The sequence below is a fragment of the Musa acuminata genome, chromosome BXJ1-11 (genome assembly GCF_036884655.1).
Source record: "Musa acuminata AAA Group cultivar baxijiao chromosome BXJ1-11, Cavendish_Baxijiao_AAA, whole genome shotgun sequence".
Taxonomy (NCBI): Eukaryota; Viridiplantae; Streptophyta; class Magnoliopsida; order Zingiberales; family Musaceae; genus Musa; species Musa acuminata.
In genome coordinates this window covers 22,335,172-22,478,305 of record NC_088337.1, presented here as the reverse complement: position 1 = coordinate 22,478,305, position 143,134 = coordinate 22,335,172, and the positions used below count along the sequence as shown (strand labels likewise).

The following is a 143,134-nucleotide window of genomic DNA, read 5'->3' as shown; positions in this document are numbered from 1 at the left end:
GGCACCGGCGATGAGGGTACGCCTGGAGGCTTCTTGCCGAAGGGTGGTGATGGCGCCATTGCCAGAGGTCTTCTTAAATTTGCTTAGATTAAATGTATGTAATTGACAGTGGCTATGCCATATAAATGACAATAAAAATACGGCAGTCGAAGATCCATTTTGCAAGTGCCAGTTATGCTTACTTGTACAACAGTGGACTACGCAACCGGCAACGGACAAGTGCATGCGATACTGCTTCAGTTAATTTGGCCTCTTATTCCAAATCTTCGAAATACAGATTTGAATAGTCCAAGACACTGAACAGCGCATAGTAATTTGGTGGCATGATGAAATGAATGCAAAGAAGTTACTTTAGGAACATATTAAAATTATATAGTTTTCTAGATCCAACTTGCACACAAGCGCATCTGGTGTAGTGGTATCATAGTACCCTCCCACGGTACTGACCGGGGTTCGATTCCCCGGATGCGCATTTTTTTTTCTTCCACCGGCTATATATGTGTAAAGGATCGGCAACTTCTCCTTCCTAACCCTACGGGGAAGAAAAGGATACTTGTTCCTGTTGTCCGTGCCGTGTTTGCTGCTTCATTTTTCGTCTTTGGTAGATATCTTCACCACAAAGCAAGGAAGGAACAACTCCCGCATGCTTACCTTATTGCATCTGCTAATTTCCTGCCACAGTACTACTCCATGCGGTGGGCTCAAACTCTTTCCTTCCTTTTAGGCCTCTCCTCCTTGGGTCTGTTCACCTTGCTGGAAATGAAGAAATGGCACAGGCGGCAGATCATGGAGGAGAAGCTACGGCTCATCAGCGAGGCTCTCGAGCAAGCCGAGAAGACGACGATAAGGTTCCAAGAAAGGCATGACAGGATCCTCTTCCAGATCAACTCGCACTACCTGTGCCGTCGGGAGATGGAAGAAGCTCTCGCCGGTGCTCAGAAAGCCATGAACGAAGCCCTTAAGTTCTGCGTCGATCTCCGCCAGATGCAGATGAAGATTCTCGCTTCATATTCTCGTGGTGTTGATCATGCATTCTCCATCATGCGTAGAAACTATAATCATCATTCGTGACTGTACCATCTCCTTGCTACATATTGTAATTCATCAATTTATTGAATGATCTGATCACCAAGTGCAACACAAATGAGATTGAGTTCAGGTCAATCCGCTCATCTTGCTACCTGACAGTCTCTGTCCCTTCAATTAATTTTCTGCAATCTCTGTCAAAAGACCAACCTGCAAAGCTTGGACACAAATCCCCGGCCAAGTGCTCGGACTGGGACAACCGGGCCTCGTATACGTCGAGCACCTTGACGAGCTTCTCCACGCCCTCCGCCACCACCTTCTCGTCCGGGACATCGCCGTAGAGGACAGGGACCACCATGATCTGAAAGAAGATAGGCAAGATGCCTTTCTCATATTGCTGAGCCTCCACTTCCAACCACAAGTCCACCATTGCCGACTCCTCCAAGCTGCCCTCCCTCGGCAGGTCCGGCCCTGACGATTTGTACTTGCGCTGCACGTACCTCGAGATAGCTCTTGATTCTGAGTTCAAGATTTTTCCTCGAAAAGCATTAGCAAATCAAGGGCATATATGTCTAAAAGTACATCTTCCGCTGTCTCTTATGCCACTCACCAAAAAAGCAAAAGGTCTCCGTCCTCCAAGACCGGCACGAGGCCAAAGGGCTGCAAGAATCACGCGGGGGGAGGTTTGGTTTCGCTTACGTTTCCGGCAAGGTGGTGAGGGGACTTTTGCTCGCGAGTGAAACAAGTCCACGGGCACACCAGCTGGTACTCCGCCCCCATCTCCTCCAAGCACAGGAGCACGCACGCCGTAGCCGCCGATATCGCTGGCCCTTACACCTTCACCGCCATGATCTCTTCTTACTTTCCCTCTTACGAGAAAGCCTGGGATAGGCATCACGTATTTGTAGAAGAAGGGAGACGGCACGCTGGTTGTTTCCACATTATAATTACTCTGGTCTTTTCTTAATCTTTCTTTCTATCACAGACGATTGACTCCATCGCCCGTCGGTGGTCGACCGGAGAGCCAATAAATGCCTCTTCTCTTGGGTGCTTGGAAGGTCTGTCCACGCGCATCTCGTGGCATCTACCACTAGTTTCCCTATACGAACCCATGGTCGAATAATTCGCATACTTTGCCCAACATTAAGCGTTGATCGAAGTCAATCATAAAGGAGATGTCAAAAGGAATGTTAGTAGTTTTGAATTGGGTAAGCAACTGCTCATCACCTCATATAGAAAACTCCTAAACATAACCATCAATCAATGACTTGAGTTGGGTCTTACGAGTAGGTTTAACGAAGTCAACAAAGTACTACTATTACTTTGATTAATTATGACCATACCTAGTACAGTTTATAATGAGGAGGAGAGCGTAACGAGCTGTATACACTTTTCCTCCATAATTTGGTATGTCAATTAAACCTTCAACTAATTGCAAGGGCATATGAAAGTGTTTTAGGTTTTACAAGAATGTAATGAGACTTCAATTCGGAGGGATCAAATATATTGGGGTCTTGATCATGAATTCACAGTGATGGGTAGAAACCATGATCATCAATCGAGATTGTACCATCTGTCGCTATTAAATTATGTGATTAACGAAAGTAATAAATGTATTCGGATTGATTAATGCATCATTATACAAAATGATATGAATAGATGATATTTCGGTAAATGCATCATCATCATTTCCTATAAGAGGTTCACATGAGAAGACCAAAAGGTCTAATTCAGACTTCAAAATTTGATTGTAATAAACATACCCGGTTGATCGATCAAGCTTTGGATGCACCAGAAGTCTGAGCCAGCTCCTCCAACAGTTCCTTTTGCTCCAAGGTTGCACATGCCTGCAAAAAGTATTTTGTTTTTGAAGATCAATAGGCAACACAAAGCAAAAAGTAAAACAAAAAAGTGCACCAAAAGCCACAAACAAATTGTGTTCTATAAATAAATTAGGCATTGTTCATTAAAGAAATATATACAAAATGAAGTCCATTCTGAAGTCATAAAAGCCAAGGCTTGCTACGACCACATATCAAGCAGATTATGTGACAACCCCAGAATCAAACTCAATATGATATATCAAGCAGAGATCTGCAATGGAACCTCTTACATGGAGAAAATAAAGCTGCAGCAGGCACCAGTTCTTTTTTGCATGGTTAAAAATAATTTTAGAAAATGACGGCAAACAGCATTTTACCAAAGCCAGTGGTGTCGATGGCACTGACAAGCAATAGCATGGAAGTCAAGTTGAACTTGGATTGTCAAGATTATAAAAGTATAAAGCATGGTACAACAGGGTTAATCCACTCAATCTCCATCTTGGTTTCTGCAACTTGAGGACCAATATCTCATCAAAATATTGATTAAAAACAAACGTGCAAGAGGAAGCGGCTGCCTAAGAGCTTTGGTGAAACAATGGAAATTTTAGATCATATGCTAAATGATCATAGATGCTTATTCTTCTTGCTAGAGATCATAGCCTCCTCACCTCCTCAAATAATACAATGTACTTAAGGCAGTAAGGACAAAGAGGGCCCAGAAATTATGCTGCCATATAGATGTCCAGACATGAAGGTGCAGAGATTGGACATAATATGAAAAGATGCACACAATCGATTTAAAAAGACTTTGTATGGACTTTTCAACTTCTTACTGTAAATGTGGATAGATGATCGGTAAATTATGGTGCAGCAATTAAAACTTTTATCACCTGAGAAATTATTTCAAAATCTAACATTAAGAAACAGCTGATGTAATATAAGCGAATGAAATACACTTAAAGATTTATTAACACCAACTCAAACCTGAATAGCTGCCTCAATATCTCCAGAGAGGAAGGATGTGAGCTCAAAATTCATCTTCAAGCGATGGTCGGTTACTCTGTTATCCTATAGAGAAACGTAAATGTCCATTATGCAAAATCCAGTCTCTGAACTTAAAATGTCTTTGGTTGGACTAATCAGTCTGGTGGGTACCAGATTTTGGTCATTTACCTTGTAATTGTATGTCCTTATTTTCTCTGCACGGGCACCAGTGCCTATCTGCAATTGTTGAGACTTGAGACAATCATTTAAGCATGCATCCGACAATAAACTCATCATGGGGATTCACATAACACTATCCAGGCCAAGAAAAACTCCAACATCAAGTAGATGAAAGCAACCTCATTCAGTCCAACTATTTAAGATGTCCCAGCACAGCAGTCTAAATATTTCTCCTATATGGTAGTTCAGTTGGCAATCTCAGGAAAAAATGAGGTTCAATTTAATCATAAGCAGAAATATGGTGGCATGATCTAAGGTGTGAAGAGATTATGACCTTAAGTAATTGATATGAATGATGAGTTATGATTTGTGATTTCACATACATAAACAAAAAACTTGTTGTTCCACAAGAAAACATGCAATGCCATTATATTTCTTAGAAGTTCTTCTTGCAAACCTGTGATTTCCTCTGGTTCCTTAATGATTCTTGCTGCTCCCTCACTTTAATCTCGTAACTGCAATATATATTGAGGCAATGAGAAACTTAGTGTACATAATACAAAAATGAGATATTTCTATAACAATAGCAACACAACCTTTATTCCCAGCCATCAGGGATCAACTACAAAGATTACTTTTCGCAGCATTTAGCTCTATTTAAGTTTAATTAAAAGTTAATCCATTGATTATTGTCTTTCTCCACCGTTTTTTATCATGTTTTCTTTTGCATCCACTCACTCCTATAATATCTTGGTTATAGTAGCAAATAAGTTATAAGTATCACTTTATATTAATAATATATTGAAATTACTTTAAAAAACATATATATTGAAATCATGTTCGGATAGAACCACTTCAGCAGACGAACTGCAAATAATCTATCAGCTGTGTTCAAATAGTATCACTCTATCAGCAGACGAACTCACAGCTTCGCTCTTAGTAATTGAAAAGCACGGTCTTTGTTGCGAAGCTGGGTTCTTTCTTCGGTACAGAAGATCCGTATTCCTGTTGGTTTATGGAAAAGGTCAACAGCTGTTTCCACTTTGTTTACGTTCTGCCCTGCATCCATGAAGATCATAAAAAATTTATTATCATACTAGCAAACGTAGCCCGTGGCAGCTACATGATATTGTGAAAGAAAAAAAAGGAATATACTGAGACAAGCCCTGCTCTGTCTAGAGAAGGGTTTCAGCAACGTGATTTTTTACCTCCAGCACCGCCAGATCTTGCTGTTGTCAGTTCAATGTCTTTTGGATCAATCACCACTTCAACTTCATCAGCCTGAGTATGTATATGTATGTATATCAAACTATAAAAGAAAGGCTTGCTTAAAAAATGTCTTCGTTATAGGTAAACTATCAAAAACTTCCCAAATAAACCAAATCATCTGCTAGAATCTTGTCTACATATATTAGCATATGCAATGACTAGGTTTTGTTCTTTCTGCACAAGAAGTCTGTGGTGAGAAGTCATAACAATATCAACAATTTATGGTATTATGGGTAATAACTAATTATACAAAAAAAGAACCTTTTTTATGTGTGTGATCAAACTAGCACCTCTGGCATTATTGCAACAGTTGCGGTTGATGTATGCACACGTCCTTGAGCTTCAGTCTGAGGTACACGTTGAACACGGTGAACACCTGACTCATACTTTAACTTACTAAAAACTCGTTTTCCTTTAACTTCCATCACAAAAGTCTTGTATCCACCTTTTTCAGCCTGAGACAAGCTCTCTATTTTAAATTTGGCTAAGCATCATGGGCTTATATAAGCTAGTCAAAGACATACCTCAGAACTAGAAATTGTTGCATACTTCCAAGAATTTCGCTCGCTATATTTCTGATACATGCGTACCTGAAGCATGATCAATATTATTTAAAACAAGAAGCTTCTGTGAAACAGCAAGTATGTTAACCAATATGTTACCATCTTAAGTACTATAAAGGTTGATAATAACTAGTACTTCTAACTGTTTATCAGTTAAACAAAGCTTTCAGAAAATGCATCTTTGCAAAACTATACTTAATGATTATGAATGTTTCATCTACCTACAAGATCACCAGCCCATATTCCTGCCTCATCACCACCAGTACCTGCTCTTACTGCAAAAGAAGCAATAAAACATGAGTATAGTCCTTCAAGAGCCTTTCTTTGGCAAAAACTAGAAAAAATGATGATGATACGAGAATGATTCACTTAACATTTGGACCCCATAATCCATCCATGATATAATGAGAACATGTCCAGTGATAAGAAATTCATTGACAAAAAAGAAGATGATATGTGGGTTTATTAGCTACGAGGGCCTCCTTGTATGATACCCAAGGATGAAGAATACTCCCCACTTCCATTCATACCTATCCATTGCATCTTAAAATTAGTCAAGTTATGGAAAAAAAAAAAAAAAAAGTCTGGCAGGTATGTTCAGGATTCAAGAATCCAGCTTCCAAATGACTTGCAAAAAAAAAGTTACTAACAGCTAAAAGTAACAGTGAGGTACAAATAGTACCACATAGCAATATGTGCCACCATATACTCATTCATTATTAAGAATAAAAGATAAAAGGCAGCATGATGAACATGAGATTGCTACTGAAAACTAAGCAGATTGACTTGAGAAGACATTTTGATGGAAGCTCAATGATTGGATTCTGGATAAGGAACACTTATACAACATTGACTGAATCCATTTATAAGATGAAAATAGTCATTAACTAAAGGAATTTAGTAGATTAGAAGGGATAATTTGAAGTTTCAAAATCTATGCTGATAGAATCTATTTTAACAAATGCATGTTTATTATAAGAATGTTTGTGTTATTGGTGATGTAGATCACCATATAGCATATCCTCATTGTAAAAGGTAAGAATATAAAGTATAGATCACTTGAGGTTCTAATAATCCTCAAAATAAAAGATTATCAATTACCTTCAAGTAAGATATTGCGGGCATCCATAGGATCAGTAGGAAGCAATAGCATCTGCAGACAAAATTTTGAAAGTTAATGTGAAGATTTGTTTTGGATGTACAACCAGAAATCGGAATTCTCTCCACATTCCATCCTACTACCATAACTGAATAAAACAGCACTTTTTTATTTGGCAACAATTTTTATCAAACAAAAAGGACAATGTGGTAACAATGTGAGCATGACTCATGAGAAGATTAAGAAATATTAACTTATAGAAAACATGAACTAGTTAATACCAAGAAATTCTTATACATGGTGAAAATGGAGCAAATAGAAAAGCATAGTGAAATCTAGAGATATAATGAAGCAGATTCTAGAAGGGGAATGGTAAAATATCATACTCCATGGTTAGCAAAACACAAATGAATGGAATTTCAAATTTTAGTGGACTTTCTGGTTGTGACAACTCAATGTCTGTGAAATGTCCTGTGATATGTCATTAACAAGGTGAAATGTATTAAAAGAAACTATCAGTTTTGAATACATTTTGTGAAATTACTTTTTTGGACCATGATCATCCACAATAAAATCACAACAGCTCATAAAGGTCATGCGCAGAAGACAAATGAAAGCTGCAACAAACCTAGAATTTACAGATTAAAAAAAAGATGTTGCAGAATGGTACATGGATTGGGCCCTAAATAGCTTTTCATCAAAGCTCTGTTGAAGCTTTATCCTTTAGGTATAGTACCTAAGGAGAGCATATAAGGCATGCAATTATTTTATGTTAGCTACCTCGTGTTATAACAAACTAGAGCTTTGCGCCATGTAGCTATTAAGTAAAGACACACTCAAAGGTTATTGATAGATCAACATTTTGGTGTTGAAAATAATGCACTCTATGCCTGCAGGGCCCTCACCATAATTCTCTCACACTATAATAGTTAAGATGATAGGACAAACATCTGTTTGCTAAGTGTAGAGGATAATCTAACCCCAGATATATCACTTTATCATTAATAAAGTATATGAGTTACATAAAACATAATTAAGCAAAGGTCTTAGTTTAAAGAACAATGGCTTAGGTCAAGACCTTCAACTTATCCTCAAGATCTTTAAGCTGTTCGAATAACATCTCCAGCTCGAGAGATACCAATTCAGCCATATCTGGGTCGCTCCCATCCTCTTTTGCTAAAGCTATTGTCAGACAAATATAGGCCTTAATCAGATATCTCAAATTGTAAGGCAATTTGTAAACATGATCCAGAAGTGCAAACCTTTCGTTTCTTCTATTTGTCTCTCACATTCCTTGAACTTCCTGTAGTTCATTACTACCTGATTTTTCGGAGCACAGAAATATTTTTTGTGATAATAATTGAACACTTAACTTTTTTCATTGATTTAATGTGTCCTGATAGGCCACAATAGAAAATAAAAAAGGCCATCACATGAAACTCCAGTACCTCATCAAGTTCTGCCACAGATTGTGCAAGCTTCTGATACTCAGTAGGATTTGAAACAATATCAGGATCTGCAAGCTTGACCTACAGTGACAACAGTACTAGACTTCTTAAAAAGGAACTATATTTTTAATCAAGAAGAGAGATTGGTGCAATTTCATAATTCAGAATGGTGTTAGAACGCTTTGACTTATTGCACTTTTTATCCATTTGTAGAATCTCTTACATAAACAAAATGATTAAACATTAAATACATCAATTACTAACTACAAATACCATAAAGGACTTAAAAATAGTCATTTCAAATGCACGTGCTAAGTTGTATGCAACTATTTGCATATAATGAGCACAAGCATACCGACAATTCTTTCCAAGTTCTTTCAGCAGAATCCAACTTTGATATCAGATATGGTTCCTGTAATAGCACATCTATTCAGTTTGAATAAATCAGGTAAAAGAAGCAACTATAGTGAAAAAGTACATGTACGAAGCCAAGACCAACATGAATATAATTAAGGGAGGTGCATAATACTTGAAAATTTCATGTAAATTAAGCATGCTACAAAATTTGATAATGATCAGTGAAATATATGTCAGAAACGAGTGATATTATGCACTGGCAAAGTAGAATAAATATAATAAACATTATGAATATGTAACATAGAGACTTTTTAGGCAACTTGAAATGCTCAATGCATGAATAGGGAAGAAGTAAGAATCTGTTAAACGTAAGTCTCAGCCCACTGGTTTGGTAGCACTGACTCCAAGAAATCTGTGAACTCTTTCTTCACTTCTAGGCCAGAATCACTTGTTGGTAAATTTGTGCCTGCTTATCTTCTAGGTACTTATTATACCTTGACAAATTCTAAACCTCCTTTCATCATTATTGGCAAAAAGGCTTTCACAATTCCATGACTCAGGAAAACAGATCATGCAAGCACAATTATATTTTTTTCCTAATCACATTATTAAGCCAACAAAATACCCCAGACAATCAATGCAGAGTTTATGTAATACGTCAGGACAGTAACTACCGCTGATATGCAGGATGATGCTACGTATCACTGAGAAGGTTCGCTGGTCTGAAGAACTTTGATACGCCATTATAATCTATGATCAGATCCTTTGAGTATATTTCTATTGTCATTAACCTATTAAGGAAACATCACAAGAAATCCAACATCCAGGTAATTTTAGTTACAATAATGTGGCTTTACCATTTAGTGACCTTCTTCCACATACAATTCGCATCTGACAAAAGATGCTTTAAAATTATTATTCAGGTCAACTTGGGAAAAAGTTAAATCTTCATCCAATCAACCAAAAAAAAGGACATCATAAGTGACAACTATAGCATGAAAGCACCATAATAAAACCTGGAAAGTACCAACTGAAATAGAAAGAATGCAGTCGAGCATGAGAAATTCTTCAGAAAACTAAGTCAAGATCACAGCTGTCTAGTATCCGATGATAATAAATCGAAAGACATGATAGAAGGTTTCGGATAGAGAAATTACGGCCATGCAAACGATGCCAGGGGGTGCGGCTCTCCTCCGAGGCATACTAATCAGCGCTTCCTTCCTCCCCCTCCTCCTGCCGCCGAAGAGATCCGAGCGCGAAGCTCCGTGATTCATCGAGATGGCCGGAGCGTGAGGCAGGAAGCTGGTGAACAGGCTCTCCATCGCTCTCGGATAGGACGCAACGAGGAGGGTTTCGGACCGAAGGGATCGAATTTAAACACGGAAGCAAGCAGATAATTGTGCGAAGGCCCATTTCGGGCCCATCACAACACCACAGGTCCGCGAATGACCGCCTCAACCGTGATAATTGTAAAGGTTTGTTCAGCCCCTCTGTAACATCGACTGCATCAATGAAGCGCGGTTGTCGTCAACACCGGGGTTAAGTGGACAAGTTTACGAGGGTCCCATGGCAGACCACATGAGCCATGAAAAATGTGCGGGCTGACTCAGCAAGTACCCTACCGTCGTCCATCACTAGATAGTCAAAATTGGTGGTCGTAGTTAAAATAAGGGGTCAAAGCGGACAGAGTCAACATTTCAGGCCCCTTATTGGCAACTTGTTCTTTTTTTTTTTTTTAATGAACGGCAATCCCATTTTGCTATTAACAATTTTTTACTATGGATCATACTTTTAAAAAATAATAAAATATAATTTTATTATTTATAATTTCTCAATTCTCAATCATAACCTTATTCTCACGGTTTCTTATTTCATTCGCTGGAATCCTTATTCTCACGATTTCTTATTTCATTTATTGAAATCCGGGATGTCGCTCGCTACTCGAGGGCATAGAAGAAGATATTCATCACTCGTTGCTAACTACCCTTAACACTCGCAAGGATAATATATATATATATATATATATATATATATATATATATAGATAAGGGTATTTATGTCTATTTATATTTTTAGAAAACTATTAAAAATTTTAAAATGGAGTTATAAATAGTAAAATTATGTTGCAAATATAAATCTCTTTTTTTATTTGTAATCTTATTTTAAGAATTTTTAATATTTTTAAAATATCCCTATGTAAATGGACATAAATATTCTTTAACTTATCACTTAATTCTAATAAAAAATTTCATCGCCCCTCATAGAATCACTTTTCTTCTCCTTATTATTATTATTATTCTCTTCGTAATCATCTGAGCATATTTTATTGTTTATGATATAAAATAATAAAAAAAAGATAAATAATCAAATAGAAAAATGGAGGATGAAATGAATTGTATGAAGTAATGATAATTGAAAAGTTATGAAAAATAAGGACATAATTAGTAGTCGAGGATGTTCGGATCGTAAAGACACTAAGGGTAGGTGAATTAGTACTTTCGAGATAAAGTTTTGATTTGAAAGTTTGATCGAAAAATATGTATTGAAATTGTATTTAACTTGAAATGAGAGTAAGGGTTGTGGGCAACTAAATCAGTTAATAATAGAAAGAAAAAAACATAAAGAGAAATACAAACCAAATTTATAGTAGTTCGATCGTCTCAACCTACATCGACACTCGATTCCTCCTCCCTCAAGGTCATTGACTTTTACTACTGATATTCTTTTCAATGGGAGAAGATCAACTACTCTTATTGCAACTCTTTCTCATTTTCACATACTTAAAAGAGAACCTTTATACCTCTCTTTTACAAGAAAACCTCATGTCTCCCTTAGAATGACTTCTAAACTCAAGAAGAAAAATATTCAACATTTTTAGAGAGTTTACACAGTTAAAATCATAAGTTTTCGTGCTCTTTCAAGCAAGTATGAGTGAGATATTTATAGGTCTCAAATAACTTCAAAAATAGAGTCAAAACTATAAATCCTTAGGTTTTTAGGGTACTGGCGGTACTACTGCCGGATAGAGTTTGGGAACTAGAACTCTAATGGTACCACCACCTTTTTGGATGATACTACCGCTTGACAATCTAGCAATACCACCACCTGACAGCATGGGAACCCGTGCTTTAGCAGTACCATTGTTTGCTTGGGCGGTACCACTGCTCAGCCCAACTTTAGGTTATTAAATTAGCATTTCAACATACTCAATTCAGCTTTGGTATAGGCTCAATGGGCTCCTAATCAAATTGGCATGGTTACGCTTCAAAACTAACTCAATTAGACACTTAAACAATTATAATAATAAAAACTATGTTATTCGATATGTCATTTGTTCATCCAATACTTTGTCCAAACCTCCGACATATTGATCGGTGTATTATTCAATCCATCGGCATGTTGACCTCCCACAACATCTAATCTTTTTGACATAATGCTCAATCCTTCTAGCCCAATCACGCCCCTCAAATATCCATAATATTAAAAATTTTCATCACGAATCCATCCAAGATCCAAACACACATTTGAGGACACTGAAAAACATTCTATCAAATTCACATCTATAAAACCTGTACAGTTTATAATCATATATCACATCACTCGATAATTCACATTTATGGCAACCCAAGCCAACTTGACAAACATGAACAACATTTATAAATCCACAAGCTAAATAATTTATACAATCATAACTCCAACCATTTACCACAAGTTCAGATCATCATAAACTAGACTTAACATTCTGAAATTCCAAATAAGAGAGATCTTCTAACACTTTTACACAGTATATCTATTTCAGTTCATCGACAACATTTCATTACATACAAAATATGCTTATACAACAATAACATAATAACCAACAAGACTTGCCCATAATTCTGAATAGCTCTCCACTGCCTCAGCCCAATTCAAACATCTCAAAGAGTGACAAGCTGACCTGAAAGATTTATATAACAACGGAGTGAGCTAAAAACATCTCAGCAAGTGACAAAGCATATTCAGAATAAAAGGAATGGTTTCAAACAAGTAAGATATCATAATGCAAGGCAGAATACAAGAATTCTCAAGGATACCATCTCATTAGATACAAATCAAATGTGTCATGTCATTCAAAACATATTTGGTTCATAACCAATGGAGCATAGAGTAATTGGAGCATATCAATAACGTACGAGATGTTCCGAAGCATAGAGTAATTGAAGCATATCAATAGCATAGGAAATGTTCCGGAGCATATCAACGACATATGGAACATTTCGAAGCATGCCAATAATAGATGAAACATTTCGGAGCATATTAACAATGAATGAAATGTTTCGGAGCATATCAATAACAAATGAAACGTTTCAGAGATCATCGAAGGCGTATGAAATGTTCCGGAGCATATCAACGGCGTATGGAACATTTCGAAACATAACAATAACAGATGAATCATTTCGGAGCATATCAAAGAACGAATACGAAACAGAAGCTCAGACGTCGTACCCTAGCATAGTGCATGTGAGGTTTAACTCAGTGGTGGCTCCACGCCGTGATGAGTTCTCGACTCCATCCACGGGTAGCCCTTTCTTACTCGAGCCCTCTCACCCTACCCAAGTGCTAGGTCGGCTCTGAATTTCATATCAAACAGATAGATGGTGAAGTGTGATTCCAAACATAATATGGTCCATCCATTTCTGAATGACCACCAAACATAATCTAGAGCATCGCGGGCTCTAAGCACATACCCTTTACCATTTCTGGCAAGGGTCCAAATAATCCCACAAACACCAGAGTACAAAAGGGTATTGTGAACAATAAATTGGGACATATCGGAAGCACATGTGGAATAACGAAATATACATGTGCCTTTATGAGTCAATAAGATACAAATCAATTTCCAAGGGAATGAAACCAGAATATGTGAAATCGACCAAAGCTCGATTTCTGGCAGAATTCAAGAGGCACATTGAACAAATAATTCAAACTATCAATTGTGCTCCAATTTACTCAGAAATATATCATTGGAAAGATATTTTAATTTATTTTCAGATAAAACAAGTCTCGTATAAATCGAAGTTTCCAACAAAGGGTTATAATTGATTTAGTAACCAAAGGTCAGAAAACAAAATCATTACTTAGCATAATCCAAAGGGTCGGATTCAATAGATAACTGAGCAGACATTTGGACTCTAAATCTTTTAATCCAGGTATCAAAGGAAAGATCTACGAGTCTAGTTTCCAATGTAATAAGATTTGAATAAATCAAAGTTTTCAACAGGACTTATAGGCAGTTCAGTATCAAAAGGTCAGAATCTCAGACGTTGCACAGATTCGAATCGTTATGTCTAAACAAGAGTCAAATGCAAGGCTAGAACAATTCAAAGTTCCTTATATTCAAAGCAAATGTAGAGATAAAATTATAGTAAGGAAAGATCAGGACACTTGCAATAGGAAAGATTAGAAAGCTTGCAATAGGAAGGATAGGAACACTTGCAAGAGAAAAGATTAGAAAGCTTGCAATATAAAGGATCAGAACACTTGCAATAGAAAAGATTAGAACAATTACAGGAGAAACGATCGGGAAACTTGCCTTTTGAAGGTTTTGGTCCAAAGATTCGAAGAAGGTGCACGTTCGAATCCTTTTTCTACTTTTCCTCCGTCCCCTCCTTGTTTCATTTTGTGCACTTGTTTTCTTTCTTTCTTCGCAACTACACCACGAGCCGAATATCGAGGCACAGTCACCTACTCTCTCTTACTCTCATTCCTTCTTTTTCTTTCCCAAACTCAACTGCCACAACCACGCCGCTGCCACTGCCATAGTCATTGCCCCTTCCATCGCACTACCTTCTTCCTCCCCTTCTTTCGTAGACACAGCTGCTGCATACACAGTCGCTACCGCTGCGGCCGCAATCCTGTCTGTAGCCCCTTTTTCCCCCTTTCCTTTCTTTTCTTTCCCAGCTGCAACTGCCGCAGTCGCAGTCCCAGCCATGGCCGCAGCCACCACAACTACAGCCTCTTCTTTCTCCCCTGCTCTATTTCCTCTCCTTCTCTTCCAGCTGCAGCTGCCACTGCCACAGCTGCCTCCCCTTCTCCTCTTCCTCTCTTCTTCCCTTTTCCTTTCTCTTCTTCTTTCTTTCCTTCTCTTCTTTCCCAGCTGCACTGCTGCAGTCGCAGCCTCAGCCACGGCCACAGCCTCTTCTTCCTCCCCTACTCATCTTCCTCTCCTTCTCTTCCAACTACAACTGCCATCGCCATAGTTGCAGCCCCTTCTTCCCCTTCTCTTCTTCCTCTCCTTCCCTTCTTCCTTTCTCTTCTTCTTCCTTTCCTTCTCTTCTTTCCCAGTTGCACTGCTGCAGTCGCAGCCTCAACCACGGCCACAACCTCTTCTTCCTCCCTTGCTCATCTTCCTATCCTTCTTCTCTTCCAACTACAGCTGCCATCGCCGCAGCCGCAGCCCCTTCTTCCCCTTCTCTTCTTCCTCTCCTTCCCTTCTTCCTTCCTGTTAGAGCTAGCCCCAGGATATTTACCAAAGGGTAATTTTGGCAACACAACAAAGACAATAAAGCGGAAATAATAAAAGCGACAAGAACAAACAAAACACCAGAACACCAGATATACGTGGTTCGGTCAAATGACTTTGACCTACATCCACGGAAGAAAGAGGAGCAAATTACTATTATAAAAGAGGGACACTTACAAATGCCTTAGGAAATGTTCCTAGGCCATAAAACACCTTCAGCTTCCTAAACAAGAAGACTTCAAACCATAAGCAGGTTTTCTTGTGATGCCTGCTGTACTTCTTGTGGTGTGTCTAACATCAAAGCTCAGACCCTTATTTATAGTTCCAAGACGTGACAACAAGTCTGATTTTCCCGATGTGGGACTATGGGACTTGCCAAACTAACAAATCTCCACCTTGGCATGTCCCAACAAAACTTGCTCCACCTTCTTCACAAAAGCCCCAACGGGCAATCACCAACAATGAACACCAACCAAGTCCAAGCACTGCTTGAACTTGTAAACCGGAAGAGGCTTCGTAAACATATCAGCTGGATTGTCCTTCGTATGAATTTTCTGAACAAGGACTTTTCCTTCAGCAATGGTATCCCATTTGCATCCAACAATTTTCTTATCCAAAGACGGCTTCACAAGACCCCAAGTTCTATTCCGATGGAGAGATTCTATTTCTTCATTCATCACAATCAACCACTTAGCGGAATTATCACAAGAAACTGCATCTAAGTAGGAAGTAGGCTCACCAACTTCACTTGTCTCTTCTGCAACAAACAAAGCATATGCAACCAAATTTGCATACCTTTGTGGTGGTCGAATATTTCTCCGTGGTCTATCCTTGGCTATGGAATATTGCTCTTCCTCTGGATCATCTGCATCAGTAGACTCGGGACCACCTACTGTCATTCTTTGAGTAGAAGAGTTCGACTTAAAAGAATCTGAACTACCAATCTCAAGCTCCACCTGCTTCTGCGCACTATTATTTGTACAACTAGTAGATTCCTCTTTAGAAGATAGCATAGATAATTCATCAAAAGTAACATCTCTACTGATTATAAATTTTGGGGATTTGGGATCAGGACACCATAATCTGTATCCTTTCACCCCAGAAGCATACCCAAGGAAAATACACTTTTTAGCCCGAGGCTCTAATTTTCCTTCATTTACATGCATGTATGCTGGGCACCCAAAAATTTTAAAATCAGAATAATCAGCAGGAGTATCTGACCAAACTTCCTCTGGAGTTTTAAAGTTAAGTGCTGCAGAAGGAGCGCGGTTGACAACGTAACAGGCCATATTAATCGCCTCTGCCCAAAAGTCTTTTGTCAACCCTGCATTTGAGATCATACACCTCGCTCTCTCCAAGAGTGTTCTATTCATACGTTCTGCCACACCATTTTGCTGAGGTGTCATCCTAACAGTGTGATGCCGAACGATTCCTTCATTTTTGCAGAATTCTTCAAAGTCACCTTCACAAAATTCCATGCCATTATCTGTTCGAAGCCGCTTAATCTGTTTACATGTTTGCTTCTCAATCAAAGCCTTCCATTGTTTAAAGGTTAGAAAAACATCATTTTTATGCTTTAGAAAATAAACCCAAACTTTCCTGGAATAATCATCAATGAAAGTCAACATATACCTGGCACCACCCTTAGACTGAACTTGAGCTGGACCCCAAAGGTCTGAATGAATATAGTCAAGAGTACCTTTCGTTTTGTGAACTGTCGGAGAATTGAAGCTGACTCTTTTCTGCTTTCCAAAAATGCAATGTTCACAAAAGTCCAGTGGCCCAGTACTCTGTCCGCAAAGTAGACCTCTTTTGCTCAATATGCTCAAACCTTTTTCGCTCATATGACCCAAACGCATATGCCATAATTTGGTGATGTCAGAATCAGACAATGATGATGACGAAACTGCAACCGAACCTGTGACAGTAGTTCCCTGCATAATATACAAGCTACCAGACCTACAAGCTTTCATAACAATAAGAGCACTTCTAGAAACTTTCATAACTCCACCTTCAGCTGTGTATTTACACCCAAGGGCCTCTAGGGTGCCTAAAGAGATGAGATTCTTTTTCAAATCAGGAACATGTCTAACATTAGTGAGCGTCCTCACAATACCATCATACATTTTAATTCAGATTGTTCCTCTACCAACAACATCACATGCGGCATTATTGCCCATCAAAACAATTCCACCATTACAAGATTCATATGTGGAAAACAAATCCCTATTGGGACACATGTGATAAGAACAACCTGAATCTAAAATTCATTCATTTTTAGACCTCGTCCTGTCATCAATAGTAGAAAAAATATTTCCAACATTCTCATCAGTTGCTACACTAACTTCAGCGGATTCAGTAGTTTTTTCAACAAAATTTTCCTTTTGCTTTAATTTATTTTTCAATTTAAAGCAATCAGATTTAATGTGCCCCATTTTATGACAATATCTGCATTCCAAATTTCTATGTCTGGATTTAGATCTAGATTTAGATCTACTACTGTCAAATTCTCTTTTATCCATTTTATCCCTGACAACCAGACCCTCAGCCTGATTTCCTCTACTTTCCCCAGTGATATCTCTGTCTATTTGCTCCTTAGATTTTAGTGCAGATTTAATTTCCTGATACGAAACTGTTTCTTTTCCATAAATCAAAGTATCACAGAAATGCTTAAAAGATTGGGGAAGAGAACACAAGAGCAACAAAGCCTTATCCTCATCATCAATTTTTGCATCTATATTCTCCAAATCCATAACCAAAGAATCAAACTTATCAAGATGCGAGAGTATAGATGTACCTTCAGTCATCCGAAGCATATACAGACTCTGCTTCAAGTAGAGACGATTCTCCACTGTCCTCTTCATGTACAAGGCTTTAAGTTTGTCCCACATGCTCTTAGCCGTAGTCTCCGTAGCTACCTCCCGTAAAACCTCGTCAGAGAGGTTTAGAATGATGCTGGATCGGGCCTTCTTATCCATACCCGCAAGATCTTCCTTTGACGTACCATCTGGAATGTTCTCAGCACCCTGAAGTGCCAAATCAACTCCGTCTTGAACCAGAATGGCCTCCATCTTGAGTTGCCACATGCCGAAGTTGACATTTCTGTCGAATTTCTCGACAACAATCTTTGTTATTGTCATCGTTGCCAAAAGATCCCAAAACCAGGCTCTGATACCAGTTTGTTAGAGCTAGCCCCAGGATATTTACCAAAGGGTAATTTTGGCAACACAACAAAGACAATAAAGCGGAAATAATAAAAGCGACAAGAACAAACAAAACACCAGAACACCAGATATACGTGGTTCGGTCAAATGACTTTGACCTACAACCACGGAAGAAAGAGGAGCAAATTACTATTATAAAAGAGGGACACTTACAAATGCCTTAGGAAATGTTCCTAGGCCATAAAACACCTTCAGCTTCCTAAACAAGAAGACTTCAAACCATAAGCAGGTTTTCTTGTGATGCCTATTGTACTTCTTGTGGTGTGTCTAACATCAAAGCTCAGGCCCTTATTTATAGTTCCAAGACGTGACAACAAGTCTGATTTTCCCGATGTGGGACTATGGGACTTGCCAAACTAACACTTCCTCTTCCTCTTTCCCTGCCACAGCTGCAGCTGCCACAGCCGCAGCCGCCGCTACTTCTTTCCCTTCTCCTCTTCTCCTTCCTTTCTTCTTCTTCTCTTCTTCTCCTTCCTCCCCTTCTTCTCCCCGACGAACAGCACCTCCTTTCCTCTGTTTCCTCCTGTAGGAAATAGAGGTGCCACCTCTTCACCCGCTTCTACTTCTTCTCTTCTTCCTCACCATCTCTTCCTCTCCTTCTCTTCCAACTGCAGCTTCCATTGTCGCAGCCGCAGCCGCAGCTCCTCCTTTCCCTTCTCTTCTTCTTCTCCTCTTCTTCTTCCCTCCTCCTCCTCGGCATCACACGCACCCTCTCCTCTGTTTCCTCTGCAGGAAACAGAGGTATCACAACCTCTTCTCCTGCTTCCTCTTCCTCTTCTTCTTCTTCTTCTTCTCCTCTTCGAACGCCCCACACCTCTCCTCTGTTTCCACCTGCAGGAAACAGAGGTGCTACAGCCCTAGCTGCTGCCACCTCTCGCTCCTCTCCCTCTTCCCTCTCTTTTCCCTCTTCTTCTCCTTCTCTTCTTCTCCTCTTCCCTTTTCCTCCCCAACGCCACACACCTCCTCGCTGCAGCCTTGCCGCAGCTATCCTCCTCTCTTCTTCTTCTTCTTCTTCTCTTCTCCCTCTTCTTCCTCTCTTCTTCTCCCCACGCCTCACCGCTCCTCTCTCTGTTTCTCGAGAAACAGAGAGCGTGGGAGGCGGTGGGATAAAACCAAAATTTTCGGTTTTCTTTATTTTTTTCTTTTTGCAACTTAATAGTTTAGTCCTTGAAATTTTTATATTTACATATAGGTCCTCCAATTTACATATAAATCCTTATTAATACATTTTTAAAAGTGAGGGATATTACACTCTCCCCCCCTTAAAAGAAAATTTAGTCCTCTAAATTGGTCATAGCTCAATCGATGAAAAGATGAGGATTATGATTTCTTTATTTCCTCCTCTGCTCTCAAATAGTTTCATTAATACAATACAATTATACAATTATACAATTATCCAAGAGTGACCGAAATATTCTCCTCCTTGATCCTCAATATACGGTAACCCGACCTTCAATCAATCTTTGAAAATACTTGTGCACCCTGCTGTTAATCAAACAAGTCGTCACTTTAGAGAATACTCATATGTGATGGTCAACTGATTCAACTGTCCATAATTAATACAAAGCCTCAATGTTCCATCCATCTTTTTAACTAACACCGGAGCACCCCATGATGAAATATTAAGTCAAATAAAATCCTTATTTAATAGTCCTTGTAGTTGCTTTTCTAATTCCACTTACTCAAATGATATCATTTTATAGAGAGGCTTAGATATTGGGATTATCCCAACGACCAAATCAAAATCAAAGTCACATTTGGAGGTAATTCAGGTAAATCATCTTGGGATACATTAAGCAAGGAGATAAATCATGTCCAATACTTTCAAAATAAAAGATGCAAAAAGTGATCATTTGTTATATACCAATCCATACTGGTATGATAGGAAGATAACCAATCCATACCAAGTATAATATCAAAACTCCAAATCTTCAGGAGAACTAAATCAGCAAAAAGTTCAAGTTCTCCAATAAAATCAGACAAGAGGACCATATTCAAGTTCGTTATCAAAGAATCTCCAATGATCATATTTACATATAGCACATAATGCAATGGTCTAGGTTGCATACCCAAGTGATAAGCAAAATATTACGAATCAAATCGTAGATAGGACCCATGGTCAAACAAATATTTGCATTCTTTCATAAACATGCATAATACCTTCGATCACTAATTCAGAAGTTTTTAGAATCATATTCAGTGATAGCATACACTCTGACATGGGCTGATGATTTTAAGAGGTAGTGACTCTTTCTTCTTGTTCAAGGGCAGTCTTTTATTTTATGATCCAACTTTCTACAAGCAAAACAGACTCCAATCACCCGAAAATTTAAATTTATTTCATAATTTAACTTGTAATTCACACATGATTAAGTCTTTTATGGTGACTTCCCATTTCAAATCCAAATGTCTTGACCCTCTTGTTATCACTTTCTGATTCATTTACAATCATATTTTTATTGGTAAACTTGTCCTTATTATTCTTGCCATAGATCTCTAAAAAATTCTTTTCATTGTTGCCATTAATAATCAGCCACTACTTCCAATATACGGTAGCAAAAGAAATCTTTTGATCATCAGAACAATTTTGTACATCAAATATCTTCTCCATTTGCATCATCAATTATTCTGCCACCAATAGATTAGGTGCACCATGCTTCTGCTGCGCCACTCTAATTCAATATCCCCGATTACCCCATTCATCCCACTTAATTAATCAAAACCAAATGAAATAGAAGGACTAAATGTTCTCGTCATCCTAGATTACTAAAATGCATCAAAGAAAATTTCCACCAATCACAATAGCTCACTAGACCTCAATATATTTTGCACGTCAACATATCAAATATTTCAGTGATCCTCAAACCATGCTCTGATACCACCTCTGTCACGCCCCTCAAATATCCATGATATTAAAAATTTTCATCACGAATCCATCCAGGATCCAAACACACATTTGAGGACACTGAAAAACATTCTATCAAATTCACATCTATAAAACCTGTGCAGTTTATAATCATATATCATATCACTCGATAATTCACATGGCAACCCAAGCCAACTTGACAAACATGAACAACATTTATAAATCCACAAGCTAAGTAATTTATACAATCATAACTCCAACCATTTACCACAAGTTCAGATCATCATAAACTAGACTTCACATTCTGAAATTCCAAATAAGAGAGATCTTCTAACACTTTTACATAGTATATCCATTTTAGTTCATCGACAACATTTCATTACATACAAAATATGCTTATACAACAATAACATAATAACCAACAAGACTTGCCCATAATTCTGAATAGCTCTCCACTGCCTCAGCCCAATTCAAATATCTCAAAGAGTGACAAGCTGACCTGAAAGATTTATATAACAACGGAGTGAGCTAAAAACATCTCAACAAGTGACAAAGCATATTCAGAATAAAAGGAACGGTTTCAAACAAGTAAGATATCATAATGCAAGGCAGAATACAAGAATTCTCAAGGATACCATCTCATTAGATACAAATCAAATGTGTCATGTCATTCAAAACATATTTGGTTCATAACCAATGGAGCATAGAGTAATTGGAGCATATCGATAACGTACGAGATGTTCCAAAGCATATCAATTGCAAATAGCACATTTCAGAACATATCAGTTCATAGCAAATGAAGCATAGAGTAATTGGAGTATATCAATAGCATAGGAAATGTTTCGGAGCATATCAACGACATATGGAACATTTCGAAGCATGCCAATAACAGATGAAACATTTCGGAGCATATCAACAACGAATGAAATGTTTCGGAGCATATCAATAACAAATGAAACGTTTCAGAGATCATCGAAGGCGTATGAAATGTTCCGAAGCATATCAACGGCGTATGGAACATTTCGAAGCATAACAATAACAGATGAAACATTTCGGAGCATATCAAAGAACAAATACGAAACAGATGCTCAGACGCCGTACCCTAGCATAGTGCATGTGAGGTTTAACTCAGTGGTGGCTCCACGCCGTGATGAGTTCTCGACTCCATCCACGGGTAGCCCTTTCCTACTCGAGCCCTCTCACCTTGCCCAAGTGCTAGGTCGGCTCTGAATTTCATATCAAACAGATAGATGATGAAGTGGGATTCCAAACATAATATGGTCCATCCATTTCTGAATGACCACCAAACATAATGTAGAGCATCACGGGCTCTAAGCGCATACCCTTTACCATTTCTGGCAAGGGTCCAAATAATCCTACAAACACCAGAGTACAAAAGGGTATTGTGAACAATAAATTGGGACATATCGGAAGCACATGTGGAATAACGAAATATACATGTGCCTTTATGAGTCAATACGATGCAAATCAATTTCCAAGGGAATGAAACCAGAATATGTGAAATCGACCAAAGCTCGATTTCTGGCAGAATTCAAGAGGCACATTGAACAAATGATTCAAACTATCAATTGTGCTCTAATTTACTCAAAAATATATCATTGGAAAGATATTTCAATTTATTTTCAGATAAAATAAGTCTCGTATAAATCAAAGTTTCCAACAAAGAGTTAAAATTGATTTAGTAACCAAAGGTCAGAAAACAAAATCATTACTTAGCATAATCCAAAGGGTCGGATTCAATAGATAACTGAGCAAACATTTGGACTCTAAATCTTTTAATCCAGGTATCAAAGGAAAGATCTACGAGTCTAGTTTCCAATGTAATAAGATTTGAATAAATCAAAGTTTTCAACAGGACTTATAGGCAGTTCAGTATCAAAAGGTCAGAATCTCAGACGTTGCACAGATTCGAATCGTTACGTCTAAACAAGAGATATATCAAATGCAAGGCTAGAATAATTCAAAGTTCCTCATATTCAAAGCAAATGTAGAGATAAAATTACAGTAAGGAAAGATCAAGACACTTGCAATAGGAAAGATTAGAAAGCTTGCAATAGGAAGGATAGAAACACTTGCAAGAGAAAAGATTAGAAAGCTTGCAATATAAAGGATCAGAACACTTGCAATAGAAAAGATTAGAACAATTACAGGAGAAACGATCGGGAAACTTGCCTTTTGAAGGTTTTGGTCGAAAGATTTGAAGAAGGTGTACGCTCGAATCCTTTTTCTACTTTTCCTCCATCCCCTCCTTGTTTCGTTTTGTGCACTCGTTTTCTTTCTTTTTTCGCAACTACATCACGAGTCGAATATCAAGGCATAGTCACCTGCTCTCTCTTACTCTTATTCCTTCTTTTTCTTTCCCAAACGCAGCTGCTACAACCACCGCCGCTGCCATAGTCGTTGCCCCTTCCACCGCACTGCCTTCTTCCTCCCCTTCTTTCGCAGACACAACTGCTGCATACGCAGTCGCTGCCGCTGCGGTCGCAATCCTGTCCGCAGCCCCTTTTTCCCCCTTTCCTTTCTTTTCTTTCCCAGCTGCAACTGCCGTAGTCGCAGCCATGGCCGCAGCCACCACAACTGCAGCCTCTTCTTCCTCCCCTGCTCTATTTCCTCTCCTTCTCTTCCAGCTGCAGCTGCCACTGCCACTGCTGCCTCCCCTTCTCCTCTTCCTCTCTTCTTCCCTTTTCCTTTCTCTTCTTCTTCCTTTCCTTCTCTTCTTTCCCAGCTGCACTGCTGCAGTCGCAGCCTCAGCCACGGCCAAAGCCTCTTCTTCCTCCCCTGCTCATCTTCCTCTCCTTCTTCTCTTCCAACTGCAGCTGCCATCGCCGCAGCTGCAGCCCCTTCTTCCCCTTCTCTTCTTCCTCTCCTTCCCTTCTTCCTTTCTCTTCTTCTTCCTTTCCTTCTCTTCTTTCCCAGCTGCACTGCTGCGGTCGCAGCCTCAGCCACGGCCACAACCTCTTCTTCCTCCCCTGCTCATCTTCCTCTCCTTCTTCTCTTCCAACTGCAGCTGCCATCGCCGCAGCCGCAGCCCCTTCTTCCCCTTCTCTTCTTCCTCTGCTTCCCTTCTTCCTTCCTCTTCCTCTTTCCCTGCCACAGCTGCAGCTGCCACAGCCGCAGCCGCAGCTACTTCTTTCCCTTCTCCTCTTCCTTCTCCTTCCTTTCTTCTTCTTCTCTTCTTCTCCTTCCTCCCCTTCTTCTCCCCGACGAACAGCACCTCCTTTCCTCTGTTTCCTCTTGCAGGAAACAGAGGTGCCGCCTCTTCACCCGCTTCTACTTCTTCTCTTCTTCCTCACCATCTCTTCCTCTCCTTCTCTTCTAGCTACAGCTTCCACCGCCGCAGCCGCAGCTCCTCCTTTCCCTTCTCTTCTTCTTCTCCTCTTCTTCTTCCCTACTCCTCCCCGACGTCACACACACCCTCTCCTCTGTTTCCTCTGCAAGAAACAGAGGTATCACAACCTCTTCTCCTGCTTCCTCTTCTTCTTCTTCTCCTCTTCGAACGCCCCACACCTCTCCTCTGTTTCCACCTGTAGGAAACAGAGGTGCTGCAGCCCTAGCTGCTGCCACCTCTCGCTCCTCTCCCTCTTCCCTCTCTTTTCCCTCTTCTTCTCCTTCTCTTCTTCTCCTCTTCCCTTTTCCTCCCCAACACCACACACCTCCTCGCTGCAGCCTTGCTGCAACTATCCTCCTCTCTTCTTCTTCTTCTTCTTCTTCTTCTTCTTCTTCTTCTCTTCTCCCTCTTCTTCCTCTCTTCTTCTCCCCACGCCCCACCGCTCCTCTCTTTGTTCTCGAGAAACAGAGAGCGTGGGAGGCCGTGGGATAAAACCGAAATTTTTGGTTTTTTTTTTCTTTTTGCAACTTAACAGTTTAGTCCTTGAAATTTCTATATTTACATATAGGTCCTCCAATTTACATATAAATCCTTATTAATACATTTTCAAAAGTGAGGGATATTACAGGCCCGATGCCCGAACTCTGACTCGATGCTATCCGACCCAACGTTTGTATGATTTGCCTTTATGTGATCGAAGTTTCTCTTACGTCATTTATTTGAAATGTTTATTACTCTATAAACTCATCAATTGATTTAATCATCAAAATTGATATTAGTAATAAACTTAATTTTATTATTATTTAGATTTGATTAAGGGATTACCAATACTAGGTTAGTAATATCAATCTCTCTATTGTAACATAAGTAATCTAGAAAAAACTGGCTCATTAATAAGTATTATTTAAAAAAAACTTTTCTAATAATTATATATATATATTTTCCACGTGGTAGCCCTACTTACGTAGTCAAATGTCTTCTCCACAAGACAATTGAAACAGTAAATTTGCTGCCTTCAATCAGAAAAATAACTTTCACCTTACTATTCACATACAATGGAACAAAACTCAACTCATTGATCTATTTCTAATTTCTAATCTTTTAGCCCCAACGTAGAATAATAAAAGTGAAAAATATAGAATTAACAAAAACTATGATCGCATTCATTACATGTTTTTTCATTCCATAAACATAACATTTTTTACTTGATTTAAAAATAATATTTCTATCTTAAAGATATTCTTGATTATTAATAACTTATTTATATTTATAATAATTTTAAATAATTAGATTTTTAAATAAAAAAAATAAATTAAAAAAATATTATAATCGAAGATTTAGGTCGATACATCATATGGATCAGTCCGTATAGTGTTCCTAATAATTATTAATCTAATTATCTTGTAAAGGAGGTATTTTTGAATTCTCCGTAATATGATTAAGTATATTTTTAAGGGTCTATACGCAACAAAACCACTTGTATTCATCGATATTTAGCTGTTTCATCCTCCACACTTTCACAGTCGAGGGTTTTAGAGGAACCCCAACTCGATCCTCTCATGGCATTCTCTTCCGTTTCCCTCCTCCTCCGCCGCCGCCGCTCCTGCGTCGCCTCTTCTCCCCCAAAGCTCCTCCCTCTTCTCCTCGTCTCCCGTGGAAAAATCCCACAGTTTCCCCCCTCCGCCCGCTCCCTCTCCGCCACCCCTCTCCCTCTCCCCTCCGACCCCCCCGACTCCCCCAAGCCCTCCCTTTCCACTCGCCTCTCCTTCGTTTTCGACCAGATCGACGCCATCGACCGCGACCGCACGGCCAAGGACGCCGCCCTCCAGCGCATCCGTGCCTGGCACCAGAATAAGCCCCCGCCGCCTCCCGCAGAAGACGGCAAATTCGCACCTCCCGCTACTTGTGGTTCGACCCCCTCCGAGGTCCACGATCTGGCGGCCGATGTGAGGACGGATGAGAGCGTCAGAGATGTCCTCAGGAAGGAGGTGGAACTCGTGCACCCCTGGCCGGAGTGGATAGAACTGATGGAGAGATTGGCGCAGCAGAATTACTTTGATTTCCGGAGGACGGATGAGGAACGTGTCGCAGAGAATCTGTCCATCGACCTCTCGAGGATAAAGGAAGAAATGGGGTTTGATTTCTCGAGGGATTGGACCACCGTGCGGAATGCTTGTATGAATCTTGGCCGTGACCGCTTTGATATTTTAAGGTAGGAGCAAGTTCTTTCCTTAAAAAGTTTTGTTTTTGGTGGTGCTCTGGTGATTTTGGGATTTGGGATTTGTCCAATTTGGTAATGGTAGTGGATACCTTCCAATTTTGATCTTTTTGTTTGTTGTATCAAGTTCATGGAAGAAACTGGTGGCTAGAATTTTACCTTGTATTACGGATGTTACTTTGGTATTGATTGAATAACAACTTTGTTTGAAATAAATTTTTTTGACATGATAAGCATGCACAGGTGCACCTTGGAACTGTTTCTGAATGTTTTTTGGCTTTATAGCATTTGAAGGTACAGTGATAATGATGTGCTATTGAAATATAGGTCATTGTCGAGGAAGGATCTTCAAGTTCTAGTTGGTCATGGATGCCCAAGCATGGACCCAAAAGTTGTTTTCTCAGCGAAGCTGTTGAGGAAGCTTGTCCACCTTGATGAAGGAGACGTATGTACAGCCATTTTTAACATATATAATATATAGTTTATTATGAGTTGGAAAGAATCTTATGCTTGTTTTCTTGGTCTTTTTGGTGATTTCTATGTTCGAAATATCTTCATCTTTTTATATCATGAATGCCTACTTAAAAAGTAACTTGCATCACCTATATTACTAGAGTAACTAGACAAACTGTTTCTTTGTCCATGAAGGTTACTGCATGTTTTGGGTTGTTGCCTCAATAGGCATTTTCATTAGCAAAGATAACAGGCCTAGCAATACTGTTGACCACTAAAGAGATGATGAGACATACAATATGTTAGAAGTTTGTTAGTTGAACAGGACTATAGAGTATAGAATTTGTTGTGTTCAGGATGAAATTAACCAGATGTCTCAATTGTCCTTGAAGCATGGTCTTCTTGGTGCTTTGCTGATGCTATCAGATATGGCTTGCCCTTGATGCAAGAAGCAATATGTAGAGCAATGTTCAGGTATAGTGTGAGGTGCTTGTTGGAAAGTTCGCTAATTTTTTTAACTAATTATTACTATAATTGCTATAAGTCAGCAGTAAACATGATTTTTTTTCCAAAATGGGTGAATAATTGGAGTTTCTAGAATAGCAACAACAGTAATTTACCATATGGTGTCAGCTACATGGATAATTCCTCACAAATTAGCTCTGTCAAGGGCGACCTCTAACAGTAGCCATATTATTTACATTTAGAGAACAATGATATTATAGGCTTTTAATTTTAAAGCAGTGATTGCTGATGAGATCTTTGGTGCCAAAGCATGTGATCTACATCCTGTTGCCTTAAGCAAAATATACCAAATCCAATTATCCATTTCCATTTTCCCTTTGTGCACAAAAACATAGAAATGATGTTCTTAATCGGTTAAAGTGTTGCTTTACGTTTGCAAATAGAGAAACATGTTAGACACCCTAGGCATGAACTATATGCTTAATACTTTGTTTGATGGATCCAAAATGATTAGATCATCCAACACGAATGATTTTAGAACCTCTTAAATTACTATAGCTGATCCCACAGTTGATCAATACATGAATGAAGGAACTTGGATTAAGATTAGCTCAAGGTGACATCAAAACTGCCAATTTTCAGGAGCCAGATTTTGGTTGATCTTAGATTATTCCAATTTATTGTTACAGATCTTAGTTACTGCTAGCACCATGCTGGTTCAGGTTGATCCTGGGTGACCTTGTTCAATTTTGATGTGGTTGGTCTAGATAGGCTTTTTTTTCTTTTGCATCGTGCACGTGCCACGTTCTTGCTGCATCAAGGGTAGTCATCTGCCACCGAGGACAGGGAAACAAGCACATATCCATAGGGGGGTTTGAACTAGCAACCCATTGAAATCTCTTGGGTGCCTTAACTGCCCAACTAATGGGTGTCAGCAGTGGATTTCCATCTTTAATATGCAAAATCGACAATTGTGACTGTACAAGTAACTTCCGCTTATGAGGTTACATAGAGGCACATTTTGGTGTTTCATGAATTTGATAAACACATCTTGAGTTTGCTTTCCACTTAAGACTTCAATTCATCTACTAATTGAGTGTGGCAGCAGATTCATAGGTGCTTCCATTTATGTTGAATCCATCAGATACTGTGAATTGCAAACATAACCATGTTTTTCTTGCTTTGAAATCTTAGGTATGTAGTTCTTGCAGTCTAAGGAACTCATGTGGTAGAGGATATATCCTTACACGCAAAGAAGACGAGGCACGCACTCTTGATGTTATGCGCGTCTTACTGACGTTTGGTTTTGACCATGTAAAAGAAACAGTTGAAAATAAACCTCTCATGAAGATGAAATCTGTGAAAACCGTTGTCCGCAAGCTGCTACATGAGATTGTTAAGTTGAGTGCAATTCCAATAGATCCCAATCTTCCACCACCCATTATCCAGAAGCCTCCTCCTAAGGTAAAGCAACCCCCTCCGCCACCGAAAAAAAGAGTGGGACGTGGTGATGTGGAAATGAAGAAAGGAGATTGGCTTTGTCCCAAGTACTTCTTTTGCCTTTGTGCTTCTTTTGAATTCTTTTTCTTGATCCTGTGACTTTGTTGGCTAAAGTTAAATGATTTTGGACTCAGGTGTGACTTCATGAACTTTGCAAAAAACACTGTTTGCTTACAGTGTGATGCTAAACGACCCAAGAGGCAACTCCTCCCAGGGGAATGGGAATGCCCTCAGTAAGTTCTTTTTATCTTTTCGTTTTTACTTTATCTCTGACTTCAATAGATATATGATATCTGTTCATATGGTTGTTGTTTTGTTCTCCTTTTGGTGAAGTAACTTAGCTTCACAATCTTAGAAGTCCTTAAGAATCTAAAGTTCATTTATCTTTTTTGTTAGGTGCAACTTCTTGAACTACAGGCGAAACTTGGCATGCTTTCATTGTGATCACAAGCGTCCCCCTGATGAATATACAGATAATCAAATGCACTTAAAGCAATCTGGTCCAAGGACAAGATTGGAGAGGACCACCAGAATGAGAGATGTTTCTAATGCATGGAACTTTGACTTTGATGACAATGAATCTGATGGTGCAGATGTTGCTGCATTTGAGTTTGCAGATTTTCATAAAAGCAATGTAGGCTCTCCAGACAATCGGTCTCATAGGGGAACTGATATGGAATTTGAAGATGATACTAGTCATACTGCCAGGGTTTCAAGAACCCGAGAACAAGATCAGTCCTTTAAGGAAGCTGATGAAAGGAAATCCACCTTTAATTCGTATAGAACAGGATTTGATGATTTTGATGACAAAGAGGATGATGATGTGGACAGTTACGAGCTTGATAGCCCTCGAGCAAGTGAAGTTTCTCGGATGAATTACTCTGAGCTGGAGCAGACATCCGAATCTGAAGATTTTGAGGAATTTGATCATCATGCTAAGTCAAGCCAAGGTGCCAAGGATTATGCATCTGACTCCGAGGATGATGCTCGTGCAAATCATCCTTATTGGAGACCCAATCATGCTGCAGACGCTAGACGGAAGTCTGGAGGCAGGAGTCACACCCGCCCGTGTAGGGAGATGCCTTTCAATTCAGATGATGACTATGAACTAGGTTCTGATTCTGATGAAATGGATGGGAGTTTTAGGTCTAAACAAGGAAAAGGCCATCAAGAAAATCTACATAGGGCTAGTAGAGGAAGAATTTCTGATTCTGATGATGGTTCTCTTCTTGGTATGCAGTCTGATGATGATGACTTACGTGCCAGACGAAATAAGAAGAGAGGAAAATCCACTTATGGAGGTTCACAAAGAGAGTTTCTATCCACTGATAGAATAAATGGCAGAAGGAATTCTTCTGTTAGTGGCCACGATGGCTTGTCTTCTAGAGGATTGCACATGCGTGGAAGGGGTCCTGGAAGAGGTCCTGGAAGAGGTGGCCATGGAAATTTCAGAGAGAATGAGAGATTTCAGCAGTTTGATAGGCAAGTTGATAGGAAAGGATTTGGTTTTAGGCAACAAGGAAGAAGGAATCAGTTTCCCAATAATGGAACACGAGGTTCACGCAGAAATGTAAGAGATTCGGAGTGGTAATGAAGTGTTTCTATGCATTTGATCAGCCTGATAGTAGGAACAAAATTTATGATCGGCAATGGAAGTGCTAGTGATTTCCTGATTGATCCAGCAGCTTTGATGATGATGAATATAGGTCTTAGGGATGGAAGACCTATATAGAAAATGTTGCTGTCTGAACTTGCTAAATTCTCTTATAGAGGTGAGCATTTTGAAGCAATATACAGGTGATTTTTCTGTTGAAGAAACTAACCCTTGGGTTGGTCTCCATTACGGTGGTTGATTGAAGATTTTGAATATTCACTGTCACAGCTTTGCATTTTTTTACAATGTTTCTTACCTCTGAAGTCGTTCGATCTGCCCAGCAATCATTTCAATGAAGTTTGTTCATCATGCTGATTATTCTTTGGCAATCTTATACAGTACCATGTTGTTGTAGTTTATCCACCAATGCTACAAGTGCCAAACTTTTGCTATTGGGTCTCTGGTTTGTAAGTTCCTTTTCTTTGGAATAATTGTTCTGCCACATCAAAGAATAAATAACCATCAACTGACTGGAAAATTAGCTCTGACTCATCGAGTGATGTGTATCATTCTTTTCTCATGGCAAAGAAGTGGTGAGCTGTGATCTGTCTTTTTAGTTTCTCCCTTTTGGACAATTTTGGGATCAGAAGATGACAAGAGTTGGGAAACTGGTTTATGTATATAGTCCCTGGGACCTCCAATCTGGTATCTGGAAAATTTCTTGTAATCTCATCAATACTTGCTTTATTTCCTTCCATGTTGGTGTAGAGGATATGGAAAAACAATTATTGTGAAGACCAGTGAACACACAACGTGGCGTGAGATGAATGATTAAAACTTTTGAACTTTGTGAATGAGATGACGATTTTGTAACCTTGAGATGTTTGTGTTTTTCATTTGGGAAATCTCGAGTGTTGGTCTTTTTGGATCCATGCACGATGGTGTTCTTTGTTAAAGAACTTTTTCTGCCTTTCATGATCATCAATCTATCTGCATGTGTTGGGTGTGTCATATTATAAATCCTCGCAGGTAATGCAGAAAACAAAACAAGAGGGGGCAATGCAACCAACCGTAAAGGGAATTCTGACCAGTAAGCATTATTATTGCGTCGAAGTTACATGATATTATAACACGAGTTCTTATACATCAGCATAGTCGTATCTCTCAATAGTTTATTTCCACGCATCCCTAGTCGAATTGGATCATCATCCAATACTACTCCACAGGGCAGAGCAGAGTTTAGAGTGCTCAGACCCAGAGAGCACCTGCATCGCGAAGAAGAGGGACCAGTTTCCCACCCAGGTGAAGTGACATGATCCTGTCCGTAGATCCAACCGGCTTGCCGCCGATGAACACGGCCGGCACCGGCGGGTTACGCCCCACCAGCTTGGCGAGAGCCTTCCCCATCTCTCTTCCCCTGGGGTCCTCGTCCAGCTCGTAGACGGCGGCATTGACACCCAGGTCATGGAAGAGACTCTTCACGGTGTGGCACATGCAGCAGGAGCTCAGGCTGAAGATTACGACTGCCTTTTGGGATGCCAACTTCATCACCTTGTCCATTCCTGATGCACACACGAGATGTGGCTGTTTGAATGACTGTGTTCTCAGAGATTTGTTCTGTGTCGGACTTGTTTCTGCTGCTTGACTCGATTATATAGAGAGAGAAAGAGACAGAGAGCCAAGAACAGCACCGGAGCATGTTCCATGGCCAAAAGGCCCTTCTTATCATTGTGTTGACAGTGACCCCTTTGTGTCAGCAAGTGGAGTGATTTGGATAATGTCAAATATCTAATCAGCTGTGGCCACAGATCGGCCAATGCATGAAGGAGGAATATGAACCATTTAGCTTTTGACGTCGACAAATGCTTTTGCATTTCGATAAGGTTCGAATCCACCCTCCCTCTTGGAGGATCAGCAGGGGACGCCCACCTTTGCTGCACAAGTTTCAAGACTCCTGAAACGTACGTGTACGTGAGCTGCCACTGCAAGCACACGAATTTGGCAATTGGCAGAGACGGGACAAAGGTTACAAATATATTAATTAGTTATCTTTAATATTTCGATCCATATATTTTCAAAAGTAATATTGAGATCCTTATTATTATTATAAAAATAAAATATTTAATTCTGTTGCTCCAATAAAATATTTTTTTTTAATTTTTAATTTTATAAAATTATCTTTTTTTTTTTAATTCTGTATAGGAATCTTAATGTTTTACTTTCTTAATTTCGTAAGAATAAGAATCCCAATATAACTTAACTTTTGAAGGTGTCGGGATCGAGATTGCTAAAAATAACTAATTATAAAAAATATATAATTAGCTATATAAATTAAAATCATTTATTTTACTGCCTTTTACGTACATATACATATTAGAATGAGCATAATAGATCATTTCTAAATTTTTTTATTTCTTCACATCAACGACACGCCGTAATATTTCAATTAATCGAGATCGACCATAACGATAGATTTTACATTAATTTATGCCAAACAGTATCCTTCGAAGTTCTCATAGCTTCTCGTAAATAGTCCTTTTATTTGTTTTACCTCTTTTTGCACCGCTAATTCTAATTGTTATTCATCGATATATCCATATCATTCTATCATGTTAAAAAATTCTTTCTCATTTTATCTCCTATCAAAACTACACTTAATTGTTTACAGATACAAACATATCTTTTTCTACCGATTAGCTCCATACATCTACCTCGATATTCTTCATCTCTTCGGTAATGAACTTGCAAATTGTACTAGAAATTACAATATGCAATGATCTAGTTGATTTGATGGACTGGCAACAAATGGTTATCGATACACATTCATGTTAAGCACTCGTTTCATCTCAGTTATGAAAGGTGGATGAATGCTACATATGAATCCCAGAACGAAGTGGAATCAGAAATGACCATCACAAACGTCTTCTGCATCGAAAGAGTTACTTCCGAGAAACATTGGCTAACAATTGGTGTATGAAACAGAAGCATAAGATCTTCTACAACTGTGTGGGACAGACGGGACTCACGCAAAATAGTGGAATCCTCATCCTGTACGTGAAGCGACAGTTGATTCCGATGGTCTTTGGCTGTAGCAGAATCTTTTGGGTTGCAATCCTTCTTTCTTTCTTTGTTTCCCTTATCCATTGGCTGGATGAAAAGCCACCACCGATGTTGCTCGTGTTTTGTGCTGCTACATCTGCATGACCTCATCGAGGAAACATGTTTTAATCTGTGCTGCTGCGACCCGAGCATGAACACTTCATCTCTGTTTTGACTGTAGCATGCTGCCAGGAAAACGGGCATTCTCTTCGTGGATCGGATGCGACACAAGGAAAAATAGGAAGGGAAGTCTCCAAGAAAGAGGAGACACGATCATAGAACATAGACAGAGGCTTGGTATGAGTTTGTGCCAAGAGAAACAACCAAGTCATTGAGCTCGGACTGTCGCATGTTTTAGCTTGTTACAGCTTCATCTATTACAGATGTATATCGATCATTATGAATTCAGGCATGAGATATGATGCTAGCTGAAAGTGATGATAACCTTTGAGTACTGGAGGAGACAGATGCGGCCCTCAGAAGAGAATCCACTTCCACTTCCACTTCCACAGGGAATGTGTTGTGTTTAGATAAGGGTACAGAAGTTGGTATCATAGATAGATAAATCTGGAATTCTCGAGAAAGGAGATTTCTGCACTTTATTCTTCCATCACCCTCCACTCTCCTTTGCCTTTGGAAGATCCTCCAACATGTGTGTCATCGAATTGGAAATCCACCAATCCATGTCAAATGATTTGGACAAGGGAGACCTTTTTTGGATGATCTATCTGATCCCTTTGGAGCTGAGTCACGTTGGATGGGTAAGAGATTGGAGTGTCATCCAAATTGGTCATCCAAACAGTGAATGCACCGTGGGTGCGCAGATCACATCACTGCAGAACGTTGTGTTTTCCGACGATTAGAATGTTAAAGCGGACATGATTACGACTGTCTTTTGTTTTTTCACCACATTGGATCGATGATAGGCTGAAGATCTCTGCAGAATCTTTTCAAGGAGCAGTAAAACAATACCATAAGAATGCCAATGCAGATTAGGAAAAATCATGTTATCGTGACAAGTGAAGAAGATTCATTTGTAGTATGGTAACATTGTCAAGAATCATCGTGCACATTTCTGAGAAGATCCACATCCTCAATCCATGCCGACCTTATGGATCCAGATATATCAGCTCTAAATATTCCAGCATCGAAAGCTCAAAAGCCTGCCTTCAACCGAAACAGAGGACCCCATTTGCCATACCTTGCTCTCGGTGAAGAACAAGACACCCCATTTTTCCCCGGTATGAGTGTGCCAATCCTTTTAGCCTCTTCGTTCATCGAAAGCTCAGCCTTCACTCTGTTCTTCAGCTGCGTCAATGGCTGGTTACCATCGTTGCCTTGTCACTATAATTTGAACCTCATTGATTCGAGAGGTCAGTGTGGGCTAATTATACATATTACCTTTTCTAGTTAGTTCTCTTTAGTATTCCGACTTAAAAAGTTACGTTGACTTTCATATAGTAACGAAAGTGAAACATCTAGATCTATTTATTTTAACGCTATTAAATTTACTAATAAAAATATGGAAACAAAGGATAAAAATATACGACATCGATGGTAATAGACAATAGTATTGTTAGGGCCCACGGATGGCTATTGTGGATGAGGAGAATAACAACGAGAGATAAAGGCCGCTTTGCATCTGCATCGACGTTGATGCAATTACCGAGCGACACTGTTTAACATCTGCATCGATGTTGATGAAGTTATCGAGTGACATCACTCTGTATCTACGTCGGCACTGATGTAATCGCTGAGCGACGTTGCTCTACATTTGTATTGGTATTGATGCAGATGCCGAGCGATCCTTTCATCACTTGGCAAGTATATCGACGTCGATGCAAATATAAAACAACCATCACCTCTCCCCATCTCTCTTCTCATCCACAATACATACCCATAACCCCCCAACGACATCATTGTCTACCACTATCGACGTCATCCATTACCATCAATTAAAATGTTTAAATTATCTTTTTACTTTTTATTTTTGTTGATAAAATCATCGATAAATGGATATGGATATTTCACTTTCATGATTATACGAATACTAATGTAATTTTTTAAAATTTAAAAATTGATAAAAATAACTAATTATATGAAATAATATATAATTAATCCACTATATATTTAATCAAATATGAATTCTATCGTACAAACTTTTGAGATCAAAAGGGACCCACCATAATTTGCAAAGATAGCCGAGAGGTTGATCCACGTCGTCAATGACCTTAGTGTAAAGAAACCTGAGAATGGAAATGCTTGCTGTCTTATGCTACCGATCCATGAACCACAAAGATATGACTTCCGGTGAGGGGCAAATGGTTCTTGAAAAGTCCCGACCACCCTATGGAACAGTTCAGGAGACAACCAAGGCACTAGAAACACCAATCATGTTCTTTTTCATTCAGAGAAACATCCTCAATATCAACAGCAAAACAGTTCACTGCAGTACTATCCTGAACTCAGCATGATAAATTCACCAAAAGCCAGAATTTGAAGACTAACACGCTGCTGTACACTAAAAAGAATCTGTTTGCGATAAAAAAAAGTAATGCAAATAGAAAAAGTTAGAATAGGTACACCAATTAATTTCACATCTTCACTACCTAATAATCATAAACCCATTACTACTACTACAACAACAACAACAAAACAGAAAAGTCCCAACTATTTGGGGTTGGGATCTTTTGCTCAAGGATAAAATATCCGTAGAACTTGTATTATAACATGGTAGTGCCATCCAAATAATGTTTTAAATGTCCTTGAGATAAATCAGGACATAAATCAGGACTTTCTACAACACATTTTTCAAATAACAGTAACCAGAAACCTAAAATGTTCATGGGGCAGAACGGTTGGAATATAACTAAAATACAGAAGGATTCAGAAATTCCAGGATTCCAGACATTTATTTGAGTCGAATAACGTAAACCAGAATCCAGTTCTTAATACGGGAATCAAAAGGCCAAAAGGAGGGAAAAAAAAGGCAATTTACAAGGCACCAATAGACTCTTCTCCGTCTTGCTGACTCAAGGCTAACAATACAAAAAATCAACAGATATAGAAGAAATACAAAGAAAGGGGTTGAAGAAAGCTACTTTTTACCTGGCCATCCAATTAATAGGGTTTCTAACTACACCAGCATATGACAATGCTCAAGTAATAAACAATTTGCCTGTTTCATATGGCATGCATCTCATCTGACTTGACTAATGCCCTTGTTTTGCTATGCTTCCTTAGTAGCACTGGCACCTGCAAGCTGTTTTGAGTTCGTCGGTATCTGAGAATTGCCCGCAGATTTTTTCTTTCTTCTTGGGTTTCCCGCAGCAGCAGAATCAATCAATGGTCCAGACCATGCTGTCATTCCTCCTTTCTGGTAGGGGAACACTGTGCCGAATGAAGCTTCAGGGGGGTCAAATGCAGGATCCATATGATGCAAGGACTCCAGTGGGTAGCCAAGTGCTCCATCCTGGTGTGGTGGGGGGAACTTTTCACTCTTACTCTTTGCATTAGCATGTGTAATCAGACGCCTTCTCTGCTAGTTACAAAAAGAAAAGACATGTTATATAGATATCCCATGGAAGCTGCATGGTAATAGAAGTTACAGCTCTAGTTACATATTAGAAATAAACAGCAGCCTCTTAGGAGTATACTCGGAGTATACTCACTCATAATTTCTTTTTTACGGAAACTCTCCATTGCCAAAATGAGTGAGAATGTGTCCAACCACTACAATTTAAGACTAATTCTAAAGTCAAGGCCTAAATGGGTATGAAGTACAAAACACCAGTGGCAGAGAAAGAAATAATCATTAAAATTTTAAAGAACTGTCAAGACCACAAGTTTGTCTATTTGAAGCAAACAGGAATTTCTATGGGCTTGTGTTGCCTTTTCCTTTGGTTATAGTTCATGAACTCAAAAGGTATTCAGGTTGGTCATATGCTGAAATATGAATGATATTTGACGGGTGAAGGTAAAAGAACTATGCATGCTAGAAGATCATCGCTGCAAAAGTCTTATATGTTCATGCTTAAGTAACAGTCTGAACACAATTGGAATGAATAAAAATATGTACACTATATGATATACAAACTTTGCTAACAGTCTATGTTGTGTGTCAATTATGGCAAACTCTAAGCAAAAACCTTGCACCTTTGTGACATCATATAGCTTGCTCATCAGCTAAACAACAACAACGAGCTGTAACATCCCAACTATTTGGGATTGGGTATATGTATCTTTTACTTCCATTTAACTCTGCTGAGATTCAGTAAGAAAATGTATAGTTAGAAATTATCCAAGTTGGTTACAGGGTACTTTAAAATACCCATCGATAAAGTGCACACAGACTGGTATTTGTTTTTCTTTATTAGTTCTGGTTGATACTCAGCAATATTGGTATACTGGTACCATACCGGTCCAGGACATCACTGAAACTGGTACCAAACCAAGAAGTCAAACCTTGGTTATTTGGCCCACAGCATTAATTCAATACTTATATGTGTAGATGGGAAATCAACTAGATGATTCTTTAGCAAGATAAATATGGCTTTTGGTTTAACTACGAAGCTATTCTATTCAAACAATTTTAGAATAGCTTAATTTTAAGTAATGACTAAAACCAAACAAAATAAGATTAAGGGATCAAATAAAGTGCAGTTTTGAACTTCAGCTCGTTTTTCCTTCTTTTTTTTTTTTTTGATGTTCAATAAGCTGACTTGGAAATGCAAAAGGATTCAACTTCCTTCAGAAACCAAGTATGCTGGATAATAAAGGAAAAAACTAGTTATGCTGATAATTTACCGAGAAGCATCTAATTAGGTCTGAACTAATCTCACCATTTGAAGAAAAAAATATCCGTACATTGTGCTGTGAGCAAAAAGTATTTCTGCAATACAGGCTCCTTAAACCTCTTCTCATATCTCATATACTCTCTTTTGAAATCTTTTATTATATCCTTTATACTATCTTTACATGCTGAGCTTCTAAAATAAATAATTCCATGCAAGTTATTTCCTATTTTCAGCTTAAACTAGTTCCTAAACTAATAAAGGTCGGAACCCACACTATGATGTACCCAGAGGAGCAGAAGTTCCTACAGTTCCTGCCTTGATTGCAGGTCACTAGTTGTCCAACTCCTGGCGGCCAGTTTCATTGTCTAAATTAAGTCCTACAAGTAGTAGGTCCGTTACTATCAGTACAATAGATGGTCATAAATTATGGAAAAAGAATTCCCAGACCACAAGGTATGTAATCCAATGTTTCAAAAAATAACTTTGGTTACCAACAACTAACTTAAATACTCGGCATAGCAGCAGAACAATTTCATTAACATCAATCATAAGAAGATGACATAAAAAGTAGCAGTTTATTTAACATACATCTATGTTTACTTGAAGTTCAGCATTAGCATCTGGGGCTGGAACTGCCCTCATAGCTCGGTCACGTGTGCGTGTCTTCTTCGTTCCATTTATGTTGCCTTTCCCTCCAGCAGTTTTCAGTCTGCATAAGTTGATCTCACTAATTACATATAATATATTTGAAATGAACAATTCAGTATCCAAAATCACTTCACGATTCATTGATATCTTAAATGTCCTTGTGGCCATAACTTTCCCTCTAATAATTGCTAGACAGGACAAGCATTCATTGAAAAACTGATACTTTCATAGAAAACTTGATTAAAGGGTAACAAACTATATTGCTTGCCATTATTTTTCAGACGGAGTATAATAATTACTTATATAGAAGACTCATCTTACTCCACTGACACTATCACTATTATCGAGTATCATTATGGCACTGCTATGTTATATCAACCGCATAAAACACAATTTCAGAATAACAACATAGGACAAACACTACTACAAGGAATATCCAGACATTTATAAGATCAGATTATTTCTGAATCACCAGCAGACCCTATTAATAAAAAAAGCATGTGATAATGAAAATATGAGAACTGATTTTCACCGAGAAATAGGTTTTGAAGCATTATCAAAAGAATTCATTGGATGTAGACCAAGGAAATCAATAGGAAGGTAAATAAAAAAAACCTTCTTGTTTCTTCATCCCGCAGTTTAGCATCCATCTCCTTGCTTGGAGGATATTTTGGCAGGCTAGATGGCTCACATGCATATGGTGGAGTACTAAAGAACTACAAAAGGCAAAGCAGGTCATGAAGTTGATCATATTACAATAAAGAGATACATATACTGAGGAAAAAAATGCACATAAATTGCCAATACATATAAGTGGGGAAAGCAAAGCATGGAGCTAATAACAAATTATTATTAGTAACTTCTTGATAATTCCAATCTAGCATGCCGTTCTCTCACCTGAATCAATGGATGGATCTCAGCAAATGAGAGATTAACTTGGCAGTGGATATAAGTTTTTCCTTCTCTTGTTAGATGAGAAAAAGAGGCAGGGCTCATCAGACCAAATGTTGAATTTATGCTAAGTCAATCTTGTCAATTTAAGATGCCAAGTTACCACTGCATCAAATCAATAGACGTACCTTGCCACATGGCATAAAAAAAAAAAGGAATATTGTGAACTTAATAGTGGTTGACACATCATTTGTGGGAATCTCCTCAGCCATGATTCCACAAAATCCATGCATAGAGAACATTCCCCTACATGGTGGAATTTGAATTGGGCAGCTAGAGGAGGTAGCAACCTTATGGCAGGCAGATAGCTGACCAATGTTTTGCCCAATTGGAATTGTTGGAAATTAAAGAATGGACGAGTGGAAGAAGGGAAGGATTGAGAAAGAGCAAGAAGAGCTAAATGCTCATGATTATAACTGAAGCAGTAGGCTGCATATATTATACGTGTCAATGCATGTGCCAGTATTATACCCAAAACAGAACAATCCTAGAGAGGAGGCTTCAAAATTTGCATCAGATATAGTCTTCTTATTGATCTTCGCAACTATCTAAAAATCAAGTGTCATAATTTTTTTTTTTATAAAAGGGTAAGCGGCGAAGGCAGGATTCGAGTCTAAGACTAGGACCTTGTGAGAACTATAAAAGTATTTCATTGACATAAAGCAGTGCCCAGAGTTACCAGTTACCACTACTGTGTAACAACAAGAAAACATATAGAACTAGAGCTTTTCAGTTAAGCAAATATCATGCTTGATTAATTTCTACATGAACATGAATTTGTTATTGTTCAAGTAACCAAAAACATAACCAGAAAATATACTATCAAGAATGAGCAGGATAAAATAAAAAATATATTAATAAGAAGTTCCTTCAAAAATAACAACAACAACCCGTAATGCCTCATCCATTTGGTGCCATCTACTTCCAAAACATTCATAGAAACCAAAACGGTGAAAAGGCCATGACATTAACAAAACAGCCTTATTATCAAGCGTGCAATGAGCTTCATAGCAGGAAAGAAAAAGATCAGGCCATCACAAGTACTAACAAAATTGTTGTCCAGAGTACAGATATCATACAATATGGAACTCACTTCACTATTTAATGCAGCTGTGGCAGTTAAACGTTCAGCTGGATCGATTGCCAGAAGAGTTTCGATTAATGGCAATGATGATGGTGGAAAATCCTTGAATGTCTCCTTTATACAACGTTTGTATGATTGTTGAGGTTTAAAAATTGTGGCATGTGGCAACCTTGACTTCTTCCAGTAGTCCTCTGAAGGGGAACCACAAAGCTTGAAAATCTTATGCAGCTGCTCAACCTGATAAATGAAGCCATTCATCACACAGCAGTCATGATATGTAGAAACCTTATAGAAACAACAAAAACATTGTGCTATTATGTGTTATCAGCATGGTCATGGTAGTATATGTATAAAAAATTAAACTTGTAACAATGTCCAGGCAATACCTTTGATAAGTCAATATTTGGTCGGTCCACGAGGAATTGTCCGCTTTGGGCAATGAGCACACCCGCACGGTTGTCCTTTCGGAACTCGTGAGCTCCAAAAGGTACCTCTAAGGATAAAGGTGACCCGGTGGATTTATAAGCTCTTGGTTCCCCTACTCCTTAATCAATGTCCTTATCAACCTCAATTAGCAACTTTACATTACATTGTGGCATCTCTCCTATACATTGACACCTTGAGTTGAAATTATGGACGAAATTAGGTCAATACCCTCAAATGTTCTTGATTGTTAAGGGATTTAGTGGACTAATCCTTTGCAAATCAACTGACCAATTTTACAGTGGCACTAACAATTTCTCTGCTTGCAGGAGGAAAGCCACATATAGTGACCATCCTCACACTTAGCATTGACAAGAGCTTTGGATACATTTTGATGGTGTAAACTTGTATTACCTTGATCTCCTAGAGAATGTGACTTAGGTTCTGCCAGCATATTATATACCAAACTATAGCCCCTCAAAGGTGATTGATATAGTCAGACTACAGCTAAAATTACCTAGAAGTAGGAGAAAGCAAGAGCACAATCCAATAAAGGATCAAGAAAATGTACAAACATCCAGAGTCAATCTCAGAATTGTTTGCACATTTTTCTAACAGGCCCCATTGTCCGTCAGGTTTTCACAGAGAAGGGTATACCTAGAAATGTTTATTGAATGCTTTTAGAAACAAGTCCACTAGAGATGCAAGCCTATCTAGTCCTTCTGAGATTGAATTTTCATCCCAGACAGAATAATTTGTACAATGCTACCTTTTAAGACCAGAAAATGCTGCATTGCTGATAGAAGAATTCAATCTAAAATAGTTCATTTCATAAGATTATCATGTATAATTGGATCTCTCCACCCTCAACTATAATGTAAGAAGAAAAAGGATGCAATCAGAAAATATATATCGAAACCCACATTAATGTATCTCGACTTACAATGAAGAACATTGTAATTTGTTTTATCTTATAATCTTTTTCTTTTGATCAACTTTTATGAATCATATCTCATGTCCCAATTTACACATCAAGTCCAACATATTTTATGGCCAACCATGCTTCAAAATGTTCTCTATATTTTTTGGTTTGATCTTGGTCACTCTTAGCCAAATATTTAGACTATCTTCACTTCCAAATTACCCCTCACTACTTCCCAGAAGTTGCTTGCTTCTGGTTAGTCATCATAACAGATGGGTTATCTTCAGATGATTTTGCAACTTCTTGCATGAGAACAATACTTTGAAAATTGGGTATCGCCAACCAATACTTGATCGAGCTATGGTGAACCAGGTATATCATGTCAACATGTTTTTCTTCACACAAAGGGAATCTTTTGGAAGGATCAGTCGACAGGAACTACAATTCTGTGTTCATGGAACTGAGCTATAATATCATACTTCCACTGATTCCTTGTCTTGCCTTATACTATTAACAAATCCTAGAAGCACATATGTACCCATCTGCCTGTGCATTTTATGTTATCTCGATCAGACCATAGAAAGGAAACTTAAACAGATCCCTGATTCATCACTTCAATTTGACTTGCTCAAACTTCAATAAAATGTTTATCATCTCTTTTTTTAATTGTAACCTAAATTTGGCCACAACTAGCCAATTCCATATGATCCTCAATCTTTTGGCTTGGCTTCTCAACTGTGCTCTTCGCATCCTCTCTTTTTGGTAAAGACAATTCTAGACTTGCATTCTTGTCAGGATTTTACCTTCAAAACTGTGTTAAGCACTTCAACAAAGCCTATATCCTTTGTTATGGCAAACATTCTAAATTTGCCATCACAAATCATGTTTCTGATCACCATGTTTTCTTCTAGCAAATATCTATTGCTGATTATCACACCTTGGTTTAACAAATCTATTACAACAATGATTTCAGTAGATGTAACACAAGAATATATGACTCTCATCAGAATATTGATTACATCAATTTTCTCTACAAATTGTTCATCATCTACCATCATCAAGCCTACCATCACTCTCACACAGGTACCTTTAGCTCAATAGAGCCAAAACGTAACCTGTATATGTGGATAAATACACCTTAAATTCCTAATCAGTATATAACATGTTCTTTATATTATCATCTTTCTGTATCGGCAATGATATACCGAAAGATAGTTAAATACCAAATAAAGGGAAAACAATAAACTTTTTATGGCTTCTTCCTCAGAAGTTATTGTCATGTACCATGTGGAAATTTGGACGTTGCATAGCATGAAATCAACCAATTACCTCAGTCCTCCCAGGCATAATAGGTTTTTCGGCTAACAACTCTGCTAAAATGCAGCCTGCACTCCAAAGATCTATACCCACACCATAGTCAGTGGCTCCCAAGAGAAGCTCTGGTGCCCGGTACCACAGAGTGACCACCCGGCTAGTCATTGGATGCTTATGGTTAGGATCAAAGAACGTAGCTAGGCCAAAGTCTGCGATCTTAAGTAACCCTTCATTATCAATCAGGAGATTGGAACCCTTAATGTCTCGGTGCAGCACACCATTATTGTGACAGTGCTCCAATCCTGACAATAATTGGTGCATATAACACTTCACCTGCCCAAGCACAAATTCAGAAACCCGGCATGAGAAAGATGATACATCTAAGAGGTGAATAGAGTGGATATATCTTGAAAAACCAACCTGAGGCTCGGTAAACTTAATCGTGGGACTCGCAGCTAGACCAGCAAGGTCGTGCTCCATATACTCGAACACCAAGTACAAACTGCAAGTCATCCTGGAAGTCACTAGACCTTCCAGTTTCACCACATTAGGGTGATCCAACCTTCGTAAAATAAGGATCTCCCTTGCCATAAATTTCACACTCTCTGGCTCCATATTATCGAACCTGACCTTCTTCAGAGCCACGATTTTACCCGTCAACATGTCCCTAGCCTTGTAAACGTTACTGTAGGTCCCTTGCCCAATCTATATCACAACAAAAAGTGCTGGTTTTAGTAGCAAAACCTCACTGAAACAGGCAAACAGGTAGAGACCGCCGAAGTAAAGGTGGAAGCTAGCCTTGTCGATCTTCTCGAAGGTGTCGGCGCGTCGGGGCGTCCAGCCCTTGATGGCCTCCCCAGCGACATTGGATAGCCAGGAGGGCCACCCGGCGGCCACCAGCTCGCCGTGGACGTGATCGGGAGGGTTGCTCAGCCTCGGTTCGGGCCTCTGCCGCCGACGCCGCGCCGGACGTTTCCCTGCCGGCCGTTCCGCATCTTCCTGCCGGGTGGCGACGTCGGTGACGGTCGCAGAGGCATCGACGACGGTCTCGTTCCTGGGCAGCGTGGCCTGGGACTTGCGGCCGGAAGCGACGGGGGCGACAGTGCGATCCTTCTCCCGCCGGCGGCTGCCGAGGGAGGAGGGCGTGGGGAGGGGGGAGGCCTCTTTAGCGAGGATGCAACCCATAGCTTAGCTCATCACCGCCGCCGCAGCCGCCGCCCGGAGGTAGAGGAAAAGGAGAACCCGAGGAGGGATAACCGGCGGCTCGATCGGAGCTCCGGCGACGGGAGCGCCCTGGTTTTAGGGTTGGGGCTCGTCGTTTCCCGGGTTCTAATTCGATGTTTTGTTGTGTGCGGAGAAAAAGATGCCGGCTTGGGAAGCGAGGAGAAGGTTGAAAAGATACATTAGAAAAACAAGGGCAATCATAAATAGGAAGAAGACGAGCAGGGGATACAAAGCGGTATGCTGATTCGCGCAAACAAAGGCAAATAGATCCAAGGTAATATCCAGTTTGGTTTTTGTTTATACTTTACACCAACCGGTAAGTTGCTTTGCGGAAGACAAGAGCAAAGACGACGGTATGAAGTTCCAGTAATGTATTCAGAATTACTTCACTGTTAAATAGGAGAGAGACGGTAACGGAAAGAGTGGCAGCGCAAAGCGGCGGCGGAGGAGGTCAAACGGAAGACTTGGGAGTGTGTGGATTCGGATCCTACATGGAGTAGATGGACCGGGTGATGTAACCCGATCCGACCCGCAATACGAGTGGGTTCAGTCAGACCACGTAAGACTGACTACCGACATCGTCTCACACTCTGTTGAGGTGACACTGTACTGAAATGAGGTCATGCGAGACTACATCTTCCACGTGATCTCCGTTTGAACTTGTCTTCATCTGCTAGTTTACTCTCCGAAGACCATTCGTCACTGCAGAATGGAGCAGCGGTAGCAGAGCAGCAGACGGTTTGGGTTGCTCCGCCCAGTCAAAGTCCAAGCCAACAGCATACTCCCCATCAAGACAGAAAGCTCTCAAAAGCTTCCATGGATCAGGCAAATGCTGGAATCTGGCAGTCACCTTTCTCCGTCCCCTTCCCACCAGCTGCCTGTGGCATCGCTGTCCTGCGGCTCAGTAGGCTTCGTTGGGATGCTCTCGTGTGGACCGTGACAACCGACTGAATTGTGATATTCCATTCAAGGACCTCTGCAGTTCTTCAATAGATCATAGAGGAGTGTTGAAGTTCTTTTTGTTTTTTTTCTGAAGCAATGGCCTACCAGGATGAGAAAGCAGTTCATTTGATTCGATTATCATGACTACACCTTTATCAATTGACTGATTAAATAAGCTTTTTCATTCATTTTTATCTCGTTTTAAATGTGCACTGATAGTGTACTAATTTCACTTTTTTTTCTTCTATTTATGCTTTCTAGAGATAGATGGTAAGGAATTTTTATGATGGTGATGCAATCGGAGCATTTAGAGGCAAAGATGTTCTTTGTTTCCTTATAAGAAAAGCAAACATCGTAAGATATCAGCGGACATGACATTGATATAAAAGCTAATCAGAATGAAGATCCGAGTCTCCATGTATCGCTCTTAGAATTCAATCCATCATCCATAAACCACCATTGTTTATTCTATCCTAAATCATTTTTCTGCCATCGTCGAGGTGTGCTTTAAAATGGAAAAGTTTTGTAGGTAATGATAAATAATGGACAGGAGGCGACACAATATCCCATTCCTGTTCCTGACGCATGCATAAGGTGAAGACGAGTGATTCATTCCTAGAGAGAGAAGAAGACCACCGACCACCACTTCCTTATTATGTGATGATGGAGAAAGAACCAATCTTATTATCTAAGTATTCATTCCTTATGTTGTCTAAAATTATACCGAAGATATGAGTGTTATCCAGAATGATGTATGAACGAGATAATTTGGGGTTATAAGCAGTAACTTGCCACATCTCCTCCTCCTATGAAGATCGTAATATGTCCAAACAATTTCTTTCCTAAGCAAACATCTATATATTCCCTTCACACTGTGTGTCGTAATAGGGAATGACCATTGCGTCCGATCAATCGACGTAACGCCAATCCTCCATTAGCGCTCTATAAATGGAGGAGCAAACAACCCACGGTCCCTCAGCAGCAGCCAGCACACAGCACTACCGTGACACCCGCCATGTCAGCATCCGCGTCTGTGCTCTCTCTCTCCTTTCTATTCCTCATCTCTTTTGGGCTGGTCGGCCTCTCACATGCCGCTTCCAAATGCTCCGTGCCGACGCCGCTGATCAACATCCCCATCTTCCCTACCGACATCGACCTGCTGCAGTTCGCGCTTAACCTGGAACACATGGAGGCCGACTGGTTCTTGTACGGCGCGCTCGGCTACGGCCTCGACGCCGTCGCCCCTGAGCTCGTCATGGGCGGACCTCCGCCCATCGGCGCCACCAAGGCTAATCTCGATAACGTTACCAGCGCCATCATGGCTGAGTTTGGATATCAGGAAGTCGGTCATCTCAGGTCGGTAACGCATGATACATATATGTCGTACTTGCTGTGTTTCATTACGATGATTCTGTTCTCGCTTCTCAGGGCCATCAAATCGTTGGTGGGTGGCTTCCCCAGGCCAGTGATCGATCTCAGCGGCAAGCACTTCGCCAAGATATTTGATGACGCTTTTGGATTCCATCTAGACCCTCCCTTCGACCCCTACTTCAACAGCGTCAACTACCTGTTGGCCTCGTACGTAATCCCCTACGTTGGGCTCGTTGGCTACGTGGGCGCCAACCCCAACATCAACGGTTATCTCTCCAAGAGAGTAAAATCCCCCTTCAACTAATCTCTCTCTCCTTCTCCCTATATATATATATATATATATATATCTCCGTCTCTTCTATGTGTAGCTACACAGCGGATGCAGAACACTAACCGTATCCGATGTACTGTATACTTGGTGCAGCTTCTTGCGGGACTGTTGGCAGTTGAATCTGGGCAAGATGCAGTTATAAGAACCCTACTGTACGAGCGAGCGAATGAGGTCGTCCAACCTTACAAGAACCTGACAGTGGCAGAGTTCACCACGAAGGTGTCAGAGCTAAGGAACAAGCTGGCTTCTTGTGGTGTCAAAGACGAAGGCCTTCTCGTCCCCGTCGGCTGGGGAGCCGAGAACAAGACCAACAGCAACGTACTCTCGGCCAACGTCAACTCGGTCGCTTACAAGAGGACGCCGGCGGAGATCCTTCGGATCGTTTATGGCACCGGCGATGAAGGAACGCCCGGAGGCTTCTTGCCGAATGGTGGCGATGGTGCCATTGCCAAAGGGCTTCTTAAATTTGCATAGAATCTATGTATGTAACATTGGGGATGCCATTTTTAATTGAGAATAAAAATTGAGGCTTAGGACGACCGAGAATCTATTTTGCCAGTGCTTTTTTTTTTTTATGTTCATTTGTATAACATTTGGCGAAATAAAAAAAAGAACCGCTTTAAGTGACATCACATCATATTATTATAGTATACATATATTGTGGGAAAAATTGAAGGTTGGTGGAGGTATTGATTCAAAGCCTCTCATGTTTACAGCGAGTATTTTTTGTAAGAAAAAAAATGGAACTATCATCACCATAGTGCTTTGACCATCATCCTAAATGTTATCAATCATTGTTAAATGTAATTAAATATTTTAGTGACAGATTTTAGCAAACCAAATATTAATACATCATCTTGTCACCAGACAGACAGACATACGTAGTAGAGTGATCGATGTTAGTGACACTGTCGTTGATCATAAATATTGTCACGCTTTCTTACTTGATGTTGTCACTTTGCCAAATTAAACACTTATGGTGACGAAATTTAAAGAAATTAAACACTTATGGTTACTAAACAATGTAATTTAGCGACCAACATAATAATATTTTCAACATAGAGAGAGTACGGTTAAACCACGGGAGCATATTCCATGATCCAAATGGTTCTTTATACAAATTTTCAACATAATATTTTTATTCTAGACATATTTTGTCCGTAGCTGCTAAGAAGCACATTCCATGATCCAAATGGTTCTATAGAGAGCTTTCAGGGTTACCAGTGGGAATCGGATTCTCTCTATAGAAAAACTCTAAAACAATGGCCCCACCAAGCATATGAAAAATATATTTAAGTGGAGTGATAAGACGCAGACAAATAATTCAACACTTATGATAAGTGTGATTTGTTGGCATAAATTTTAGGTACAATAATGATTGAATCACTCATATAAGAACCACCTAACATCTTAGAAGCACACATGATCAAGACTCCCAACGGTAAAGAACTACGGTTGGGAATCAATGAGAGAGGAAGACATGATGAAGTTAAATATCAGACAAAGCAATCAATCATCTTTATGTTGTTAATTATAAAGATCAACATAATAGAAAGATTTTAAGTTCACCAACTCAAAGTAAATTGACCCTAAAAAAAAATTGTATCGCAAGTAGTAAATCTACATGAAAGTGTCCATAAGAAAGAGACTACACAGGAAAAATTAACAAGGTTTGTATGACTCGTACATGCAGCATATAATTTCAAGACGCAGCAGCCATGGATTCTATCAGAAGCTGATAACCTTCTGGCACCGATGATTGCTTCTGCACACATTCAGCGAGCGTTGGTACATCAGCATTTACGTCCAAGAACCTCGCGAGTAAGAGAAGCAGATGAAAATCGGAGATGCGCCTTACAAACGGGAGGTGCTTTGTCCGATCCAAGTGGTTCTTTAGGGCCTTGAGGGTCACTCGAGTAATCCGGTTCTCTATAGGAAAACTCGAAGATAATGGCCCCTGCAGAAAATCAAAGCATATAAAAATTATATCAACGTACAGTGATAAAATGTGGAATTGTCAATGGCATATATGATGGTTGTTGGATCTAATGAAATGCACCTTAACACTGCTAGGCTTCTGATGCAAGTGAGCACTCCACATCTTAGTTGAATCAATCAAGTTTTAAACAACAGGCTAATCAGCATATAAAGCAAATGTCAAAGAAACAATATGACGTTTGCTTCATCAAAAATCTACAACCAGTGCTAGACACCTCTCTTCCTATTATCTTCCTCCAAAAACTGAAGCATGGCCATTCTTTGAACCTCAGCAACTTTAAGGACACTTCTAAATTATGCAAAAAAAATTGCAAACAGATCTACTTTGATGCATACATGAAACGCAGTTGTGAATATCAAAATAGAACAAAAACAACAAATGATTCACATCTGGCATGACCATATGCAGTACCATTTTGCTTCAATGATCTAACAGTTCATTCGTAATTACAAGAATATTTCTGCAAATAGCTAAGCTTGTCACTGACCCTACTTTTGGTCTCTTCATAGGTCTAAAGAAAATTGAAGGTTCGAACATTGGTTGCATGAGCTTAAATTGTAACAGGAAGTTAAATATCTGTGTCGTTCCAATTACAGTTTGACAAACATACTTGATGAGTCTAGACAAACTATAAAAGATTGACCAGAATTTGATTGTCAGTCATAAAACATTTAAGTTAATGTTTGTAGCTTATCCATGTTGATTGACAAAGTCTTGAATAACTATATTTGATTGAACTAAATACTAAAACAACTTCAGGATCAATTTAATGGCAACTAATAATTTGAGTTACTTAGACTATAAACACATCTTCCTAGAGAGACGAGAGTGATTTTGAAGAATTTGATCAGGAAGAATGTAAACGAGATGTGCTTCAAATGAAATACTCATAAGCAAGCCAGTTGCACTATCTTTATTCTTCATAATCTGGAAAAGACAAACTACAATCCTTCTAATAATGGCTCATCCATTCAAGTCCATGTTTCTTTTGTCATGTGAAATTCATTGCTTTTCACATGAATTTTTCCAACATCAGATTGCTACATGCAATGATTGATTTGAATGTCATCTGACATTTTGAATCTTTTCTGAACCTTTTTAGATTTTATAGTGTTGCTAAATAAAGACATGATAGATATTAACCAGCTAGCATCCCTACTCCTCTATTCGGAAACCTGGAACAATTTTATAGCCATACAAATTAAAAGAGAAAAAGATAATGGTGATAGAATTGAAAGATCTGCTATTCTAGAGTATCATCCGGGCATGAAGTTCTAGAGAAAAGATGTTAGTCTAAACAATTTAGGAGCATTTCCAGGCAGCTATTTTAGGCCCTTTTTGTTTCTTTTTAAAATATTTAACTTAGAGTCTGAGTCTAGCTTAACTAGTATTTTTACGAGGAGGAAGATCTGCAGAAAACCAATAAATGTTACTTTTATTAGCAAATCCGACTTCAGCTGTGCCTGCAGGCCCCTTTCCTCCTAGTATCTTTTGTACTTCTCACTGCCTTTCTTAATTATTACTTTCATCTACCTCTCGTTTTATAAACATATGAAAGTCAGGTTACATTTTCATCTCAGATCTACCTATATCTTAACTTGCAAATCTCTATATAACCAGATCTGGAGAAGTTCCGGGTAAGGCATTTCCCATCAAAGTCTAGACGCCATATTGAGTCTGTACTACACCCAGGTAGAACCAAATTAGTATACTGAACATTCTCTTCTTTGCCTGAATCTGGCTGTTTGCTTCTTCAAGCACCATCATCCGTGCCTTAACCTGAAAAGTGATCATCTTAACATCTGACTCTCAATAAATGTTTTACTTAATATACTAATCAGTTTATCTAAGTACAAGAAGAACTTCGATCTATTTATAAAATGTTGCATTTTCTTTTTCATTTGAGGCTCATCTTACATTAATACCAAAGCATGAATAGGTTTTACACATGAAACGAATTCACCATTAGCATGAATACAATATGCAAAGTTTCCAATAGGAACTTGTAGAGTTTGCATAATGTGCCTACTTTTACGCAATGACTCATGACCTGATCAGTCCTCATCGCATAACACATATACTGACTATGAATCTCCTCTAGAGATTTCAGGATAATAAAAAAGTTTCCATAACAAATATTAGCTTGTTCCAATGTTGGTCATACCACCCGATACGATACAAAACAGACAGAACATATCGGTCTATCCGACGACTGGTACACATACCAACCCATTTTGGGCAGTATGTAACAGGCGAGAGGTGTACCATGATGCAGTCAAAACTAGTTATCGACCTACATCAAGTCAAATTCCGATCGTATCGATTCAATTGGGTCAAATCATGCAGGTCCAATAGTCAATTTGATCGTCCGACCTCTAGTTTAGGTTGTTTGCCCTCTTTTTAAAACCTCTCTCTCATCTCCTTCACTCCCCCTAGCTCACACTCTTTCTCCCTCTCTTTCCTACTTACTCTTTCTCACTCTCTTTCTCAATTGAGCACCATAATCGGTTCCGACTACTTCAGGCATGGACATAAGAGCAAGAGCAACATTTTACGCATGCCACCCAATATTTAGATCATGGGGGTTGAGGATCCAAGCATTGTTTATAGTCGCAAGAATAAAGGAAAGGGGAAGGCAATTGATAAGTTAAAGCACATGCAATATGACCTTATGATATAGACATGGATATGAGCTCGTTGTATTCACAACCTTCATATGGTGGATCCTACAAACAAAAGATGTACAACAATAATCAATCATTTTTTTTCAAAACTGATCGTTCTTACGATATAGAGCAGCAAGTCAGTGATGACAACAAAAGTTCTAGTGTACTCCAACCTCCCCACCCCTACATGCCACAATCATACTTATCTCAAGAGGTTCCTTGAACACATGTCATTAATGACAAGCAGGCAACAAGTGTTACCATGCTGATGCATCAATGGGAACAGTTTTAAGATTGGGTCCAACATACGTATCACATTGATATACAAATTTACATGATCGAGCACCTCAACCACCGAAGATGGAGTCTCGTCGTTCATTTTAGTGGTAGAAGCATATATATACAAGTTGCTTTCGTTTATTACTTAATTTGTTGAAATTATAAAGCTTTTGACATATAATCTAACATCTCAATTCATATGATGATTCAAGATCAAGGAAGAAATGGAGGATCGTGAGACAAAGTTGCTCCTCAACGATCCAAAAAAGATAAATTCGCTATCTCATCCTAAAAACCTACAATTACTAACCATTTATCACTCATTTGCGCTTTATTCTTATCGAAATTGAATTGAAATCCTATAAAATAAGCATAAAAAAGGATTAAAAGGGTTTTTTACTTTTCAATAATTTTTCAATCATTTTTTGGCTAAATTTTCAAAAACCGATGCTAACGTATTAACATTTGGTACACTCATATCGATCGATACACACTTGTCCAGGCCAAGACCGACACCATCGGTCGGCACGAGATGATGAATATTGGTTTGTTCATCCCAAAGACTTTCAATTAAGTCCAGAGTCCATAACCAACCTAATCAGGATTCTGATTCCTAATAGCTAGAACGAAGGATTCTACGACCTTCCCTTTCCGTATAGACCAAGTGGATACTTCCATTTCGGTTTTAAGAACCAAAAGAGATGGATCTCCTTTCCATATGGATAAAGCGGATGCCTTTCCATATAGATCAAGCGGATGCTTCCAATCAGATCTGATATTAGTGTCATAGAAAGAACTGATTCAACCAAGATATGATCTGATGAACATAGTAAAAGACTAAAGGAGATCTGGATCTAATAAGATTTATCATTTCGAGCGTCAGAAGCATGAAGAAATCCAATAAGCAGAGAGAGATTATGTATAATCCAACTGACCTGGTGATCGGAGATCTTGACTGGCACCAAGAAGAAATCGTTGTCAACCTCCCTCGTATCCTTGCCCCCGACAACCACATCCTTCTTCATCCTCGACACCCTGGGGTCGTCATCCTCTCCGAACTCCGTCACGAACCATCCCTCCTTGAAGAGGCGAACGCAGATGTCGCTCATCTGGAAGGCCTCGAAGTGCACGTCTGCGGCGCCGTCCTCCGCAACATCGAGCTTGACCACGGCGGTCACCCACTCGGGGATGCCGCCCTCGGCCTGCATTTCGGCGGCTTGCAGGACCTCGCGGCCGGACATGGTGTACTCGGCGGTGCCGGCCTTGCGGCCGACGGCCTGGGTGAAGATAAATCCCACCCGACGCATGCCGAGGCCGGCAGCGATGGCCTCAACGAGGGCCTCCTCGTCAGGATCGCGGAAGAGGGCCGCCGCGTCCTCAGAGCCCTGCTGGGGAGGCTCGTAGACAAAGTCGATGGCGACGGAGTGGGAGGCCTGGTCGACATGGCCGTAGAGGAAACCGGCGCGCTTGACGGCGAAGGCGAGGGTGTCGGCAACGTAGAGCTGGAATGCGTGGGCTGCGTCGCGGTCGAAGGAGGCGGCGTCGCAGTGGGGGGACTCCTGGCGGGCGACGCGGACTTGACGGGCGATGAGGTCGTCGATGGTCATCTTGTGGCGGCCGAAGGATCCAGCGGGTGTGAAGGGCGGAGGCGCGGGGGCGGCGGCGGCACGGCGGAGGTCGGCAGGGTAGGACAGGTAGACTATGGAGCCGTGGCCGATGGGGAGGGAGGAGAGGGGGGTAGCGGGGTCGAGGGCTGGGCTCTGAGCCTTGGAGGGGAGGAGAAGGTTGTGATCGAGGGAGAGGGTTTGGACGGTGGCGGGAACGCCCAGATGCGACTCGATGAGGGAGCAAAGAGTGGCGACGGTGGCGGTGGAAGGGTCCGGCACGGTGACGCGCTCCATGCCGTCTCGGCTGCGGATCCGGAGGATCATCTTCTTCCTACAATCCGACGATTAATTCACGAGTGATCGAGTTGGAAAAAAGGTGGAAGGAAGAATAAATATTGTTGTTGGTGATAGTTGGAAGATAATTAAAAATCTTCATTTTAGGGTTTTTTTTTTCCCCCCTCCTTTTACTTTCTTTATCAATTAAATTACCTCTTCATTCCTCAAAGACAAGTCAACTATCTATTCGTCCTCTTTTTTTTTTAATGGACTAATCCACCCAATTAGATCGATTCTCATGTTTTCCTTTTTCTTCCTTCCTATGGACTAATTTTTCTCTCTTTTTTTTTATGGACCAATCCATCGAATTAGATCGATTTTTCGTAATAATTTTTTATATTTATATTTTTTTATAAAAAATACTGTAACTCAATACATCCAACGAAGTTTGTTTTAAAGTTGAATCCTGTGCTTGAAATTTTTACAAACATATAATTCATAGCTATCGTAAAAAGAATATTAAAAATCGATATAAAATTCTCTAATTACAGTATTTTTCTAGTATTATTAAAAATATTTTTTAAAAAGTTGAATCTTATTATGCCTAGCATTTTCACAAAAATATAATTCATTGCTGTGGTAGAAGAACATTAAAAAATGGTATAAAATTCTTCGATTATAATATTTTTAATATGATTTAGTGTTCTTCTAGTATTGTCGGAAAAAAAATATATATTTTATCGGAGTTGAGTTAAACTGTGTTCAGTTGGATCCTCATTTGTTTTGCTGCCCAACTCAAATATGGAGGTAAATGCCAATTTGATGATAATATTTCTCTAGTGTTGAAAACTAGAAAGATTAGGTAAAATATGAACATATAAGAAATGTTTCTAAATACTAAGATGGGGAAATATATGTTGACATCACTTTTATCCATGAACACCTTCCAATTCAATAGTGTCTACAAGCATGTGAGGCTGAGATGCTTCCCCTCATCAGCCCATATTCTACAAGTAGTCAAACTGTTCATATGCTCATAAGATAACCTTCTTTTTTTTTTTTTTTTGGTCATAGTTGCCAACTATGACATTTGTTATAGAAGCAACCAATGTCAATATGATAACATACATAAAGGAGGGTCAACATAAGAAATAAGGATATATGACTCATATTTCATATAATGGGTCATAAATATAGAACAAAAACCAATATGCACACTCACAATAAATTCTTCAAATTGAGAATAATCACTTTCTTTATGGAAAATTATTATATATATGGTGACCATAATACATTTGTATATTTAATATCGATATGCCTTATCGTTTCTTTTATATATATATATATATATATATATATATATATATATATATATATATATAGTTGTATTATCTCGTATTCCGCTTATCCATCTCTTACCAGGATAATTAGTTTTTGGGATAAAATCTATTTATTTTTCTTCTTTTTTTATATATTGTAGATCCACCTTATTCATTTTTTTCTTTTTACCATGTTATCTTTCTCTTCCTAGATTGATATGAACTTCGATACAATTAGTATGATAAAATTCACTAGCAACTTTATCAATAACCTTAGAGAATATAAGAAATACTACTTGCCAAACAAATGGACTTATTTATTTGATCTTTTTATCTTTCACAATGTTGAAAAGAATTGATCTTTTTATCTTTCACAATGTTTAAAAGAAGCATCTTTCTCAATTAGTGTTTTTACATGAACTACTGAACTACTTATGTATCTTTAATTAAATATTAGATGTCGATAATGAAATCAATCGATAAATTTAAGGAACTAATGTTATTATAAACTAAGTGATATGAGTGTACCTCGATTAAGAGCCAATCGAAGCGTATGTCAAAAAAAATATGTGCTAAAGGCTTGAACATTATAATGAATGATCAAATATCACGATTGGATATTATATCAAATAACGAAGAAAGATAAATTGATATGCTAAAAAAGTGATTGTTATTTGAAAGTCTTGCTTGAAGTTGAGGATTATATTTGAATAATATCAAGTTAGAGAGCTGAATTTGATCAAAGTGGGATGGTTCATTAGCTGTTTTGCGCTCTTATTGGCAACGCATTGGTTGGTGGTACTGCTCAGGATAGTGGACAGTGCTAATCGTGTTGTTTCAACACATTAATAACAGTTTGGTTGGAAAGGCGATAATACCATCAATATTCTTGATTTCGAGTTTTTTTTTATATTTGTTTCAAATTTTTGGGACATTTAAGACTATAAATACCTTATTCAGCTATGATCGAGATGCATCTATCATCATTGAGTTTTCAAAATATTAAATTCTCTCTTAAAGCTTTGCTTGAGTTTTCTTTATTTTCTTGAATTTTTAGTTGAGTTGCTTAGTATAAGATTTTTGTAAAATCTTGAGTATTTAAATATAGACTTAAATGGAAAAAAATGTAATGCTAATTTGATTATTAACAAAATGATGTTTATATCAATAAACTTAGTCTAACAGTATTGAATATGATTTTTTGTTAAGTAAATTGTACTAGTATAATTATGCTGGGGATAATTATTTAAGCAAAGTTTATAGTCCTTTAAAGTGTGATTCATTCGAATATGTTACGTCTACCATAACATATTTTATTTTAGTTGTAGATAGTGTGATAGAATTTTACTTCTTGGATAATAAAAAAACAAGTGTATGATGTAGATTTTATCATGTTTTAAATGTACTTATTTTATTTATTTTATATTCTACAATAACAATATAAGCGATCAAATCAAAATTATCAAATTTTAGATACTATAATTTTAGAGATACTGTTTCTTTTAAGTATTTAAAAATTAATTTTATGTCTTTAAAATGAGACTGTTTAGTGATTTAATTAGAATCCAATACAAAGACCTACATTGGACATATTATCTAGTATGGTAACAGTGAGATACAAATTTTTTTTTATCATATCTTTAGTCAAAGAGTTTATCATTATCCATCTCAAATTTTGTGAAGGTACTCATTATTATATTAATAGCTTTAGAGTTTTTTTATATTAAATCTTTTATTTAGATCCTGAGTGTACTTAATTTGACTAATAAAAATTTTATCATTATATTATTTAATTTATAACCTAAGAAAAATATTAATTTATCCATTAGACCAATTTCAAATTTTTAACTTATACTCTTGACAAATGATCCACATAAATATTAATTAGTGAAATATATTATCATTAATATAAATTTAAACTAGTGTCGACCTTCTATTTTAAAAGATTATTTTGGCTTTAAAAAAACTAAGTCTATTATTTGGGTTTGTTTTAACTAGTAGAGTCTTAGAATATTTATAAAATATGATTTAAATACATATTATTCTTAAATCAGGATGGTTATTTGATTTAATTTTTTAAACAAATTTATTAAAAAAATACATTTAATATCTATTTAAAAGAATTTAAAATTATAAAGATAAGCATAGACAAACAATATTCTTATGACTAAGTTTAGCCGAGTGAATGTCATTTTATAATCTATACTTTTACTAATTTATGATCACTAATTTAGTTTTATTTTAAATCATGATATCTTATTCATCTTATTTATTCGTTCATTTTGTATCAATTATAAGATGATACTAGGTCTAAAAATAAATATTTAAATCTTATTTTTCTTAAATTGATTTAATTTTATGAGTTTGAATACATTTTAGTTCTTTCTTGATAAAGAGTTATATCATTTTGTTCTACGTTTTCAAAACACGCTGTTTTTTTTTTTTTTCCTAGGCGCATGTCTATGCTTCACATAAATCTATAAACCATATATTAATCGAGTCTAGTTTTTTATTATCAACCTTAAAAGCCTTTCCCAAGCTCATCCTATTCCAAAGAGTGATTGCTCCGGAGGCTACAAAGAGGAATAAGACAAGGATGTCCTCGTATCATCTTTCGAGGATATTATTATTGGACTCTTTTGAGGGCAATCAAAATTCTCGTGTCCAATATAACCACGTATAAAATAGATTAATAAAAAAATTTCACAACATATAACTTGAAATATCTCTGTATAAGATTTTTCAATCCAAATGTCCTTTTTTAAGGGCATGGATAAATCAATTTTTAGATAAATTCACATAAAATTTCCTCTCTCAAAAGTCATTGAGACATGTTCATCGAGTTTTGTAACATTAAAGTAAGTAATATAAAAAAATAATTTTAAGATTTGATATTCACATTATAGTATGGAAAGATGAATCTAAATCGAATGAAAAGTAAATTATTTAAATAAAATTAAAAAGTTAAGATGTCATGAGATTAAGTGAAGAGTTTTCCATGGATTAACTTTAGCCCTCGGTAAGAATATTTAAGGCTTCCGTCTATGATGAGATATATGAAAGAAAAAAAAACTCATTATCATATTAAGTACTATGGGAGGAAAAAAAGATTTCAAATTTGATTAATCACATAATTAAGAGCATCCAAAAGAGAGGGTTCTATATAATAATCGATTGACAAGAGAGAACTCTCGATATTTTCTTCATCGTAAAAACTCTCTCTTTAAAAATCATAAAATAAATGAATTTTTGTTAGAGCTAGCCGCAGGATATTTACCAAAGGGTAATTTTGGCAACACAACAAATACAATAAAGCGGAAATAATAAAAGCGACAAGAACAAACAAAACACCAGAACACCAGATATACGTGGTTCGGTCAAATGACTTTGACCTACATCCACGGAAGAAAGAGGAGCAAATTACTATTATAAAAGAGGGACACTTACAAATGCCTTAGGAAATGTTCCTAGGCCATAAAACACCTTCAGCTTCCTAAACAAGAAGACTTCAAACCATAAGCAGGTTTTCTTGTGATGCCTGCTGTACTTCTTGTGGTGTCTGTGGTACATCTGACTTTAAAGCCCAGGCCCTTATTTATAGTTCCAAGACGAGACAACAAGTCTGATTTTCCCGATGTGGGACTATGGGACTTGTCAAACTAACAATTTTGAATTAGATCAAACATACTAAACGATAGAAAGTTATATAGGAAAGATGTAACGTTATTGCCTACAATGATTTGGGCTTAAGAAACACCTTATCTAGTATGCTATCATCTTGGATGATGTGAAAGAGCGCTCGTCAACGAGTCCAATGTTTTTTGCAGGACGAGAAGGATAAGAGGAGATAAGTTCAAAAGAGATTCCACTCTATCACCAACTGAAGATATCTTATAATGTCACATTTATCAATAGAGAGAGAGAGAGAGAGAGAGAGAGAGAGAGAGGGTTGAAGCCTCAAGTATTAAGTTTTTCTAGCTCCTAACATATACTTGGATGCATATCTTGCCTGACCTATCCTAGTTAGGTAGAGCCTTTAAGGGGATGTCGAACATGGTACTTGATTAGAGCTCTCTTATAATATTTATATTATCAACATGAGTAGCAATAAATAGGTTACGTTGGTGGCTGAGTGGTGTTATAAGAGTAGCCCAAGCCTCAAAAATAGGTTGGTTTATTATTATTATTATTTTTCTCAATAACGAGTTATGGTATGCGGTATTCACCTTATATGCTCTGAACCTCTCCTATTCCTTACAACAAATTTGATTGACAACCCATTTAACCAAATTTGACTTTGACCATTTTGAAAGTATGACATGTCTAATGTGAAGTTATATGCAACTAGATAACATGATTGTCGATTGGGCGTGATTTGTCTTGAGAGTGTTGTTGGCTTGAATGAAATAATTATTTTGCAGGATGTGATAAAATTTTATGATCAATCATCTTGATGATATAATCAACTTGAGAAAATGATCATCTTAAATAACTGACCTGTTAGAATTTTAAGAGTCACACATGTATAATTAAATATATTAAGTCATTATTTTGATTGATCAAAATTAAAATGATCTAATTAAAGTAAAATTATTTGACTAAGGGACATAATTATTATTATGAAAATTAATTGTGTGGATACAATCAATCATATTTCTAACTTAATGACAAGATAAGTTAGGAATATGAAACTCTTGAGGCGTAATTATAGATTCATCAATTATGAATATAATCATAATTGTATATTCATCGATTATGATTATAAATAAGGTTATGGTCGCCGGTTGCAGTATCCAAAAAAGTTTCTCTTCACCCGTCAAGGAGAAATATAAATTCTTAAGGATACTCTGCAATTGGAAGATCAAATCACCGATTAATTTAGAAAATATTCTAATTGATTCATCAAGTACGCTTTTGTGTTAATATGTTTATTAATTGTTGAGGATTTCATAAGTTTTATGGAAACATTTTGAAATCTTATTTTGGATCTATAAATTATGTTTTTGAACCAAAATTTAATTTTGATTCTATAAAATAATTATTTTATCCGTATTTGATATATTAAAAGAACCAACAATTGATATCAAGCTTATTTTTATGATGTTTTCATCGGTATTTTGGAGTGATTTGGTTCTATCATCGTTGAGAAAGATGATAGTTTTATGTAATCATGCTATATTGAATTGATTTGGTTCTATCATCGTTGGGAAAGATGATAGCTTTATGTAATCATATTATTTTGAATTGATTTGGTTCTATCATCATGGGGAAAGATGATGATTTTATATAATCATGCTATAGCATGCTTCACATTTATGTAATCATATTATTTTGAATTGATTTGGTTCTATCATCATTGGGAAAGATGATGATTTTATATAATCATGCTATAGCATGCTTCACATTTAGTTTAATACATTTTTTGATATTATATCACTTTAATTTTTAGATGTTCTTTTCCTCTTCGTGTGTTTTCCTATGCAAATTCATTTTTTGCACTATAAGACATAAACTTCTCAAATTTCCTCTGGAATTTATATAATTAATTAAATTTATATGAATTTAATTAATTAGATATTATTGTAATATTATGTTGGTTTAATTATATTGTTGTAATATGTAAATTTAATTAATAACAATATTATTATAATATTATATTGGTTTAAACATAATATTGGTTTTGTAAAGTTATTTGTTGACATAAATTGAATGGTTTACATGCACTAAATATTTTAGTCAATAAATTAAGATCAAATCAATTTGACTAATATGGTTTAAATTCAATTAGTGATAGTTTAATATTAGATTGAGTAATTTAATGTATGAAGTCGTCAAAGTGACATCTCATATATAACATTTTTAAAGAAAATATTAAATGTATTATGTATTTACATCCAAATTACCTGACCCAAAGGAAGGTTAATGACTAACAGAATTTTATACATACCTGTAATGATAAACACATGATAATTATAAAATTATACATGTAAATGATAAATCAATCCAAAGAAGGGTTTATCATTTGACATGTCTTATTATCGGGGTTTGATTATTACAACAAGACTACAGTAACAATTAATATTGAAGTCCAAAGACAAGATATTAATGTTGCACTTGCTATATTGAGATGTGTTATATCATTATTTGAATTTACTTAAGTTTATGGTAATAGATATGAGCATAATTTTTGGTTATCTATTGTTCTCTTGTTTAGGTTCTCTTGTAACAATATCTACTAACCTCTGTACCGGTTCTAAACGGAACCAACTTTAAGGATTAGAAAGAAAACATTCTGATCGTTTTGGGCGGCATGGATCTGGACCTTGCACTAAGAGAAGACTAACCCACTTCTCTTACAAAAAATAGTACTCATGATAATAGGAGACTATATGAGAAGTGGGACAGGTCTAATCGCATGAGTCTCATGATCATTAAGCACGGCATTCCAGAAGCCTTTAGGGGTGCGGTGTCCGAAGAGATTACTAAGGCCAAAGATTTTCTTACCAGAAAAGCATTTTCTTAAAAATGATAAGGCAGAAACAAGCACTCTACTTTAAAGCTTGTTTACCATGAGATATAACGGCAAAGGAAATATAAGGGAATACATCATGGAAATGTCTAATCTTAAAACTTAAAGCATTAAAACTTAGCCTATCAGAGGACTTACTTGTCTATTTGGTTTTGATATCTCTCCCTACACAATTCAATCAGTTTAAGGGCAGTTATAACTATCAAAAGAACAAATAGTCTTTTAATGAGCTCATTTCATATTGTGTACAAGAGGAAGAAATGCTAAAGCAAGAAAAGACTGAAAGTGCCAACTTGGCCAACACTTCTAAGGACAAGGGCAAGAAAAGAAAATATAAATCTGGAAAGAATGAGGCTGACAATGGTCCAATGTAGAAGAAACAAAATAAGAATGATACATGTTTTTTCTGTAAAACATCTAGGCATTTGAAGAAGGACTATGCCAAATATCATGCTTTGCGTGCTAAAAAAGGTACGTTCCTTACTTTGGTTTGTTCTGAAGTCAATTTAGCTTAAGTACCTAGAAACACTTAGTGGTTAGACTCCGATGCAACTACTAATATCAGTGTTTCAAAGCAAGGTTGCCTGAGCTACCGAAGGCCTAATAATGCTAAGAGATACATTTATATGGAGGACGAAAAATTGGTAGATGTGGAAGATATAGGCATATTTAGATTGTTATTATATACTGGATATTATTTGGATTTGAAAAATACTTTTGTTATACCGTCATTTAGACGAAACTTAATTTTTGTTTCTTATTTGGACAAATCTGGTTATTCTTGTTCATTTGGAAATAGTCAATTTGCTTTGTCTTTAAATTCAAATGTGATTAGAACTAGTTCACTTATAGCTTATGACAATTTATATTTGCTTGACACTATAGAAATAGAGTTGAAAGACTTATGTTAGAAGGGATTCTTGATCCCATTGATTTATCAAGTTTAGATGTTTGTGTTGAATGCATTAAAAGAAAACAAATCAAACCTAAGAGATCAGGTGCATAAAGAACTACGAACGTCTTAGAATTGATACATACAGATATTTATGGGTTATTTCCTACACCTTAATGGAATGGTCAACAATACTTCATATCATTTATAGACGATTACTCTAGATATGGATACCTATATCTAATACATAAAAAATCTCAGTCTTTGGATGTGTTCAAAGCATTTAAAACTGAAGTTGAAAATCAACTCGGCAAAAGGATAAAAAGCATTAGATCTGACCGTGGAGGGGAATATTACGGTAGAAATGACAGCTCAGGTGTACAACGTCTAGGACCATTTGCTTTATACCTAGAGGAGTATGGAATTATCCCTTAGTATACAATGTCAGGGTCACCTAGCATGAATGGTATAGCTGAAAGACGAAACCGCACACTTAAGGATATGGTAAGAAGTATAATTTCTTAATCTACTTTGCCAGAGTCGCTTTGGGGAGAAGTAATAAAAACTACAGCTTACATTCTTAATAGATTACCAACTAAAACAACTATAAAAATACCTTATGAACTTTAGACTAGGAGAAAGCCTAGTCTAAGACACATTCGTGTATGAGGTTGTCCAGCTGAGGTAAGGCCATACAGGCCAAATGAAAAGAAATTGGAACCCCGAACAGTGAGTAGTTGCTTTATTAGTTATTCTAAGCGATCTAAGGGGTATAAATTTTATGATCCCAAATCAAGAAATATTTTTGAGACGGGTATTATTACATTCTTTGAGGATATTGAGTTTAGGGAGAGAAATAAGATTAAAGACTTTATCTTTGAGGAAGAATTGGTTTAATCTAATCTGATTCATATAATTTCCACTAATGTGGCAAAATCTGTACGGTACAAAAGGATATAGTCATTTCAACTCCCATACAGTATGGGAAAATTATTTATGAAGAACAAACTCAACATCCTCAAGAATCTGTGCCACAAGAGCCTACACCTTTGCGACGATCCACTAGGGAAAGGAGGAGTGCAATTTCGGATGATTACATGATATTTCTCTATGAACATGAAGAAATTAGTGGTATAATGGAAGATGATCCAATCAACTTCCGTCAAGCCATGGAGGATTCCAATTCGGATAAGTAGATTAAAGCAATGAATCAAGAGTATAAGTCCATGCAAGACAATAAAGTTTGAGAATTTATCTCATTACCAGAATGTGTGAAACCCATTGGTTGTAAATGAATTTTTAAAACCAAAAGGGATTCGAAAGGTAATGTGGAGAGGTATAAGACACGTCTTGTGGTAAAGTGCTATACTCAAAAGGAAGGGATTGATTTTAAAGAGACATTCTCTCCGGTTTCAACAAAGGGCTCATTTAGGATAATTATGGCTTTAGCCACACATTTTGACTTGGAGCTTCATCAGATGGATGTTAAAACAACATTTTTCAAAGGAAACATTGATGAAATAATTTATATGGTACAACTAGAATAATTTGTGTCAAGAGACCCAAAGAAAATAGTTTATAAATTGATAAAATCCATCTATGGGCTAAAACAGGCATCCGTCAATGGTATTACAAAATTCATCAATAATTATCTCATTTGGTTTTGAGGTAAACGTCGTTGATGATTGCGTGTATCACAAATTCAGTGAGAGCAAATTCATTTTTTTGATATTATATGTGGATGATATTCTACTTGCCACAAATGATATATGCATATTGTACGAAACCAAAAGATTTCTATCTAGAAATTTTGAAATAAAAGATCTTGATGATGCCTTTTTTGTATTAGGAATCCAGATACACCGAGATAGATCTCGGGGTATTATAGGATTATCACAAAGGAGCTATATCGATAAAGTACTCAAAAGGTTTAGCATTCATGATTGCAAATCAGGAGACACCTCAGTCGCAAAGGGAGACAAGTTCAATCTCAATCAGTGCCCTAAAGGAAATATGAAAACTCAAGAAATGTTGAAGATTCCCTATGCATCAACTGTAGGGAGTCTAATGTATGCACATATTTGTACGCGTCCGGATATAGCATACATTGTTGGAGTGTTAGGCAAATACTTATGCAATCCTGGAATGGATTATTGGAAGACATCTAAAAGAGTCATGAGATATTTAAAGAGGACAAAAGATTATATGCTCACATATAGGAGATCAGACAATTTAGAGATCATTGGGTATTCTCTCTGATTTTGCTGGATGCCAAGATAGTAGGAAATCCATTTCGGGCTACATTTATATGTTGGCTGGTGGGGCAATTTCTTGGCATAGTGCCAAGCAATCTCTTATTACTTCTTCCACCATGACTGCGAAATTTGTAGCATGTTTTGAGGCATCCAATCATGGAATTTAGCTAAGGAATTTTGTCATAGGGTTGCAAATACTACAAGAGATTGAAATACCACTAAAGATATACTGTAATAATAAATTAGTTGTTTTATACTCTAATAACAATAGGAGCTCGACTAAGTCAAAGCACATTAACATCAAGTTCCTAGTTGTGAAAGAAAGGGTACAAAATAAACAAATTTCAATAGAACACTTAGGAACAAACTTTTATGTTGGCAGATCCTCTCACAAAAGGTGTACCACCCAAGGTCTTTCATGAGCATACTGCTCATATGAGTATATCAGAATTTAAGGAAACTTCAATTTAGTGGAAGTCTGTCATATGTTTGTTGTATATTCTATGCTAGATCCTGTATTTGTATAGACATTTTCTAATCAGAAATAAAGCTTCAGTTTATTATACTTTGTACATTATGACTATTAAAGTTTTTAATGATTTCATAAAAATAAAGTTGGACCAGTTGAAAATTGACATGTACAAATCACATTCATATAATTTTCATGCTACACATTTTATAATTGATTTATGTGATTTGGTTATGTTAATATTAGTGATCATTGATGGGTTTAACTATGATTGATATAGCGAAGACCGCTTTGGTCATATATTAATATGGCCAATGGATGAGATTGTTTTGTATGTCCTATTAAATAATGGCAACAGTTTGAGCTCATAAAGGATAGCATATTTATAAGGATACATATGTGACTCACTAGGAGATTATTAGAATTTTAAGGGTCACACATGTAAATGTGTTAAGCCATTATTTTGATTAGCCAAAATTAAACCGATCTAATTAAAGTAAAGTTATTTGGCTAAGGGATATAATTATTATTATAAAAATTAATTATGTGGATACCATCAGTCATATTTCTAACTTAATGATGAGATAAGTTAGGAATATAAAACTCTTGAGGCATAATTATAGATTCATCAATTATGATTATAAATAAGGTTATAGTCCCCGGTTGCAGTATCGAAAAAAGTTTCTCTTCACCCTGAAGGAGAAATATAAAGTTCTTAAGAATACTCTGCAATTGGAAGTCCAAATCACCGATTAATTCAGAAAATATTCTATTGGATTCATCAGGTACGCTTCCATGTTAATATGTTTATTAATTGTTGTAGGATTTAATGCATAGTATAGTGGATTTAATAAGTTTTATGAAATATTTTAAAATCTTATTTTGGATTTATAAAGCATGTTTTTGAACCAAAATTTAGTTTTGATTCTATAAAATAATTATTTTATTCATATTTGATATATTAAAAGAACCAACAATTGATATCAGAGCTTTCCTACAATGATTGCTGAACATCTAAGCTTATTTTTATGATGTTTTCATCAGTATTTTGGACTGATTTGGTTCTATCATCATTGGGAAAGATGATAATTTTATGTAATCATGCTATATTGAATTGATTTGGTTCTATCATCGTTGGGAAAGATGATAACTTTATGTAATCATGTTATTTTGAAGTGATTTGGTTCTATCATCATTTGGAAAGATGATGATTTTATATAATCATGCTATATCATGCTTCACATTTAGTTTAGTACCTTTTTTGATATTATATCACTTTAATTTTGAGATGTTCTTTTCCTCTTGGTGTCTTTTCCTATGCAAATTCATTTTTTACGCACAAACTTCTCAAATTTCCTCTGAAATTTATATAATTAATTAAATTTATATGAATTTAATTAATTAGATATTATTGTAATATTATGTTGGTTTAATTATATTATTGTAATATGTAAATTTAATTAATAATACTTTTATTGTAATATTATATTGGTTTAAACATAATATTGGTTCAGTAAAGTTATTTATTGATATAAATTGAATGGTTTACATGCATTAAATATTTTAGTCAACAAATTAAGATCATGCCAATTTGACTAATATGGTTCAAATTCAAAGCTATCTCTTCGTAAATTTCTTTGTAAACACACAATGATCATATATGGTTCTTTCATACCCTTGTCTCATCATGAAGGAATCAAACTTCTTATACCACTGTCTAGGTGCCTGTTTGAGTCCATATAAGCTTTTCCTAAGCTTATATACTAGATTTTCTTTTCCCTTGACTTTGAAACCTTCTGGTTGCTCAATATAAATTTCTTCCTCTAAGTCACTATGAAGAAATGTTGTTTTCACATTAAGTTGCTCAACTTCTAAATTCAAGTGGGCAGCTAAACCAAGAACAATTCGGATAGAGGATATTTTCACAACTTAAGAAAATATTTCTTCAAAGTCAATACCTTTCTTCTGAATGAATTCTTTCACAACTAGTCGTGCCTTGCATCTTTGTTGTGAGTTATTATTTTCAGACTTTAACTTATAAACCCACTTATTCTTGAGAGCTTTCTTCTCTTTAGATAACTTTACTAAGTCATAGGTGTGGTTCTTAAGCAAGGATCTCATCTTTTCTTGCATGGCTTTAACCCACTCATTCTTATGCTCATGTAAAATAGCTTCTTAGTAAGTTTCTGGCTCTCCCCCATCAGTAAGCATTACATACTCATGTGGAGGATATCTGGTAGATGGTTGTCGCTCTCTAGTGGATCTTCTTAATGGAATCTCAACTGGTGGTGGAGGTGCTTGTTCAGTTGGTTCAGCATCATCAACTGTAGGAGTATCATCAGTTACATTCTCACCACAATCTTCTTATTCATCTCCCCCATAATCATCATGAACTATAAATGAAGGAATATAAATAGAGGTTTCTGGCTTCTCAACGTTATCACCATCATCAAACAATTTGTCTTCAAGAAACACAACATCTCTGCTTCTAATAATCTTCTTGTTCACTGGATCCCATAATCTGTACCCAAACTCTTCATGACCATATCCCAAGAAGATACATGTTTTTGCCTTATTATCAAGCTTGAATCTCTCATATTTGGGAATATGAACAAATGTTTTACACCCAAAGACTCTCAAGTGATTATAAGATATATCTTTTCCTCTCCATACTCTCTCTGGAACATCACCTTTCAAAGGAACTGATGGAGAAAGATTTATCAGGTCAATTGTTGTTCTCATAGCCTCCCCCTAAAATGACTTCGGCAACTTGGCATGAGAAAGCATACACCTAATCCTTTCTTCAATGGTTCTATTTATCCTTTCTATCACACCGTTCTGCTGAGGATTTTTGGAATTGTTTTCTCAAACCTAATACTATGGAACCCACAATAATTCTTAAAAGGACTCCTGTACTCGCCACCATTATCTGATCGAACACATTTAAGTTTTCTGTTAGTTTCTCTTACAACACTGACATGAAACTCCTTGAAAACATCGAGTACCTGGTATTTAGATTTCAAAATAAAAGCCCACACTTTTCTAGAATAGTCATCAATAAAAATAACAAAATAAAGAGCACCTCCAAGAGTTCTAGTTTGCATAGTATAGACATCAGTATGAACTAAATCAATAACATCTTATCTTACAGATGATGGATATGTATGAAATGCAACTCTATGTGTTTTTCTAGCTAAGCAATGATCAGAAGATTTAAGAGATGTACCTTGTAACTTTGGTAAGAACTACTTTCTAGCAAGAGTTTGAAGTCTCTTCTCATTAATATGACCAAGCCTCTTGTGCCAAAGATCTATACTTTCACCTTTTTTAATTGTATTAATCTCTCCTTTGTGTAGCTTAGCTTCCATGACATAAAAAGAGTTAAGCTTCTTTCCTCTTGCCACAATCAGAGAACCTTTAGTGAGTTTTTATTTGCTTTCACCAAAATAACATGCAAAGCCCTCATCATCAAGTCTGCTTGTAGATATCAAGTTAAGACGAATATTTGGAACATGCGTTACATCTTTGAGTGTCAATTTGCTCCCAATACTAGTCTCCAAGCAAATATCTCTAATGCCCACAATCTTAGATGTACCACTGTTTCCTATTATAATATTACCAAAATCACCAACAGTGTAAGACCTGAAGAAATCACTATGAGAAGTAACATGAAATGAAGCACCAGATTCAATTACCCAGTTACTGTCCTGAGCTACAAGACTGACACAACCGTCTATTGGAAAATCTTGGGGGCGACATCACATGCGCAGCGGAAGAACAAGAAAACAAAATCCCTGATTCCTAAAGAGATGTTCGTCGTCGTGCGAAGATTGGTGCGTAAAATCCGCAAAACTTAAAATTGCGTATAGAGTAGGTTGTGTTACCTAGGGAGATCGTATATCCCTGTTTCCTTGCAGATCCTTAGGAGAGGGTGAAGGAGGTCAAGCGTCCTCCTCTCTAGCGGTGATCCACATAGCAAGGTTGCGACGACGCTCCTCAAAACTTCAGGCCTACTCTGAGGTGGAGAGGAAGAGGAGAATAGGAAAGGCAAGCAAAGGCTCTAGCCTATGAGGCTCTGAATCCCTCTTATTTATAGAGATCCCCTATCAAACCCTAATGGGTCCTCATATCTCTAGTGGGTATTGGATCTGCATCCAATAAGACAAGGGCTCCGTCGGATATCTCATATCTGAACCTCTACTCATCGCAATGCCTACCATATGTGTGTGACCCTCTAGGCCCAATATCGAGCTGGCCGTGAGTCATACCTATCAGAACTCCTTCTAACTCAGTGAATTATTATCTCTGTAATAATTCACTTGACTCATCGACTACGGAATTACTAGGCCACTACGCCGTAGTCCCCAGACGATACAGGGGAATCCAATCTATTGGACCTGTCTGTCCTCAGTTACCGTGTACCTATAATCCCTCATCAATCTAATATCCCAAAGATCGTATATCGAGCATGGTGTTGTCAGACCCATACGATTTCTACTCGAGTCTTGCTCTAATCGGATTCTCCCGGAGAACTCTTTCTCTCTCAACCCGAATGACCTTGGCTAGGGATTTGTCTGAGCAAGAACATATGAGATATTCCTCTCATGACGCCGAGAGTGGATTATCCTCTATCGACACTCAATAGCCCTCGTAAGGTCGACTACCACTCCCAATGACCAGCTGTACTAGATCTGGGACAGCCAAACCTATAAGTCTGGTATCAAAGAGTGGAGCACTTATACAGGACATCCTTGGTGTCTGAAGTCTAAGGACCAGATACACCACTAGGACTACGGAATCGCTGTCTGACAATAAGGCATCATCAACCATCCAGCATTCCGTAAGCGGATCAATCAGTGAACTCATTCTCCAATGAGCACCTGTACTGTATCCCTAGTGTCCCTACACGAGCAGCTATGAGACCAGCTACATCCATCATATGGACGGGTATACAGCACACCAGTTTATCCGGTTATCACGATGTCCCTCTCGAGTAACCTATGACCGGGATTATTTAAGATATGTGTTTAAAGGTGAATCGATCTCATTATCGTGATCTCATCACGATCCGATTCCCATTGCACAAATCTAAGGACATCACAATATATATGCATTTATGCAATAGTTATAAAGTGATATACGCCAAAATATAATAAGCAAAAAGATTCTGTATCAAGTCACACGTGCCATCACTCACGTGATTGGCTTGTTGGGCACCTATGACTAGCAATCTCCCACTTGACCTAAAGCCAATCACCTATGTGTCTGATCCCCATCAGACCCCTGTGACGCTCAAAGACAAAATGAGACAATGGCTTTGTCATTGATTAGGAGAAGTGTCATTCCCAATGATCATGGGGAAGTATCTAGATAACTAAGCCTTTACTGTGGATAACATTCCTACGTCATTCCCAATGATCAGGATGTCATCCACATATAACACCAAAAAAAGGTGATAGCGCTCCCACTTACCTTCCTGTACACACAAGGCTCATCTTTGTTCTTAACGAAGTCATAAGATCTGATTGCCTCATCAAATCTTATATTCCAACTTCGGGAAGCTTGCTTTAGTCCATAAATGGATCTAAGCAACCTACACACCTTATCTGGGCAGTTCTTGGACACGAATCCCTCAAGTTGCATCATATACACCTCCTCCTTGAGGTTCCCATTGAGGAATGTAGTTTTCACATCCATCTGCCAGATCTCATAATCATAGTGTGCTGCAATAGCCAATAGAATTCTGATGGATTTTAGCATTGCTACGGGTGAGAAGGTTTCGTCGTAGTCAACACCTTGCCTTTGACGATACCCCTTAGCCACTAGCCTTGCTTTATAGGTCTCTACCTTTCCATCTACTCCGATCTTTTTTCTTAAAGATCCACTTGCAACCGATGGGTATAATACTTTCGAGCGCATCAACTAGGTTCCAAACCTTATTAGAGTACATAGAATCCATCTCAGAATTCATGGCTTCTTGCCACTTCCCGGAGTCTATACTTATAATAGCCTCCTCGTAGTTCTGAGGATCAATATCCTCAACATCCTCTCCTCTAATATGTCCCACATATCTCTTAGGAGGATGGGATACTCTATCAGACCTGCGTAAAGTTGAAACTTGTGTATTAGGTACCTGAACAGACTCGGGCTGTAGAGTGGTGCTTGAGCTTGGTTCTCCAACCTCGCTCAACTCTATCATTCTCCTACTATCTCCGCCAAGAATGTGTTCCTTCTCAAGGAACACTGCTCTCTTAGCTACAAAGACCTTTTGGTCCTCGAGATGATAGAAATAATACCCACAAGTTTCCTTGGGGTATCCCACAAATTTGCATCGCTTTGTCCTTGATTCTAACTTATCGGGGTTGTGTCTTTTAACATGGGCAGGGCAGCCCAAATCTTAACAACCTTAAAATCAGGCTTCTTCCCTTTCCATATCTCATATGGTGTAGACACTACCGACTTAGTTGGAACTCTGTTCAGAAGGTAAGTTGCGGTTTCTAGGACATATCCCCAGAATGAGATGAGTAGGTCAGCGAAACTCATCATGGATTGTACCATATCTAATAATGTACGATTTCTCCTTTCAGAGACACCATTGAGTTGAGGTGTATAAGGAGGTGTCCATTGGGATAATATCCCATGGTCCTTGAGGAACTGAGTAAACTCTGTACTTAAGTACTCACCTCCTCGATCTGATCGAAGAGTTTTGATACTCTTTCTAGTCTGGTTCTCCACCTCATTCTTATACTCTCTGAATTTCTCAAAGGCCTTGGACTTGTACTTCATTAAGTACACATATCCATACCTTGAGAAATCATCAGTAAATGTAATGAAGTAGGAGTAACCTCCAATGGCATGAGTTGACATGGGTCCACATACATCACTATGTATGAGTTCCAATAACTCAGTGGCTCTCTCTCCAGTTCCACTAAATGGAGAGTTGGTCAGTTTTCCACGAATGCAAGGCTCACACGTTGCATATGACACATAGTCGAATGGATCTAGATATCCATCATTTAGTAACTTTTGAATCCTTCTTTTATGGATGTGACCTAGGCTACAATGCCATAGGTATGCACTGTTCACCTCATCTCGTTTCCTCTTAGACACTTACATTCATGATATATGGAGTAGTGTCTTGCATAAACAAACTTTTATGCAATATTCCTCTCGTCAATCTCCCCTTGGCATTGCTAGAATTTACAATAAATTGTAGATGTGATAAGCAATACTGGTATCCAATACCAATGCACTATCACAAAAATCTGACAATTGGAGATTGATCATGAATGTACCTGAAGCTTCTCTAAGCTTCTATTTCGCCCTTTCTGCAAGGTACTCTTTATAGTTCCTCTTCTAGTGCCCATCTTTACCACAGTGGAAGCACTGACCTTTGTCCTTTGCTGGGTCTTTCTTAGCAACCTTTGCTTTACCTGGTTTGTCCTTGCCCTTACCATTCTTAAGGGACCTTTCTGCTTTCCTTTTCTTTCTGGTCTCACCAGTGTAGAGAACTGACTTCTCTTTCTTAATAGTACTCTCTGCCTCCCTCAACATATTGAGGAGCTCTAGGAGAGTCACCTCAAACTTGTTCATATTAAAATTCATTATGAACTGTGAAAAGGAATCTGGTAGGGACTGAAGCACAATGTCCATACACAAGTTATCCTCTAGGACCATTCCTAGACCTATGAGTTTCTCTATCCACTCAATCATCTTTAGGACATGGTTCTGAACCGGTGTCCCCTCAGTCATCCTAGCGCGGAAGAGGCTCTTAGATATCTCATATCGCTAAGTCCTTCCCTATTCCTCAAACAATTTACGGACATGTAGGAGAATGGATCTGGCATCCATATTTTCATGTTGTCTCTGTAACTCAAGAGTCATAGAGCCCAACATATAGCACTGAGCAAGAGTGGAGTCATCAATGTACTTAACGTAGCGAGCAATCTCATCCTCGTTTGCCCCTTCTTTGGGTGCAGGCATCACTGTATCAAGGACGTACACAATTTTCTCCGCTGTGAGAACAATTCTCAAGTTACGGAGCCAATCCGTATAATTTGGACCAGTGAGGCGGTTGACATCAAGTATGCCACGTAAGGGATTTAAAAGCGATATTTTCTGAAAATAAAGATGCAGCAGAAATGAATAACATGCAGATTTTGTAAGAAATAAACTATCAAGATATGGACTTCTATCTTAATATGCTCCCACTATTTTACTAACGAGTCACGCGATACCCTTAGCACGTGAAACGGAAGTCTCCGGCAGACTTCTAGTGGGGATCAGGATCCAATCAGCGTCTTAGTGTAACCTCGAGGGACTCGACCAATCATACTAAGCCTAAAAGGTAGGCAACTCTTGCCGATCACAACTCCTTGTGATTCCCATCCTATTCGGCCCCCGAATCACCATGGCCTCGAGGGACTCGATCAACCATGATGCTCGGTTAAGTCAACACCTTCGTTACAAGATGAGTCTGATTTGATGATATACCCTCGAGGGACTCGACCAAGTATACCATGCCCTCAGGTCACCGGTGACATCTCTATGTCGTAAGCAAGATAGCGAATCGCGATATAGGTGAGTCTCGAGGGACTCGACCAACTCAACCTATACCGGGAATCGGTTCCTACTTATAACGATGGAAGGCCACGTGGGTCAATCTAATTGCCTCACGTTTACCAACTTAATATTATCGAGAGATATTTCTATGATTTGGTCTCCTAATATGACATGTCACACATATACATATTTAATATATATCTACATCGCATGCAAATATATATATATATATTTAGTATGTGTATAAGCAATCACACCAGATGATCATGGACCACAACCTAATATGATTAGGCCCGAACCAGTAGGCCTAATCACTCACATCAAGATCTATGTGTGCAACGGTGCATCTCCATGCCCTATGATCGTCCATCTCGTCCTCGTCGGTTCCGTCGACATCTTGATGCATCTTCATGCATCACGATCGTCCGTCTCATGGGTCCCGCTATCGCATTCTCGCTCCCGCTGCGCCTCCTCATGTGATTACAACTTAATCATAGGCACGCAGGTCCGACAATAAATGAGAAATATAATGGAGGCTCGCAGACCTCAATAATAATAATCACAAGTACACACATCACACGGTCCATTATCATCCGTCCACACATCATACATCACATGTATAAATAATCATCATCATGTAGGACTACTAGATAATAATAAAAGATAATAATCAACTAAACCTTTTAATTAATTAATATTTTCTGAAATCAGGGACATGTAGGGAATTTCTGAATTTATAGGGGTATTTTCGTAATTTAGACAAAAGATAGAAACTGGAATTTCTCAAATTCCGAGGGGCAAAACTATCTTTTGCCTAGAAAACCCTAATGCCCTACTACCCTTTGCTGTTGTTGCCGCCGCCGCCACCCTACTGGCGGCGGCTTGTGCGGCGAGGGGCGGGGCGCTGCCCTCGCCTGCGGGCGGCACGCCCGCTGGCGGTGCTGCCGTTGCGGGTGGGCGCCCCCGCGGGCAGTTCTGTCGGTGGGGCAACGCCCGCAGGCGGTGCTACCCCTGCAGGTTCGTGCCCCTACAGGCGCCGCCGCCTCCGCGGGCGGTTCTGCCCGTGGGGCAACGCCCGCAGGCGATGTTGTCCAACCGGGCGCCCGCCCCTGTGGGGGGGTTTCACCCGTGGGAGCAGCGGCGGCAGGCGCCGCTGCCCTGCGGCGCCTCACCCCGCGGGAGAAGCGGCCGCAGGCGCCTCTGCCCGCGGGTTGCTAGCCTCGCCGGACGCAAGCCTGCTGCAAGCAGGCTACCGGCCGGCTACTGCAGACGCAGCCCCTGTGCTGTCTGCCTTCGGCTGCGCTGCACGCACGCAGATCGAGGGCAGCAACTGTTGCTGTCCTTTCTCGCTATTGCGTCAACGATTTTAACATCAAAAGTTTTTCCTAAACAAAACACACGTAGTTCAAAACCAATCATTCGCACGAACAACCTGGCTCCGATACCACTATTGGGAAATCTTGGGGGCGACATCACATGCGCAGCGGAAGAACAAGAAAACAAAATCCCCGATTCCCAAAGAGATGTTCGTCATCCTGCGAAGATTGGTGCGCAAAATTTGTCAAACTGAAAACTGCGTATAGAGTAGGTTGTGTTACCTAGGGAGATCGTATATCTCTGTTTCCTTACAAATCCTTAGGAGAGGGTGAAGGTCAAGCGTCCTCCTCTCTAGCGGTGATCTACACAGTAGGGTTGCGACGACGCTCCTCAAAACTCCATGCCTGCTCTGAGGTGGAGAGGAAGAGGAGAATAGGAAAGGCAAGCAAAGGCTCTAGCCTATGAGGCTCTGAATCCCTCCTATTTATAGAGATCCCCTGTCAAACCCTAATGGGTCCTCCTTTAGTGGGTATTGGATCTGCATCCAATAAGACAAGGGCTCCGTCGAATATCTCATATCTGAACCTCTACTCATCGCAATGCCTACCATATGTGTGTGACCCTCTAGGCCCAATATCGAGTTGGCCGTGAGTCATACCTGTCGGAACTCCTTCTAACTCAGTGAATTATTATCTCTGTAATAATTCACTTGACTCATCGACTACGGAAGTACTAGGCCACTATGCCGTAGTCCCCAGACGATACAGGGGAATCCAATCCATTGGACCTATCTGTCCTCAGTTACCGTGTACCTATAATCCCTCATCCATTTAATATCCCAGAGACCGTATATCGAGCATGGTGTTGTTAGACCCATACGATTTCTACTCGAGTCTCGCTCTAATCGGATTCTCCCGGAGAACTCTTTCTCTCTCAACCCGAATGACCCTGGCTAGGGATTTGTCTGAGCAAGAACACATGGGATATTCCTCTCATGACGCCGAGAGTGGATGATCCTCTATCGACACTCAATAGCCCTCGTAAGGTCGACTACCACTCCCAATGACCAGCTGTATTAGATCTGGGACAACCAAACCTATAAGTCTGGTATTAAAGAGTGGAGCACTCATACAGGACATCCTTGGTGTCTGAAGTCTAAGGACCAGATACACCACTAGGACTACGGAATCGCTGTCTGACAATAAGGCATCATCAATCATCCAGCATTTCGTAAGCGGATCAATCAGTGAACTCATTCTCTAATGAGCACCTGTATAGTATCCCTAGTGTCCCTACACGAGCAGCTATGAGACCAGCTATATCCATCATATGGATGGGTATACAGCACACCAGTCTATCCGGTTATCACGATGTCCCTCTCGAGTAACCTATGACCGGGATTATTTAGGATATGTGTTTAAAGGTGAATCGATCTCATTATCGCGATCTCATCACGATCCGATTCCTACTGCACAAATCCAAGGACATCACAATATATATATACATTTATGCAATAGTTATAAAGTGATATATGCTAAAATATAATAAGCAAAAAGATTCTATATCAAGTCACACGTGCCATCACTCACGTGATTGGCTTGCTGAGCACCTATGACTAGCAACCGTCATCACAAACAATAGTAATATTGCCTTCAGCAGCAATTGTATTAGTCTCTTTCTCATTTTTCTTCATTTCATTCTGTTCTCGCTGTCAAAACCTACACTCTTTCTTCATATGACTTGGTATGTTACAGTAGAAACATTTGATATCTCTTCTAGACTTGGATCTTCCTCTATAACCATGTGGATTTCTACTATGACTTCTTCCATGTCTTTCTTATTTTTTAGTAACAAATGCCCCAGAAGAAGATTCACCCTATTCTTTCGTTCTAGTATCTTCATTTAGCAAACTGTCTTTAACCATATCTATAGTTAGAGTTCCTTCTGGTGTGGAGTTATAAATTGTCACCACATACGTTTCTCAACTTTCTGATAAAGAGTAGAGAAGTAATAATCCTTGCATCTCATCATCTATATTCATTTTCATAGTAACTAACTTGTTTGCAAGACTCTGAAATAGGCTTATGTGCACAACAATATTATCTCAATCTTTATACTTCAAATTTACAAACCTTCTAAGGAGAGAAATTATATTTCTCACTATCTTTTTCGCAAAGAGATTTTCTAACCTTTGTCAAACGACATCAGCTCTGGTTTCATCAAAAATATGCTCATGCAAATTTATATCTATCAATCTTCTAATATAGGCAATAGCTTTTCTATGTTGAACTTCACATTCTTCATCGTCCATAGTAGAATGTTATCTTTAACTTTGATGGACTTATACAAATCTTTGCAATAAAGCAAATCTTCCATCATACGCCTCCAAGTAGAATAATTTGATGAATTCAATTTAATCATACCATCTAACTGCTCCATTTCAATCACACAAGAAAAACTAGCACCAAACAACCTATTGCTCTGATACCACTTGTTGGGAAAAACCTATTAAAGCGGAATAATTCTTTTCCCTCTTTGTGTATCAAAATTGATTCCTCATCAAAATACCAACTTGATTTCAAAATGCTAATATCAACCAGCACAGCATAAACAATAGAGCAATAAATCAATCACACAGTGAGACCAAATCTTTTAACGTGAAAAACTCAATGTGGGAAAATCACGGGACCGTAATCCACTTCAAACTTCTACTATCAATAGTAATGATAACATGTTTACAGTAAATCTTCTCTAGAATAACTAGAGGATCATAATAATATCAAGAACATATATCTTGGCTCAAGAATAGTATATCATCGTCACAAAGGATGGATCTCCTCAAAAGAGAATTCTAAATCTCACAAAATGGGTATAGCAAGAAAATACCTCAAAGAGGGTAAATTATAGATTAATACCGTTAAGATTATAAAGTTTGCTATAAGAATTCTTCACATAAAATTTAGGTCAAAAATCTCATAATATTTAACCACCGATCGTAAAGCAAAAAAACTCAAAAATCTTACTTTCTCTCTCTCTCGTCTTTTCTTTGCGTCGTCGCTCGCTGCACGCTACGTTCTCCCTGCACTCTTTCGTTTGCTATCCTATTTTACCTTTTATTTTTTTTATTAATGATTTGGATAAGACCCAAATTGTCTAAGCCCACGGCTAGACCTAACAAAAACCATTAATAAAGATATGGATTAACACGAAGGGCTATAGTTCACCCATCTAACTCGCTATTGAATCTCATGATATAATCTTATTGTACAGTTAAAAAAGTCGATCGTTAACAACATGAAATTTCTATCTAAAGGATATGATCAAGACGGAAAGAAGACGAGAGTATCATGTCCAATCGATTTCTTATAAAGGAATAAAAAAAATTCAATATATGAGGGCCTTAAAGATAGAATATAAGATTGATTTATGTCTTAAATGTGATAACATATACGCTACAAGTTTAATTTTATATTAGATAGATAAATTGAAAAAAGATAGATTCATTTTAATACGTGGAGTGAAAGAGACTAATTTTAGTCGATCGGGCTCTTTCCCGTGTTGAACCATATATCTCATGTCATCTCAATATTTGTGTAAGGTAGAACTAATCTTGTTACTGGATTGAGGTTGAATCGGAAATAGTTGCATCGATTTGAAGAAATGATTTGTGGCATTGGGTTGATTCGTGGGATGAGAAAGAGTTCCTTTCATTTCACTTAGTGTTGTGTACTTTATGCTGTGGCCAACAAACAGTATCCAAACTCAAATGAGTGAAATTGTAATAATATATAATGATAATAATAATAATAATAATAATAATACTTAAAAGAAAAATATAGTAATCCGAAACCAACCAAACATATGAGCTTGGCTTACATTACGTATTTGATCGGTTCATTCACCGTTATCACTCACTTAGGAACATTTTCGTTTGTCATCATTAAAAATGATATAAAATTTAATTCATTCGTTCGCGATACGATACAAAATGATATAAAAATAATATAAATTAAAAAGAAAAATGATATAAAATTTAATTCATTCGCGATGCGATGCGATGCGATACGATCAGGACTCAAATCAAATTGGAACCATATGGTTTATTGGAGACCCAATCCAATGCATGATTTGCATGTTATCGATAGCTTGGCTTTATAAGCCTCTAACTTGCTTAGAATTATTAAACACCTCGTTAGCCATAAATTTTACTGTACAATAAATATTCAAAATTGATCATTAGAAGATAATTATAATTATAATAATTATTATATATTGGTTAGCATCACATCACAATAGTGTGACAATGGGAACCAAAGAATTCGGATCTAATGCCTGCCTGCTTATATTCCTTCCGTCCCTTCCTTTGCTTGCCTCGACACGATATTTCTTCTCTATTTATCCCCATCGGGCGGCGGAAACCAAACCAAACCAAAAATCTCAGCTTTTCGCCTTTTTCACTCACCAATCCTTACACTGGAAACCCAATCTTTCAGCCAAGGACGACATCCCTAACCCTATCTCGGCGCCCAAGGATTGCTAATTTGATCTCAGGCCCTCTCTCTTGGTAATCTCCTCCTCGTCCTCCTCCTCGTTCGTGACCGGTCCGTTCCGCTGCTGCTTTTCGGCATTCCGTCTCGTCTTAATTACTCTCCTTTTTAACCATCTCTCGACCAATTACATGCCCTCTTCTTTATGCTCGTGATTTGTTTCGATCATTCATTCTGCAGATTTGCAGTCTTCGATTACACGCTCTATGTTTTGTTTCATTAAGTTTTATCCTTCATGAATTGCGTGCTCCCCCATTCCTTTTCGAATAAAATTCATCTTTTTGGGCACTTCCTCATCGATCAGTGTGGTATCGTCGGAAACAGAATCAACAAGTTTATACATCTTTTTTGCAATGAAACTTGCTAAGAATCTCTTTGATGATAAACAACAACTTGATTACTGTTTCTCACAGGAAAATGGATAGGCTCGATGGCCCTGCACGTCTCATGATTGTTTCGGATCTTGATCATACCATGGTTTGGTCTATACTCGTATTCTCTTGAGAACAAAAGCAAAGAGATCATGGACATGCTACTGCTGTTGAAGTTGAATAAGTTTCTGTTTGCAGGTTGATCATCATGACCCGGAGAACACATCGTTGCTTAGGTTCAACGCCTTGTGGGAATCCCTTTACCGCCACGATTCGCTTCTGGTCTTCTCAACCGGGAGATCACCTACGCTTTACAAGCAGCTGAGGAATGAAAAACCCATGCTGACCCCTGATATAACAATCACATCAGTGGGTACAGAGATCACATATGGCGATTCGATGGTGCCTGACCAGGGTTGGGTGAATGTTCTAAATCAAAAATGGGATAGAAACGTTGTTCTTGAGGAAACAGCCAAACTTCCCCAGTTAAAGTTCCAGGTAATGTTTGCAGCTCTCGGTTGTGATGTTCTTATCTGCACCGCCAGGGATGATGATGCAATCTGGAAGGATCATTTGACATTTATGTAAAATGCAGTCCGAGACTGAGCAGCGACCACACAAGGTTAGCTTTTATGTAGAGAAGGGGCATGCTCAAGACGTGATAAGTTCTCTTTCAGATCGTTTTGAGAAACGTGGGGTAAGATTAAGCACTGTTGGGGAAACCAATTCTGATATTTGAAGTGATTTTGTTTTAAATACTGTGTTTATATATCTATCTCATCCTCTTTCTCTTCCTATTCTACGTTTCCATTCAGCTCCATGTAAAAATAATCTACAGTGGTGGTATTGATCTTGATATATTGCCACAAGGTGCTGGCAAAGGTCAAGCTCTTGCTTATTTGCTCAAAAAGTTCAAAGAAGGTGGCAAACCACCAATTAATACTCTTGTTTGTGGTGACTCTGGAAATGATGCCGAACTGTTTAGCATTCCAGATGTTTACGGTGTCATGGTAAGCCTTTAATAAGTGTACTGTATTGATTGCAGCAGTTGATTTCTTCAAACGACTTGATATATGCCCCTTAAATTTCAGGTCAGCAATGCCCAGGAGGAACTACTGCAATGGCATGCTGAACATGCAAAAGAAAACACTAAGATAATTCATGCAAGCAACAGGTGTGCTGCAGGTATTATTGAAGCTATTGGCCATTTTGGGCTCGGTCCTAATACCTCTCCGAGAGATAGTTCAGACATATTGGTTTCCAAACTAGACAACAGTAACCCATCACATGAAGTAGTTAAATTTTACATTACATATGAAAGGTGGCGCCGGGCCGAAGCTGAAAAATCAGACTTGCTTATCCAAAGTTTGAAACACATATGTGTAAGCGTGAGACTTCCATATTTATCAAGATTTTTCAAATATTTTCATTTTACCTGCACTTTAATTCTTGTCAAGTCTTTTGTTTTGTGTGCTTTTGAGTAGTCTTTATCCTGATTAAGATTTTTTTTTATAATAACTTATCTTTATTGTGGACTTACACAAATCTCAAATATCACAAGTGTATTGGCTTTAACTCTGCAAATGAATACTAAATTTATATATTTCAAGGATTCAAATATGGAATGTAATACTAATTTTTATCCAGGAACTAAAGATATGAGCTTCTCTGATATATATCTGGACATATGTTGGTCTCTCATTAACTAATCACTTAATTTTGATGTGATAGCACCCGACCGGGATTGCTGTTCATCCTTCTGGAGTTGAACATTCTCTTCATGAATGCATAGATACTTTTGGGCCACATTATGGTGATAAGCAAGGTAAACAATTCCGAGTGTGGTTGGACAGAGTTTTCACCTCACAGATTGGTTCAACTTCATGGCTGGTGAAGTTTGATAAGTGGGAACTGACTGGTGAGTCTTTAGACGATTAACTAGTGATAACCAGTTCTAATTTTTATTCTTTCTAGTACTTGCCTTTTCTACCTTCTCCAACTTTGTTATTATGCATAACTATTTACTTTTTTCCTCTATTCTCAATATTTTTTGTTTGAACTAGAAAGTTCTTTTGTTCCCTTTTCCTGCCTTTTTCTAAGCTCACTTGCGTCCCCTAACTTTGTGGTCAATGGTTTCACACCCTATCAGGAGCTATTTTTTGAATAAGCTTATGAGATGATGTTTGATTAGCTCTAATTCCGATAACCTCTTCACAGAACTAGATGCTTCTTTAAGAAAACATGTCTCTTGTTATAAGGATCTCACTTTCTAGTTATTAGTGTAAATATGATGACCTTGAGACGTTAATACTTGATGATGTGAAAGGATCATGCCTTCTTGAGCCATATCACATGTGGATAATACTTGATGATATCATAAAAAAGTGAGTTTGACTTTAAAGATAAGGTTAACATTTATTGTGAAGGCTCCTTAAAGAACTAAAGACTATGAAAATCATTTCCTGTTATCAATGGCATAAACATGAAACTAGGACTACAAAATTAACACAAAGACTACTGGAATTAATTTGTTTGTTAGCTTTTGGTCATATTGTAATTTGGATGAATGTCAACTCCAAAATGGTCCGTTTGCCTTGTTATGAAAAACTGTAAGTTAGGTGGATTTACTCTTTGTTTAATTACGCTACAGAGGAATACATATGGTGGAGAATCCTGAATTATGTTTTTCACAGTAGGAGTATACCTTTGTTGTCAATATTGTGATTTGATTTTGGCATCAATGACTGTACCTTTGCTGTCCATGTTGAAACTTGGCTCAATGTACAAGATCTTGATGGAAAAAGTTAAACCTCTGTTTGATTGGGTAAGATTGAAATGGTGGCTGATAGGTCATAGAAAGAAGATATTGGAGCATATAAAGTAAGTGTGAGGCTATGAAACAAAATAGTTCTCTACTAAAAGAGGTTTGTTATTATGCCGACCTGCTGCCATCATGTGCTCATCTCACAATTGTTCAGACCTTGTTAAAACACACTGTTGCCGATGATTTTTTAAAATTTAAGATATAATGAGGTGGGCTCTTTTTTTGGATTCAGCTGACACTGCAATTTTCCATGAATTTGGAACCATCAAGTATTTGGTTTTTTTTTTTTTCCTTTTACTAGAAATGCTTCATTGTTTCTTGTCCTTACATGGGCATCTTTCTGTAGATGATGGGCGACATTGTTCTCTAACTACAATTCTACTGAACTCTGAGGTAAATAGATAGCAACGTTGCATTCTTACTTCAATGTATTTTTAAATTCATCTGCACCTTTGACTCTTGTCATTTATCAGCCGGGGAATCCAGGTGCTTTCAGCTTGTTGCATGTCCATCAGACATGGCTTGAAGGGTTTGCAGCAAGGTGTCAAAATGATTGGATCTTCTAACTGATGCATCTTCCCAGAATCAATTTGCAGAGTTTCATCTTTGCCTAATATAGAGAATAAATTGGGTCCATAGTGATACTCAATTGACAGAATTTTTATGTTTTTTTTATTTCCAGTTTTCTGCATTAAGATTGTCTTTGAAGCGGAGACTTGGACTGCGAACATTATGATCAGTTCTTCAGTCGTAAAACTGTTATTGCCAGCTTAAATTTCACGTGGAAGTCTGAATAATGACAAGCTGGCAACAATATATTCTTGGTTGTTTTACATCAAGGTTTTTTATTGGTAAATTCAACGGGTGATATGAGATTTGACAATAGTTAGATTCCGACCTAAGATTGTGCATTAGCCTACGGACAGTTGGTTATCGTAATTTTGCGTGTATGAGAACTGACTTCAGCTATGATGCCTTGTTACAGATCTTGCCAATAAAAAGGTGGGTTCGATGAAGTGTACATGGAAAGATGTGCTCATTCTGCTACTTGGTTGAACTTCTTATCCAGCTTTCCTAATTGGTCCAAGAATGAAAGATCTCGACAAGATTCAAGTTTTATTCCTTTTATCTTTTGATTGACTTTATCCATATAACCAAATGACCTTTGTCGGAGGAGCAGCCCAATTAAACCTCATTTTATAATTGTTAATTATCCTTGTAGTTAGTTATTTTTAGTATTTCGATCTTTATATTTTAAAAAATTATATTGTCATCCTTATAGGTACAAAAGTAAAATATCTAAGTTTATTTATCTTAATGACATTAGTTTTATTAACGTAAATACGAAAATAAAAAGTAAAAAGATAATTTTAATATTTTCAGTTAGTAGTAATTGATAGCATCGGTGGTGGTGTATGGCAGTGTCGTTGAGGGCCATAGGTGATTATTATGAATGAAGAGAGTGGTGATAAGAGGTGAGGGTTGCTCGACAATTGTGTTGACAGTGACATCGACACAGTTACTAAGCGACCCTTTCATCGCTTTACGTTTGCGTCGGCGTCAATATAATTGCTGAGCAACGAAAGGGTCATCAATGCTAATGTTGAGTAGTGTTGCTCGAAAATTATGTCGACAGTCCTTACGTCGCTTGACAACTTAGTCGATACTGACGCAGATGCTGAACGGTTTTCACCTCTCGTCACCATTATTTTTATCCACAATAACTACCCACGACTCCTAACGATATTATCATCCACCACCAAAAATGTCGTTCGTCACCACCGAACGACGTTTAATTTCTTACAATATATGAAGGCTTCATGGCGAGAGTACCTGTGACCTCACAATGGCCGCGCAGCTCATCGAGGAGGACATGCAGCAGGGTTCCCATGATGCCTTGTTGAGGTGGACTCCAAGGAACAGGCCCTTGCAAACTGGTTTGATTTGTCATACGCCATGTTACCATCAGATGCAAGCAGCTAACAATGTACCATTCCTTCCTCCACATCCGTTGGTTATTTTTGTAGTGCTTACGTATGCCTTCTGTTTCCATCTTGAAGTTGGAATGCTGCTTCCAGTTAGTTCAGCTAATCAAGGGAGCAAGAGTCAGCAGATATGGAGTACACGGCTTTCTGTTGCAGGGTTTGAATTGCTTAGCAACTTCAAACTCTGAGGAGCTGTAGTTCGTTCATCTTGACATCTTATACTCAGTAGTCCGATTCCTGCCATAATCCATGCAGCTCAAAGCTGAAGTCATGAAGATAGATCCAAAATGATGAACCACTCGACGAGACAATTATGGGTTTAATTTCTAACCTGGGGATCAAGAAATAGTGATGGCAAAATCCTTCTCGTGGTAAATAATAGCACACACAGTCGGAGTTACAGATTGAGAGGAAGAAGATGAACACAGTCCACTCTTACTTCTCAGCTTAAATCTAAAAACGACAGCACAGATACTGAGATGGTAAGTGTAAGAGGATCTATAAATGAAGCATCATTCACAAACTGATTTGGTCTAAAAGGGCTATATAACATGGATCCAAAGAGCAAAACCATTAAAGAATTATGGAAAATAACAAAAATATAATGATTATATGGACATTTAAAAAAGAAAACTACAACTCAACCGAAAAAGGTTTCTTGAGAAATACAAACTGAAAATTGTATGTGACCAGCAAGCATCGAAGAAAGCCTCTTTGCTTGCTAGTGAACTTAATATATAAATACAGTGGCCTGAGCGCCGATGAATCAAAAGGGTGCAAAAAGGAATGTCAAAAGGGTCCAATCAAGTCACAACATACTCTTGTTCGGACGAATATACTGTTGTTCATTCCTTGTTCTAGTCGGTGTATCAGAACCTAGGGGAGCTTGTGGATACCCTCATCCGCGCAACTCCTGACATGAATGCAGTACGCTTTTGCCGCAAGTACACAACTGACCCACTTATAAGCAACAACACCAACATGATCACCTGTCAGCACAGGAAAGAGGATATTAGATGGTTCTACATGTGAAAAACCAACATTCAATTGTAGAATTGTTCTCAAATATGTCAGGATGATGCAAAGCAGAAGCTACCATTATATAACAGTTATCTTGAAGATTGTGTAGAAGAAATAGCACTTTGGCAGTATGGATCAAATTTCATCAATATTTGACAGAGATATTCAATGTATTGATCTCCAAAGCAGCTTGTATCATGTGTAGTAGACATTATGCTATCGATATTGGGACCGAGTTCCACTGAGCTCAAATAACATTGTTCGATGATGAAAAAAAAAGTGTTCAGGTAAATTCAAAAAAATGGTATTGTGGGGTCAGAGAAACTTGCTTATGGTTGCTAAATTTTGCTACAACTAATCCTTGGCCATAGTCATTACTTTCCCAAATAATGTTTAAGTACAAGCATGTAAAGCGTACGAGGCATATAAATACCACCAATGACCTTCTGTGCTTCATCTATTCAAGCTTGATGTTCCATTTTTCATCAAAATCTACACTGAGAAATTAAATCAGCACCAGCAAGCCAAGCTGGCAGTAGGGCTCTTCCTCATGCAAATGATGTTCAAGCAGCTTTCCATGTCCCAGAGGGTTTCTTACTCACCTTTCTAATGTCCCAAGGGTTTCTTAGACACCTTTCTATTACTTGATCTTTGGAGGCATACTTTGACAAGACACTTGAGGTAGGACAACCAAGTCTCTTTACCCAGTCATAAAAATTTAAAAGAAGCTCCAAATCTCTTAAAGTTAATCAAATATAAACTAGTTATGTTATGGATACATGATGGTTAATACTTAATATTATGCAAGGGCATTGAACAAATTTGTTTTATAATCAGAAGAAACTGGAGAATAATTATTATCTTTAACAATAGACAGGGAATTTGCTTCCATATCAATAATCATAAGCTCTATAATCATAAATTTTCTCTTCCTAGGATGGCCGGAGATCATCTAAAATTGATCTACAAGAGACAGAATTCCGAAAGAAACCCCGATAGCAAAGTATCCTACTACAGCAAGGTTCCACTAGTTTACTTTCATTTATAATCTTTACATACTTTGGCCTAGTTATCATTTATAATCTTTACATATTTTGTGACAGGGAACTCCACAATAATTACACTTCTCAAACAACAATATGATTTAAAAAAAACTGGTAAATGATCACTTTAGACCAAAGCAAATCAAAATTCTTAAAGTGCACTGAGGGCCAAGGGAGCTGCTAGAACCTAAGCAGAAAAGTGCTCTTTGATGTGATCAACTGCCAATTAACATCATTCATTTGTTTTAATATGCAGGAGAACATGACAGATGAGTTCTCCCACCCGATCTTTAGAGCCATGTTATCTAAGAAGGCACAATATCAAAGAGGATAAAGTGTAATTCCAGTGGAACAGACCATCTATGTCTCCTAAAGAAAATTCCTATAAAATAGAAAGGGCTGAGTTTTTAAGAAGTTCTAATGCCAATACAACTTCTTGACCACAAAACTGTAGAAAGGCCTCAGGATTGATAGTCACACAAGTTCAACACCCATTTACTTTAGGGTAGATACAATCCTTTTCATTTAATTAGGGGATACTATTCTCTCCAAGACTGTCTTCTGATACTTTAAATGTTAAACACTTAACTGGCTTCACCATGTTATTAAATTGTCGTTCTATTTTTCACCATAAATTATTTATTTACTAATCAGGATAACTTTTATTTACTCTCTTCAGGCTAGCGATCTGAGGCTTTGGATGTTCAATGTTCACGACACTCTTACATATATAAAAGGACCCACCTGCATTATAAGTACAAAACTGGTTCTAAACAACAAAAGCACAAAAGGACCAGTGAAAGCCATAAAAGAATTTTTCTAAATAAAATATTGTGGTACCACTGTAACTTCCATACCTCAAAACCAAGGACAGACAACTTCTCATTGCTATCAACTGGCACACAGCTCCTATAAGTAATATAGTTTTCTTCCTCGTTCTCCAATTTTGATGATTCGGCCAACAGTTTTCTCCATTTGTAGTTACTTATCGTAATAAGCAGTCTTTTTTGCACTCCTGATGCATGTTCTTGAAGGTATAAGAGGCTTCTTCGGGTTCTGAGCCTACTTGCCTCCTCTGTTCCATCTTTTATTTGTACACATTTCAAAGGCACCCGATAGGCAGTTTCACTGCAGCGATATTTGTCATCATTCTACATTCAACAAATTTAGAGTCAATGTAAGCATAAGAAAACAAAAGGAATGTTTTTTCTTAGAAAAAAAATAGATTTTGCAAATGGGTAGCATGAACCATGGTGAGAACAAGAAACTATGCGTATGATTTGTATGAACTGGTGCACACAAGCTAATTTAGCAGGTGCCAGGTGAAAAATGTGACACAAAGAAAGAGGAATATGCAATGAGATCTGACGTTTACCCATCCCTCTGGGAGGCCATAATTCCATACTGTGCAGGAAAAGAATCACAACTTTGTAGTAGTTTTTAGTACCCTTTACTTCATATTCACCAAAAGGCACCAAATTGCTACCAGAACATTAGTTCTGTTCTCCTTTGAAGAGTAAATACGCTGGACAAACCATTGCATATCTTCTTTGAGTGTGTTAATTGAATTTGTTTCATGTTATGAATTAATTAACCAAGGAGGCAGCACGACAAGGTAACTCGCTGAAGGACGGAATATCCTTGACAGCATTCCGCCGGGACACAAACAAGAATTGTGTCCTCTTTCTTCTGTTTCAACTAATAATCGGCTTGACATGTTAAGAAGCGACCAATTAAATAGGGAGTATAAGTTGTAGTTCGGGGAAGGAAACGAAGAGGCACCTTCTCGGAGTACTGGCAGGGGAGGCAGAGGCCAGAGGGAGAGCAACGGAAGGAGGCGTTCCCCTTGGCTTCTTGGACGCTTAGCAGAAGTCGGCATCCCCTCACTCCTCCTTCGGCGGCGCTACCATCCCCACCTTCTCCATCCGCCGCTTCCCCGCGCGCCGTCGGGATCGAACACCAGGACAACGTCAAGACCAACACCCCAATCGCCGGCCACCGCCTCACGACCAGGTCGTGAGATCCCATCGCTCCCTCCCTCGACTTGCCGGGCCCACCGAGCATCCTGTGTTGCCCATAGTTTGGTCACGTTTCAGATACTACCGGATCCGGAGCTCATGCGGGTCGGATCCATATCCCCTCACAGCTAAACCCTAAAAGGATATTTAGTAGACCACATCAGTCCAAATAATACCACTGCTGTTATCTACCGTGATCACAATTTTGGAAAAAGAAATTAGAGATTATATGGATCTTTTCTGGTTATTAATAAGATTTCTATGTGCACATATGTCTCTTTTTGCTAAGATAGTTGTGTCAGCCCACTATTTCTTGACGATTTATCTCCCTATCAGAGCTGCTATCTCTAAAAACACAATAGCAGAAAAGTACCTTCAGCTAATCGTGCATTTAGATCAACCATCATAGGAGGCCTCAATCTAGTGGTATGAACTCTCTCAAACAAAGGGGCTAATTCAAGTGACCACCAAGCTCTGAAGTGAAAGTGATTGCAGCTGTTTGATTAAATGTCATGAGCTCCTTATCCGAACATCAACCGCATTTACGTTTCATGTCTGCTAGAATTCATTCATCCTGGACTCCTCTCTCTGTCAATTGGTGCTTACAATTCAATTGAAGAAACTCTCTATTAAGCGAAACAAGGAGAAGCCTACATTACATGTAGGATGTTTTCAGTCCTAAAACGAGAATGCACAGAAATAATTAATACCTAATTTATGGGAAATAATGCTGGTAAGTTTTCTCCCATAATACCTGATTTCCCTGTGGCTTCTGGTACCAGGAGCTTCACTTTTTACCAATAGAATGAAACTGGTGAGCAAAAATTGAAGGAACGCAACCAAAAGGTAATCTACAGATGTGGTCATCTGAAAGGGAGTGTATATAACATGCACTTACTCAAAATATACAAGCAGCACAATGAAATGTTGGCATGTGAAAGTTTACACACCCAAAATTACCAGCAAATTTTTAAGTAGCAGGATCATGACATGCCTGAACCATCAAATTCTTAAAACATTCATGCACTCCAGTTTTGATCATCATTTGCACCTATAAGACACCCCATACTTCATGTGAGATCATTTTCATCTAAAACTTCTTCCTCGGCCTCTTCTTTATTAAGCTCTTTCAGATCCCCAGTAGGCAATTTCCTTGCAAGCCTGATTATCTGCATAATCATTTCAGTAAAATCTAGTCATGCTGATTACAAGCTTCAAAACAAAAACTATCTTCACATATACTGCAGACATTGCAATGATATCTATTATGAAGAACATAATATTGACCAAACAGTAGAATGCAATATGATCATACACGAGTGAAGTGGAGAAGAACTTGAATTTCCACTAACAAAACTAATCAATGAAAGGGATATAAGCGTAGGAAAGTTGGTAGTGTGGAGTTCAACTGAATCAGGAAGAAGATAAAAGATATCATTTGAAGTCTAAGCAGTTAGCCGGATAAACATCGAAAGTATGTTCTGATTGTCCTGATTTCATGTAGCCAAGAAGCAAGGTGGCCAAAACCAAGGTTTGTAATTTCGTACCGTACCAGAGTTTCGAGTTCAACTCGGTACGGTACGAGTATATATATATATATAATAATAATAATAATAATAATAATAATAATAATAATATTATTATTATTATTAATAAAAGTTTAAAAATAAAAAAAGGGGCAATGACGTCGCGTCGTTTCTTCTCCCCACGTGGGGAGAAGAAAACCTCGAAGCCTTCGTGACGTCACAAAGGTTTCTTCGCGGGAAGTTTTTTCTCCCCGCGAAGCCTCGGCAACGTTGCCAAGGTTTCTTCTCCCCACGCCGAGGCTTCTTCTCTCCGTGCGGATTAGGAAAAGTCGCCGATGATGCCGAGGTCTCCCTGCGAAGCCTCGACAACGTCACCGAGGTTTCTTCTCCCCGTGCTGTCACGGAATTAGCTGGAATTGCCTAAGTCGTAAGGCACCCTTATGGCAAAGTCACGAACTTAGCTGAAGTTGCTTAAGTCGTGAAGTGCCCTTGCACCAACTCCTCGGACTTAGTTGGGATTGCCTAAGTCATGAGGCGCCCTTACGACATATGCATCCGCAAATGTTCAGCTTAGTTACAACCTCGTACAGGTCCTAAAGGACTTGTAAAACAGAAAGTTGATAAGATTGAAAATGAGCGACGGACAAGTCTCGACGTCTCGTGAAGAGGGAAGCTTTACAAATAATTCAGCAAGCACTTTGAGTGCAAGAGAGAAAAGAGACGAATGAAAAAACAAGGACTTTAGAAGGTAGAACGAACAGTTATAAGTCCACAAACAACTGCTCATCGGGTGCCGGGCGCGAAGGCAAGTTCCTGTCAAGTTAACGTGTGAACTTGTGAAGATTTTTTAACGCCCGACAATGTACCGAAGCCCCATCTAGCCCTGTGCCACCCGGGGAGTTCCAGGATGCTGAGATGGCCGACGTTTTGGTGTGTTGTTGCGGCTTGCAGAAAACAAGCCATGGCACGCGAAAACAGAGCCATTTTATGGCATTTCGGCCCGGCACGACGAGCGGTCGCACTACAGTGTTGCAACTTGTTCGAACATACATTTTTATAAGCAAAAACACACAAAACCAAGGCAAAACAGGCTGCCATGTCTCTGTACAAGCATGCAAAAGCGATGAACGATTCGTTGAACGAAGTTGTTGTGAGTGCACGACGACCGTTTATGACATTCTCCCCCACTTAAACTGTCGATGCGCTCGTCAACGCTTGTTGGTAGTTGTTGATGACTGCTTCTCCATGTCGTAGGGCGTCTTCGAGCTCCCAACTAGCTTCAGTTCGGGGAAGCTTTCGCCACTTCACCAAGTACTCGGTCTGCTCAGCTCCATTGGGTAGCTTTATCTTGCGATCCGCTAAAATGGTTTCAATTTGTTTTTCGTACGAGGCTCTAGTGGGGGGTAACCGAGTTGGAACACTTCAGGAAGCATCTTGTGGATCTGAATGGTAGGCTTTCAAGTTGCTGGCATGAAAAACATTGTGAATTTTGCTGACAGCCACAACTTGTAAGAAACGTTGCCCACCCTACTGATAATTGGGAAGGGTCTTTCATACTTGCGCACCAATCCTTTGTGTACTTTGTTCCTAAAGAATTGGAGTGATGCTGGTTGAAGCTTTACCAACACCAAATCACCGACTTTGAATTCCTACGGTCGACTTCCAAAGTCTGCCCACCTCTTCATCTTTTTGGCTGCCTTCTCCAAGTAAGCCCGGGCAATATCTGTATTTCGATGCCATTTTTTTGCAAAGTGATATGCTGACGGACTACTCCCAGTATATCCAATAGCTAAGGTGTGAGGAGTTGACGGTTGTTGTCCTGTAATGATCTCGAAGGGGCTCTTGTTGGACGTAGAGCTCCGCTGCAAGTTGTAGGAGAATTGAGGTATGTCAAATAGCTTCACCCAATCTCGTTGGTTGGCACTCACGTAGTGCCGAAGATATTGCTCAAGGAGCGAGTTTATCCTTTCAATTTGGCCATCCATCTGGGAGTGGAGGCTTGTAGAGAAGTATAACTTAGACCTCAACAATTTGAATAGCTCGATCCAGAATCGTCCCAGGAACCAAGCGTCTCGATCACTGATGATATTGTGTGGGACTCTCTAGTACTTCACCATATTCTTCATCATCAACTTGGCCGCCTCCTCTGCTGAACAGTGTAGGGGTGCAGCAATAAAAGTTGCATACTTTGAAAATCGATCGACCACCACGAGTATCGATCCGAGTTCCCCTACTATCGACAAGCTTAATATGAAGTCCAAGGAAATGCTCTCCCACGGCCTTTCTGGTACAGGCAACGGCTCAAAAAGTCCCACTGGCTTCCGTTGCTCCACCTTGTCTTGTTGGCAAGTGAGGCACATTCGAACATATTCCTCCACATCAGTCCTCATCTTCGGACAGTAGAAGGTCCTCTCCACGAGAGCCAAAGTTCTGTGAATACTTGGATGTCCAACCTAAAGGGAATCGTGATACTCTGTTAAGAGTTCACGCCTCAAATTATCCACCCGAGGAACATAAACTCTATTCCCTTTTGTGTAAACAATTCCCTCCTGGACCCAAAATGGTTGTGTCTTGCCTTCTTTGATAAGCTGCATCAGGATTACTGCTTGGGGATTACTATACAGTCCATCCCCGATCCTGGAAAGGAAGTTAGAGTGCAACTGACTTGCTTGGCCTCTGCCCTCCAACTGTATGGTATTCACTCGCTCCACTTTCCGGCTCAATGCATCGGTCATGACATTTGCCTTTCCGGGCTTGTACTCCATTGCCATATCAAACTCAGTCAGGAAGTCCTGCCATCGTGCTTGCTTTAGGGAGAGTTTCTTTTGAGTTTGGAAATAGCTCAAAGCGATGTCTGTCCTCAGCACAAATCGCAATCCAAGAAGATAGTGCCGCCAAACTCATAGATAGTGGACCACCGCTGTCATCTCCTTCTCGTGCACCGGATACCGTCGCTCGGTCTCGTTGAGCTTGCAACTCTCGTAGGCCACTAGGTGACCCTCCTGCATAATTACTCCTCCAATAGCGAAGTCTGAAGCATTTGTATGGACTTCGAAGGGCACCTTATAGTCCGACAATTTGAGCACCGGTTCTTCCAACACAACAGTCTTCAGATCTTAGAATGCAGCTTCACATTTATCAGACCACCTCCAAGGCTACTCCTTCAGCAACTCCGTTAGTGGCGTTACGCACTTCGAATACCCCGCTATGAAGTGCCAATAGTAGTTGACGAAACCAAGGAAAGATTTCAGCTCTGGCACCTTCTTTGGAGTTCGTCATTCCGCAACAGTTTGCACCTTTGATTTGTCCATCCGAATGGAGCCATCACCGATTCGATACCCCAGGAATAAGATCTTCATTTGAGCAAAATAACACTTCACCCTTTTCACGAACAAAGTGTTCTCCCTGAGAACCTTGAAAATTGTTCAAAGGTGCTGAACATGCTCCTCGAGTGTTTAGCTGTAGACGACGATATCGTCCAAGTAGACGACCACAAACTTATCCAAATACTCTTTGAATAGTTGGTTCATAAGAGTGCAGAATGTGGCTTGAGCGTTGGTTAAGCCGAAAGGCATCACCAAGAACTCAAATGCTCGATACCTGATCACGCAGGTAGTCTTCGTTTCGTCGCCTTCAGTAATGCGCACCTGCCAGTACCCTGATCGGAGGTCAAGTTTGAAGAAATACTTAGCTTTGCCCAATTGGTCGAATAAGTCCGCGATGAGTGGGATGAGATATTTGTTCTTCACCGTCGATACTTGTTCTTCACTGTCACTTTGTTGAGGGCTTGATAATCGACGCATAGTCAGAGGCTCCCATCTTGTTTCTTTTGGAAGAGAACTGAAGCTCTGAATGGTGCTTCGGAGCTACAAATGAGACCATCGCTTAGTAGTTCATCTAATTGCTTTCTAAGCTCTACAAGCTCTGGAGGGGACATGCGGTAGGGTGGTCTCGTTAGAGGCTTCACTCCTAGCTCCAGCTCAATATGAAGATCCACACCTCTGCGTGACGACAGAGTCTTTGGCAACTTGGGTGGCATAACGTCTGTGAACTCCTTCAGAACGTTCGCCACCACAACAGGTTAATGAATGACCTCCTCGTCGAGTGGCTCTAGCTTCACAGCAGCCACGAATGTTAATTCGCCTTTTTGTACCCCTTTCTTCAGTTGTAATGCTGATATCTGTTGGGGGTCCCTCGTTCCTCTTCGAAAGACGGGAACCACACAAGGGTCGTCACCTCCCATCATACATAGGGAGTTTAGGGACGACATTGGCACCAACTTCAACGCATGCATAAACTCCAGTCTAAGAATTACTTGGAAATCGTCCAATGGCATCGCCATCATGTTCGTGCTCCCGCTCCATGTTCCAATCTTGATGGGGACTCCTTTTGCCAGCTCGGAGATCCGCTTGGCCTCCGAGTTCACCGCCTTCATCCGACTTGGGTTCTTCTCCAAGATCAGCCTAAGTCGCTTTGCTTCTTGATCGACAATAAAGTTGTGGGTAGCGCCCGTGTCCACCATTGCAGGGGTTGTTTGGCTATTGAGCTTAATGTCCACGTACATCAGCTCGCTACTCCTAGCTTTCAATGGCTTTGCCTTTATATTCTCCCCCACTTGACCCTGCAATGCATTCAACAAACACATTGCTCCCATTCGGGGACCTTGCGACTCCTCATCGTCTCTACTGGATTCTGAACTGCTTGAACTGAGGGTAACAACCTTGCACTTGTCTGATTTGGGGGGTGGGGGCTTTGCCTTTTGAACTTAGTCTTTTGTGGGAACTCTTCTTCCTTTGTTCGCCCTTGGGCTCTTTCCCTCGAGAATATTTTGGAGGGCGATTTCCTGAAGATTGTTTCCTTATCCTCAAGTCCTCCAAGGAAACAAAGTCAGTGAGCCTTTCTGCGATCGCAATTGCTCCGATCGCATCAGTGACATTTCTTCGATATAATTCTTGTTGAGCCCATGGTTTTAGGCCATCGAGGAAGCTGAACAGCTTATCCTTCTCGGACATGTCTTGTATGTCCAGCATTAGAGCAGAAAATTACTTCACGTAATCTCAGATGGAAGTACTTTGGCGGAGTTGTCTCAACTTCCTCGCGACGAACTCTATGTTCTCGGGTAGGAACTGAGTTCTCAACTCCCGCTTTAAGTCCTCCCAAGTGTCCACTCGACACCGACCTTGTTGGATCTCCTCCCAACGGGTTCGCCACCAAAGTTTTGCATCCCAGTTCAAATACATGGTTGCTATTGAAACTTTGGTATCTTCATAATCAGGCCTTGTAGCTCGAAAGTACTGTTCCATGTCAAACAAGAAATTCTCGAGCTCTTTTGCGTCCCTAACACCTCCATAGCAATGATGCTCAAGTGCCCTCAAGTTTTGTAGCGGCATAACGCGGGTGTTGCTCCCTCCCGTATTTAGTGCCCTTGTGAGCGCTGTCACTCTGGAAGTGAGTTCTGCCACGACTTCGTGCAAATGTTGCATGGAGTCTTTGGTATCATCCGTCAGTCGATCGATTAGGGCCTCTACCCCAAGAAGCCTTCGTTGGCCTTAGTAGAGTTCCTCCAAGCTTGCTTCAAGAACATCCAAACGGGTTTCTACCGCTGTGAGTCTCTCCTTATAGCTCTTCTTCTCGGTTGGCGCTCCAGATTGCGCCTCCTCCGCTCGCGGAGAGTAGCCAACTTCTCGCTCCACCAACATGAGAGCGAGTTTACACTTGCAGCCCATCTGCGGCTGCTTGGGGCAATGGTCCGGCTTGCCCCGCCTTGCTCGATTCGTCACGATGCTTAGCCATGGCGATATTGCAAAGTTTCTTCGCTGCTTGCTCGAATTGCTTACTTGCTTTGATACCACAATGTCAAGGACTTAGCTGGAATTGCCTAAGTCGTGAGGCACCCCTGCGGCAAAGTCACGAACTTAGCTAAAGTTGTCTAAGTCGTGAAGCACCCTTGCACTAACTCCTCGGATATAGCTAGGATTACCTAAGTCATGAGGCACCCTTGCGACATATGCGTCCGGAAAGGTTCAGCCTAGTTGCAACCTCGTACAGGTCCCGAAGGACTTGTAAAACAGAAAGTTGATTAGATTGAAAACGAGCGACGGACAAGTCCCGACGTCTCGCGAAGAGAGAAACTTTACAAGCAATTCAGCAAGCACCTTGAGTGCAAGAGAGAAAAGAGAGGAAGGAGAAAACAAGGACTTTAGAAGGTAGAACGAATAGTTGCAAGTCCACAAACAACTGCTCATTGGGTGTCGGACACGAAGGCAAGTTCCCGTCAAGTTAACGTGCGAACTTGTGAAGATTTTTCAATGCTCAACAATATACCGAAGCCCCATCCAGCCCTGTGCCACCCGGGGGGTTCTAGGGTGTTGAGATGGCTGACGTTTTTGTGTGCTGTTGCGACTTACAGAAAACAAGTCGTGGCACGCGAAAATAGAGCCATTTTGGGGCATTTCGGCCTAGCGCGGCGAACAGTCGCACTACAACGTTGCAACATGTTCGAACATGCATTTTTACAAGCAAAAACATACAAAACCAACGCAAAACAAGCTATCATGTCTCTGTACAAGCATGCAAAAGCAATGAACGGTTCGTTGAACGAAGTTGTTGCGAGTGTGCAATGACCGTTCGTGACAACGCGGATTAGGATAAGTTGCCGACAACGCCGAGGCCTCGTCACCTCAGACGAGGAGGCGACATCTCATCTACAGCGTCTGACGAGGGAAGGCGACGTCGAATCGGGATCGTCAAGGGAGAGCGATGTTGGATCTCCAGGTTATCCCTTTTCTTCTCCCTCTTCTTCCTTCTCCCTCGGCTAATATCGCTCGGTAGCGGGTGGCGTTGGTCGAAATCGACCGTCGCCGATCGATTTTGGGTGGTAACGGGGCGGAAATAGCCTCAATCGATAGTATCACCCAGTAGTGGGCGGTCCGCTTATTGGTCTGCTGGCGGACCGGTACGTACAACCCGGTACGGGTGGTATCATTTGAAATTAAAAACCTTGGTCAAAATATGAGCTATCATATTATAATTAAGGATGACTATCTGTTCAAATTATTGGTATACTTAAGCCTGTGTGCAATTGTAAAGTTGCACATATTTGACCTGAACATTCGGAATTCTGGGACACAAAAGTAATCTTAGCTTACAAGGGTTATAGGTTGCCCATGGTGTCCTTTCCTAGCCCCACATTTGTGGGAATATTATGCACTATCTGCCTTATCATCCTACAGCTAGCCAATTCCCATTATCAGGCTGATGATAGAAACCATCAACAGCTCAAGAAAAAAATTACACAGGAGAATGGCATCAACATTTTCAGATGCATGCATGGTACCTCTAAATTTCAGTCTTTCCAGAATGTCGTCAAACATGCATGTGCTATTAAGATTCTATGTGCAAGCCTCCATCTTGGAACCCAAATAAAGCAGTCTATCAACAAGTGGTTTCTGTGATGGTTTCTTAGAACATGGATCCATCATGAACTTGCACAAAGAAGTCTAAGGAGCAGGAAGGTTGAAACATTTTTCTTAATTAAGAGACTCATTGAGGCAAAAGCAACAGACATAATCAAAGAAAGAACTTCCTCCATGCCAACAACAATGTTGAATAAATTAATAACTGTACTAGTGTCTGCCGTACTGAATCATACCGCCCTGGGGGGTACCGCTCGGTACACCATACCGTACCAGTACCGAGCCCAGGTCGAAATATCGATACGGTACGGTATTGCGAACCTTGAACTGTAGTAGTGCGCACTGGAATATATTTTATGTGTACACAAATCAGTGAACACAAGTTTTATTCCTAAGGAATGATCCATAAGTCCTGGTTTGTTTGATGTGACCTATTACATATCACTTTGGTCACAGATGACCTAAAGCAAATGTTGGGACACATAACATGACTAATTCTTACGTATTTATAAGAAGGCAGCAATGATTTTGAATTTACAATATATAGCAAATAGGTGAACATGTAGTCATGCAGAAGAATTTCTCATGTACTACCAGTTATTGCTCTTCGCTATCATTTTAATCAGTTATTGCTCTTCGCTATCATTTTGTAGATAGGCCTCAGCTTAAATCACTGTGATGCCCTTCTGATAATATTCTTTGTATATGCGCTACCAGTTATGTAGCTAACGATCATCTGGACACCAAATTGGCCTAAGCTTCCTTCACATTGATCTTAACAACTATTAGACGATATGAAGATTCTAAATTAGCATGAGCAGATGGAATTCTCATGTACAAGGTAATAGAAAGTACAGGCCTAACCTTACACAACCCTTTAAGGTGCTAATGAGCTATTTGTCATAACCATGCAGCACATGCCACAGGACTAATGAACCCTTGTAAGGGTTGGTACAAGTCAGTGGTTGGAAAGAGGGGAAATAAACAGGAACTTGTATGGACTGCTAAAAAGTTGTTTGGAAGCTTTTTTTGGGCATCATAAGAGATGACCTCAATCAATAAACAATAGGGATACATAAATTTCATGGATATACCAATTGTCTTGAAAAAATGTCAACAGCTCCTAGTGTTGCAAAGATCAAATAGTACATAGGAGCAACTCTCGAGGAATCTGGAACTCAATTTGGGATATACATATTTTAGCATCAATTCAACTTGACAAGGTACTTCCATCTAATCTCCTTGATGGTCCATTGATTTAATATGGTTCTTATGAAAAGTGTACTCATATTTAAGGATTTAATATCCATATTTAGGGTACTTCTCTTGCTGTCTACAATTTAGTTCATCCACAAACAATAGGCATCAAGAACACCATTTATGCACCCATATGTAGATGTTTTATATCATACGAACTTATTTTTCTGAAACTATGTTCAAAGTAACTTCTCTCTGCTTCCAGATTAATTAAACGACAGATAATAGCCATCAGAAAAACCATGTGTGTATATTCATAATTGGATCATGAGAAGAAATAAAAAAGATCCTTAGGAAAAGCATACTTCTGAAAAAAGTTATGCTTCTTTAAACGTGAAAAAAGAACAAGATTTGTCTTCCCCAACTTTATTACCATCAAATGAAAAATCTCCTCCATGATATAATTAAAGAAAACCATTGCCACACTAGGCTTCAGAAGGGTATTTGATTAGACATATTATCCATTGTGGAATAAACTTGGGAAGGGTATCAAATCAGAGCACTTAGTATCCATTTACATGCGAAGCTCCTTCATACATTATTAAGAACCCATGTTGTCACAACCCGAGTCTGATGAACCAACTGGCCAATAACTCCATTTTAGTCCTTCAACTACGGACCAAAATGCTTAAGCAGGAGTTAACGTAGTACACTCATCAGACTCATATAAGTCAATCATACACATTACCCACTTCCGATGTGGGACTAATGGGATGTTACAATACCCCCAACTCAATTAGCTTGATGTCCTCGTCAAGACCCAACATAACCCAGATCGAACCCTAGCATAGTGCATGTGAGGTTTAATTCAGTGGTGGCTCCACGCCGTGATGAGTTCTCAACTCCATCCACGGGTAGCCCTTTCCTACTCGAGCCCTCTCACCCTGCCCAAATGCTAAGTTGGCTCTGATACCAAATGTCACGACCCGAGTGATGAGCCAACTGGTCAATAACTCCATTTTGGTCCTTCAATCACGGACCAAAATGCTTAATCGAGAGTTAACATAGTACACTCACTCATAAGCCAATCATACACATTCCCACTTCCGATGTGGGACTAATGGGATGTTACAATATCCCCAACTCAATTAGCTTGACGTCCTCGTCAAGGCTCAACATAACCCAGATTGAACCCTAGCATAGTGCATGTGAGGTTTAACTCAGTGGTGGCTTCACGCCGTGATGAGTTCTCGACTCCATCCACGGGTAGCTCTTTCCTACTCGAGCCCTCTCACCCTGCCCAAATGCTAGGTCGGCTCTGATACCAAATGTCACGACCCGAGTCTGATGAACCAACTGGCCAATAACTCCATTTTGGTCCTTCAACCACGGACCAAAATGCTTAAGCGAGAGTTAACATAGTACACTCATCAGACTCATATAAGCCAATCATACACATTGCCCACTTCCAATGTGGGACTAATGGGATGTTACAATACCCCCAACTCAATTAGCTTGATGTCCTCGTCAAGACCCAACATAACCCAGATCGAACCCTAGCATAGTGCATGTGAGGTTTAATTCAGTGGTGGCTCCACGCCGTGATGAGTTCTCAACTCCATCCACGGGTAGCCCTTTCCTACTCGAGCCCTCTCACCCTGCCCAAATGCTAAGTTGGCTCTGATACCAAATGTCACGACCCGAGTGATGAGCCAACTGGTCAATAACTCCATTTTGGTCCTTCAATCACGGACCAAAATGCTTAATCGGGAGTTAACATAGTACACTCACTCATAAGCCAATCATACACATTCCCACTTCCGATGTGGGACTAATGGGATGTTACAATATCCCCAACTCAATTAGCTTGACGTCCTCGTCAAGGCTCAACATAACCCAGATTGAACCCTAGCATAGTGCATGTGAGGTTTAACTCAGTGGTGGCTTCACGCCGTGATGAGTTCTCGACTCCATCCACGGGTAGCCCTTTCCTACTCGAGCCCTCTCACCCTGCCCAAATGCTAGGTCGGCTCTGATACCAAATGTCACGACCTGAGTCTGATAAACCAACTGGCCAATAACTCCATTTTGGTCCTTCAACCACGGACCAAAATGCTTAAGCGAGAGTTAACATAGTACACTCATCAGACTCATATAAGCCAATCATACACATTGCCCACTTCCAATGTGGGACTAATGGGATGTTACACATGTACCCCAATGTACCTCTATACTTCACAAAGATCCTCATCCAGAAAGGAGGCTGGGATCCATAGATTAAGAAAGTCACTTGTTCACAAATACCAAGTTAAGATAATTTCTAATTTAACAATGTTTGTCAAATGAATGTTGAGCAAGTAGACAGAGTGACTCTTTGTTTATCAGAATTGGCTAATTATATTAAAGATAGTCCAAGGCACAGAAATGTCAAACTACCTACAAAATATTGCTACATACAGACAACAATAAGCTTTCTTCTCCTACGGGAACCTTTGATGAAACACAAACCAATAGCCAATAGAATCTGAAAATGAATTCCGAGATCTCAAATCCAACAATAGCTTAACTAAAATGCCCATCTTATTTTACAGGTTGCAGCAAGTTGGATGAACAACAGGACCATTTCATGTCTCCAAACTCCAAAATTCTCTGAGTAACAGATAAAACTTTGAAAGAATCTACAAGATGCAAATTATGCAGATAAAACTCTAAAAAGGAATTTCAAAAGTCACGAAAGGTCAAATTATGCATATATTATCTAGTGGGAATCTGCAAAAGCTGTCAGTGTTAAAATATACTAGAGATAGTCAAGTAAACAGGAAATTTTACCACATGATCAAGATGTGTAATGGGACTTGACTGAGCAACACGTTTAATTTCTTCAACATCACCTTCTTCATAAGCAGAAAACAATTTGCTTGCACAACGACTCTGGTCACTACTAAGAAATGCCCCGATTCTGAAAAGAGATGTCACAACGGAATTAGTTGATCAACTTCAGTCCAGACTCGTTGCAGTTAAAAATAAGATATTAGATTAGAACATAATACTTGGAAGTTGGAACATCAAATCACAACAAAGCAAATTAGATTTCTTATTGGCACTTGGTAATCCATTTCAAGGCCATATAACATAAATGTGGAACTCACTGAGAACAATCATTGTAGCACTTCTGAGCTTGCTGGAAATCATGCATATAGAGGTATATGATAATTGCACTCAGATAAGCCTGAATCAAAAGCAGCCAGATTTAGTGATACAACAACAAAGTAAAAAAAAGAAATGATGGGTTCATCTTTAAAAAAATAAGATTTTACTCACATAGCTCCTCCTTTTTACATATAAGTTCAAGACCTGCCTTATCCCAACACAACCATTTTTTCCAATATTACTGACAGCAGCCAGTTACCACCTTTAGTCATTTTAACTGATTCTAACTTAAACCATTAGTTAACTTTCCTGGACTTGCAGATAACACTACAGCCCTTAGTTTAGAAACTCGTGATCACCAAGGACATACCTTCATCAAACCCTCTAGCACTTTCTTCTTCATTTTAACCCACCAATTCATTTGTGTCAAAAAATTAATGGTGTCCAAATAAAGTCCTATTTCCTGGTCCTAGAGCACTAATCACACATCGTAAAGCCCCATAAAACCAAATTGACTGCATCAGGAAGCTCATAGATGATTTGGAGAATGCATGTTTGCAGATCCATCTGAATGCAAGTAACTTCAATTTGTCATTTCTTAGATCTGATCTTTCTTCATCTGAATGGTAGATTTATTTTTCTTGATTTTTTAGATGTGAAATAAGAGGGTACACAAATCTATAAATTACAATGGACCACAAGAAAATGCTCAAAAAGACACCATATTCCTTGAAGATCCACTTCCCGTTGGCATTCTGTTATCATAGGTGCGATAGTGTAATAACAAAGAAAAATAGTTTTGTTAGGATGTAAATGGCATTACATTGGTACTCGAAATGCAAATACTAAAACTGAGGAGCCCATATGTAAAATCCCTAAATGAAAAACAAATAAAAAAATTAATACAAGTTTAGGAACAAAATTCTAAAAACTTGGTGTTGTGTGCAAAGATTCATTCAGTAGAAAACTTCAGAGCCATTGGATGCAACATGTATTCTGTTTAGCCTGATCAGGAAATGAGACTATTACATGAAAATAAAGACATGTTACAGCCCACATAAGGTACATGACAGATGCTAAACGTTGAGACGTAAGCACAGTGAGAATATACCAGCATTAGTATAAAGAAAAAGCTAAAATCAGTATGTTTTTCACATCAGCATGTTTGACCATATGGCTTCAGTGCCATAATTTTACTAAATTACAAAGAACTAACAAGTTGGATGGTTGAATCAAAAAATCAAGGATACTCATGTCCAACAGATGCTTAACTAACAATCTCGACAGTTAAATAAAAAAACCTAGGACACTCTAGACCACTTCATAGTCCAGACAGCTAGATCTTTCCAGTAGAAAGTAACAAATGGAGTCACATCTAGTGAAGAAGAACCAAGCATGATTTTATTTTATTTTTGTCATTTGACAGTCAAATAATAGAAAAAAATAATAAATATATGTATATGTGTGTTTATATATATAATTATATATATATATGTATATATATATATATATGTATATATATATATATATATATATATGTGTGTGTGTGGCTATTTTCCAGGAGTCATTATAGGGAACTAATGAACCACACCTTGCACTGACTGTTGACAGCATGACACTTATCAGCAGCTATGCCCCATCTTAGAAGAAATGTTGCAGCATCAGCATACCTGCAAAAGCAACTTGTGAATCAAGGAAATGTTGACAAAATTCCATATATCAGAATGTGCACAATATTTTACTATAGTTGAAATAATAAAAAAAAACTATACAATTAAATTGCAGTTCACTGGAGGGTATTCAAGGTGGAGGAGAAAATAATGAAAAAAACATATCCTTCTCTTCATGGTTCATTGCAGTTATTCATGGTGGATTTAGATTGCAGGCACCATGAACCCAGAACAGACCACTAGCATTAAGTTACAACAATACTAGCACATAAAAGTGATATAATACATCATACATGTAAATATTCATTTAGAGGATTTCAGTTCCACACAAATTTCATGTGGAACAAAGATGTATAATACCAAAATATTGAATAATGAATATTATATTAACAGTCACTTCATCAATAAAACGAATAAGGGAAGCAACAGTCCTTTGTTTAAAAGTTACCATGTAGTGTGTACTCAAGAAAAAGATAAGGCCACTGACTTACCACATGCTCAAGGAACAGAAGAGGGAACAACTAAACTAATTGATCCTTATTCAAGAATAAAATGATTGGTAAGTTCAAAAGGCAAAAAGGCACTGAATGAGAAAGGTAAAGTTCGTCTAGCATAAAAAAATCAGCTTTGGGTAAAAAATTAGGTCCATATTAACTTAACTAATAAACTTATTACATCTAAGAGACTGAGATTAATCTTTATGTGAGCCATGGATGATACTGAAACACATGCCTCGGGCTGTTTCTTATGGCACTATTCTGCCATATACCATCAACAAATACATTGCATAACAATCAAGACTTAAAACCTCCATGGGAGCACAATGCGGCCAGCATCATGGCCTGATATTTGAAAAAGTGAACTTGACAAGGGTTCTACTTACAGATATTGACCTTGAAGTACTAGGTTGTGAAACTAGCCATACTTTGAGAAAACTTGCACAAAGCTATGCTCTCTAATATCTTAGTGATGGAATGCAAATTGATAGCTTTTGATGGTCCACTTGTCTGTTAGATCCAACATGAACTTATATGAAAAAACTATAACAGCATATAATAAGGCATTTTAAGCTTTTAGCCTGCACAACTGATTTGAATGAGAATGTATTTGAATAATATAGGACAATGCAGTTGTCGAATGATATAGCTTTATGAAATTGTTTTAAGTATGCATTACTATAAACCAGAAGGTTCTACTAACCAAGATATACTTATAATGCATTATTAGACTATTACATGAAAATTTGCAGACTTTAACAATACTAAGAAGAGTATATATATACATAAATTACATGTTGAATTCATGAAAATCATATACTAAAAGTAATGCCTGGATGTGAACCTTTGCACCTTTCAAGTTTAACATAAACACTTGTGGCAGCACGATATAAATCAAAAGCCATTTGCTCCCTTCCATCTTCCTCCAGAATAACACAAGCATCCATGTACAACCGAACAGCTTCATCAGGGACCACATCTTCCAAGGCACTAAAGCCAATCCCGTACAAGATAAGTTTCGTATGTGCTATTCGACCAATACAGTTTACATCATTTGTACTTACCTAGCACCCTTTGCTAGAGCATCTGATGCAGGCTGTGATCGTCCACATTCTCTGTATAACTCAGATGCCCTTCTGTAGAAGTCAGAAACTTCATTCCAGTGACCAAGCTCTTTTGCTAGAGCAGCAGCAGATTCCATATGTTTTGCAGCATCCCAAGGGCTAAAAAGCTTGTCAAGATTACAGTTTCCAAATACAAATGGGAAGTATCTTATGAAATTTTAGAAAATGTATAAGGAAATAGGATACGAAGAAATCATTTCTTGACCCTTGGAAGCCTTCTCAAAAGCTTCTTTTGCTTTCTCATTATCTTTCCTGAATCTGTAGCCAATAGCTTCAAAAAATTGTACTTATAAGCAAGACAAGGAGCAATTCTCGCCAAAAAAGGCCAAACTAATGTTAACCAACCTGCTTGCTCATACAATGAGGTAGCGTTCTTCCAATCAGCAGTCCATCTTGTAAAACTGAGTTTTGTTCTGCAGTATATGTAAACAAGAAAAAATGATTATAACAATTTTAAACAATTTTTCTGTCTTCGAGTTGAAATTTCCCACTTCTTCAATTCTCAAAATAATCCACAACCAATTTGAGACTCTTCTTTTACATATTTTTTTTTCTTTTCAATTCTAAATGTACCTAACAGGGAAAATGCAGTATATGGTCTCAACATTGAGTTTATTAATGGCAAAAGATATCCCATGTCAATTTTGAGAACAAATGTTATGTAAAGCATTGACATGAATCTTTTGATCTGTACTACCATAACCAAGCTGCCACAAGTCATAGAAACAAATTTTACCTATAAACGTTTATTTGGGCCTAGTGGTAAAAATGAATGATGCAACGCAAGGGTAAAGTTCACTCATGCTAGGCACAAGTGCATCTTGTAGCATAAGTTTCCATTTTCAGCTTCTAGATAAATAATAAGTTCAATAAAAAAAGATTATTTAGTAGTTTCCATTAACATAAATTGGGAGCAGAAAAAAATAACCATTGCCAAAAGATACCACTATCATTAGCTTAAAGCAGTAAAAGAAATATATGTATTTAAAGATCAAATATGCCTTCTTTACTATATTATCCTAATAAGAATTCCTCTACATCCTCAAATTTCTAATTAATATTACCATCTAATAAATGCATTATTAAAGAGCTAAATCTCATCGGAACAAGATTACATGTGTTTTAGGCACTAAACATTTTGGTTTCATGAGGGTTGCTTTCGTATGCATCTGAGGAACACATTCAATAACTTATTAGATGAATCGAAGCAGAAGTATCATTTAACAATTCATTATGCATTACCAACTATGATACCGAGGGGTAATGCAAAATGAATTTCGAAAGAAAGCTAATAGTAGGAAAGGAACGAACTCATGATAAAATTTTAATAAGATCGAAAAGAATGCTCACCACCAAGTTTAAAATCACAAAGGGATACAGAAAAATCACCACCCCAAGGATAATAAACAAGAATACAAAACTAAAAACAAAAAGACTCAACACTCAAGGACGCATCCAAGAGATACAAAGTTTAAGAGAGCACTACAAGAGAGCTTCTGCCAATATCATCAGTTTCTAAAGTTCTTTCTAACCCCTAAACACGAAGATAAGTACTAGTGCATGAAATAACCCTTCAGGCATAGGGAATTTTGAAATTAAATGTTTTACAGTTGGTAACTAACTTCTTTAATACATTCCTTGGTCATGAAGAAAAGTACCTTGAATCAGTTGTAACTTTATCCAAAAAATATGCTCATGAGCTGTCATATTTGAGTGGGCTGAGTTGAAAACTATGGGGCAACATTATGGGCTGAAAAATATACCATAGCATCAGCAAGGTCCATATGAGCAGATTGTAGCAAATTAGGCACTCTCGTGTTAATCTCCCCTGGTTGAAAAAGACTTATCCTCAAGTCCTTATTTGTTTCGTTAGCATGATTATGAAAAGGACTTAAATCAGCCACATTAAATGTTGGGGACACTCCGTAATCTTCAGATAACTCGATCTCATAAACAATTTTTGTCAATTCTCTTAAGCACCTTGAATGGACCATCAACCTTTGGTTTCAATTTTTCAAATTTGCCCGGTGAAAACCTCTCCCTCCTTAGATGAATCCAAACTAAATCACTTGTATTAAACTCCACATGTTTTCTGTATTTATTGGCAGCTTGTATGTACCTCTCATTTTGCTTTTCTATGGTTGCTTTAACATCCTCATGCAGCTTAGTTGTCGAATAAGGGACTAAGTCTAAAAGACCAGTAGGATTATCACCATAAATAACCTCAAAAAGACTCTTACCAATGCTATAATGCATAGAACGATTGTAGGCAAACTTAATTTGTGGAAGAATAAGATCTCATTGCTTAATGTTCTTGCCAACATAACTTCTAAGTAAGTTTTCTAAGCTTCTGTCCGTTACCTCAATTTGTCCATCGGTCTGTGGATGATGCGAGCTGCTGAAATTCAAAAAAGTATCCAGCTTCCTCCAAAGAGTTCTTAAAAAATGACCAAGAAATTTAGAGTCTCGATCAGACACCATAGTTTTTGGAATACCATGCAATTTAACAATTTCCTTAAAATACAAATCAATAATATGAGATACATCATTTGATTTATTGTAGGGAATAAAGTGAGACATTTTTGAAAATCTATCAATAACAACCATGATAGAATCCTTGTTCCTTTGAGTTTTTGGCAGTCCCAAAACGAAATCAAGACTTAAATCCTCCCATGGAGCATTTGGCACTAGTAATAGAGTGTATAAACCAGAATTTTGACTTCTTGTTTTTACCAAATGACATACTCAACATTGCTTTACATGTCTCTCTACATCTCTGAATATTTTAGGCCAATAAAAATTTGATTAAACAAGAGTTAGAGTCTTGTCCCTATCGAAATGTCCTCTCAAAACACCACCATGAGCTTCAGCTAGAATTACTTGTCTCAAAGAACAAGATGGAACACACAATGCATTAGCTCGAAAAAGAAAACCATTAAAGATAGAAAATCGTTGAAAGGAACCTGATGTGCAATTCTGCTATATTGAGCCGAAATCCACATCATTCTCATAGAGATCTTTGAATGTCTTAAATCCAACCGCTTTAACTTCCATTGCTAATAATAAAGAATGTTTTCTGCTCAATGCATCAGCAACTACGTTTTGAACACCAGATTTGTGCTTGATTGTAAAATTATAAGATTGCAAGAACTCTACCCAAGCTACATGCCTTTTGTTTAGCTTATGTTGGTGATTAATGAACTTTAATGCCTCGTGATCAGAATATAGGACAAATAACTTGGCAAGAAGATACTGACTCCAATGAGATAAAGCTCGATAAATGACATAAAACTCCTTGTCATAGGTACAATATTTCCTTCTTGTATCATTCAACTTCTCGCTAAAAAAAGTAATGGGCTTTTCGTCTTGACTCAGAACAACTTCAATTCTACATTAGATGCATCACATTCAACTTCAAACACTTTTTCAAAATTAGGTAGTACTAAGATAGGAGATTCGGTCACCTTTCTTTTAAAAGTTTAAAAGCATCATTAGCCTTACTAGTCCATTTGAATTTATCACATTTCAGACACTCGATGATTGGAGCGATAATAGAGTTAAAACCCTTGATGAATCTTCTGTAAAAGGAAGTTAAGCCATGGAAACTCCTCACATCATGCAATAAAGCAGGTGTTGGCCAATTGAGAATAGCTTCTATCTTGCTTTGATCTATCATGATTCCATTTTTCGAAACAACATACCCCAAAAACACTACATTATAAGTAAAAAAATAGCACTTTTTCATATTAGCATAAAGCTTTTGTTGTCTCAAAATAAAAAATCTCTTTAAGATAATTCATATGCTTGTCTTCGCTTTTGTTGTACACCAATATATCGTCAAAGTAAACCACAATAAAAGTCCTAATGCAAGGTTTAAGTATATAATTCATAAATCTCATAAAAGTGCTAGGAGCATTAGATAGCCCAAATAGCATAACCAACCATTCATATAATCCTTCTCTAGTTTTAAATATTGTTTTACACTCATCTCCAAGCTTTATTCTTATTTGATGATAGCCACTCCTCAAATCAATTTTAGAGAAAATAGAAGCACCACACAATTGATCAAGTAAATCATCTAACCTTAGAATGGGAAAACGATAATCCACTATGATTTTGTTGATGGTGTCCGTACACATTCTCCAAGAATCATCCTTCTTAGGCACCAACAAGACTAGAACCGTACAAGGACTCGTGCTCTCCTGAATTAACCCATTTTTCACCAATTCATCCACTTGCCTTGAAGTTCTTCATGCTCCTTAGGACTCATTCTATAGGCTGTCTTGTTAGATAGAATAGCTCCCGAAATAAGATCAATATGATGCTGGATTTCTCTTAAAGGTGGAAGGCCATGTGGAATCTCTTCCGGTACAACATCTTGAAACTCCTCCAGGATTAGTTTTGTGATTGCTGGTGTCTCCTTGTGTTGTTCATTCTCCTCTACTACCACTAAAGTCAAAACATGACCACCCCTATCTAATTCACCTTTGAATTCACCATAGGATATAAAAGCACTAACTTCCTTCTTTAGTACACTGATTTCAGAAGGTTGTAATGGAGTTAAAATAATCCTCTTTTCATTTACTTTAAAAGCATAAGTATATTTGTAGCTATCATACAACACCCTTCTATCATAATGCCAAGGTCTACCTAACAGCAAATGACAAGCATCCATAGGAGCAACATCACACCATACTTAATCTTTATAATATTTTCCAATAGAAAATGAAACTAAACATCTTTTAGTTACCTTGATGTCATTCCTTTTTGCAGTCAACATAATTGGTAAGGATGTGGATGAGGGATTGTGTCCAACTTTAGCTTCTGCACCATCTCCAAAGATACCATATTCTTAAAGCTGCCACTATCGATGATCAACAAGCACACCTTGCCATAAGAAGTGCATTTAGTGTGAAACACGTTCTTTCTCACCCAACTTTCATCCTCAGCCACATAGGATACTTGTAAGCTACATTGCAATACAATAGACAAACCATGATCAGCATAAGTAACCTCTTCCTCATCATTATCGTATTTTGGTTCGTCGTCGGCTTTATCATCTCCTCTATCACTATGATCTTCAACCAAAGTAACAATTCTTTTATTTTGACAATCTGAAGCAATATGTCCAAAACCATGATATTTGAAGCATTTTTGACCACTTGGGGCAAAAGAATTAGGTGTTTTTTTGTTGCTAGCAGATTATTCACCCTTGTCTTACACCTTCGATATCACCTTGCTTTGGACAATAGGCTTGGAGCTTCCTCCTTTGTATAGCCTTATTTTGAACCATACCGAGAACTCTTTTTAAACTTCTGTTGCTTTTCAATTTTTAATGCCAACTTGTTCACATCATTTAAAGGCCAATATGGCTGCAGTTGAACAACTTTAGCAATCTCATACTTTAGACCTCCTAAGTATCTTGCAATGGTTTGCTCTTTTGGTTCCACAAGCTCTCCTTTTAACATGAGATTATCGAATTCTGCTGTGTACTCCTCCACACTAAGATCTTTTTGCTTGACACCATGGATTTTGAGAAAGATCTCTTGCTTATAATTGTCAGGTAAATATTTTCTCTTCAGTTCCTTTTTCATTTTCTCCCATGTCACGATCTTATTCTTCCCCCCACATTCTCTTTGTTTCTTCAGATTTTCCCACCAAAATGATGCATTCCGTTTGAGTTTGAGTGCCACAAGTTTTACCTTCTTTTGTTCTAGTGGTTCATGAAAATCGAAAATTCTTTCTACTGTATTAAGCGAATCGATAAAGTCATCAACATTTATTTTGCCTTCAAACTCTAGAATATTCAATCTTGGGTTGTATTTGTTCTGCCACTCGTCTTGAACTCCATGTCTTGCCCAAAATCTTCTCGACTCCCTTGAATGAGGTGTATCATCATCAGAAGTAAACTCTTGGACATCAATTTTATGCTGGTTGTTCTACTTTGAAGTTCTTCAATTTTTTTTTTTTTTTGTGGACTATGCAGCAATCTTCATAGCTACAACCTCAACGACTCAATATCAACTTCATGGCCACTACCTTCACCAACTATATTTTTTCCATTCCGCCTTGCTATGATCTCTAACATTTAGCTCTGATACCAAACTGACACCGGAGGGTAATGTTGAATGGATTTCGGAAGAAAGTCGATAGTAGGAAAGGAATGAACTCACGATAAAACTTTAATAAAATAAAAAAGAAAGCTCACCACCAAGTTTAAAATCATAAAGGGATACAGAAAGATCACCACCCCAAGGATAATAAACAAGAATACAGAACTAAAAACAAAAGACTCACCACTCAAGGACGTATCCAAGAGATACAGAGTTTAAGAAAGCACTCCAAGAGAACTTCTGTCAATATCATCAGTTTCTAAAGTTCTTTTCTAACCCCTAAACACCAAAATAAGTACTACCGCATGAAGCAACCCTTTATGCATAGGAAATTTCGAAATTAAATGTTTTACAATTAGTAACTAACTTCTTTAATGCATTCCTTGGTCATGAAGAAAAACATATTGAAATAACTGTAACTTTATCCAAAGAATGTGCTCATGAGTTGTCATATTTGAGTGGGTTGAGTTGAAAACTATGAGGCAACATTATGGGCTGGAAAATATACTATAGCATCAGCAAGGTCCATATGAGCAGATTGTAGCAAATTAGGCACTCTCGTGTCAAACTGTCAAAAGAGCCCAACTGCCAAAAAATTTGGCATGCTTTTGATAAGCGTAATAACAGGCTTTACAATTATTGATCAAACAGCAACAACATATACTTCAAAACCTTGCTCTAGTGTACTCGTTCATCATTACTGTCAGTGTTCACCTTTACAATCATTGATCGACTAACAATAGTATATACTTTAAGATCTTGATCTGCTTTCCTCTTCCATCATTACTGTTACTCTTTTACCATATTGCTCCAATACACGTAAATTGTCACAGCTCAGTTTACTGACCAACCATCTACATAAATCTATTGCCTAGGAAAGCCTCTAGGTCCAATGCAGCATGTTGTTATGAAGGAGATTGGAGATGATGTCAAACCCGACTGAAGAGTAGACCATATCAGCCAGGCCAGCCAGTTTAGGGACTTGAACAGACCTGTTGGGGGCTATCCTGGGCAACCAGCTCCAACTCCAGCAGGGCTTATCACATGTGGCTGCTGATGTAGCAACTTATGTGAGATATTTTCACCCAGAAACAACAATGACTCACAATAAAAGCTTGGTACTTTAATTGGAAGGTCAATGGAGGCTCCAAGTATGATTTGAAAAACCTTTTTCCTATTATTAGTAGGACAGCAATCAACAACAAATTGGAAGGACTTCACAATAAAAGAGAAACTCCTAAATGGGATAGGAGTAAGAAAAAGTACAGAAGCAGGAAGTAAATCCTGACTGCTCAATTGGGACGGGATTGAACTCCAAGTGAAGCTGGCTAAGAGCTGTCGAGCCTCATCCAGCCTAGACCAGGATCATATAGGCTGGAAATAGATGCAAATAGTATATCTTATACGATTCACTTTTCTTAACAGCAGTTTATTGTTAGTCTTCCAGCAGTTTGGGATGGTTTAGGAATCTAATAACAAAGTAATTAACAGAAATAATCAAAATTACAACGACATCAGTCCTTCAAAAATTAGAGCTCGCTTGAAATAGGAGAGATCTTACAAAATATATAAAAGAATCAAGTTGTGCAAACTATTTCCTTAGCAAGATACAGGAACAACTAAAGGAAAATAATCATATACTTCCACATCCTAGAGTTGGTCTTGTTAAAACACAATACATATTTCATCTGCATTGAATCGACGCCACTACCAATATAAATTGACAAAAAGCCATATTCTATTGTATCGACGCCACTATTATGAAATTAATCTGCCAACAGAATGACAATAAAAGTCTCCTTTAATATAATGTGTGACATTTACTTCAATGACTGCCTATATCCGATCAACGTCGTCACATACATTTCTAAAACTCAAACGTCAATCTAAGCAAGGAACTAAAAGATAAGAGTTTTCAGGGTTTTGTGAGGATTTATGCCTAATTTCAAACCAACATGATTTCTGATCTGATGAATGGATCCAGAAAAGAAAGAATCGATCACAATAATAACATTAAACGAGATTATAAGAAACATCAATATCAGGTAAAACGAACCGGGAAAAGGAAAGCCCGAAAAAAAGATTGACGGAGAACAGAGGAAAGAACAAAAAAGAGAGTGATCATGGGGTAGATGAAGAAAAGGGCTTACAATTTGTCGGCCTTGGCCATGAGTTTATCGGGATCGGGAGTTGCCATGGCCGCCGCCGCCTTTTCGCCCCCTTCTCGGCTTCTCCCACGGTCCGTCTGTAAAGAATCAGATCCGAACGCGGTGCAGCTCCCCTTTCTTTACGGCAAACCTCCAATGCCATCGTGGATTCAGACTCTCTGAACCATATCCAGTTAAATGGATATGGACGCCAAGCCTGGGCCGTTAAATGGGCTAATCCCAAAACTCTCCGAAAATGCCCGACCCGTATCCAACTAACAGACTTTGAAGTACCACATCCGGTTGGCGCAGACTTCGACGCCAAGCCTGGGCCGTTAAACGACTCCCAAAACTCTCGTAAAATGCCCGACCCGAATCCGACCCGAAGTGTTTTTCGTTTTCTTTTTCGGGTACGGATCCTTAGCGTCGATCGAGCTGACATGTATTGCCACCGAGTCCCCGGTTAAACATATAGGGTTTTCATATAATATACAAACAGATGTACATATATCAATACTACTGTATCTAATAAAATAAAATAGAATTGGACGTCATCTTTTTTTTTTACCTGGTGAGAATTTTCATACGCTTTGTTTCTCTGGCAGAAAAATATACCTTTCTTTAAACGTCTTCCTCATTCATCTTTTGAAGTTTTTCTTTCTCATCCATTTAATTTCTTGTTATGTCTTATCGAACAAAAAGATATACCTTCAAATATCTTTATAAAAATAATTGACATCATCCATGTTGAATCTTTGTTCGAATAAAACATTTATGATCTAATATCAACTTGTTGGGAAGAGAAAAAGCTCAAACCAAAAGAGAAATCTTAAAAATAAACAATCAAATAAAAATAATAAAATTTATATAGTTTAGCAATCCTTACCTATCTTCACTTTAGAGAAAAACTTAATTATTCGATCATTTGAAATTAATTCATATACTTTTGTGTTAACCTCAACTTATTTTTTTTTTCTTTTTTGTCATCATTTCTAAATTTCTGATATCTTCTCCCCCATCAAAACCTATAGCCTAAAAATACATGAAATAGATATTGAACAATCAAACCTTAAATTTTGAGGTTTTTTTTTTTGCTTCATAAGAATTACTTTCCAAACTAGAATTCTTTATGATCTAAAGAATACTGGCTCTAGAAAAAAAAAAAAAATTGTCCCCAATACATCACTTATGAATCAGTAACTATTTTTATTTACGTGGGATTGGTGTTACAATATTTTTTAGTCTTATTCAAAAGCCCTAAATGAACATTGTTTCTATTTTTGGACTATTAACAAACCTATTTTCAGCTAATTTAACCTAAAAAAATGAGATTTTTTAATTTTTATTTTTGATCAATTTAAGATGTAATTATAATTTTTTACCTAAATTTTAATGAAACCTTAACAAATACTAGATAAAGCCCTAAATAATGATAATTTTTACTCTTTTTGGACCATCGAAATGTTTATTTTATGTTAATTTAACTTTAAAAACCTATAATATTTTTTTTAACTTTTAGCAAATTTAATGTGGATACAGAATCAGTTTAGGTTAAAAATCATTTGAATATTATTAGAATTGGTTTTATGAAATTTTTAGAATCTTTTTGAAATTTTAGTTATATTATTTTTTGAATGAGATTATACTATTTTTAGTGTCCTATTTAATAACAATGTAATTAAGATTTTTTTCTCCAAAAAAATTAAATTTTTTATGAAATCTTATAAATGTCTAGAAAAGCCCTAATTGACCATTGTTTATAGTTTTGGACAATTAAAGGATTTATTTTTTTAATTAACCGAATCTTAAAAGCTGAAATTATCTTATTTTTACTTTTAGATAATTTAAGCTGAAATTATAAATTTTTTTACCAAAATTTTCATGGAACCTTGAAAAAAGCAGATGAAATCGTAAAAAAAAAATAATTATTTCTATTTTAGGACTGTTAAAAAGTTATTTTTAATTAATTTGGCATTTCAAAATCCTATATATTCTTTTTGTTTCTATTTTATATAGCAAGGGAACCACGATTTATATCACAGAAATTTCCTCTCAACTGAAGCCGAAAGCTCCAAAGACCTCTGGCTTCTTTATTACTTCTTCCGCGAAAAACGGGTCCCGCACTTGCTTCCTTACCGGGTCCACCCTATGTTACCAAACCCGCATTAACATCGATCGGGTTCGGAGGTTCGCAAATCTCAACGCAAGGAGCGCAGGAAACCAGTCTGCCGCTCGCTGCGTCTTCCCCTGTTTATTTTCGATACGGGAAATTTCTTCCATTCGGTTTCCTCTTTGATCGGCTGTCTCCAAAACCCTGATCTCCGAACGCTCCGGCGTCCGATCGAACAAAGAGACATCCATAAAACTGATTCCTACGATAAAGGGTCGCAGCGATGGGGAAGAAGAAGAAGCGCCCGTCGAAGGTGTGGTGCTACTACTGCGAACGGGTGTTCGACGACGAGAAGATCCTTGTCCAGCATCAGAAGGCCAAGCACTTTAAGTGCCATGTATGTCACAAGAAGCTCTCCACCGCCGGTGGCATGGCCATCCACGTCCTCCAGGTCCACAAGGAGACGGTCACCAAGTAAACCCTCGCTCCCGATTCCACAATCGCTTCAAAAAACCCTTAATCATTTCTTGACGAAGATCATTTGCCTTATGCTTGCGTAGTCTTGTTTTCTGCATATGATGGCGAACTCGATTGATGCCCCTGATCTGTGACCGATGAATGATATGTGGGTTGCTGATTCTTTTTTATGTTAAAGAATGTTATTTTGGTTGTTGTTCTTGTTTTCGTTTTTTGGGATTAAATCCTGATGAGCGATTTTCATTTTCCTCTGTGCCCTTAATCGATAATTATAATTCTAATTAATCAGTAATGTTTTTCAGATACATAGGTTCCACGTTATTTTGAGAATATTTTTTCATGATCGTCGAACCAAAAAAAAAAAGATTGAATGATATAAAGAGCACTCATTCATTAATTGTTTCATTAACCATTTCTAATAACGATCCAAACCACTGACCATCTCAGTTCTGTTAGATGCATGCCTACCAAACCTTTCTATGCCATAGTGACTTTTTGTCAATGCATAGGTAGATTCAAAATAGATTATTTTTACACATTCTGCATGTGTATTGGTCATATTTGACAAAGCTGACCTTGAGTTGGAGCCCACATGATTGATCCTGAACAATAATCGAGGATCATACCTTTAGGGTATAGGTTACTAGCTCGACTCTAATGTGTGTTCCATGCCAAGAATCATGATAAGCATGTCACTTGGTTGTCTCACAGGTGGATCTCTATCATTTTATTGTCTTTTTCATTGTGTTGATTAAATTTTCATCCTAGTGTTCTTGGTTTGTGCTCTGAATTTCAATCACTTTCATTCAGAGTTCCCAATGCCAAACCTGATAGAGAATCAACAGAGATCGAGATTTATGGAATGCAAGGAATTCCTCCTCATATTTTAGCAGCTCACTATGGAGAGGGTAATATTCTTTCCATGTTATTTCTTTCTGATTAGTCTAATAAAATTGCCAAACTAGTGTAGATAATTTTTTCTTAATTTTTGTTTTTTTCTTAATTTTTTATAGTGTTTCTAGCTTGTTCTAACGTATAATATCAATTTTCGCTGATACTCTTGTTAATGCCTTTTGGGTATTAAAAATTTTATTTTTTCATTATACTCATTATGTGGGTTTTATGTTGATTTGCCATTTTCTTGACGTCGAGGCTCTTAAATGCAGTATTTGTTATCTTGCATATACTAGAGATTCTCTTTATAGAACTTGCTATGATATGCTAGTGATGAATGATGTTGTTTGTCCATATTTACTTGATCTTGTGTTTCAAGAGCTTTTTTTACTCATGCAAAATGGATAAGGAGCCAAAAGTGAATCTAATGAATTAGGAGCCAACACGTCCCTTTGTTCAGAAATCTAATTGTACTCTTATTTTTAACATTTGGATCTAGTGAGATCACTATGAGCTTCTACAGATAATATTTTTCTCCAGTGATTTCAATGGGTGCTCGCCTAGGCGCTGAGGCGAGGCAAGGCAAGGCAAGGCCCGAGCGCCTTACTTCGTTTCCAGGCGGTGCGCTTCAAAGAGGCGCCGCTTGGGCGGTTGCCCGAGCCCAGGCATCGGGCGCTTCGGGCGAGCGCCTGGGTTAAACCAGGTGATCGAACCAGCGTTTTAGGTTTGGTTCGGTCTTCGGTGCTTTAGTTTGTTCAATCGAACCAACTAAAGCATTGATATCAACCTTCCTCTCGCGACTTCCCAACCCTAACCCTACACGTCACTGTCGCTGCTCGCTGCTACCACTGTCGCCACTCCTGCTCCCGCTACTACCGCTGCCACTGTCATCACTCCTGCTGCTACCGCTATCACTGCCCTCTGTTACCGCTGCCACTATTGTTGCTTGCCGCTCCCGCTGTCGCTGCTCGCCACTATCGCTGTCGCTGCCACTATCACCGCTCGTCAGTCCCGCTCCCACTGCCACTGCTCGTTGCTACCGCTGCTGCTGCCACTGTCGTCGCTCGTTGCTTCCGCTCCAGCTACCGCTTCTCGCTGCTACCGCTGCCACTTTCACCGCTCGCCTCTCCCACTCCCGTTATCGTTGCTCGCTATTACCTCTTCTCACATCAACTCGATAATATATTGTTAACTATATACTAGTAACAATATTTTTATTTATTTATTCGATTAATAATATATTATTTTGATTTTAATATTATTAATTTTTATTTATTTAAAATTATTGTTATTGTTTTGAATTTGAAGATTTTTTGTTAATGTGATATTATGATTTTGTAAGATTTTTTAATTTAATATCATATTTTTATTTAAATAATTATATTTATTAATTATATTATATATTTTTATATTTTAGCGTCTCACTTCGTTCAGGCGAGCGCCTAGCGCCTCGGGCGTTTTTAGACCTTGGCGCCTAGTGCTTTTTAAATCATTGGTTTTCTCTTTGCACCAATATCTTTAGATAATATTGCTCTCTTATGAAACTATAAATGCTTTTAATAAGATACAAAGATTTGCTCTTCAAAACTATTAATACTTTAAATAAGATAAAGCCTTTCCCTTTGGAATTATCTATACTTTAGATAAGATAAAGCCTTTATTTACCAAATCCACCCTCGATATCGATGCGCTGTGCAAAAATGGGATTGCATTTTTTAGAGCCCTACTTGTTAAGATGTGCTTTGGCTAGGGTAATATTGGAGTATGTACGTCATTATGTGCCTTGGCATGTTCTTGTCAGAAATGATATAAAAGAAACATGAAAGTACTTTGTCACAAACCTTTCATAGTGTAAATGTTCAATGTGATGTGTGTGCTTTTCAGTTTTATTCATGCCTTAGGTAGTACGTAAGTGGCTTGCAATAGGCTTGGTACCTCAATTTGGATGGGTTTTGTGGCCCTATCTAACTTATAAGCACAACTTGTGAGTGCTTGTCGTGTAGAGGCAAAACTATCGAAAAATGACACCTTTAATTTGCAATGTGCAGAGATTTTCATGAGAGAGTGACCAAAAAACGTTAGCCATTTTAGATACCTAGTGTTAGGATCAAGAGCGGCACTAAGAGGGAGGGTGAATTAGTGCAGCGGAAAACTTTCCCGTTTCAAAAGTCTTCGTTTCAATTAAACTTGATTTCAACGAAAATCGCTTCGTAAAGATTTTAACTTGAAAGCGTGTGGGAGCGTAGAGAAAGCAGTAAGACGGTAAAGTGACTTGCAAGAAAGGTAAATTGCTCAAGACGAAATGCAAACTAGAATTTAGAGTGGTTCGGTCGTTGTGACCTACATCCATTTGGATTCCTCCTCCGTCGAGGTCACCGGCATCCACTAATGGCCTTCCTTCTATAGGCGAAGACCAACCACCTTTTACAGCGCTTTCTCCTTTTCACGGGCTTACGAGACAGCCCTTATAAGTCTCACACCTCTCTTGAATGATCTCACTACTTAGAAAGGGAGGACGAGGACTCTTAACACTTTTTACAACACTTTAACACTCAAGAATTCAGGATTATGCCAATGCTTTCGTGTCCTTTCATGCAGAAAATGGTGAAGTATTTATAGGCCCCAATTGGCTTCAGAATTGGAGTAAAAAAGTGTCACATCCTTGGATTTCGGGGTACTGGCGGTACTACCACCTCCATTATTGGGCGGTACTACCACCTGACACTGGGTGGTACCACCGCCTGACAAAGCTCGGAGACCGAGCTTTGGCGGTACTATCGCCTGACAGGGGCGGTACCATCGCTGGCAGCATTAACTATCGGTGGTACCACCGCCCAGTCTAGGTGGTACCACCGCCCAGATCACCTGGGAGACTGGGTCTCCCAAGCGGTGCCATCGCCGACCATGATTTCAGGTGCTGAATGGGCTGTTCAATCCGGCCCAATTCAGCCCTGTTAAGGGCCTAGTTGGCCCCTATATGAGTTAGTGGGATTACCTCCCAATCCTAACTCAACTAATGTACTAACTACGATTAAGGCAAGCGATTAGTCCGGTATGTCGATTTCTCTCTGCGAGTCTTCCAGCGCGCTTCTGGCGAACTCTCGACGAACTCTTGGCAATCTTCCGATGAGTTCTCAACGATCTTCCAACGAGCTTCCGGTGACGAACTCTCGGCGATCTTTAGACGAGCTCTTGACAAGCTCCCGATACATTGTCCGAATCTTCGATTCCGGCACATCATCTGCTTTACGCCTTACTGCTATCGTAGTGAATCTTGTACACTTATCTCAACATATATATTAGGTCAAGCAATTTATCAATTGATTTCATCATCAAAATCCGAGATTTAACAATCTCCCCCTTTTTTATGATGTCAACCAATTGGTGAGAGTTAACCTTAACTCCCCCTATCTATATGTCATACAAACTTGAATTCACAACCTTGAATTCAAGTTTTGATTTAAAAATCACATGCATTGTGCATCACCATAATTTTAAGTCATCAAGATATTAAATGCACAATCACTTAATGCTTGATAAAATGTTTCGACAGAACCTTTCATCACTCTTTGTATGAAATATCATCATTATTGCATTGTAGCATTCAAAAGTTCACAATCCGATAATGCATCATTTGTATGATAAAGAGATCACAACATCAAAGAAATTTTTAGCATTTGAAAAGATCACAATGTTATAGAAATTTTCAGCACAGAGTTTCAACATCAAAGTAAGCATCATTTTAAGATTACGACATCAAAGTAAACAACATAAGATTACAGCATCAAAGTAAGCACAATAAAAGATAGGGATTTCATCCACTTCTCCCCCTTTGTCATCAGTAAAAAGACATACACAGCTTCTTCAGATGGTGGCAAGTCAAAATGTCTAAATAAGGTATTAAGCTGTTGATGAATCTGCTGCAACTCATTTAAAATTTGATCTTGACGTTGTTTAAATCTATCTCGATGTTGTTCAAATCGATCCATTCGAGTCCCTATGTCGTTGATAGATGAGGGCGGGACTTGCTCTGCTGGAGGTGTTGCCTCAAAGGGACCAGTAGGAGAAGATTGATTACCCCTAAATATTGGTGTTTCAGGTTCTGGTTCAAGTGGAAGGGGATCAGTCCTTCTAGATAATCTAGTTCATATCCCATTTCTGAATATACACCTTAATCTTCGAAGTATGTTTCTATTTATGACATTAAATCTATCTAGTTTCATAACTTCTTCGTCAGGTGGGATAAATATGTCATAAGCATGGATTAGTCTTATGATCAGGCCACCATATGGAAGCATCATATTCTTTTTCGATAGTTCAATCATATTTTGCTGAATTAGGTAGCCAAAACAAATTTTATGTCCTTTCATAATCCAATACATCATTCCTACTTCCATTTGGTTAACTTCATCATAATGATATTATTTTGGAATTATAATGCTTATCAAGATGTGATGAAGTAGTTTAGTGTTGAAAGGTAATAAATGTTCACAGCTTTTTGGAAGAGTAGACAAGTTAGGATTACCGAAGATGGTTCCTAAGGCTTCAGAATAAGTTGTCCCAATTGATTTTTCATCCCATTGGCCTCTAAAATTACAGCCTTTTTCTTTTTCTGTAATTCCTATTAGATTGCAAATTATGCTATCCGTAATGGCTATATGATGTCCTAAGATCCTAAGAGATAGGTAGATACCTTTTCGTTTTCATCTACATGTAAATTGTTGTAAAATAACATAACAAGTCTAGGGTAGATAGGTTCACTTACTTGAAGGATTGGGAGAATGTCTTTTGATCCTAAACATTGATGCATGTTTTCATAAATGAAAAAGGCATGTTTCTATGAAATAAATTATATAAATTGAAATGGCTGAAAAGAGAAAAGCATGTTTCTTGAAAATTCTTTTTCTCTATCTTATCGACTGTAATGAATCTATTTGATCATTTTTTATGAATTTCTTGAAAGTGATTTTGATTTGACGATTTGAATTTGAATGAATTTTTATCCTAATTATGATCTTGGTTTATTGGAATTACTTGAGATCTTCTTTATGAATCAAAATCTTATATCTCCTACGTTTCCTTTTACCATTTCCTAAAGAGGAGATCTATAAAACTAATCATGATCTTGATAATTATGTTTTGAAACTTTATGTAAATCAAGATCGTCTTGCAAGATTTTTATCATTGTGTAGTGCACATACTCATTTAAACATTATAAGCTCATCATATAAAGATTCGCATCACGTAAAAATTCGCACCATCATTCATGATTCATCATACAAAATTTGTACGCAAACATCGTAAAAGAAAATGCGTATGATAAGATTCATATGACTTATTGCACAGTTCATGATTCAAGTGAGTGATAAAAAAAATCGAGAAAGTTCGAAATTTAATAAATTCATGTATTCAGACAATTTAACATCCGTAATTCCCTTCTAATAAAATCAAATTGCCTTTCATTTAAAGGTTTTGAAAAGATATCGACTAATTGATATTTTGTATCAATAAACTCTAAAATTACATCATGATTATTAACAAGATCTCGTATAAAGTGATGTCTAATGTCAATGTGTTTAGTTCTAGAGTGTTGAATAGGATTTTATGTTAAACATATTGCACTTGTATTATCACATTTTATAAGAATATTCTTAAGGTAAATTTTATAATCTTCTGATGTATTTTTCATCCATATAACTTGCGCACAGCATGCACCTGCTGTAATATACTCAGCTTCGGTTGTGGATAATGCAATCGAGTTTTATTTCTTGAAAAACTAAGAGACAAGTGAGTGTCTTAAAAATTGACATATTTCGGATGTGCTTTTTTTATCTATTTGGCAGCCATTGAAATCAGCATCGGCATAACCAAGCAATTCAAAATTTTTAGATTTTGGATACCATAATCCTAGTTTAGGAATTCCTTTTAGGTATCTAAAAACCCTTTTAACAGCTTTTAAATAAGATTGCTTAGGGTTAGATTGAAACCTAGCACAAAGTCCTACGCTAAACATGATGTCTGGTCTAGTTGCGATGAGGAATAGTAAACTGCCTATCATACCCTATAAGCTTTTTGATCAAAGCTTTCTTCACTTTCGTCAATGTCTAACTTAGTGGAAGTACTCATAGGAGTATTGATAGTCTTCGAACTATCCATATTAAATCGTTTTAGCAAATCTAATGCATATTTTGTTTAACTAATGAAAATATCATTATTAAGTTGTTTGATTTGTAAGCCTAAAAAGAAGGTTAGTTCCCCCATCAAACTCATTTCAAATTCTAGACTAATACTCTTTGCAAACGATTCACATAAAGATTCGACCCAAAAAATAATATTATCAATATAAATTTGAACAATAAAAAAATTATTTTTAAATTTTTAATAAATAATGTGATATCGACCTTGCCTTTAGAGAAATTATTTTGAATAAGAAATGAGCTAAGTCTCTCATACCAAGCCATTAGGGCTTGTTTCAATCCATAGACAGTTTTAGTCAATTTAAACATATGATTAAGAAAATTATCATTCTCAAATCCGGGAGGTTGTTCAACATAAACTTCTTCGGAAATAAAGCCATTAAGAAAAACACTTTTAACATTCATTTGAAATAATTTAAAATTATTACTACTAGCATAGGCAAGGAGCTTCCTTATGGCTTCTAATCATACTACAAGAGCGAAGGTTTCTTCATAATCGATACATTCTTCTTTGTTGAAACCCTTGACCACTAATCTAGTCTTGTTTCTAACCACAATACCAAATTCATCTTGCTTGTTTCTAAAGACCCATTTAGTACCAATAACTAAATGGTCATTTGGCCTCGGAATAAGCTTCCGCATCTTATTTCTCTCAAATTGATTCAACACTTCTTGCATTACGATAAGCCATGAATCATTTTTCAAGGTCTCGTCAATGCATTTAGATTCAATTTGGGAGAGAAAAGCGGCGTTGGCACAAAAATTCTTTAGAGAAAAACGAGTTTGAACCCCTTTTGATGTGTCTCTTATGATTAGCTCCTTAGGATGAGCATCTATATACTTCCATTCCTTAAGTAAGGATGTTTTGGAAGAAGATGCATCTAAGTTGCTAGATGGAGAAATGGTTTAATTTAAATTCAAAGCATCAAAATTAAGATCATCATCAAGATTATTTTTCTTATTTCCGGAAACTTCATTAAAAACAACATGAATAGATTCTTCTATAACCAAAGTTCTTTTGTTAAAAATATGAAATGCTTTAGAAATAGAAGAATAGCCAAGAAAAAATCTTTCATCGGATTTTGCATTAAAGTTTCCATGGCATCTTTTTCATTCAAGATAAAACATTTACACCCGAAAACTTTAAAATATGAAACATTGGGTTTTTTGTTGTTCCAAAGGAGAGTAATGGTCTTACTAGAACCCTATTCATGACATAACATACCGTATTTACGGCTTTGGCCCAAAAATATTTGGGAAGGCTATGTTCGTTTAACATGGTTTTAGCCATTTCTTGTAAGTTTCTATTTTTTTCTTTCTACTACTCCATTTTGTTAAGAATTTCTTGGAGTAGTGAAATTATGGTTATATCCATTAGATTCACAAAATTCTTAGAAATCACGGTTTTGAAATTCACCACCGTGATCACTTTGAATTGATAAAATCATAAAACCTTTTTCATTTTGAACAAGTTTACAAAACTTAGAAAAATACCTAAAGCAATCACTTTTGTGTACCAAAAAGTAAGTCCAAGTGTATCTACTATAATCATCCACGATGACAAAAGCGTATTTGCTACCTCCTAGGCTTGATGTAGCAATTGGTCCAAACAAGTCCATATGGATCAATTGCAATGGTCTAGAGGTGCTTATTTGGTTCTTTGTTTTGAAACTATATTTTATTTGTTTTCCTAGTTGACATGCATCACACATATTATCTTTAACGAACTTTATGTGAGGAATTCCTCTTATAAGTTCTTTAGATGAGATTTAAGAGATTAGTTTCATGCTAGCATAACCTAATCTCCTATGCCGAAGCCAAGCATCGTCATTCAAAATCGAATAACACATTTCATTACAAAGATCATTAATGTCGATAGTGTATACATTATTTTGTTTTAGGGCAATCATAGATGTGTTTTTTTGTGGTTTTTTTAATAATAAAAGCATTGGATTCAAATCTAATGATGTATCATTTATCATACAATTGACTAATGCACAAAAGGTTATGCTTTAAGCCATCAACCAATAACACATCTTCAATAAAGAAGTTAGATTTGTTACATATGGTTCCTTTGCCAATGATTTTACCCTTGTTGTTGTCTCCGAAGGTGACATATCCTTCATTTAGGCTAGTGAGCTTAGAGAATTGAGATGGATCTCCGGTCATATTCCTTGAGCATCCACTATCAAGGTACCATCTCTTGCTCCTAGCTTGTGATGGTAAACATTTCTATCAAAAAGGATGATTTTTAGGTATCCATTTGACGTTGGGTGCCTCAAAAATCGATCTACACAACTTATCATGTTGTATTGAGTCATTTGAGGTTCTTTTAGGAACCCAAATCAATTTATGTAGACTATATTTCTTAAATGGACATTTGTATGCAACATGTCCAAATTTGTAACAAAAGTTGTATTTGTTTTGGGGTGAAACATGCAAGGTAGGGCCTTTAACAAATATGGTTAGATTTTTATGAGTATTACTCACAAAGCCGATTCCTTCTCTTTTATGAACGTGACTCTTAGTGGCAAGGATCATGTTCAAGGACTTGCTACCCACCTTAAATTTTTTTAAGGTTTCTTTGAGTAGCAAGTTTTCCTTTCTAACCGTTTCTAATTGATCGCATTTTATGCAAGGAGCTAAACTATCATCATGCTCAATTTTTAGTCTATCAAAATCACTAGCAAGAGAAGCATGTTCCTTTTTAAACAATGTATATTTATTACTAACTAATTTGCATTCATCAAATAAATCATGAAAAGCGCATTGTAATTCATCAAAAGATAAACTTGCATCTAATGAACTGCTTACCTCATCTCCAATAGCCATTAGCGCCTAGTGAGCAACTTGCTCGGTGTTGGTTTGCTCCTCTTCTTCGGATGCACTTGAGTCATCCCACATTGCTTTAAGAGTCTTCTTCTTCTTTGGTTGTTTCTTTTTTGCTTGGGGACATTCACTTTTGAAATGTTCCAGCTTCTTGCATTCGTAGCATATGACTTGTTCTTTCTTAGATTCAAATTTATTTTTAGTGTCATTTCTAAATTTATTCCTTTTTATGAATTTTTTAAACTTTCTTGTTAAGAGTATCAAGTCATTATCAAGGTCCTCATCACTTGAATTTTCTTTCAAGTGGTCTTCTTGAGTTCTTAGTGTCATATCCTTCCTGTTCTTTGGAAGGTTGTTCTCAAGCTCTTTATGAGCATTACAAGTCATCTCATAGGTCATTAGTAACCCGATTAGTTCTTCGAGAGGAAAGTTATTTAAATCCTTGGCCTCTTGAATGACCGTTACTTTAGGGTCCCAACTTTTTGGAATGGAAGATTTTATTAACAAGTTCAAAATCCGAGAAACCTTTACCAAGTCCTTTTAGACCATTGACGACATCCGTAAATCGGGTGTACATATTTTCAATGGTCTTACTCGGTTTTATTCGAAACAACTCATAAGTATGGACTAAAAGATTAATTTTCGACTCCTTTACTTTACTAGTGCCTTCGTGAGTCACTTCGAGTGTGTGCCATATATCAAAAGCCATTTCACAAATGGACATGCGATTGAACTTGTTTTTATCCAAAGCACAAAACAAGGCATTCACAACTTTGACATTTAAAGCGAAAGTTTTCTTCTCTAACTCATTCCAATCGTTCATTGGAAGAGAAGACTTTTGAAAACCATTTTCGACAATGTTCCATAGCTCAAAATCTATAGAAATAAAAAAAATCCTTATTCTAGTCTTCCAATATGTGTAATCCGTTCCATTGAACATGGGCGGATGTGTAATTGAGTGACCCTTTAGGTTGCCGGCAAATGCCATCTCTCTTGGGTTTCAAACCAAATGAGAGTGACCTTGCTCTGATATCAATTGTTAGGATCAAGAGCGGCACTAAGAGGGGGGTGAATTAGTGCATCGGAAAACTTTCCCGTTTCAAAAGTCTTCATTTCGATTAAACCCGATTTCGACGAAAATCGTTTCATAAAAATTTTAACTTGAAAGCGTATGGGAGCGTAGAGAAAGCAGTAAGAAGGTAAAGTAACTTGCAAGAAAGGTAAATTGCTCAAGACGAAATGCAAACCAGAATTTAGAGTGGTTCGGTCGTTGTAACCTGCATCCACTTTCGGATTCCTCCTCCATCGAGGTCACCGGCATCCACTAATGGCCTTCCTTCAATAGACGAAGAACAACCACCTTTTACAGCACTTTCTCCTTTTCATGGGCTTAGGAGACTAACCCTTATAAGTCTCACACCTCTCTTGAATGATCTCAACACTTAGAAAGGGAGGAGGAGGACTCTAGCACTTTTTACAACACTTTAACACTCAAGAATTCGGATTATGCCAATACTTTCGTGCCCTTTCACACAAAAAAGGGTGAAGTATTTATAGGCCCCAATTGGCTTCAGAATTGGAGCAAAAAAGTGTCACATCCCCAGATTTCGGGGTACTAGCGGTACCACCGCCATTATTGGGCGGTACTATCGCCTACCACCTGACACTGGGCGGTACCACCGCCTGACAGAGCTCGGTACCACCGATGACAGCATTAACTATCGGCTGTACCACTGCCCAGTCTAGGTGGTACCACCGCCCAGACCACCTGGGAGACTAGGTCTCCCAGGCGGTGCCACCGCCGACCATGATTTCAGGTGCTGAATGGGCTGTTCAATCCGGCCCAATTCAGTTGTTAAGGGCCCAGTTGGCCCCTATCTGAGTTAATGGGATTACCTCCCAATCCTAACTCAACTAATGTACTAACTACGATTAAGGCAAGTGATTAGTTCGGTATGTCGATTTCTCTCGACGAGTCTTCCGGAGCGCTTCCGGCGAACTCTTGGCGATCTTCTGACGAACTCTCGGCAAGCTCCGGGTACATCATCCGAATCTTCAATTCCGGCACATCATCTGTTTTATGCTTTACTGCTATCGTAGTTAATCATGCACACTTATCTCAATACATAGATTAGGTCAAGCAATTTACCAATTGATTTCATTATCAAATTCGAGATTCAACACCTAGAACCCTCAAGTGGCACATGGCTAGATGAGGCTTTGGGGTAGTGTCTTGAGTTAGTATGTTGCATGGTTCTATAGCAGTCATAGGAGCATTTGTGCAAGTGGACTTTTGTTGGTGGCATATTGCCTATTAAGTGTTTGCTTTCATTTCTTGTTTGCTTAAGTCATACGATAGTTGCCTTAGTGTTGGGTTATTTTCTAATTTATTTTCTCTTTTGTGGATCCCAAGCGACCTACAAGGTTATAGGGAGGTGGAGGTTGACCCTTTTGCGAACGGACAAGCAAGAGTATCATACGACTTAAGCAAAACTAGCTGAGAGTCCGTGACAGATTGTATTAAAGTGAGACAAGCATACTAAGTACTTTGCATGTATGGAGAGTTGTTTTTCCTTGCACAGTTGTTTTGGAGAAATGGTGCAAACGAGCATAAAAACATAGAGAAAGAAGTCACTTAATGGAACGAGTATTCGAGATTGACATTTAGAGGAAGACCAAACATTCACACGAGAGGCACCACGAGGACTATGAAGTACTTTGGCATGTATGGCGAGTAGTCCTCATTTTGGAGAAATGGTAAAAACGAGCGTAGAGACACAAGGAGAGGAGTCACTCAATGGAGCATATAATTAAGATTCACATTTAGAGGAATAGTCAAAATTTCACGTGAGAGACATCACGAGGACAAGCAAGCTAGGAAGAACACATAGCACACGAAGGTTGGGATTGTTGAGTTCTTATTTTGGCTTCACATCATCAACCTAACTTGATGGTGCTCAATGCAAGCGGGAAGCAAAGTATGAGACCATGCAAGTATGATTTGTTTGCTCGATGACGGGAAGAATTGCGTAGTTTATAGAGGTGGGAAAATGTCGACTTGAAAAATTCGGTCCTCATGCAATGGATTATATATGGACAAGGGGTGTTCATGGCCATCCTAAGGTGATCAAAATTCGACATTATAGAATGTTGCAACTTTCTCTTCGACATTAGGGAAAAGGATACATCCTTAAGACTACAAGTTATATAGCAAGTTTTGCATATTGCTAGGCCTTGAGGGTGCAGCGAAGGATGGCATCGGCAAAGTGTCACAATTTGGCAAGACGAAGTATTCTTTGGAGATGATGGTCATCGAAACTTGAAGGGGAAGTATGTAAAGAGAAAAGTTGCTCCAACGAGACAAATATTTAGAGGGGATAAGTCTATGGAGGATTCATGTGTAGCAAACCTCATATTCTAAGGGAGGTATCTTAAGACAGATGCTTCATAAAGCTTGAAGGGGGCTAGAATCATGTAAGCAGTGAAGAAGTCATCGCAAGATATCATATGGGGTAATGTATTGGTAGATGTATTGCGAGATCAAGTGGGGGAGTGCTTCAGAGCAACATGAAAGATTAAGGTACACTTGGAGCCAAGGAGCTAATAAGGTGAACATTAGGGTCAATGAAGGGCTGATCCATCGAATGGACATAAAGGCCACCATCATTTAAATGTTAAATGTTGAGCAAAGCATCTTGGATTGGACTTAGTGAAGTATGAAGGGAGTCGACTTAGAAGATATAATTTGAAGCGAAAGCACCAACTTCGTGGAGCTTTCCTTGGACAGAGGTCGAGGACATAAACTCTTGTAAAGATAAGAACGAGATAATATCGTTCCTTAGTTTCCTCATTTTGAGAAGGCGAACTCGTCTTGCATGGTACCAAAGTGAAAGGGGTCTTTGTGGCACATACACCTTAACTCGACAAGACAATTGATGAAAGGACTAATGTGAGGGATTGACTTAACTTGCAACGATGAAGAATATGTTGAAGTTCTACCATTCGAGTTGTCACGAGAGTTGGTGTGTGCAGCAAAGATTATACTCTAGGTAGGGGCTCAGGATCTAAACAATGGTGCATTAATTTTCAACAAAATACCAACCTAGAGTTGCACATGGACGTTTGGATGTTGCAAATGGATGAAAGTTCGATTGCCAAAGGAGCAAACATAATCAAAAGTGACGGAGGGCCTACGACGTGTTGCCAGATGTTGCATAAAGAGGGATTGCAGTCTGAGTTCAAGACACCAAGATTAAAGGGCAATGAAGACACCACCAAGAGGCGATGTGGTGCAATAGATCGTAATGGAACAAGTCGAGGCAATGTGACACAATAAAAGTCCTGTGGGGGGCTCGATCACCCAAAGGGATGGTTGGAGAGCAATGCTCTGATGAGCAACATAATAGAAAGAAAGGTTATGAATTCAAGTAGTGAATGACATGGTATCACAAAGGCGGGTCTTCTATGCATGCACCAAATTTGCATCGGATGAAAGCCTTGATCATTGGCGGATAAAGGTGCAATACTATAGTGGTGGACCTTTCAAGTGCAAGTACTATATTTGCTTAAGAGAACCCAATACAATTAGTGGATATGATCGAGCCAACGAATGTTATTACCAAGGACAAAGGAGAGTAAAATCAGTGTGAACCCTATCATATAATAGAGGTCATGCATGAGAGTTATAGTGTTGTATCGAGGTAAACTACTTAGAGAACACGAAGATGTTGAAGCATATGGTCCTAAGGGGTGAGAAAACAATGATGAATCCAAAGGGACTTAGCTACCCAAAATCAAACATTAGTTAGAATGAAGGTGGACTCAAAGGGAGTATCATAATATTGTAATGGTAGAATTATCGATCACAAAGAGATGGGACATGAATGCAAAGTGATAGATGATAGGACCGTGGGCATGAGAAAGCACCATGGCATTATAGAGGTGGGACTTTCGTTGAGTCGCCAAGCCCTTGCTCTCATTGAGGGATCGTGTACTCTAGTTTTCTTAATAAAAGATTGAAATTTTGTACTATATCGGTGTACTAAGCTTTGCTTGGTACGATACGGTGTACCAAGCGGGACACTTGGAAAAAAATATAAAATTCAATTTTGGTTTCGAGTGGTACTATATATATATATATATATATATATATATATAAACCTTCGATGGCATTATTCCACCCTATCCCCATCCTAAGTGCATTGATGAAGACAATTCTTCTAAGTCATGCATAGACAATGCCTGAATGTGAAGTTAGGCGTACAGGATCACTAAAAAAAGATATAAAATATAAATCTTTTTACATAAAAATGATATAAAAATAAAAAAAAATCAATATATAAAGATATAAAAAGATAAAAATACGGCATACCGAGTGGTTGCCTCATCATTGTCACCTTGTCCTTCTCCTCGTCGCCTCGTATGCGGCCTTCAACGTCAAGGAGATGGGGAGAAGAAAGACAAGGTGATAATAACGAGGCGATTGCTCGGTATGTCGTATCTTTATCTTTTTATATCTTTATATATTAATTTTTATTTTTATATTTTTTATATAAAAAGATATAAATTTTATATCTTTTTTTTAGTGATACTGTATGTCTAACTTCACATTCAAGCACTGTCTACGCATGACTTAGAAGGATTCTCCTTGCCGCCGACAATAGTGGACGAAGGAGATCGTTCGGAGATGAAGAAGGTTAGGGTCTTCGTTGCCTTCCTCGCAGCTGCCTCTTCCGCTACTCTCGTTGCCGCCTCCCTTGATCCTCGTACCTCTAGCTCCCCCTCCAAAGATGTACGACTCTCCTTGACATTACCTCCTAGATCAGGATCGTCAAGGGAGGGCGGTGTCAGATCGGGAACGAGAAAGGGCGTGGAAGACAAGTTTGCACCGAGGTTCAACGGGCTCAGGTTCATCAAGACGCTGGTGACGGCGTATCGATGACTCCGTGGTACTCTTTCTTGACGCTTCTCCCTCGTCTTCGATGCTTCTCCCTCTTCTTTGAATGCCATCTTCTTCCTCACTGCAACCAGGTTGATACCGCTCGGTAGTGGGTGGTCCGTGTGCTAGTCAGTTGGTGGACCGATACATATCACACATACCGAGTGGTACGGAACGATATTAAAAACCTTGCTCTTAATTATTTGACAGTTGTCAAAATTCTCAATAACGGATTTGGGTTTACCAAAGGTAGTTTGTTCACTTTATTTCCCAAGAGAGTGGCAGCTTTAAATAGAGGTGATGCAAACTTACTTGAAGGTGATGACTAAGCAAAAGAGGAATTGATGAACAAATTTTATAGAGGACAAGTCCTTAAAACTTTAGATTGTTTAAGGTGATCCTTGTTAGAGCTCGAGCAAGCATCCATCTAGTTTAATCGACACAAGACGTCCGAGGGATTAGTGCACAACAAGGAAGGTACGAAGATCAACACAACTTGATTGACTCACATTAGAGTGGCAAGATGAAGCAGTGGTGATGGATCAAAGTTCAACTACATAACAACATCGAAAGACCATTTGGGCCATTTGGGAGTCGGGAGGCGTGTTGTAGCTAAAGCAAGATTGAAGATGTAACAAGGCAAGGAGATGAAGCGTCCACAAAGGCTTTAATGAGGACATTGAAGGAATAAGTTAGGGGATTATCATAGACTGATTGTAGTGAACATGATCAATATAATGTTTGTGCTTTTTCTTTTTTGTTCGTGCCTTAGATAACATGTAAGGGGCTAGGCTTGTAGTAGGCATGATAGCTACATTTTGGTAGGGTTTTGTAGCTTATTTTGACTTGTAAGCATAGCTTGTATGTGATTGTCGTGCAGAGGCAAATCTCTAAAAATGAAGCCTCCAGCTCATAACTTGTAGGGATTTCCATGAGCAGTAAACAACCAGAAAACATCAGTCATCTCAAACCCCTGGAACCCCCAGGTGTCATGGTTGGTGGGGCTTCGTAGTGTCTTGGGTTGGTTCATCGTATGGTTTCACACCGGTGTCGTAGGGAGCAAATTATCTTAAACTCTTTTGTCACGCTTTTATTCAAAGCTTGTGAAATCCATTTTTGTATTTTGTAGGGCCTATCAAGTGTTTGCTAAAATGCCTAATTGTGAATCCCGAGTTTACTCTTCGATAAAGCAACAGTGGCACTTTGCACGTGCATTGTCTTATTTTTTAATCCGTTTTCTCTTTTGTATGTCATTAGAGGACCTTGAGAGATTACGTGGAGGTTGACCTTTGCATATAGACACGCAAAGGTGGCATACGTCCAAGGCAAAACCAACTAAGTCCGTGACAACTTATCTACAAATAATCCATTATCCATAGATAATCCACACGATGTAACTTTTAGTTGTAGTTTTTTTTTTCAATTCAAAATGCTTCTTTTGTTGAACTCTTAGTTTCTTGTTACATGTGATATTAAACTTTGCATAGGAAAATCACATGGACATTTCTTGTTACATGTGTCCGTGAGCACACATGTGCATGTTTTTATTGTTTTTGGGTTACATGTTTTTTGGTGACGTTAAATGTTTTATTCAAGGATGTTAAACTCATGTTTTATTCAAGGATGTCAAACTTGCTTTCCTACCTAGCTAGGATTGTAAAGGGACCATAAACTCGGAATCATAGAATTGTAAGATCCTACAGTTTATACAAACTATTTTTAAAATATACATATACTGTAGAAATGTATTATAATTTTTTGTTAATATTTAATAACGCACATTTGTTTTTAGGTTAATAATCATACTTAAATAGTATTGTCTCTTATTCAAATGAAGAATATTTTTCCTATTTTGTGTTTTTATTTACAATGCTTTGATTAGTCTCTCATTTACTACTTGAGGATCACAATTCAAAGATGATCTCAGATTAAAAAAGTGATCGAGCGTTGATATTTCTATTGTAATAATTAATGAACTGTGTATACTGTTGATAAAACTTGAAGTAGAAAGTTAGAATTATCAATCTAGTTGTTGTATTATACAATAGTTTGCTGGACAAACTGACAAATACTAACAAATAACAAGTAACTAGATAAAAGAAAATTCTCTTTTCTTTCTTCCTATGTTGTAATCATAAACAACAAACAATGACTGCAATTCATATCATGTATCTACTTTACATATTGAACGAAGAAAGAAAACCTTTTCTTCATTGATGAGAGCTCCTGCATGATGGTTTCTACCAAAGAACATTTCTTGAAAAAATTAAGAAAATGAAATACATATTCAGAAAAAATAAAATATTATTCTAATTTTGCATTTATTCAACATCCATCCACATGAATCAAGGTCTGAACAATTGAATGCAAAGAATTGTTGGTTAATCATGTATAATTATAACTTTTTTCTTCACAAATAAATCTGGATACCTGAGAAATAAGAGAGGGGAGGAGAGAACAGAATAGGAGAGAGGAAGTGAGGAGATCACGGTAGAGGGGGGGAGAAGGGAAGAGAGGAGATCATGTGAGAGGGGGGAGGAGATAGGTAGAGTAGAGAGGGGGCTAGAGGATAAGGTAAGGCAGGGAAGAATGGAGATCACGATAGAGGGGAGGAGAGGAAAGAAGAGAGGGTATTAGGAGAAGAGAAGGGAAGACAAGAGACACGAGAGGGAAGGAGTTGGGATGAGAAAAGAGGGGAGGAGGGGCTAAAATAGGACAGGGAAACTGGGAAAGAGTGGAGAGTATAACAAAGGGGAGGAGAGGAAAGAATAGGAGATGGGAGGAGAAGAGAGGGGAAGATAACAGACAAGAGAGGGAAGGAGATGAGAGGAGAAAAGAGAGGAGAGAACAGTGCTAACGAGATGACATGAGGTGGCGGCTTGAAGTAGCAGCTGAGAGGAGGTGGCTCGGGCAATGATGTTGGCAGTGGGAGCAGCGAACAGTCTAGGGCTTGCTCGTCGCTCGTCCCTTTGTCTTCTCGTGCACGCACCTTTGCTTCTTTTTCTTTTTTTAATCTTTTAAATGAAAAGTTGAATCAACTTAGTAAACATGAGTCAACTCGGATGGGTCAGCCCACTGTATCGAGTTGACTCATGAGTCAACCCGATTCCATTGGGTTTACGATTCAGAAGTCGAGTCAGCTCCCAACTCCCGGGGCTTGATGTGGATTGTAAGATCGCACAATCCTACAGCCCAAATTCAGAGGCTGAGTTTGATAAGCTTGGTTTTAGTTTTTTGAACAAAAAAATATTTTATTAAGGATCAAACAGCAAGATACATAATGCTGAGCAGAGACTGGAAGCTGTAGCTTGCTAATTACAGGAAATACATTTAACTTTAAGATACTTTGCTATGATATGAGTGTCACTATTGTACTTCCTATACAAAAAACTACATTTGACATTATTGACCTTGTCCAAAAAACAGGAAATAGACACTAGTAATCTTCCTCAGAAACCAGGGTGCATTCTCGAAATTGTGGTGTCGTTCAATGTTTTCTCAGTAATTCTTTATGACATTCTGATGCAGATGAAGAGGTATCAGTAAAGGCAGCTAAACTGGAAGTTCCATCCACTGGGCTCGTTGGTGGAGTGGTTCCTGGTCCACTGGGCATCAGATTCCCTCCCCCAACATTATATGGTTCAGTTCCACCAGTGTACATCCTTGTTACTTTGCTGGTTAAATGGAGAAGTGTTATAATCTTAAGATTTTTGTTCTTTTTAATAAATTCACTTTGTATCACCTGTGTTTATTTTCGTATAGTACATCCTCTCACATGCTCTGTATCTTTTTAATCAGATACAATCCCACAATTCCAGTGATGCCTCCAACATGGCCTCTTCCAGCTGCTCAACCACAGCCTTGGTTTCGACCGCCATTGGCTGTTTCAGTACCTCCACCTGTTGTGGCACCACAACAGCCATTATTTCCTGTCCAGAATGTTACGGCTCCTATGACCTCCACTTCTGCCCCTGGACTTCAATCACCACTTCAAGCTGGTCCACCTGGCCTGCCCTCATCTGCACCACCTGCAGTATCCCAACCACTATTTCCAATCCACAGTCCAGCTGGTGCACCTGCTCAGAGGTCTCCATTTTTGACAACATCTTCACTTGCAATCATTTCATCAAGCTCCCCAACAATGTTGAAAGGTATAGCTGATGCAATTCTCTATCAAATACTGCTGTAGCAAGTAGTAATGTGGCTCCTAACATTCCAGAGTTTTATTTTCACATTTTAGTTTTGACTTTTGAGTTTCATAGTGTTTGATTACTTATCTATATTCTTTCATAAATAAGATCAAATTATTTAATCACACATGACGGGAATTGAAAGATGTGCTACATGTTAAAATATTGCCCTAAAATGCAGATGGACCTAATTATTTTTATATTTTTTTCTAAATATTTTCTCAGTAGTAGCAATAAAAGTAATTTCAACGGTGTCAACTATTTTAGCCAGTAAAGATCTTGATAGTTTTTTGCAAGGTCTTGGCTCGAATCCCACCTTCGTCACTTACCCTTTGCACAAAAATAAAATAATTTCTTAATGATAAATGATATGTATAACACCTAGATTGTTTTTTTACCTTATTTATTATGTTATCTTGATGTCTCCTTATATGAAGTAGCAACATTGTTTTGTTAAATTGTGATGACCTTTACCTCAGCAACTGAATTCTTTGTTGCTTCATTTTTGTTTATCAAGTACTCTGCAAGCATACACTATATCCTATTAATTAATCTTACAATTTTGTTTGAAATTATTCTATTAGGAAAATATGTGACTATTGAGTTGGAGTTTGTTATGATATCTTGGTATGCCACTCAACTATTACATAATATGCATACTTGGCACATACAGCAAGACTCGAAGTCATGATCTTTTAGCTGTGCGCACTCCAGTGTAACCAACTAAATGTCTCCTCGAAACCTTTTTAGTATGTTTAATCCTTTTGTTTGAAATAATTCTCTGATCATAAGGTTTTGGTACTAAAGTTGCACAATCCAAACTTGATAATTTAGATGCAATTTTGGTACTTGCTGGTTCATCACCAGTAAGGTTACCGACTGCTATTGTTTTCTCTGGGAATACAAAAGATTTATGTAAATTTCGTTAATGGTTTTAGTGAATATGAGGTTGGGACATAAGATGATTTGCTTCAGCCATCCTTGCCAAAATGCCTATTAGGTGACTTGCATTTGGACAAATATCTAAAATAGCATGTTGTGCAAGGACTGAGTTCACTCTTGCATTTTGATGTGCAAAGGGTGGGCTGTAACAGAATTTTGAAGCAATATATTTACTTTCTTTTTAAAAAAAGAAGGTTTAGGGATAGTCAACTGAATTCTAAAGAAGAAACTTCATTTGCATTTGAATTAGCTTCTGCATATAGCTCATATGTCTAGAATTTGCATTGAGGTTGAGAAGTTAGAATTATCTTTATTATGAATGAGACTCTAACTAAAACATATATGTTAAACCATTAAAAAAAATTTGCTTTGTATTAGCAAATAGACGCATATTCTTGCGGTGAAGTAAGACAGTCAAAAAATTTGTAGTAGTAGTAAAAATGGAAAACACCAGGAGTATCTCTTGAGCTTCAGATGATTTGTCATCCACATCAGATTGAGACCCTTTCAAATTTAAGGCTTCCTTCTCATGAGGACACATTTAATATATCTAACCTATTCTTCACCGAGTCTTGAATGATGTGGAACTCCGTAGTCTTTGTTTAAATTGAAGGGTCTGCATCCAGTTCTGTACCATTGGCAAGGGAAAACAACCTGCACAATTTTAAACCAGTACTTGGTAGTTCCTTTGAAGATGAATTGAAAACCTTGTAGTGACAAAATGTTACATCTCTAGACACTGAAGTTGAGGCAAATTATTTGGAGCCTAGATATACTAGTCTTTTAGCTCATTGTTGGAGTTACTACTTTAAATGTATAGTTGCCTTTGTCAAACTAATTGATTCTCATCTTTTAGTACCGCAGTCCTAGATTTCCTTTTAGCTTGGATTCCTCGATATCGTTTCTTTTGCTCATCTGATTATGGAATGAATGGTTATGTTCTTATCATTGCAAGAGGAACAAATAGTTAAAAGGGAGATAAATTTATGGAGTAGTTTACAGCCACTCCACCGATTGAACTATTTTCCATTGATGTTAGTCCTTTAATCTATGCCAGCCAGATCGAATTGCACTGCTAAAACTTGCATCCATTATAAATTCTCATCAATTTTGCATCTTGTTTCCATTTCTTCTGTATATTGTGTATATGAACATCTTAGCTAGAACAGAAAAGCTTAGGTTGATATATTGAATGTATATCAACTCCGAGATTCTTTAAAATTATTTCAGGCTAACATCATATCTTAGACTCTGTAAATACTTCGTCAATCATTTTTAGGTGGTACGCCATATGCAAACTCACATATGTATGCATCTGGTCCAAACACTGAGAATCCTTCAATTGGACCTCCACCTGTAATATCCAACAAACCACCTCCTTCTAATCCTACCACAAATGAGGTCTACTTGTTATGGGATGATGAAGCAATGTCAATGGTATGTTTTCTAATTCCAACATTCTTTTTTTGGACCTTTTCTTCACATTTTGTTACTAAATACTTTCTCCTTGATTTTACATGGCTCCTTAACATGGGATTATCATGCAGGAGGAAAGAAGAATGTCTCTAGCAAAGTATCAGGTGCATGATGAAACTAGCCAGGTAAGTTATTACTACCTTTTGTTTACTCATTCTAATGGATATGCAACTTGGTTGCGAATCCAAATAGGTAGGGGAAAAAGAAAGAAATCCTTGCAGATTTTTTGGGCTATACTTTAATGTACTTTACATTTGATAACTCCATCTGAATCTTGATAATACAGTCTATTATGGAATAATTGCATTTGTGGCTCTTCTGAGTTTTACTACTAGGCCTTTTATCTAATTAATTTGTAGTTATGACACTGGTTGATGGGAAAAAGGATATTCTTCTTCATTCCCATCGTCTCATTTTTAGTGGGGCATCAAACGATTCCAAGTAGGTATTTACATTATTTTTGCTGTTAGTTAGTGTTACAAATCTGACAAGTTTGTGCTGCAAATGACTCGAGGGTTCTCAACCTAGCACCAGGACCATGCAAAAATGTATGTATTGTGTTCTGATTAAGTTTTGAGTTTCTTTTATATGGTATTCATTCTCCCTATTGCTTCTTAATGAGCGTGGGGCTTGGGTGGAACGAGAATATATGCCAGCAGGCTTTTGTCAATACGTAGCATTTGTTGTTATCTGTTTTTGATCAGTGTGGGACCAGAGTTGATGCAGGTCAGCTTTCATTCAGAAGCAAGTTTGCTTCCTCTTGTGCAGTTAGATAATTAAGCATGAAGAGTAGCAATAATCTTCTGGATGACCATTTCCGTCGGTCTGATTTATTTGTTCTTGTTGTGTGTTAAAACAGATGAGCTCCATCGATGCAGCTATAGACAGAAGAATATCTGAGAGACGGCTTGCTGGCCGTATGACATTCTAGTATTCCCCAGTGCTGGAAGTAAGTGAAGTCTCTTGCGATTTTAGGACTTTATCATCATCAAGCAGCAGTTTCATTTTGAATGATGCAGTGGTGAAGTTGGTGGTGACTGACTTTGGAAGCCTGGTTGAGTTTTTTGTCGCGGCAGTGGGCAGGTGCAAATGGTGATGGTAGACCATTTTATTGATTAAACTTAATGATATGAGTTGGATGTTAAAGTGGCAGTTAATGTTGCTAAACAGTTTGACTGGGTTCATAGAAGATCTTCCTCTTGTTCCAAGTAGGGTGTTCCATCTTAATGTAATCCATTTAAAATGATTTTAATTTGATTGTGGAGTAGACAATTTGGATCTTGTAATGGGAAGACATTGATGGCTAGTGTCGAGATGCTAGCGGGGGGTGGTGGTTGTTATAGTTTGTGATAGCATTCCACTTGGGTTAATTCTACTTGTGGAATCCTTGTGCAGCAGCAGCAGTGTGGTTGGCATGCAATCCGTATATGCAATACAATGAATCATGGGGAAATGATAGTCTGGTTCTTCGAAGACTGCTGGTTTACAAGGATCAGTTTCTCGAAATCTCTTAGTATTTTAAGGATCTATAAAAAGAAAAAATAGATTAAAGAATTCTTTTAACTTGAGATTAATCATTTTGATAAATATATAATAGGTATTGTAAATTGTAAGCATAGACTTTGTAAACTTTTAATAGTTCATATGATAAAAGATCTAAGGTGATCTGTCATGATCAAAATTCTTCACAAGTGCTTGCATGGTACTGTTACAAAATAATATAATGAACCAGACGCTTTAAAGGTATATCTAGTCGTATGTCACTCGAGTATAAGCTTGAAATGATCACAAAAGTCAACCAAAATAGGGTTGTCAAGCCTATTTTAAGCCCTCTATATGTTGTGTTAAGCATGAACAAAATCGAAAGATATGGACATACACCAGCATTACATCGAACATCATATTCACAGTTTTGTTCATGACATTCTTCTCTACTTATTTTTTTGACATCTTTATCGAAGCCTTTACATTTACAAATGTTGTATCTCCTCACATTTGCTGAATCTTTAATCTTCTGCTCCAGTTATAATGTGTCTCTTGGCTCCCAACTACTCTCTACTGCTATTATTGAGTAGTCGACCTTTGATCCATCACTATATTTCAACTCGCCAATAACTTTGATTTTGGTGTCGGGTCGATCGAGTTGTGCTAAACCTTGTTAGCTCCTACGAATCCTTCAAATGAAGAAAAATGATCATCTTTGTTATGTATCAGTTTCTCAAACATCTAATGTCGCTTAAATTGGGTGGATGTGTATGTTAAAGCTTTAATGATTATTGCCTCCTAGATTTTAAAGTTTTTGAGGTCTTTTCTTTGTAAAATTTGTTTATTGATTCCTCTTCTACGTAGTTATTGCCTCCAAGTAGGTTTACAACGATTTTACGTTCAATTGGTATTCTGTTGGGAAATGAAGTAGATAGTTTACTCTCAATAGCACGATCACTATTGATGAGGAGTTGACTGTTGTTGTCTTCAACTAAGTTTTTTTGAAGGGTTTTTGAACCATTGCATAGCTTCTTTATTGGATTAAATGAGAGAACCAAGGTACTTAGTTTCGTTTATTCTTTTAGGAGTTGAGAATGCAAAGGTTACTCGATTTTGTACACCTCTTCGAGGGTTATACTTCATGCATCGAGCTAGTTACTAGTCTTCACCTGTTCTTTGCTCACACTTCCGAAGTACCTGAAGTATTTGTACTCCTTACATTGAATTAGCTATTGCAATTCATCTCCTCATTGCCATTAAACTTTTAAGAATACAAGAAGTTTTACCTAAAAAAAAGTAAAATTTTATCCTAATTTGAAGCAAATCTCCAATCGTTTTGGTTGCCTTTGGGATTTGTACTATCTTTTTTATTATCTCTATCTTCTCGATCTCATTCACGACCGAACACTATTTCTCCATAAGAGAAAGGGATTGATGACTCCATAGAAGTTTCGCCTCTACGACACTATAACGTTGCCATACCCATGACCCTACTATCCGTCACTTTGCATCTATGTTCCTTTCTTTACGATCGATAGATTCACCTTGCATCTATCTGTTCTCTGAGTAATCTCCCTTGGTCGATGAAAAGATAAATTGCAACTCCAATGCATGGCCTCCACCATCATATTATAAGGCTCACGCCAATTCTATTCTCTTTTGCTTCCTTCGTAGCAACGTTTACTTACTCGGTTTTGTTCTTTGACTTGTTGAGCTCCTTTAAATGAATATAAGCTTTGGAGTAGTCCAACTCT

The 143,134-nt window shown here is 38.2% G+C and overlaps 12 protein-coding genes and 1 non-coding gene across 28 annotated transcripts in view; 6 read left to right on the top strand and 7 right to left on the bottom strand.

Moving 5' to 3' along the window:
* LOC103971493 (ferritin-like catalase Nec2) overlaps positions 1–87 on the top strand; it is a 1,137-nt gene extending 1,050 nt beyond the window's left edge. The window contains exon 3 of the mRNA XM_065088679.1: positions 1–87. This exon is cut by the window's left edge and continues 294 nt beyond it. Within this exon, the coding sequence (XP_064944751.1) occupies positions 1–87 (87 nt within the window).
* A 314-nt stretch (positions 88–401) lies between these two features.
* Positions 402–472, top strand: TRNAG-CCC (transfer RNA glycine (anticodon CCC)). Its single transcript has one exon. It is a non-coding gene; the product is annotated as a tRNA-Gly (tRNA).
* A 620-nt stretch (positions 473–1,092) lies between these two features.
* LOC108951690 (probable glutathione S-transferase GSTF1) lies at positions 1,093–1,921 on the bottom strand. Its single transcript, XM_065088490.1, has 2 exons — positions 1,637–1,921; positions 1,093–1,582 (listed from the first exon to the last, which is right to left on the bottom strand). The coding sequence occupies exons 1-2, from the start codon at positions 1,919–1,921 to the stop codon at positions 1,178–1,180; spliced, it is 690 nt and encodes a 229-aa protein (XP_064944562.1). The 3' UTR covers positions 1,093–1,177.
* On the bottom strand, positions 1,408–10,100 carry LOC135583410 (peptide chain release factor APG3, chloroplastic-like). 4 transcript variants are annotated; one of them, XR_010481175.1, is made up of 17 exons: positions 9,907–10,100; positions 8,748–8,804; positions 8,393–8,473; positions 8,207–8,264; positions 8,023–8,126; positions 6,947–6,998; positions 6,071–6,120; positions 5,807–5,872; positions 5,573–5,737; positions 5,222–5,294; positions 4,940–5,072; positions 4,471–4,528; positions 4,023–4,085; positions 3,834–3,917; positions 2,790–2,873; positions 1,637–2,125; positions 1,408–1,545 (listed from the first exon to the last, which is right to left on the bottom strand). XR_010481175.1 is itself a non-coding variant. In XM_065090021.1 (16 exons), exons 1-15 carry the CDS (start codon positions 10,069–10,071, stop codon positions 2,802–2,804), a joined length of 1,281 nt encoding a protein of 426 aa, XP_064946093.1. In that variant the 5' UTR covers positions 10,072–10,100; the 3' UTR covers positions 1,577–2,125; positions 2,790–2,801. The 4 variants fall into 4 exon arrangements, 3 of the variants coding, with proteins under 3 accessions (XP_064946093.1, XP_064946092.1, XP_064946094.1); XM_065090021.1 differs by lacking the exon at positions 1,408–1,545 and having other exon boundaries at positions 1,577–2,125; XM_065090020.1 differs by lacking the exons at positions 1,408–1,545; positions 1,637–2,125 and having other exon boundaries at positions 2,578–2,873.
* Positions 10,101–26,200: 16,100 nt separating this feature from the next.
* LOC103971451 (uncharacterized) lies at positions 26,201–31,799 on the top strand. Its single transcript, XM_009385474.3, has 5 exons — positions 26,201–26,902; positions 27,236–27,353; positions 29,021–29,373; positions 29,461–29,559; positions 29,723–31,799. Exons 1-5 carry the CDS (start codon positions 26,250–26,252, stop codon positions 30,915–30,917), a joined length of 2,418 nt encoding a protein of 805 aa, XP_009383749.2. The 5' UTR covers positions 26,201–26,249; the 3' UTR covers positions 30,918–31,799.
* A 193-nt stretch (positions 31,800–31,992) lies between these two features.
* On the bottom strand, positions 31,993–32,542 carry LOC103971452 (putative glutaredoxin-C14). Its single transcript, XM_009385475.3, has one exon. It carries the CDS (start codon positions 32,478–32,480, stop codon positions 32,169–32,171), a length of 312 nt encoding a protein of 103 aa, XP_009383750.2. The 5' UTR covers positions 32,481–32,542; the 3' UTR covers positions 31,993–32,168.
* Positions 32,543–36,904: 4,362 nt separating this feature from the next.
* LOC103971453 (probable serine/threonine-protein kinase At1g54610) lies at positions 36,905–45,571 on the bottom strand. The gene is made up of 7 exons (XM_009385476.3): positions 44,956–45,571; positions 44,578–44,862; positions 44,173–44,490; positions 41,508–41,735; positions 40,079–40,179; positions 39,404–39,524; positions 36,905–37,557 (listed from the first exon to the last, which is right to left on the bottom strand). Exons 1-7 carry the CDS (start codon positions 45,340–45,342, stop codon positions 37,249–37,251), a joined length of 1,749 nt encoding a protein of 582 aa, XP_009383751.2. The 5' UTR covers positions 45,343–45,571; the 3' UTR covers positions 36,905–37,248.
* Positions 45,572–47,320: 1,749 nt separating this feature from the next.
* Positions 47,321–48,557, top strand: LOC103971494 (ferritin-like catalase Nec2). Its single transcript, XM_065088678.1, has 3 exons — positions 47,321–47,679; positions 47,752–47,977; positions 48,119–48,557. Exons 1-3 carry the CDS (start codon positions 47,339–47,341, stop codon positions 48,497–48,499), a joined length of 948 nt encoding a protein of 315 aa, XP_064944750.1. The 5' UTR covers positions 47,321–47,338; the 3' UTR covers positions 48,500–48,557.
* A 964-nt stretch (positions 48,558–49,521) lies between these two features.
* LOC103971454 (NPL4-like protein) lies at positions 49,522–54,975 on the bottom strand. 2 transcript variants are annotated; one of them, XM_009385478.3, is made up of 3 exons: positions 53,905–54,972; positions 49,884–49,982; positions 49,522–49,790 (listed from the first exon to the last, which is right to left on the bottom strand). In XM_009385478.3, the coding sequence occupies exons 1-3, from the start codon at positions 54,898–54,900 to the stop codon at positions 49,728–49,730; spliced, it is 1,158 nt and encodes a 385-aa protein (XP_009383753.2). In that variant the 5' UTR covers positions 54,901–54,972; the 3' UTR covers positions 49,522–49,727. The 2 variants fall into 2 exon arrangements, with proteins under 2 accessions (XP_009383753.2, XP_009383752.2); XM_009385477.3 differs by having other exon boundaries at positions 49,522–49,982; positions 53,905–54,975.
* Positions 54,976–80,512: 25,537 nt separating this feature from the next.
* Positions 80,513–84,770, top strand: LOC103971455 (sucrose-phosphatase 2). The gene is made up of 9 exons (XM_009385479.2): positions 80,513–80,759; positions 81,156–81,219; positions 81,312–81,611; positions 81,709–81,810; positions 81,929–82,123; positions 82,205–82,495; positions 82,845–83,031; positions 84,284–84,330; positions 84,411–84,770. The coding sequence occupies exons 1-9, from the start codon at positions 80,524–80,526 to the stop codon at positions 84,501–84,503; spliced, it is 1,515 nt and encodes a 504-aa protein (XP_009383754.2). The 5' UTR covers positions 80,513–80,523; the 3' UTR covers positions 84,504–84,770.
* A 1,743-nt stretch (positions 84,771–86,513) lies between these two features.
* On the bottom strand, positions 86,514–90,718 carry LOC135597276 (uncharacterized). Its single transcript, XM_065090018.1, has 4 exons — positions 90,377–90,718; positions 89,768–90,138; positions 88,843–89,136; positions 86,514–86,911 (listed from the first exon to the last, which is right to left on the bottom strand). The coding sequence occupies exons 2-4, from the start codon at positions 90,047–90,049 to the stop codon at positions 86,792–86,794; spliced, it is 696 nt and encodes a 231-aa protein (XP_064946090.1). The 5' UTR covers positions 90,050–90,138; positions 90,377–90,718; the 3' UTR covers positions 86,514–86,791.
* Positions 90,719–90,863: 145 nt separating this feature from the next.
* On the bottom strand, positions 90,864–115,004 carry LOC135597275 (gamma-soluble NSF attachment protein-like). Its single transcript, XM_065090017.1, has 9 exons — positions 114,846–115,004; positions 106,928–106,995; positions 106,769–106,853; positions 106,523–106,681; positions 106,311–106,448; positions 104,883–104,961; positions 103,291–103,370; positions 102,971–103,100; positions 90,864–91,172 (listed from the first exon to the last, which is right to left on the bottom strand). The coding sequence occupies exons 1-9, from the start codon at positions 114,890–114,892 to the stop codon at positions 91,074–91,076; spliced, it is 885 nt and encodes a 294-aa protein (XP_064946089.1). The 5' UTR covers positions 114,893–115,004; the 3' UTR covers positions 90,864–91,073.
* A 2,027-nt stretch (positions 115,005–117,031) lies between these two features.
* On the top strand, positions 117,032–141,167 carry LOC103971458 (protein SUPPRESSOR OF FRI 4). Of its 12 annotated transcripts, none has more exons than XM_009385483.3 (8): positions 117,032–117,426; positions 118,240–118,337; positions 136,816–136,942; positions 137,086–137,438; positions 139,699–139,856; positions 139,967–140,020; positions 140,755–140,844; positions 140,915–141,167. In XM_009385483.3, the coding sequence occupies exons 1-7, from the start codon at positions 117,236–117,238 to the stop codon at positions 140,824–140,826; spliced, it is 1,053 nt and encodes a 350-aa protein (XP_009383758.2). In that variant the 5' UTR covers positions 117,032–117,235; the 3' UTR covers positions 140,827–140,844; positions 140,915–141,167. The 12 variants fall into 12 exon arrangements, 5 of the variants coding, with proteins under 5 accessions (XP_009383758.2, XP_064946087.1, XP_064946086.1 ...); XM_065090015.1 differs by having other exon boundaries at positions 140,895–141,167; XR_010481174.1 differs by adding an exon at positions 140,255–140,336 and having other exon boundaries at positions 117,033–117,426; positions 140,410–141,167.
* Positions 141,168–143,134: the final 1,967 nt, after the last annotated feature.

What these genes read in the sequence shown, in the direction of transcription:
- LOC108951690 (XM_065088490.1), bottom strand. Translation starts at nt 1,921, where the DNA reads ATGCCTATCCCAGGCTTTCTCGTAAGAGGGAAAGTAAGAAGAGATCAT. An exon ending in GGAGACCTTTTGCTTTTTTG is followed by an intron (nt 1,583 to 1,636) that starts GTGAGTGGCATA and finishes ATATGCCCTTGA; the next exon opens with TTTGCTAATGCTTTTCGAGG.
- LOC103971452 (XM_009385475.3), bottom strand. Translation starts at nt 32,480, where the DNA reads ATGGACAAGGTGATGAAGTTGGCATCCCAAAAGGCAGTCGTAATCTTC.
- LOC103971454 (XM_009385477.3), bottom strand. Translation starts at nt 54,900, where the DNA reads ATGATCCTCCGGATCCGCAGCCGAGACGGCATGGAGCGCGTCACCGTG. An exon ending in TCAAGATCTCCGATCACCAG is followed by an intron (nt 49,983 to 53,904) that starts GTCAGTTGGATT and finishes GATTTTCTGCAG; the next exon opens with GGGCCATTATCTTCGAGTTT.
- LOC103971494 (XM_065088678.1), top strand. Translation starts at nt 47,339, where the DNA reads ATGTCAGCATCCGCGTCTGTGCTCTCTCTCTCCTTTCTATTCCTCATC. An exon ending in CAGGAAGTCGGTCATCTCAG is followed by an intron (nt 47,680 to 47,751) that starts GTCGGTAACGCA and finishes CTCGCTTCTCAG; the next exon opens with GGCCATCAAATCGTTGGTGG. An exon ending in ACGGTTATCTCTCCAAGAGA is followed by an intron (nt 47,978 to 48,118) that starts GTAAAATCCCCC and finishes TACTTGGTGCAG; the next exon opens with CTTCTTGCGGGACTGTTGGC.
- LOC135583410 (XM_065090021.1), bottom strand. Translation starts at nt 10,071, where the DNA reads ATGGAGAGCCTGTTCACCAGCTTCCTGCCTCACGCTCCGGCCATCTCG. An exon ending in CAACAATTTCTAGTTCTGAG is followed by an intron (nt 5,738 to 5,806) that starts GTATGTCTTTGA and finishes AGCTTGTCTCAG; the next exon opens with GCTGAAAAAGGTGGATACAA. An exon ending in TAAGGACATACAATTACAAG is followed by an intron (nt 3,918 to 4,022) that starts GTAAATGACCAA and finishes GTTTCTCTATAG; the next exon opens with GATAACAGAGTAACCGACCA.
- LOC103971455 (XM_009385479.2), top strand. Translation starts at nt 80,524, where the DNA reads ATGCCTGCCTGCTTATATTCCTTCCGTCCCTTCCTTTGCTTGCCTCGA. An exon ending in CGGATCTTGATCATACCATG is followed by an intron (nt 81,220 to 81,311) that starts GTTTGGTCTATA and finishes TTCTGTTTGCAG; the next exon opens with GTTGATCATCATGACCCGGA. An exon ending in CAGATGTTTACGGTGTCATG is followed by an intron (nt 82,124 to 82,204) that starts GTAAGCCTTTAA and finishes CTTAAATTTCAG; the next exon opens with GTCAGCAATGCCCAGGAGGA.
- LOC103971458 (XM_018820615.2), top strand. Translation starts at nt 117,236, where the DNA reads ATGGGGAAGAAGAAGAAGCGCCCGTCGAAGGTGTGGTGCTACTACTGC. An exon ending in CACAAGGAGACGGTCACCAA is followed by an intron (nt 117,427 to 118,239) that starts GTAAACCCTCGC and finishes ACTTTCATTCAG; the next exon opens with AGTTCCCAATGCCAAACCTG. An exon ending in ATGATGAAGCAATGTCAATG is followed by an intron (nt 139,857 to 139,966) that starts GTATGTTTTCTA and finishes ATTATCATGCAG; the next exon opens with GAGGAAAGAAGAATGTCTCT.
- LOC135597275 (XM_065090017.1), bottom strand. Translation starts at nt 114,892, where the DNA reads ATGGCAACTCCCGATCCCGATAAACTCATGGCCAAGGCCGACAAATT. An exon ending in GTTTATGTTAAACTTGAAAG is followed by an intron (nt 104,962 to 106,310) that starts GTGCAAAGGTTC and finishes TTGCTTTTGCAG; the next exon opens with GTATGCTGATGCTGCAACAT. An exon ending in TTACACATCTTGATCATGTG is followed by an intron (nt 91,173 to 102,970) that starts GTAAAATTTCCT and finishes ATGATTATGCAG; the next exon opens with ATAATCAGGCTTGCAAGGAA.
- LOC103971453 (XM_009385476.3), bottom strand. Translation starts at nt 45,342, where the DNA reads ATGGGTTGCATCCTCGCTAAAGAGGCCTCCCCCCTCCCCACGCCCTCC. An exon ending in CCTTCGAGAAGATCGACAAG is followed by an intron (nt 44,863 to 44,955) that starts GCTAGCTTCCAC and finishes GTTGTGATATAG; the next exon opens with ATTGGGCAAGGGACCTACAG. An exon ending in AACTTCAAGTAAACATAGAT is followed by an intron (nt 37,558 to 39,403) that starts GTATGTTAAATA and finishes TGTAACTAGCAG; the next exon opens with AGAAGGCGTCTGATTACACA.
- LOC135597276 (XM_065090018.1), bottom strand. Translation starts at nt 90,049, where the DNA reads ATGCTCGGTGGGCCCGGCAAGTCGAGGGAGGGAGCGATGGGATCTCAC. An exon ending in CCTGCCAGTACTCCGAGAAG is followed by an intron (nt 89,137 to 89,767) that starts GTGCCTCTTCGT and finishes TGTTGAATGTAG; the next exon opens with AATGATGACAAATATCGCTG. An exon ending in TGTCTGTCCTTGGTTTTGAG is followed by an intron (nt 86,912 to 88,842) that starts GTATGGAAGTTA and finishes CTGTGCTGACAG; the next exon opens with GTGATCATGTTGGTGTTGTT.
- LOC103971451 (XM_009385474.3), top strand. Translation starts at nt 26,250, where the DNA reads ATGGCATTCTCTTCCGTTTCCCTCCTCCTCCGCCGCCGCCGCTCCTGC. An exon ending in GACCGCTTTGATATTTTAAG is followed by an intron (nt 26,903 to 27,235) that starts GTAGGAGCAAGT and finishes ATTGAAATATAG; the next exon opens with GTCATTGTCGAGGAAGGATC. An exon ending in GGAGATTGGCTTTGTCCCAA is followed by an intron (nt 29,374 to 29,460) that starts GTACTTCTTTTG and finishes TTTTGGACTCAG; the next exon opens with GTGTGACTTCATGAACTTTG.